The sequence below is a fragment of the Chiloscyllium punctatum genome, chromosome 6 (assembly GCF_047496795.1).
Source record: "Chiloscyllium punctatum isolate Juve2018m chromosome 6, sChiPun1.3, whole genome shotgun sequence".
Classification (NCBI taxonomy): domain Eukaryota; kingdom Metazoa; phylum Chordata; class Chondrichthyes; order Orectolobiformes; family Hemiscylliidae; genus Chiloscyllium; species Chiloscyllium punctatum.
Window position 1 is genome coordinate 13,027,467 of NC_092744.1, and position 144,179 is coordinate 13,171,645.

Genomic DNA, 144,179 nt, shown 5'->3' on the forward strand with positions numbered 1-144,179 from the left:
CACCCCAGTCCAACACCAGCATCTCCACATCACATTTTCTTTAAAGACAAAAGGTGAGGACTGCAGATGCTGGAGATTAGAGTCAAGATTAGAGTGGTGCTGTAAAAGCACAGCAGGTCAGGCAGCATCTGAGGAGCAGGAAAATCGACGTTTCGGGCAAAAGCCCTTCATCAGGAATCGGCTTTTGCCCAAAACGTCGATGTTCCTGCTCCTCAGATGCTGCCTAACCTGCTGTGCTTTTCCAGCACCACTCTAATCTTGACGTTTTCTTTAAAGCAGAGAAGGCTGAGGGGGGAACATGATTGAGGTATACAAGGTTATGAGGGGAATGGACAGGGTGAACAGAGAGCAGCTGGTCCCCCTTGGTTGAGGGGCCAGTCATGAGAGGGGACAGTTTTAGGATGAAGGGCAGGAGATTTAGTGAGATTTGGGAAAAATACTTATTCACTCAGCAGGTGCTGGGAATCTGGAATGCACTGCCTGGGATGGTAATGGAGGATGGAAACCGTACAACCTTTCAAAAATATTTGGGTGAGTACTTCAAATATCATAACATGCAAGGAAATAGGACAAGTGCAGGAAGACTAGATAGGCCAAAAGGCCTTTTCTGTACTGTATGAATCTATTACCGAACATGGGCATTACTCAGGAGTCATTCTGACAGACAATAAAGTTTCCAACCTATTGATTATGTCATTCATGAAAAAAATGCACTTTAATTGTTACTGAAATAAAAATCAAGATACTTAAATTGCTTCATCTAATCCCTTACATCACCATCTCACTCAAGCGCTTAATACCACACGTCAACAAATGTTTCCATTAAATAAGCAGTTGGAGCTGTCCATCAAGTGGAAGCAAGTGGTCTGAAATAACTAGCATTTGTTTTTAACTCCACCTTGACAGTCCCGATACACTTTCCTTTTTACTATTTACTCATATTTGGGATGTGGACATCGCTGGCTGACCCGTCCCTAGTTGCCCTTCAGAAATTGGTGGTGAGCTTGAACAGCTGCAGTCCACCTGCTATGGGGTGACCCACAATGCCCTTTGGGAGGGAACTCCAGGATTTTGATCCAGCAACAGTGAAGGAATGGCGATATATTTCCAGGTCAGGATGGTGAGTGGAGGGGGACGTGAAGGTTGTGGTGTTCCCACATATTTGCTGCCTTTGTCCTCCTAGATGGAAGTGCCGTGGGTTTGGAAGTTTCTGTCTGAGGATCTTTGGTGAATTTCTGCAGTGCATCGTGCAGATAGTACACACTGCTGCTACTGAGCACTAGTGGTGGAGGGAGTGGATGCTTGTGGATTTGGTGCCAATTAAGTGATCTGTTTTGTCCTTGATGGTGTCAAGCTTCTTGAGTGTTGTTGGGACTGCATCCATTCGGGCAACTGGAGATAATTCCATCATACTCCTGACTTGTGCCTTGTAGTTGGTAGACAGTCTTTGTGGAGTCAGAAAGTTACTCACCACAGTATTTGTAGCCTCTGACCTACTCTTGCAATAATTGTGTTTACATGGTGAGTCCAGTTGTGTTTCTGGTCAATAATAACCCCCAGGATGTTGGCAGTGGGGGATACAGTGTTGGTAACACCATTGAATATCAATGGGCAGTGGTTAGATTGACTCTTATTGGTGCTAGTCTTAGCCTGGTATTTGTGTCGCGCGAATGTTACTTGTTACTTGTCAGCCCAAGCCTGGATATTGTCCAGAGCTTGTTGCAGTTGGATGTGGGCTTCAGTGTCTGAGGGGTTGTGAATGATGCTGAACAGTGTGCAATCATGCAGACGTTCCTTTTTCACAATCCCAAAAGTTTAGATTAGATTACTTACAGTGTGGAAACAGGCCCTTTGGCCCAACAAGTCCACACTGACCTGCCGAAGCGCAAGCCACCCAGTCTCATTCCCTTACATTTACCCCTTCACATAACACTACGGGCAATTTAGCATGGCCAATTCACTTAACCTGCACGTTTTTGGATTGTGGGAGGAAACCGGAGCACCCAGAGGAAACCCACGCAGACACGGGGAGAATGTGCAAACTCCACACAGTCGCCTGAGGGGGGAATTGAACCCGGGTCTCTGGCGCCGTGAGGCAGCAGTGCTAACCACTGTGCCACCATGCCACCCACACCTTACCTAAGCCAATGGTGTCTCAGGGCCATTTGCAAAGGTGTACATTCCAAACATAAAACATTCCTCTAATCTTTACCCTTCCCATCCTTCTCACCCTCACAGTTCCCATGCTGTAGCACATACAACATAACATGTTCTGTCAATACCCCATGGGTCCTAGAACCAATGTACTGACTTCTAGCCTACACCCATTCACCATACTTTCACCTATCACTAACCATGCCAACTAATTGAGTATCCAGATGAGTACAGCTCCAACAGCACTCACAAATCTCAACACCATCCATGACATATTATTATTCCTTCATAAAACTGAGTTAAAATCCTGCAATTCCCTCCCAAAAAGCATTCTGGGTGTACCTACTGACAGCAACCGTTCATGAAGGCAGCTAGCTCCCTACCATCTTTTACAGGGCAATTAAGGACGGTCAATAAATACTGGCCTAGCCGGCAATGCCGCATCTCATGAACAATTAAAACAAATCCACAAATTTCCATAGGGGTAAACCATATATTACTTAAATTTCTGTCACTTAGACTGACACTGCCATTGATAAATACACAGCTTGACACATTTCGATACTTCTTGTCAGGCGAACGCTTGTCAACAGGAATGGTGATATATTTGCGAGTGGAGACGGTGAGAGCTTGGAGGGAAATATGTAGGAGATGGCTTTCCCATGTATCTGTTCCCCTGGTCCTTCTAGGCCAGGTTTGGAAGGTTCTGTTTATATCCTTTTTGCAGAGCAGGGAGTTGCCATTCTCTCCCCTTTACAATTTAATTTGAACCTATCTCTTATTCTCTGTCATTACCATTAGCAACCACTTTCGCACTGGATCGCTACACCATCTGCCCTCTTGCTACTCCTTCCCCTCTGTCAAAAGTATTTAAAAGAAATTTCCAACAGCTTTCCCTTATGAAGAAAGCTCATACCGAGTTCGAAATGATAACTCTGTTTTTTCTCTCTCCACAGCTGCTCTACGTAGCCAACAAAGAGACAGGCATAACTGGGGCCCATACGTGTGCCCATGGCTACCCCTTTGGTCTGGAGGAAGTGGGAGGATTCAAAGGAGAAATTGTTAAGGGTGAGGACCAGTTCGGCCAAACGAATGAGAGTGTCGGTGGAAGGGTACTGTTGGGGACGTCTGGAGAGGAAAAAAACGGAGGGCTTGGAGGCCCTGGTCATGGCGGATGGAGGTGTAGAGGGATTGGATATCCATGGTGTAGATAAGGCGTTGGGGGCCGGGGAAACAGAAGTCTTGGAGGAGGTGGAGGGCATGGGTGGTGTCTCGAACATATGTGGGGAGTTCCTGGACTAGGGGGGATAGGACAGTGTCGAGGTAGGTAGAGATGAGTTCAGTGGGGCAGGAGCATGCTGAGACAATGGGTCGGCCAGGGTGGTCAGGCTTGTGGATCTTGGGAAGGAGGTAGAACCGGGCAGTGCGGGGTTCCCGGATTATGAGTTTGGAAGCTATGGGTGGGAGATCTCCTGAGGTGATGAGGTTCTGTATGGTCTGGGAGATGATGGTTTGGTGATGGGGGGTGGGGTCATGGTCAAGGGGGCAGTGGGAAGAGGTGTCCTCGAGTTGGCGTTTGGCTTCAGCGGTGTAGAGTCCAGCACCTGCAGTCATTGTTTTTACCTTAGAGGGATATGGGCCAAGTGCTGGCAAATGGGACTAAATTAGATTAGGATATCTGGTCGGCATGGATGAGTTGGACCGAAGGGTCTGCTTCCGTGCTGTACATCTCTATGACTCTCTCATTCTACGATTTAGCGAAAGCAAGTAACTGCTTTAGCAGGTAAATCACATGCTAAGTCGGAAAAAGTTGAAAAATTTAGTTTAATGGGGATGCAGATTTCCAACAAAGGCATTTTGCAGCAGCATTATCAAACAATGTTTGCAAACAAGCAATGATAGGATAACTAACACAACTGAGTCAAAGTGGAAGCTCTTAAGGAATGTCTGGAAGGAGCAAAGAGGGAGAGAGGCAGTAAGGATCAGGGAGGATTTTCACAGCTCAGCTGACTGCATGGTGGCCAGTGGTGGAGCAATGAAAATCAGAAGGTGGAATCAGAGGATTGCAGAGAGACTGAGGTTGGAGAGAGAGTACAGAGTGGTTCATATTGGACGCTGTTTGGTATGAGGATATATATCAATGGAAAGTGTCTGGGATTTTTTTCATTAAATATGAAAACACTATGGAATTTTCAATTGTGGGCATTTAAACATGATAAGTGATTTAAAAAAAAATATTTTAATTCATTTCACAGAATGTGAATGTTCACTGGCCAGGCCAGCATTTATTGCCCAGAGGGTAATCAAGAGTCAATGACATTGCTGTGGGTCTGGAGTCACATGGAGACCAGACTAGGTAAGGAAGGCAGTTTCCTTCCCTAAAGGGCATTAGTGAACCAGATGATTTTTTTCCGACGATCATTTTGTGGTCATCATTGGACTCTTAATTCCAGATGCCTATCATAGGGTTAGAACCCAAGTGCCCAGAACATGATGAGGGATGCCAGATTAATAGTCTAGCGACAATACCACCAGACCATCACCACCCCAAGCAGATAGAAGCCAGCTGCTGTCAGTGACTGAGAGCTTTGGACCAATGAGATATCATCATAAACCATGTTCTTAATGCAGCAAGTTCTGGTGCTTTAAAATGTACTGTAGAGGTAGCAATTGAAGCAGAGGTAACATCATTTATAAATTGGTGAAATGGGAATAAAAGGAAATGTGAACAGGATAGATATACAGGATTAGGACTCCTGCTTATGTGAAAAATAAATATCAACATTGACTGTTTGGCCTAAAGAGCCTGTTACCATGCTGTAATCTCTATATTATGCTATGTTAAACCATGAAGCAATAAAACCGTCGAGATACAGCTGTAATCATGGCCTACCGTATGTTTTGCAATTTCTGACGAGGAAAGAGTTTAATAATTAAATGAATTCTAGTCGGATTGTTTGCAGAATGTCTTGTCTCCTTTTAATTTGTTTTATTGAAATTGGCTTAATGTGGGGCAACTCAAATCACACAATCGCTGCGGTATATTTGGGTAACTCTGTACTGAGAGCACTCTCCATGTGTACAAAATGATAGCAACTTACAGTGACGATAAGATCAAAGCAATCTCCAGTCATTCTAAATGAGCAACCAAGCAAGTTCAGGAGCTCATAATTAGACTCATGTTGCCTGTCATGTGATATAGTCCAATTAATTTCTTTCCTGAAACCTTCATACAGCACGATTTATAGTGATTGAAAGATTGCAATGTGTAGCATATTTTGGAGGTTGCTGATAATTTGTGTGTTGCTAGGTCCTTTGCAAAACTGTTAGTGTTTCATGGCAGAATTAAAGTTGAAGGCTATCAACTATTATTCACACGCTGTATCAATGGTTAAGTTTTATTAGAGAAACTTTTCAGTCTGAATTCAGTCATTTAACAGCTGTCCAACAACTTGCACCCCTAATCGTGGTGGAAATAATTTAAGGTTTATACCATATAAGCCATGAAAGATACATACCAAGCATACACAATACAAAGGAACATGAAAATTAATGTGAGCAAATGCAAGGACTTGCACTTTGGAAAAAAGAGCACAGGCATGAACTATTTTCTCAATGGTGAGAAAATTCCTAAAGCCAAAGTACAAAGGGATCTCGGAGTGCTAGTACAGGATTCTCTAAAGGTTGACTTGCAGGTTGAGTCCGTGGTTAAGAAAGCAAATGTAATGTAGTCATTTATTTCAAGAGGGTTGGAATGTAAAAACAGTGAGGTGCTACTAAGACTTTATAAAGCTCTAGTACGACCCCATTTAGAATACTGTTTTGATTTTCGGGGCCCACACCTCAGAAAGGACATACTGGCACTGAAGTGTGTCCAGTGGAGATTCACACGAATGATCCCTGGAATAGTAGGCCTAACATACGATGAACGGCTGAGGATCCTGGGATTGTATCCGTTAGAGTTCAGAAGATTGAGGGGAGATCTAATAGAAACTTACAAGATAATGCACCTGTGGATGCTGGGAAATCGTTTCCGTTAGGCGGGGATACTAGGACTCGTGGGCACAGCCTTAGATTTAGAGGGGGTCAATTTTGAATGGAAATGAGGAGACATTTCTTCAGCCAGAGAGTGGTGGGCCTGTGGAATTCATTGCCAAAGAGCGCAGTGGAGGCTGGGACGCTGAATGTCTTCAAGGCAGAGATTGATAAGTTCTAAATCTCGCAAGGAATTAAGGGCAACGGGGAGAGTGCGTTGAAATGCCCATTAGCCATGATTGAATGGCGGAGTGGACTCAGTGGGCTGAATGGCCTTACTTCCACTCCTATTTCATATGGTCTTATGGTCTTAACATGGATTTGGACGGAAACATCAAATGTAGGAGCAGGAGTAGGCTATTTGGTCCTTCAAGCCTACTCTACCATTCAGTATGATCATGGCTGAGTCCCCTGTTCCTGCTTTCTTATCCATTTCCTTTGATCTTTTGGTTGTTGGAGGTCAGTCATCTCAGCTCCAGGACATCTCTGCAGGAATTCCTCAGGGTAGTGTCCTAGGCCCAACCATCTTCAGCTGCCTCATCAATAACCCTCCATCCTAAGGTCAGAAATAGGGATGTTTGTTCCATTGATACTGATACAGTCCACATTGCTACACCTCACTGAGGCAGCACTCTGGAAATAAAGCCCCATTATTCCTTAAGTCTGACTTCAAAAAATAGTCTAAAAATAAGTAAAACTCTCAAATTTACTTACCTCTTAGACCCAAGTTGAGAGATGGATGAACTTCTGTACTTACCAAGGGTTACTATTTAGCACAGATAAGTAACCCTAACACTATCACAATTATGAACTGTTGACACATATCTCCATGAGTTAAAACGCTAACACATTCATAAAACATTATAATAAAAAAGGATGTAATGGGTGGCAGGAAAAACTGGGATAGCAGTTCTTAAAATTTCGACAGTGTGGAAGCAGGCCATTCAGCCCATCAAGTCCACACTGATTAGCTAAAGTCCTCCTATAAGACATAGGAGTGGAAGAAAGGCCATTCACCCGATCGAGTCCACTCCACCATTCAATCATGGCTGATGGGCATTTCAATGCACTCTCCCAGTATCCTTTAATTTCTTGCGAGATCAAGAATTTATCAATCTCTGCCTTGAAGACATTTAACGTCCACAGGCCCACCGCTCTCTGGCTGAAGAAGTGTCTCCTCATTTCCAATCTAAATTGATGCCCTCTAATTCTAAGGTTGTGCCAATGGGTCCTATTCTCCCCGCCCAATGGAAACAACTTCCCAACATCCAAGCCATGCAGTATCTTGTAAGTTTTATTAGATGTCCCCTCAACCTTCTAAACTCTAATGAATACAATCCCAGAATCCTCAGCCGTTTATCATACATTAGGCCTACCATTCCAGGGATCATCTGTGCGAATCTCTGCTGGACACGCTCCAGTGCCAGTATGTCCTTCCTGAGGTGTGGTGCCCAAAATTGGACACAGTATTCTAAATGGGGCCTAACTAGAGCTTTATAAAGTCTCAGAAGCACATTGCTGCTTTTATATTCCAACCCTCTTGAGATAAATGACTACATTACATTCGCTTTCTTAATCACAGATTCAACCTGCTAGTTAACCTTTAGAGAATCCTGGACTAGCACTCCCAGATCCCTTTGTACTTTGGCTTTAGGAATTTTCTCACCATTTAGAAAATAGTCCATGCCTGTTTTCTTTTTTTTCCAAAGTGCAAGACCTCGCGTTTGCTCACATTGAATTTCATCAGCCATTTCCTGGACGACTCTCCGAAACTGTCTAACTCTTTCTGCAGCCTCCCCACCTCCTCAGAACTACCTGCCTGTCCTCCTAACTTCGTATCATCAGAAAACTTCACCAGAATGCCCCCAGTCCCTTCATCCAGATCATTAACATATAAAGTGAACAGCTGCAGCCCCAACACTGAACCCTGCGGGACACCACTTGTCATCGGCTACCATTCTGAAAAAGAACCTTTTATCCCAACTTTCTGCCTTCTGTCAGACAGCCAATCCTCAAATCGACATTTTGGGCATAAGCCCTTCTTCAGGAACGTCGATTCTCCTTCTCCTTTGATACTGCCTGACCTGCTGCGCTTTTCCAGCAACACATTTTTAAGCTCTGATCTCCAGCATCTGGAGTCCTCACTTTCTCCAAGGAAACTAGAGCACGCGACCCAGGGAAAATGTGCAAACTTCATATAGACAGCCACCCAAAGACAGAATGGAACTCAGATCCCTGGTGCTGTGAGGCAGCTGTGCTAACCACTGTGTCATCCCAGCTCAATGGTCCCTGTCCACAGGGTTCACAGAGATGTTCCTTTTGGTTTATCAGAACCTGCTGCTCCTCAATCTTCCTTCTCTAGATACTTCCACTTGTTTGCAGGAAACACAGAGTGATTGCTTCACATTAAAATCTTTTAAGTCTCTAACTCACTGCTTAAAGTCACAGTTCACAATAACTGATGAGGAGAAGTAAACTTGAACTGGGTTTATTTTTACTGCCGAGACCCTTTCTGGAGCTCTAATGGCTTCAGACCGAACATTCATGCCCCAAGGCTGTTCAGTTATCTAAAAGCCAATCATACAATTGTTGGCAGGCAGAATACCTGGTCTTCATTCCACCGACCAATCAGCTTGTTGCTGCCAGTTGAATCTCCCTTTGTCCACACCCACTTGCTCCAGACTACCTGTAGTCCTCTCCCTACAGCTTAAACAAGCAGCTGTGTAATGAGAGTCAGGTATCTTGCCTTTAGAAAAAAATACGGCAATCCCCTCAACAGCCCTTCAGAACTAAAATATCCTTTGGCCCATTATTGCCCACAGTCAGAAATAACGAAAAATAGCAAGATGCAGTCTTTACGAGTCCAACTATAGCAAAATCCAGACTACATCCAGGCTTGGGTTGCCACATAACAACACACAAGTGCATGGTAATGACCATCTCCAACAACAAAGAGTCTAACTATCACCCTATGACATTCAATGGTGTTACCACTACTGAGTCTAGAAGTTACAGTTGACCAGAAACTGATGAAGGGCTTTTGCCCGAAACGTCGATTTCGAAGCTACTTGGATGCTGCCTGAACTGCTGTGCTCTTCCAGCACCACTAATCCAGAAACTGAACTGGACTAGTCACATAAATACAGTGGCTGCATGAGCAAGTCAGAGGCTAGAAATACAGCAGAAAATAACTCATCTTGCATTCCCCAAAGCCTCTCCACAATCTATAAGACATAAGTTAGGACTGTGATGGAATAAACCCCACTTTTCTAGATGAGCGCAACTCCAGTAACACTCAAGAAGCTCAACACCATCCAGGACAACCCATTTTAATTAGCACCCTCAAGCATCATCTTACATCATTTACAAGGTGCACTGCAGAAATTCACCACAGCTCCTTAGACAGCACCTACCATAGCCGCTTCCATTTAGAAGGACAAGGGGAGCAGATACGTAGGAACACACTCCCTGCAAGTTCCCCTCCAAGCCGCTCACCATCCTGATTTGAAAATATATCGCCGTTCCTTCAGTGTCACCGAGGCAAAATCCTGGAATTCCCTCCCTAATGGCATTGTGGATCTACTACAGCACATTGAATGCAGTGGTTCAAGAAGGCAGCTCACCACCACCTCTCAAGGGCAACTAGGGATGGGTAATAAAAATACTGGCCCCAGCCAGTGATACCCTTGTGCCACGAGTGAATATAAAAAAAATTGAATCTGAAGGCTGAGGTGGGTGACTATTCAGCCTTTTCCCAGCTGAGAGATACTAAGGCCATTGTTCATGCTCTTGACGTTGGAAGGATTTTTTTACCTGGCCCATTCTGAGATTAGAGACCTCCCTCTGGACCGAAAGGGGGTAGAATGTGGGTTCTGCTCAGATAGTACAGCTCAGGACCCTGTGAAACAGTGGCTTTATCCACCAAACCATTCAGGAAGCATGAGCAGTTTGCTATCAGTGGTGTCAGGAGAAATTAGACCCTCAAGTATTGGTGTCACAATTCAAACAGTGTTTCACCCAACTATATTTTCAGCTGGTCACCATCATGAATTGAAAATAAAGGCAGGAAAAGAACTGAAAATCCCACATGCCTGACCTGAAAGCCATTAGATGGAACCTCTAGTGGGTGCAGCACAGTCTAAGATTAGTGAATAAAGGAAGTACTTGTGATTATTATCCACACAATATTTACTTATAAAGCACTTATGTGGCTTTTCATAAAAAGAACTCATACAAATATTATCTCTGAGATAATTTGTATGTTGTTTATATCACAAATCAAATCCTTTGATAGTAACAAACCCACAAAAGCTGTGAGATTAAATAATTGTTTAGTGAAGGTAAAAAGCATACACAGAAATCTGAAGCTTCTCCTTGCTGGAAATCAAACAGAACTTTTGAGTGCGATGAAATGTTTTTAATCTCATCTATTTTTGGTTGCAGTGGTTGATTTCACAGATAAAAGTTACACAATACACACAACACGCCCACTTATAAAAATGTAGACACAGAGAGGCACACCAAAAGACAATAAAATATATGGTAAAATATAGGCTTCTGTCCAACTTTTCCAGCATGCTGTAGCGAATGTGAGACTTCATACGACCGTTGGATTTTAAACAGTTTCTTTCAGTTTAAGGTAAAACATACAGGGAAGGCAAGCAATTCGGAAGGCAAATGGTGTATGTTGGTCTTAACTGCAAGAGGATTTGAGTACAGGAGTAAAGATTCCTTGCTGCATTTGTGTCTTGGTGAGGTCACACCTGGAGCGTTGTGTACAGTTTGGATCTCCTCATCAGTGGGAGTACTTTATATACTTGCCATATAAGGAATGCAAAGAAGGCTCACCAGGTTGTTCCCTAGGGTGATGGGATTTCCCTTTGAGGAGGAAGTCAGGAGACTGAGCCTGTATTCTGTAGCACTTAGAAGAATCAGAGATGATCTCCCTGAAGCCTACCTTGTCAATATTTTTAAGGATTTTGTAACAAGAATGTCTCCCTAAGCTGTGGAGTCAAGAACTAGGGGACAAAATCTCAGAAGAGGCAGTCAGTTGAGGACCGAGATGAGGAAGGGTTTCTTCATTAAGAGAATGGTGAATGTTTGGAATCCAAGAGGGATGTTGAATATATCCAAGACAAAGATGGATACGACATTAAGAGAAATGAAGGTCATGCAAGGAAACAGTACTGAGGTAGAATATCAGTCTTGATTTAGATGAATAGTGGAAGTGAATGACCTCATCATGTCAAAACCTCTGTTCTCCTTTAGAACACTCTGAAAGGAGAATGATGTGAATGTTATAATTCTGCTTAGGGACAGGCCCATGTGACTTGGTTGTCAGGGGAATGAGGCCTAGCCTCATAGCAAATCAACTGCCAATTGTCATACGTGGACACAAAAGAAGATCAGTTTACCTCTGGACATAGACTCAGACTCAAAAAATGAGAGGAAGAGACCAAAAAGAGCTGTCGATAAGCATAACAGAAGAAGACAGTTTTATATTTGCTATTGAGCAATTTGTTGATGGAAGTTGATTTTCTGTTTGAATAGTCTGAATGAAATGACTCTCAAAGGATGTAGGAAGATTGGTGAATGGGAGAATGGAGCATGTTGAAAATTGGTGAGAAGTTTGGGGTTGAATCTGTCGGGCTATGTATCTGCTGACAGTGTGGTGTAATGTACAAATGGATCATAAAGTATTTTGGTTGAGTGAATTAGTTAATAGGAAGTGGTTTTCTGTGGTTTAGGTTATTGGTGCCTATTAAGGAATATTTAATCTATTGTTATGGAATTCGTTCCACTGGTTGCGAGGGAATTCATGTCTCTTAAAATTTATGAGCCTCCACAGGGCTCATAGCAATACTCAGAAGATATTTAAGGTTGTGGAAGGCCATATAAACCATTTTAATCCATCCACCAGAATAATGCCCTCCCTCATTAAGCAGAAGGACTCAGTGATACATCCTGCAGTATTCCATTTGAATGCTTGCTCAGTATACTTAAGCAGTTTTACAATAAGAAAACTTATTTTTCCCACTCAAACATTTTGTATTTCCTGAACTAGAATGGTCCCATTTTGCTGTATCATGAGTACTCTCAGAAATTCAATCAATTAAAAATGACAAAGACACCAAATATAATCATTCCTTTGCATCACACAGTTTTAATTTTAAAAATCCGTTCTGCTGGCTGGGCCAGCGTCTATTGCCTGTCCCTGGCTGCCCTTGAGAAGGTGGTAGTGAGCTGCCTTCTTTAATCGCTGCTGGCCGTGTGTTGTGGGTAGACTTCTAGATGGAGGTGGTCATGGTTTTGGAAGGTGTTGCCTAAGGATCTTTGGTGAATTTCTGCAGTGCATCGGGCAGATAGTACAGACTGCTGCTACTGAGCACTGGTGGCGGAGGGAGTGGATGCTTGTGGATGTAATGCCAACTCAGTGAGCTGCTGTGTCCTGTATGGTGTCAAGTTTCTTGTGTGTTGTTGGAGCTGCACTCATCCAGGCAAATGGGGAGCATTACATCACACTCCTGACTTGTGCCGTGTAGATGATAAACAGGCTTTGAGGAGTCAGATGGTGAGTTACTCACTGCAGTATTCCTAGCTTCTGACGTGTAGCCACAGTGTTTATGTGGTGAGTCCAGTTGAGTTTCTGGTCAATGGTAACTAAGGATATTGACAGCGGGTGAATACAGTGATAAGATCGTCCCTTATTGGAGATGTTCATTGTCTGGCATTTGTATGGCATGAACATTGTTTGTCGTTTATCAGCCCAAGCCTGGATATTGCCCAGATCTTGTTGCATTTGAACATGGCCTGCTTCAGTATCTGAGGAGTCAAAAATGGCGCTTAACATTGTGCAATCATTGATCTTCTATCTCAGCAAACCTTAGGGAAGATGCCTGTTTTTGGTGATGACATTCCTGATGAAGAGCTTATGCCCGAAATGTCGACTATCCTGCTCCTCGGATGCTGCCTGACCTGCTGTGCTTTTCAGGCACCACACTTTTCGACTCTGATCTCCAGCATCTGCAGTCCTCACTTTCACCCTGAATGGTTTTGGGTGGGTTACTCTTCGGAGGGTCGGTGTTGACTTGTTGGGCCAAAGGGCCTGTTTCCACACTGTAAATAACCTAATCTAATTTGGCGATCCCCAATTCAAGGCAAGCACATTGACTATGTTTATCCATTGAATATTAACAGTGTGCAAATCGTGGGCAAGAGCCGACTGTTCACTTGAGCCTCATATACATTGAGACTAACGCTGCAGTTGTTTGTTTACAAGGTTATAGTGTCCTCTGGATCCAGCTGCAGAAGTAATCAGTCACAGTCCTCTCAAAATCAACGACGACAGATATTTGACTCCCCAGCCAGGCCCCATTTTCTCAACGTTCAGATGGTCAGCATTCCAGAAGAAAGCAAAGAAGATGCTGCAGACCCTCCAAAACTCTCCTGGAAATGCATCGATTTGTATGATAGGGAGGAGATGGCTATGTAAAACAGAGGAGCAATTTCTTCTCTCAAAGGGTAGTAGATCCTTGGAATTCTTTGCCACAGAGGGCTCTTGACGCTGGGTCATCGTGTACTCAAGGCTGAGATAGGCAGATTTTTAATCATGAAGGGAATCAAGATTTATGGGAAAAGGTAGGGAATCGGAGTTGAAATCATGGAATCCCTGCAGTGTGGAAACAGGTCATTCAGTCCAACAAGTCCACACTGATCCTCTGAAGAGTATCCCAACCAGACCCATTCCCTTAGCCCTATTACTCTACATTTCCCCTGACTGATGCATCTAACCGACACATCTCTGAACACTATGGGCAATTTCCCATGTCCAATTCACCTAACCTGCACATCTTTGGGCTATGGAAGGGAACTGGAGCACCCACAGGAAACCAGAGCACCCAAAGGAAACCCACACAGACACGGGGAGAACATACAAACTCCACACAGTCAACGCAGCTAAAGCAAACCTGGGTCCCTGGCACTGTGAGGCAGCAGTGCTAATCGCTGCACCACCCATGCCACCCACACAATGAGAATGATCAGATCAGACCAGATCTCACTGAATGGTGAGCTTGCTCAATAACCTAATTCTGCTCCTATGTCTTATCATCCCAGGGTATAAAAGACTGATAGCATTCGACCTGAACTTCCCTAGTTTAGCACCAGTGTTGGGCTAAGGTGTACAGACTCTGGTTCTAATTTATACTCACTTATGGGGGAGGCAGATCCTCTTGGGTCAGACGCCTGCTGCCTTGAGAGAATTCCAGGGGGAGCTATCCTTCAGCTCTTGTGGAGTAAGTCGGACATTCCACGATGACACAAAGAATGGAGGAGTCAACAAGGTCTCAAACAATCTCCATGTGCTTGACACATGCATCAACACAATCAAACCTGGTTATGCCAACAGAAGAGAAAACTTCCGTACGGGTCCTGTCATAAAAATGTTGGTTACTAACCCACTTAACTGTGCAATACTAAGTAGTGCTTGCATTTCAACAGAATATATCACCATAAATCACTAAGTAGTGAGGAAACCTGTAAGATTAAGGAATATTGAAGGACTATTTGGTTTAGGTTGGGTGATGGTTACACATCAATTTGAAGAGAGTTGTAAGTCCATGTAAAATGGCTGACAAAAGCTATTCCGTAAGTACTGATGTAGTCTCGTGACTATTGAATAAACCTATGGAAAAGGCCCAACAAAACTTGACTTTAACCATAATAAGGTTTGGAAGTTTGGTGGATTTGGAGTTCACCCAATCAGGATATTATTTTATGCTCTTTAAAAATCTGATGTTTCTCATCAGTGTTCACAAGCATTAGTATCATTGGATGATGATAACAACGGGCAATTAAATGTGAATTGGAAGACTATATGGCATGAGAATGCATTTGGCCAATTGACTCTGCTCCACCATTCAATAGCTGATCTTCAACTCTTTCCTCCTGTATTAATTGTCTTAAAGATGCATAGACAATTTGCTCAGTCCACATGTCAAAAGTTCGAAATCCAGCTAAAAAGAAGCATGTCTGGTTGATAAAGAGTAAACAAAGACATTAGTTAGGCCACTTTTGGAAAATTGCGTGCAATTCTAGTCTCCCTGCTATAGGATAGATGTTGTGAAACATGAAAGGGTGGGCAGCACGGTGGTTAGCACTGCTTCCTCACAGTGCCAGAGACCTGGGTTCAATTCCCTCCTCAGGCAACTGTCTGTGTGGATTTTTTTAGATTAGATTTTAGATTACTTAGTGTGGAAACAGGCCCTTTGGCCTAACAAGTCCACACCGACCAGCAAAGCGCAACCCACCCAGACCCATTCCCCTACACCTAACACTATGGGCAATTTAGAATGGCCAATTCACCTAACCTGCACATTTTTGGATTGCGTTTGCACATTCTCCCTGTGTCTGCGTGGGTTTCCTCCGGGTGCTCCGGTTTCCTCCCACAGTCCAAAAATGTGCAGGTTAGGTGAATTGGCCCTGCTAAATTGCCCATAGTTTTAGGGGCACGGGTAAGTGTAGGGGAATGGGTCTGGGTGGGTTGCTCTTCGGAGGGTCAGTGTGGACTTGTTGGGCCAAAGGGCCTGTTTCCACACTGTAAATAATCTAATCTAAAAGATTTACAAGAACGTTGCCAGGGTTAGAGAATTTGAGCTACAGGGAGATCCTGAATAGGCTGGGGCTGTATTCCCTTGAGTGTTGGAGGCTAAGGGGTGACCTTATAACAGTTTATAAAATCATGAGGGGCATGGATAGGGTAGACAACGTCTTTTCCCTGGGGGAAGGGAGTCCAGAACTAGAGGGCATAGATTTAAGGAGAGTCATTGAGATGTACAGCATGGAAACAGACCCTTTGGTCCAACTCGTCCATATCAACCAGATATCCCAACCCAATCTAGTCCCACCTGCCAGCACCCGGCCCATATCCCTCCAAACCCTTCCTATTCATATACCCGGCAAGATGTTGTAATTGTACTAGCCTCCATCACTTCCTCTGGCAGCTCATTCCATACTCATACCACGCTTTGTGTGAAAACGTTGTCCCTTAGGTCTCTTTTATATCTTTCCCCCTCACCCTCTAGTTCTGGATTCCCCCCCCCCCCCCCCCCCCAGGGAAGAGACTTTGCCTATTTATCCTATCCATGCCCCTCATGATTTTATAAACTTCTATAAGTTGGCTGATTGTTGAGGGGCCCTATTCTCTCCCTAGTTACTCTTTTGTCTTTAATGTATTTGTAAAAACCTTTTGGATCCTCCTTAACTCTATTTGCCAAAGCTATCTCATGTCCCCTTTTTGCCCTCCTGATTTCCCTCTTGAGTATATTCCTACTGCCTTTATACTATGAGGAATCATTCAATCTATCCTGTCTATACCTGACATATGCTTCATTCTTTCTCTTAAACAAAACCTCAGTTTCTTTAGTCATCCAGTATTCCCTATACCTACCAGCCTTTCACCCTAATAGGAATATACTTTCTCTGGAATCTCGTTATCTCAGTTCTGAAGGCGTCCCATTTTCCAGCCATCCCCTTACCTGCGAACATCTGCCCCCGATCAGCTTTTGAAAGTTCTTGCCCAATACCATCAAAATTAGCCCTCCTCCAACTTAGAACTTCATCTTTTAGATCTGGTCTATCCTTTTCCATCACTATTTTAAAACTAATAGATTTATGGTTGCTGGCCCCCAAGTGCTCCCCTACTGACACCTCAGTCACCTGCCCTGCCTTATTTCCTAAGAGTAGGTCAAGATTTCCTGGTAGGTACATCCACATACTGAATCAGAAGGTTTCCTGTACACACTTAACACTATGGCAGTTCCAGACTATGTTTGGAAACTTAAAATCCCTTACCATAACCACCCTATAATTCTTACAGATAACTAACATTTCCTTACAAATTTGTCAATCCCTCCCCCTTGTGGCATCCAGGGGGTCCTTCCACCGCCCCCAATACCCTCCACCTCCTCGCACCAGGGCACCAATCTCCTGCTCCCCAACCCCGCCTCGGGGCACCCAGGGGGCCCTTCCACCGCCTACAACATCTCCCCCCGCCGCAGGGCCCATTCCCCACTCCCCAACCCCACCTCGGGGCACCCAGGGGGTCTTTCCACCGCCTAGAACCACCCCACAGGACCCATCCTCCGCTCCCCAACCCCACCTCGGGGCACCCAGGGGGCCCTTCCACCACCTACAACCACCAACGCCCCTCCAGGGCGCCCATAAGCAACTCCAAATAAAAATCTCACAACATTTTCTGTTTGCTCATTTTATTTCAGTTCAAAGGTAAAAGCTCATGACCATCTTTTCAACTTCTACACATTCACCTGCTTATGCCATCTTCTGAAATGGGTCAGAAGGCTGGAGTAAAAACTATTTTACCAAGTAAAATTAGGAGGCTGAATAGCCTGTACTGAAAACAATAAAAAGAGTATGCCATTCAGTCCTTTGAGTCTAATCCACCATTCAACATGACCATACAACTTGTTCAGATTTTCTCCCAAATCCTCAAATATCTTTAATCCCAAGGACTATACCAACTCCTTCATGAAACATTCAATGTTTTGACCTCAACTGCTTTCTGTAGCAGAGAATTCCACAGACTCACCACTTTCTACATGAAGAAATTTCTCCTCATCTCGGTCCTAAATGGCTTACCTCATTTCTTTAGACTGTGGTCTATTGTTCTAGACTCCCTGGTCATTGGGAACATCCTTCCTAGCTTTACTGTGTCTACTCCTGTTGGAAATTTATAGGTTTATATGAAAGCCCTCATTCTTTAACTCCAGTGACAATAGCCCAAGACCAAAACTGCACACAAATACTCCAGACATGATCTCACCGAGGCCTTGTACAATGCCATGATGTGGAGGTGCCAGTGTTGGACTGGCGAGGACAAAGTTAAAAATCAAACAACACCAGGTTAAGGTAAAACAGGTTTATTTGGAAGTACAAGCTTGTGGAGTGTCACTCCATCATCAGGTAGCCAGTGGGACAAGATCACAGGACACAGAATCTTCCACAAAAGATTAAAGAGTCAGAGGGGAAAAAATTTAAAAGGGACCTAAGGGGCAACTTTTTCACGCAGAGGGTGGTGAGTGTATGGAATGAGCTGCCAGAGGAAGTGGTGGAGACTGGTACAATTACAACATTTAACAGGCAGCTGGATGGGTATATGAATAGGAAGGGTTTAGAGGGATATAGGTCAAATATTGGCAAATGGGACTGGGTTAGGTTAGGATACCTGGTTGGCATGGATGAGTTGGACTGAAGGGTCTGTTTCTGTGTTGTACAGCTCTATGACTCTAAGGGTAGATAAAGAGAAAAAGTAGATAAAGAGAAAAAGTAGATAAAGAGAAATGTATCATGGAACTCTACCATTATAAGCCTTCCATTGCCACATGATGTTAACAACTGTGTGCCAAGTATGTGCTCTACATTTTGTAAATCTGGTAACCAGATTTAGTCTTTGTGCTAGCAGTACTTGAAAAGGATAGAAGAGTTTTTATGGATGGAATCATGGAGAAACAGATAGGGAGCAGACATGGGACAATTTTTGACTGATGATTGAGGTTAATTTGCCAGCGATGAGTTCAGAGATATGCGTGAAAACATGAACATCGATAATCATGAAGACCACAACTGACAGTCCTTCCGACATTGGGCTCTGTGAAAGGAATCGCATGGTGATCAATGGATCAAGCCAACTATTCATTGATAACTAACTTGGTTGCCACGGGTGATTCATGCAAAGAATTAATTCTTGACTCTGATTAAAACACAGCCCCCTATCAATTAATGTAGGGGCAAAATCCCACATCGTCTCTGTGCTGTGTGGTAACCGTCAGGTTCGAGAAGGTGTGAAAGTTCCATTTTTCTTTCAGCACACTTGAATGTTTTATTTGCAGGGCTTTCATCAAGGCTTGGAGTTTGCAACAGGGGTCTTCGAACAGAAACCTCCACAAAAGGACAAAGACTTTAGTCCATAGTGCTGTTGTTGTCACGTCCCTTCTATACAACAGTGAGATCTGGGTCACACCCAGGCATTGGAGGATTTACACCAGTAGACTTCCATCAGTGCACTCAATGTCAAGTGGGAACATAGGTGAACAGATTTCAACATCTTCACCGAAACCAATACCTAACACACAGCAACTGTGACCATGGGAACCAAGAAGTAGAGGTGCTGGTGTTGGATTGGGGTGGACAAGGTCAGAGGTCACACGACACCAGGTTATAGTCCAACAGGTTCAATTGAAATCATAAGCTTTCAGAAGAAATCACTTCACCTGAAGAAGGAGCAGATTGTGGTGTCAAATAAACTAGTTGGACTATAATCTGGTGTTGTGTGACTTCTGACCGTGATCATGAGAGACACAGATTTAAAACTGTGATTGCTGGGTTAGTAGGTGCAAGTTAGTAATGTATAACCCTTATAAATAAATATTAACACGTGGAAAGATTAGCAACACCAACTTGCTCTCTATAGTAAAGTTATAGTCAGTCAGTGCCTTATCAGAGAATACATTTAAGCTGACTGTTGCAGGATTTAAAACATAAAAAGAACTGAAGCATTGTAACTGTAATGAAAAAAAGTGTTTAAAAATTCAAAACATTCATTAAGTACAGAATAAATTGCAAAACAACAATTTATTGTAGATAAATTGATCTCCTCTTTTCATTTCAGTTATTTGCCAACATTTGTTAAAAAAAGACTGCAAAGTCTTGGCTAATATTTACAATCACAAAGTCTCACGTTATCAATGTTGTGTTACATCGCAATGCTTGGAATGATCATAATAAAGAAAGGAAATGCTTATGAAGTTACTTACTGAGAGATTCAAGAGTGAGTGGCTCTTTGCCAAAAGCTGAAATCTGGGGAAAGGACTTAACTTTTGCTGAAAATTGTAAGAAGTGAAAAACAGAAAATGTGATATCGTAATAGATTAGCTCCTGTCGAAGTGATGTCTACAAGCCAGCAAAGTAAACTTTGTGTATCAAAAAAGTACTCTCTGTTCAATCTGCTTAGAGCTGTACACAAAGCTCTGAGTTGCTCTTTACTGTCAATGACAACCGATCTAGTCCACAGCCCTCTACTGTGGAACATGTAAGCTGCTGGCATTATGCTTCAATTAGAGTCAGAGTCATAGAGATGTACAGCATGGAAACTGACCCTTCGGTCCAACTCATCCATGCCTACCAGATATCCCAACTTAATCTAGTCCCATTTGCCAGCACTTGGCCCATATCCTACTAAACTCTTCCTATTCATATGCCCATCCAGATGCCTTTTAAATGTTGCAATTGTACCAGACTCCACCACTTCCTCTAGCAGCTCATTCTACACACGCACCACCCTCTGTGTGAAAAAGTTGCCCCTTAGCTCGCTTTTATATCTTTCCCCTCTCACCCTAAACCTATGCTCTCACATTCTGGATTCCCCCACCGTAGGGAAAAGACTTTGTCTATTTATCATATTCATGCCCCTCATAATTTTATAAACCTCTATGAGGTCATCCCTCAGCCTCCGATGCTCCAGGGAAAACAGCACTAGCCTTCCTTATAGAGGTTTACAAAATTATGAAGGGCATGGATAGGGTAAATAGGAAAATTCTTTTCTCTGGGGTCAGGGAGTCCAGAGCTAGAGGGCATAGGTTTATGGTGAGAGGAGTAAGATATAAAAGAGACTTACGGGACAACATTTTCACACAGAGGGTGTTACGTGTATGGAATGAGCTGCTAGAGGATGTGGTGGAGGCTGGTACATTTGCAACATTTAAGGGGCATTTGGATGGGTATATGAATAGGAAGGGTTTGGAGGGATATGAGCTGGGTGCTGGCAGGTGGGACTAGATTGGGTTGGGATACCTGTTTGGCATGGACTGGTTGGACCAAAGGGTCTGTTTCCATGCTGTACATCTCTATGACTCTATGACTATGACTCCATTCAACCTCCCCCTATAGCTCAAATCCTCCAACCCTGGCAACATCCTTGTAAATCTTTTCTGAACCCTTTCAAGTTTCACAACATCCTTCCGATCGGAAGGAAATCAGAACTGCCTGCAATATTCCAACAGTGATCAGACCGAAATACCCTAAGTGATATATGCACAGATTAAACCATCGACAGAAAGCACACTAGAGATGGTGGCATGGTGGCTCAGTGGTTAGTATTTCTGCCTCACAGCACCAGGGACCTGGGCTCGATTCCACCCTTGGGGTGACTGTCCATGTGGAGTTTGCACATTCTCCCTGTGTCCATGCAGTTTCCTCCCATAGTCTGAAGATGTGTAGGTTAGATCGATTGGCCATGCTAAGTTGCCTCATAGTGTCCAGGGATGTGTCAGTTAGACAGACCGGCCATGTTAAATGGAGGGTGATAGGGTAGGGAGTTGGCCTGGATGGGATGCTCTTCAGACGGTAGGAGTGGAGTGGATGGGCCAAAGAGCCTGCTTCCACACTGTAGAGATTCAATGGCAAGATAGGATGGTGAATGTAAAGAAACAAATAAAAGTATAGTTGAAAAGAAAGTTTCATAGCATCTTTAACAACAATTCAATTTTAAAGGACGGAGAACCTACAAATGAAAACGTACATTTTCAGTGCCAGAGAGGCTGTATGCCAATAATTAGTGTTGATCACACTGACAGAATTGCACAACTTTTTCTGGTACATTTCACGGGTAACCAGGAGGTAGGTGTTGAAACTTCACACCCCTACATGGATTTCTACACCTTGTCTATTACGCGGATAGCCTGTGCAGGAGGAGAGCAATTCAGGCAGCAACTTCTAGATTTTCATGTACATGCATGGCCATTGTAAGTTGCTATTTGATTTGCTCCATTACGATAATAAGCACTGTTTATCAGGCTCACCATTACTCTCAATGCAACAATCTCACCTTTATCAAGTATTGCCTCTGATGGTGAGGCACTAAAATCAAGGGTCTGCCCACAGTGAAGCTCATTAATTTCCAATAGCTCAGTATTCCTCGCCTGTCTCTCTTCACCTCTGGCTTTTCAGACCAAAAATGCACTTCTTAATAACCTTAGCCCTCTTCTGACCTTCTCGAGTGGATATTCGTTCATACATTTCTTGGGCTTAAGACGTCAGCTTCTCACTATTTAATCATTTGCGTTGAAGGCCTTTTGTTGCATTGATAGCTGGACTCAATCTTCACACAAACCCTGCGGATTTTATTTTGGAAATCAAAACTTTTTCTAGCTACAAGGCTTTGCTCGAGCTTCGGGACACTGAGGGGTGATCTGATACAAGTAAATGGGAGACGTAGATGGGGATGGATTGCTAGAGTTATTTTCCCAGAGCGGACATGTCAAATACCAGGGGGTTTGAGCTTAAGGTGAGAGGGGGAAAGTCTAAAAGAGATGTGCAAGGTGAATGTTTACACAGAGGGTGGTAGGTATCTGGAATGTTATGCCAGGAGAGATAGTAAAACAGTGACATTCAATGAGATCAATCTGAGATTGATAAACAATACAAAACAAATCCTGAGAAAGGAAGCTGATGGCCTATTGGTTAATCCAGAGAACCAACTAATGTTCAGGAGGCTTGGGTTTGAATCCTGTTATGGCAGATGGTGGAATTTGAATTCAATTTAAAAGCAAACCTGAAATTGGCTCAGTGGTTAGCACTGCTGCCTCATAGCGGAAGGGACCTGGGTTCGATTCCAGCCTCGGGCAACCGTCTGTGTGGGGTTTACACATTCTCCCTGTGTCTGCGTGGGTTTCCTCCCACAGTCCAAAGATGTGTAGGTTAGGTGAATTGGCCATTCTAAGTTACCCAGAGTGTAGGTTAGGTACATTGGGCAGGGGGAATGGGTCTGGGTGGGTCACTCTTTGGAGGGTTGGGCCGAAGGGCCTGTTTCCACACTGTAGGGAATCTAATTCTAAAAAAAATTACAAGTCGAATACTGACTGTAAAACTGTTGTCAATTATTGGAGGAATAGCCATTTGATTCACTAATGCTCTTTAGGGAAGGAAACTGCTGTCCTTACCTGGTCTGTCCCACATGTGACTGCAGATCCACAGCCATGGGGTTGACACTTAACTGCCCCCCTGGGTAATCAGGGTTGGGCAAATAATGCTGGCCTAGCCAGTGACACCAACATCCTGTGAACGAATTTTTAAAATTCCCAATCCTGAAACACACCGGCAAGGATACATGTTGTTCTGCGATATAAGCCAACACAAATTCACTGTAACGCAATTGACAAATTGGGGATGCTGCTTCAGCAGCACGAACCTTCACATCATGTGGTTTCTGTAACATGATTACATTGCCAACACTTCAAGCGCTGTTTCTAAAGCGCGATGTTTCTATAACGTGAGGTTGCACAAGAACACAACCCATAGTGTCACAGAAGAACTGACTGCAGGTTAGTATCCAATTGCACACCCATCTGACCGTGGATCAGAGCCGGCCCATAATACTTCCTGGTCATCCTCAGCAATTAAGGCATGCTGCGATTCCCACCACGTTCCCTTGGTGATAATCTGGCCACGTCCAAACAGAGACCTCTCATGTCCTCTAACTGGCCAATGAACATTGTGACCTCTGGCTATCAGCCTCTGTGCAGCAGGCTCAGAGATTCCCTCTTCCAGTGAGAGCTTCCAGGTACCACCTGCATTGAAAAAGACATTAGTTACCCAATGGCCAGCATATCTGCTTCAATCATTATGCAGCATGAGCACAATATTTCCTGCTTTCTCAAGGCAGCAGGCATGGTGGCACAGTGGTTAGCACTGCTGCCTCACAGTGTCAGAGACCCGGGTTCAGTTCCCGCCTCAGGCGACTGACTGTGTGGAGTTTGCACGTTCTCCCCGTGTCTGTGTGGGTTTCCTCCGGGTGCTCCGGTTTCCTCCCACAGTCCAAAAGATGTGCAGGGTCAGGTGAATTGGTCATGCTGAATTGCCCGTAGTGTTAGGTAAGGAGTAAATGTAGGGGAATGGGTGGGCTGCGCTTCGGCGGGTTGGTGTGGACTTGTTGGGCCGAAGGACCTGTTTCCATACTGTAAGTCTAATCTAATCTAAATTGCCCGTGTTGGAGGGGAATGGGTCTGGGTGAGTTGCTCTTTGGAGGGTCGGTGTGGACTATTTGGGCCAATGGGCCTGTTTCCACACTGTAAGTAATCTAAAAAAAAGGTAAAGTGGCCATAGGGTTTTTTTGTAGGTTCCTCAGTGTGTTGTTTATCCTATTGGTGAGCTGTGGGGTGGGGTCAAACTCCCTCTTTTGGTAGGTGTTGGTATCTGCAGGTAGTTGTTGTGCTTTTTGGATGTAGTCTGCTTTGTCCAGGATGACCGTCATTCTGCCTTTGTCTGCTGGTAGTATGATTATGTTCTTATTGTTTCTTAGTGCTTTTAGTGCTTCCCTCTCCTTGGTGTTGAGGTTATGTGTTTGTCTTTCCTTGTTATTAACTAGCCAACTAGCCAAGAAACGACATGACCAGCTATCCTTAGTAACCACACACTCAGATGATAAACAACATGAGTTCGACTGGGACAACACTACTATTACAGGACAAGCCAAACAGAGAACAGCCAGGGAATTCCTAGAGACATGGCACTCATCCACAGATTCAATCAATAAGCACATCGACCTGGACCCAATATACCGACCACTGCAGCGGACAGCTGGAACTGACAACCGGAAGCAGCAGATACGAATCACTATAGATGCCGGAGGAAAGATCACAGAAGTGCTTCACAGGAGGCTCCCAAGCACTGGGGATGTCACCTAGACAGGGGACGAAACGTCTGCAACACAAATTCCCAGCTCGGCAAACAGAACCACAATAAACATTGTAATTGTACCCACATCCTTCACTTCATCAGGATGTTCATTTCACATGCCATTCACCTTCTGTGTAAAAGATTTGCCCCTCATGTCTTTTTTTAAATCTCTCTCCTCTCACCTTAAACATGTGCCCTTAGTCTCGAAATCCCCCATCCTAGGGAAAAGACAACAATCATTAACTCTGTCTATAGCTCTCATTATTTTATAAACTTCTATCAGGTCGCCTCTCAACCCCTACCCTCCAGTGAAAATGGTCCCAACCTATCTTTATTACTCAAGCCTTCCATACCCAGAAACATCCTGGTAATTCTCTGCTGAACCCTCTCCAGTTTAATAACATCCTTCCTATAACCAGGCAACCAGAACTGGACACAGTATTCCCAAAGAAGCCTCATCAATGTTAACTGGTTGGAAAGGACAATCCGGCATTATAACATCAGTTGTTGGGGGATTGAACCCACTGTTGGGAATCACTCTGCATCACAAACCAGTTGTATAGCTTACTGAGCAAAACTCCCTATTTAGGCCTGTCTAGTGAATATATGCAATATCAAAGTCTACATTTAAAGAGTACTCTGAGCAAGCACAAGAAAAATATCAAGCTCTAACCCATACATGCCAAGAAGACAGTTGGGAAAGGTCCCTAGACTGGACCTGAAATACCTCACATTGTTGCAACACATTCTCCCCGCTGTTGGCTCTGCACCATCCTGAATCTGAACAAAGATTCTGTGCTCCATCTGGTGGCAGATGTTGGTCAGTGCAGGTAAACCTGGCCATTCAGTTGCCACGAGGAGGAGCATGGTCACTTCAACAGCACCCACAGGTTATGGTTTTTTTTGCAGTTTTAAATTTATTTCATTTTAAGTTGTTTCATTTACCAATGTAGAAATTTAGCGAGTTAAAGTGCAACCATACTTCAAGAGAATGCAGATGCAACATTTTTTGTGGGTGGGCTGCAGACTCTAGGACTCCATAGCAACACCTCATTTTCCACTTGGGAACCCTGCAGTCTCCTGGACTCAACACTGAGGTCAATAACTTTAGGGCCTGAGCATGTCTGTACCCTAACTCCCACATACCAGACCTTGTCATCACATTGACTGGCACCACAAACAATCCAATGTCAGCCATTAATGGCTCCCATTACCAGCTATTCATTTATTTTCATTTTGTGGGATGTGGGCATGCTGGTTGGACCAGCATTTTTTTACTCGTCCCTAGTTGACCTCGAGAAGGTGGCAGAGAGCTGCCTTCTTGAACTGCAGTGTTCTTGTTTTTGGAGACAGTGTACAGTCATGGCAGCGCAGGCGGTGGAATGTTCCTCCTGCAGGATGTTTGAGGTAGGGGTGACCACCGATACTCCTGCCGACTTCGTGTGCAGGAAATGCAGTCAGATCCTGATCCTCACCGAACGAGTTAGGGAACTGGAACTGGAGCTGGATGAGCTGAGGATTATTCGAGAGGCTGAGAGGGTGATCGATAGAAGCTACAGGGACATAGTTACGCCGGAGAACAGAGGTAGCTGGGTAACAGTTAGAGGTGGGAAGGGGAAGAAGCAGGCAGTGCAGGGTTCCCCTGTGGTCGTTCCCCTAAAAAATAAGTATACAGCTTTGGAAACTGTTGGGGGGGACAGCCTTGCAGGTGTAAGCTGCAGTGAAGGGGTCTGTGGCTCTGAGATTCAGAAGGGAAAGGGGGAGAAGAGGAGAGCGCTAGTTATAGGGGACTCTCTAGTTAGAGGGACGGACAGGCGGTTCTGTGGACATGGGCGAGACTCTCGGATGGTTTGTTGCCTCCCAGGTGCTAGGGTCCGAGACGTCTCGGACCGTGTCTTCAGAATCCTTAAGGGGAGGGTGTGCAGCCAGAAGTCGTGGTACACATTGGCACCAACGACATAGGTAGGAAGAGGGGTGGGGAGGTCATTCAAGAGCTCAAGGAGTTAGGCTGGAAGCTAAAAGCTAGGACAGACAGAGTCGTCATCTCTGGGTTGTTGCCGGTGCCACGTGACAGAGAGGCAAAGAATAGGGAGAGAGTGCAGTTGAACACGTGGCTGCAAGGATGGTGTAGGAGGGAGGGCTTCAGATATTTGGACAATTGGACTGCATTCTGGGGAAGGTGGGACCTGTATAAACAGGACGGGTTGCACCTGAACCAGAAGGGCACCAATATCCTGGGGGGTAGGTTTGCTAGCACTCTTCGGGGGGGTTTAAACTAATTTGGCAGGGGGATGGGATCCGGACTTGTAGTCCAGCAAGTAAGCTAGCTGTGTGTCAGGATGTCCACGACTGTATGGAGGCTGTGGAGAAGGTAGCACTGACAGGGACTACTTGCGGACACAGAGATGGGCTCAAGTGCGTATACTTCAACGCAAGGAGTATCAGAAATAAGGTGGGTGAACTTAAGGCGTGGATCGGTACCTGGGACTACGATGCTGTGGCCATCACGGAAACATGGATAGATGAGGGACAGGAATGGCTGTTGGAGGTTCCTGGTTACAGATGTTTCAGTAAGATTAGGGAGGGTGGTAAAAAAGGAGGGGGGGTGGCATTGCTAATTAGAAATGGTATAACGGCTGCAGAAAGGAAGTTTGAGGGGGATCTGCCTCTGGAGGTAGTATGGGCTGAAGTCAGAAATAGGAAAGGTGCAGTCACCTTGTTGGGTGTTTATTATAGGCCCCCCAATAGCAGCAGAGATGTGGAGAAACAGATTGGGAAACAGATTTTGGAAAGGTGCAGAAGCCACAGGGTCGTAGTCATGGGCGACTTCAACTTCCCAAATATTGATTGGAAGCTCTTTAGTTCAAGTAGATTGGATGGGGCGGTGTTTGTGCAGTGTGTCCAGGAAGCTTTTCTAACGCAGTATGTAGATTGTCCAACCAGAGGGGAGGCCATATTGGATTTGGTACTCGGTAACGAACCGGGACAAGTGGTGGGCTTGTTAGTGGGTGAACATTTTGGTGATGGTGACCACAATTCTGTGACTTTCACCTTGGTTATGGAGAGAGATAGGTGCACACAACAAGGAAGTTTTTACAATTGGGGGAAGGGAAATTACGATGCTGTAAGACAGGATTTGAGGAGCATACGTTGGGAGCATAGGCTGTCAGGGAAGGATGTGGTGGAAATGTGGGACTTTTTCAAGGAGCAGATACGACGTGTCCTTGATATGTATGTACCGATCAGGCAGGAAAGAAATGGTCGTGTGAGGGAGCCTTGGTTGACGAGGGAGGTTGAATGTCTAGTAAAGAGGAAGAAGGAGGCTTACATAAGGTTGAGGAAACAAGGTTCAGACAGAGCAGTGGAGGGATACAGGATAGCCAGAAGGGACCTGAAGAAAGGGATTAGGAGAGCTAAGAGAGGGCATGAAAAATCCCTGGCGGATAGGATCAAGGATAACCCCAAGGCATTCTATGCGTATGTGAGAAACCTGAGAATGACGAGAACGAGGGTAGGTCCGATCAAGGACAGTGGTGGGAGACTGTGTATTGAGTCGGAAGAGATAGGAGAGGTCTTGAACAAGTACTTCTCTTCAGTATTTACGAACGAGAGGGACCGTATTGTTGAAGAGGAGAGTGTGAAATGGACTGATAAGCTAGAAGAGATACCTGTTAGGAAGGAAGATGTGTTGGACATTTTGAACAACTTGAGGATAGACAAGTCCCCCGGGCCTGACGGGATATATCCTAGGATTATGTGGGAAGCAAGAGAGGAAATTGCAGTACCGTTGGCAATGATCTTCTCGTCTTCACTGGCAACTGGGGTGGTACCAGGGGACTGGAGAGTAGCGAATGTTGTGCCCCTGTTCAAAAAAGGGAATAGGGATAACCCCGGGAATTACAGGCCAGTTAGTCTTAATTCTGTGGTAGGCAAAGTAATGGAAAGGGTACTGAGGGATAGGATTTACGAGTATCTGGAAAGACACTGCTTGATTAGGGACAGCCAGCACGGATTTGTGAAGGGTAGGTCTTGCCTTACAAGTCTTATTGAATTCTTCGAGGAGGTGACCAAGCATGTGGATGAGGGTAGAGCAGTGGATGTAGTGTACATGGATTTTAGTAAGGCATTTGATAAGGTTCCCCATGGTAGGCTTATGCGGAAAGTCAGGAGGCATGGGATAGAGGGAAATCTGGCCAATTGGATAGAAAACTGGCTAACCGGTCGAAGTCAGAGAGTGGTGGTAGATGGTAAATATTCAGCATGGAGTCCAGTTACAAGTGGAGTTCTGCAGGGATCAGTTCTGGGTCCTCTGCTGTTTGTAATTTTTATTAATGACTTAGAGGAGGGAGTCGAAGGGTGGGTCAGTAAATTTGCAGATGATACAAAGATAGGTGGAGTTGTGGACAGTGAGGAGGGCTGTTGTCGGCTGCAGAGGGACTTAGATATGATGCAGAGCTGGGCTGAGGAGTGGCAGATGGAGTTCAACCCTGCCAAGTGTGAGGTTGTCCATTTTGGAAGAACAAATAAGAATGCGGAATACAGGGTTAATGGTAGGGTTCTTGGTCAGGTGGAGGAACAGAGGGATCTTGGGGTCTATGTACATAGATCTTTGAAGGTTGCCACTCAGGTGGATAGAGTTTGTAAGAAGGCCTATGGAGTATTATCGTTCATTAGCAGAGGGATTGAATTCAAGAGTCGTGAGGTGATGTTGCAGCTGTACAGGACTTTGGTTAGGCCACATTTGGAGTACTGTGTGCAGTTCTGGTCGCCTCACTTTAGGAAAGATGTGGAAGCTTTGGAGAGGGTGCAGAGAAGATTTACCAGGATGTTGCCTGGAATGGAGAGTAGGTCGTACGAGGATAGGTTGAGAGTTCTCGGCCTTTTCTCGTTGGAACGGCGAAGGATGAGGGGTGACTTGATAGAGGTTTATAAGATGATCAGAGGAATAGATAGAGTAGACAGTCAGAAACTTTTTCCCCGGGTACAACAGAGTGTTACAAGGGGACATAAATTTAAGGTGAAGGGTGGAAGGTATAGGGGAGATGTCAGGGGTGGGTTCTTTACCCAGAGAGTGGTGGGGGCATGGAATGCGCTGCCCGAGGGAGTGGTAGAGTCAGATTCATTGGCGACCTTTAAGCGGCATTTGGATAGGTACATGGATGGGTGCTTAATCTAGGATAGAAGTTCGGCACAACATCATGGGCCGAAGGGCCTGTTCTGTGCTGTATTGTTCTATGTTCTATCTATGTTCTATGCAGTGGTCCACCTGCTGTGGGTTGACCCACAATTCCCTTACGAAGGGAATTCCAGGATTTTGACCCGGTGACAGTGAAGGAACGGCGATATATTTCCAAGTCAGGATGGTGAGTGGCTGGGAGGGGAACTTGAAGGTGGTGCTGTTCCTTCTCCCAGACGGACCTTTACCAACTCCTTTATCGGCCCAACTGTTGTTCTCTCTCTCTCTGGGCTCCATCTCCACCTATTGTGTACTCCTCACCCCTCCCCCCACTACTTCCTAATCATATATACCTATCTTTCACCAAAGGTACAATCAGTTCTGAAGAAAGGTCACTTGACCTGAAATATTAGCTCTGCTTTCTCTCTCCACAGATACAGCCAGAGCTGCTGAGCTTGTCCAGCAACTTTTGTTGTTGTTTCTGATTTCCAACATTCACGGTTCTTTGGGTTTTTTTTTAAACAATAATTTAATGTTTATTTCTTTGTTAAGGATGGGCCTACTGAATCTCCTATGGGAACCCATGCTTCACTTAAAGCCTTTTCACTCAAAGGCACAATTTCCAGAAACTCAACCTAACTTTAAGTGAATACACTTTACATTACACAGAGACAACTGAATACACTGAATACAGAGGATTTAGGCCATGGTTGTAGCCCTGAAATCCTGGTAACAGTACTGAACTTGCTGGACTCCTAGCCAAGCTCTTCCAGTGTAGCTACAACACTGGCATTGGCCTGACAATGTTCACGAGATTGATCCCAGAGATGAGGGGTTTGTCGCATGAAGAGAGATTAAACAGTAGAGGCCTATACTGTCTGGAGTTTAGAAGAATGAGGGGAGATCAAATTGAGGTATTCGAGATGATAAAAGGTGTAGGTAAAATAGACGTTGAACAGATGCTTCCCCTTGTGGGGCATTCTGAGATGAGAATCATAGTCTTAGGATAAGGGGGAGCAAATTTAAAACAGAGTTGAGGAGAAGCTACTTCACCTAAAGGGTTGTGAATCTGTCGAATCTGCTACACGAAGGGCGGTTGATGCTGGGACATTGAGTAAATTTAAGGAGGAGTTAGACAGATTTTTAATTGGTGAGGAGTTGAAGGGACATGGGGAAAAGGCAGGAAAATGGGGTTGAGGAGCATATCGGCCATGATCGAATGGCAGAGCAGACTCGATGGGCCAAATGGCCTAATTCTGCTCCTATATCTTACGAATTTAAGTGGAAAATTGCCCAGGCATGTCCCATCCACAAACTAAAACAGGACAAATCCAACCTGGCCAATTACCACCCGGTGAGTCACCTTCCAGTCTTCAGCAAGTGATGAAAGCTGTTGCCAAATTATACTCGCTCAGCAATAACCTGCCCACTGATACTCAGTTGTAGCCTTGGTACAACTTGGGCAAATGAGCTGAAGTGAAGTGTGACTGACTGCCCGTGACATCAAGGTTACATTTGACCAAGATGGCGACAAAGAGCCCTAGCAACACAGGAATCAATGGGCATCGGGGAGGTGGGGGGAGGGGACTCTTGACTAGCTGGAATCATACATGGCACAAAAGGAGGATAGTCGTGGTTGTTGAGCTCCAGAATATCCCTGCAGGAGTTCCTCGGGGCACAGTCTTGGGCCCAACCATCTTCAGCTGCTTCATCGCTATCACAAGGTCAGAAGCAGTGATGAATATCATGTACAACCTCTGAGATCCAAAAACAATCCATTTCCACATGCAACAATAATCCTAGCCTTAGGCTGGTGGGAGGTAAGTAACATTCATAACAAACCGAAAGAAGTGCAGATGCTGGAAATCAGAAACCAAAACAGAAATTGCTGGAAAAGCTCAGCAGGTCTGGCAGCATCTGTGGAGACAGAGATCAGAGTTAACGTTTTGGGTCAAGTGACCCTTCCCCAGAATCTGTCACAAACGACATTCTGGGGATTACTGTTGACTGAAACTGAACTGGATCATTCGTAATAATACTGTGGGGCTACAACAGCAGGACAGAGGCTACAGCAAGTAACTCACCTCCTTGACTCCCCAGAGTGCGTCCGTTATCTACAAAACACAAGTCCCAAGTGTGATAGAATACACCCCAATTGTCTGGATGAGTGCAGATCCAACAACATTCAAGAAGCCTGATGGTATCCAAGATAAAACAGCACGCTTGAGCGGAACCACATTCAACATTCACTCCATCCACCACTAGCACTCAGTGGTAGCAGCGTGGACCATCTCCAAGACACAGCTGCATCTTCCTAACCCTCCAACCTATCACCTTGTAATACAAGGGCAGCATCGTCATCCACACTCCATATTCGTCAAGTTCCAAGCCACACACCATCCTGACTTGCAGCTAGTTCCTCGTTCCTTCAGTGTTGTTGGACCGAAATCAGGAGCTCCCTTCCTAACAGTGCTGGAGGTATATCTGCTCCAGACAGACTGCTGTAGTATAAGAAAGCAGCTTGCCACCACCTTTTCAAGATCTGAACAATAAATACTGGTACAGCCAGCAAAGGCTACCTTCTGTGAAAGAGCAAAGAAAATAAAAGACATTGAATTACTTTTCCAATGACCAATAGCCATCTCCCACAAGTCCCCTAAACCCAGGTCTCTTTGCAAACTGTCAATGATGAAGGGACCCGACATGAAATCTGAGGTGGAAGGAAATGCAAAACCCATACCCAGCAGCAAACAAAAAGCAGTTCTTCTGGAGAATTGTGCTGAGATATTACCAGACTCTCATCCATAGACACTGAATGGCGCATCTGCACAGTTACACAATTCGAGCTAAATGGAGAACCATTTCATTGTATAGCACGAGGAACACCATCGAATTAAATCAATCAGACAACACTCCTACCAAGAAACAGGACACTTGGTTCATCAGGGCCTCCAGTCTCATCTCAATCATCTGTAGGATAATGACCAACAAGTGCCCCTTTCTCACCACAAACATCCAGAGAAGCTGTTGGTTTACCTTCTGCCCAATGATGCTCTGATTCAGTGATCAGTGGACCGGAGTCACCCTGACAGGATTTCATACGTTTCACACTTCAATTCCAATGCAGACCAATTAAATCATAACCAGAAGACAGTAGGCCACTGGTCCCATTGAGTATGCTCCACCATTCAACGAGATAATTGTCAGAATCATTGGCGACCTTTAAGCGGCATTTGGATAGGTACATGGATGGGTGCTTAATCTAGGATAGAAGTTCGGCACAACATCGTGGGCCGCAGGGCCTGTTCTGTGCTGTATTGTTCTATGTTCTATGTTCTATGTTCTATCATGGCTGATCTGATAATCCACAGATCCACTTTCCTACCTTTTGCCCATAACCCTCGATTGTTGAAAAATTAAGACTCTGCCTATCTCAGCTTCGGATGCATTTAACGACCCAGCTCTGACAGCCCTCTGAGGGAACGGAAAATAATCCAGTCATCCCAAGAAAAGGAAATACCTGACTTCTCGTATTCCAAACAAAAGCGAGGAGCATCCAGTGCTTCTTGTGGATTCATCCCGAACTCCAGCATGTTAAGCAACACCTGGCAAATAAGGAAAAGAGTTTGGTTAAAATGGCCAAGATCAATCCTCAAACCTCAAGATGTCTCTTAATCTGAGTATCTCAATTTAAACTGGTTGGTTACTGGTTGGCACAGTGGTTAGCACTGCTGCCTCGCAGCGCCGGAGACCCGGGTTCAATTCCCGCCTCAGGCGACTGACTGTGTGGAGTTTGCACGTTCTCCCCGTGTCTGCGTGGGTTTCCTCCGGGTGCTCCGGTTTCCTCCCACAGTCCAAAGATGTGCAGGTCAGGTGAATTGGCCATGCTAAATTGCCCGTAGTGTTAGGTAAGGTGTAGAGGTAGATGTAGATGTAGGGGTATGGGTGGGTTACGCTTCGGCGGGGCGGTGTGGACTTGTTGGGCCGAAGGGCCTGTTTCCACATTGTAAGTAATCTAATCTAATCTAATGCAACACCCTAAAACTAGAGAGGGCACAGGCTAAAGGTGAGAGGGGAAAGATTTAAAAGCAATCTAAGGGGCAATTTTTCCACAGAGAGGATGGTGCGTGTATGGAATGAACTGCCAGAGCAGGTTGGTACAATTACAACATTTAAAAGGCATCTGGATGGGTATATTAATAGGAAGGGTTTGGAGGGATTTGGGCCAAATGCTTGCAAATGGGACTGTATTAGGTTAGGATATTTCATTGGCGTGTACTGAAGGGTCTGTTTCCTTGCTGCACATCTCTATGACTCAATGATAAATAAAGGAGACAGAAAGGAAGATGGTTCTGTCACAAGAACAGAGGAACGGGAGTAGGCCATTCAGCCCTTGACTCTGGTCTGCCATTCTGAACCCAGGCTGATCATCTACCTCAATGCCATTTCCCCTAAACTTCTATCTCTTGATAACATCAATATCTAAAAATCCATTGATCTCTACATTGAACTTACTTGAACAATAACTGGGCTTCAGTGACTGTTCCAAACACTAGAACTATTCCTCGCCAGGTAAATCCTCTCGAGATGTACATTTACTGGTTCCCTTGGTATGGTATGTAATGAGCACCATCTGCAATGTTCTTGTTACAGCAGTAAATACAGCTCCTGCACTACCTACAGTGAGGGACTCTGTCACTTAGATGGTTACTGAAAGGGCCCTATCTGCTCTCTATTTACATTTCAGTTCTGAACAGCAGAAGACTACATTTTGATGCTATTGCCATGAATCTAAATTAGAGTCATAGAGATGTACAGCATGGAAACAGACCCTTCGGTCAAAGCTGTCCATGCCGACCAGATATCCCAACCCAATCTAGTCCCACCTGCCAGCACCCGGCCCATATCCCTCCAAACCCTTCCTATTCATATACCCATCCAAATGCCTCTTAAATGTTGCAATTGTACCAGCCTCCACCACTTTCTCTGGCAGCTTATTCCATACTCGTACCATCCTCTGTGTGAAAAAGTTGCCCCTTAGGTCTCTTTTATATCTTTCCCCTCTCACCCTAAACCTATGCCTTCTAGTTCTGCACTCCCCCACCCCAGGGAAAAGACTTTGTCTATTTATCCTATCCATGCCCCTCATAATTTTGTAAACCTCTATAAGGTCACCCCTCAGTCTCCAATGCTCCAGGGAAAACAGCCCCAGCTCTGTTCAGCCTCTCCCTATAGCTCAAATCCTCCAACCCTGGCAACATCCTTGTAAATCTTTTCTGAATCCTTTCAGGTTTCACAACATCTTTCCAATAGGAAGGAGACCACAATTGCACGCAATACTCCAACAGTGGCCTAACCAATGTCCTGTCCAGCCGCAACATGACCTCCCAACTCCTGTACTCAATACTCTGACCAATAAAGGAAAGCATATCAAATGCCTTCTTCACTATCTTATCTACCTGCGACTCCACTTTCAAGGAGCTATGAACCTGCACTCCAAGGTCTCTTTGTTCAGCAACACTCCCTAGGACCTTACCATTAAGTGTATAAGTCCTGCTAAGATTTGCTTTCCCAAAATGCAGCACCTCGCATTTATCTGAATTAAACTCCATCCGCCACTTCTCAGCCCATTGGCCCATCTGGTCCAGATCCTGTTGTAATCTGAGGTAACCCTCTTCACTGTCCACTATACCTCCAATTTTGGTGTCATCTGCAAACTTACTAACTGTACCTCTTATGCTCACATCCAAATCATTTATGTAAATGACAAAAAGTAGAGGGCCCAGCAGCGATCCTTGTGGCACTCCACTGGTCACAGGCCTCCAGTCTTAAAAACAACCCTCCACCACCAACCTCTGTCTTTACGACTACTCGGTTATTTGAATTAATCTGTTGTGCTGATCTTTATTTCTGTTTATATACATTTTCCAGCTGCTGTTGAAACTGGATGATATGGCTGTTTATTGCCTGGATTGGGAGAAATGCCTGACATTTGAATGTCAGTGAGACAAGGTTCAAAGCTACAACATTCGTTCTGGCATCTGCTGCTTTGGGTCCTGTGCTCTTTGTCAATGGAACCTGCAAATCCCAATGTAACCAACAGATGGAGCTGTGAGCCAATCCATTTGAAATGCTTACACAATTTTTCTAAAACATATTTGACCAGACCAGGTCATAGAGTCATAGGGATGTACAGCACGGAGACAGACCCTTCGGTCCAACTCGTCCATGCCGACCAGATATCCTGACCTAATCTACACCCACTTGCCAGCACTTGGCCCATATCCCTCTCTCAATCCTTCCGGATGCCATTTTAAAGCTGAAATTGTACCAGCCTCCACCTCTGGCAGCTCACTGACTGAATATTAGTTGGCGCACTCTGTAGGTACAGGGATGGCCTAATCGAGTCCAAAAGTACAGATTCTGAAGAACCTTTGACATTGGTGCAAGAGGTGCACCAGGATGTTGAAGCAGTTGGATGTTGAGAGGTTGGATGAGCTTGGGTTGTTTTCTTTAAAGTTGAGTGGAGTCCTGATTGAAGTGTGTAAAATTATGAGGGGCATGGGCAGGGTGGCTAGGAAACAGCCATCCTCTTAGCTGAAAGGTCAATAACAAGGGTCACAGATTTAAGGTGAAAGGTGAAAGTTTGGAGGAGATTCCCAGAGGGAAGCGGGAATCTAGAAAGTACAGCCTCAGAGGGTGCTTGAGATAGATGACCTTGAAAAAACACTTAGATGAACACTTGAAGTGTCATAACATTCACGACTTTATGGGCCTGCTGTGAGAAAGTGGGGCTAGTGTAGATTTATGGCAGATATTTTGGTGATGTAGACTTAAAATAGAATGAGGAATCACAGTGTGGAAGTAGGCCATTTGGCCCTACAAGTTCACACCGACCCTCTGAAGAGTAACCCACCCAGACCCAATTTCCTAATGCTTTACATTTACCCCTAACTAATGCACCTAACCTGAACACTATGGGCAATTTTAGTATGGCCAATTCACCTAACCCAACACGAGTTGAGCCAAAAGGGCTGTTCTACAAATCAACCATCACCTTCCACACCAAGAGATAGTTAATGCAGTGGAAGTCGATTACAATTCATATGTTAGGATCCAAAGTGTGAAATATAGATGGAGTACATTAATAAAAGTAGAAAATCACACAACACCAGGTTATAGTCCAACCAGTTTATTTGAAAGTATAAGTTTTTGAAGCATTGCTGCTTTGTCGGGTAACTAGAGAGGCAGGCAGTGCTCGGAAAGCTTGTACTTTGAAATAAACCTGTTGGACTATAACCTGATGTTGTGTGGGTTTTAACTTTGTTCATCCCAGTCCAACATCAGCACCTCCACGTCATTAGTAAAAGAAAAACCACCTATCAAAGTGAAGATCTGAATAAAGCTTTAAATCACGTTTCATGTTACAGCCTGGCACCTAGATAACAAACCAGCCTTTACCTGCACATGACCTTGAGGCTGCATGAACCCACCCATGACGCCAAAGCTACACAGAAGTTCTCCAGTGACAGGCGATGTGGCAAGGCCAGGGATGATGGTATGGTAGGGACGTTTCCCTGGTACCAGGCAATTTGGGTGCTCAGGGTTCAGGGAAAAATGGGCACCCCTGTTCTAAAACAAAAAGTCAGAGCAGTTAGAATAATCTACAACTCGTTACAGCAAGGGACAGCATGTGTGCTTTCACAAACTCAGAATGTTCCAAAGCAATGCAGAGCCAAGGACAATGAACAGATGAACAGAAATGCAACAGGCCACTGGGGCACAGCAAGTTCAGGCAAATAATGATGTGACAAGACAAAAATCCAACGATCTGTTTTTCTAAGTTTTGTTAGTTTCAGACATAAATGTCAGCCGGGATACCAGAGGAACTCCCCCTGACTTATTTTAAAAGGTGCCATGAGATCTTTTGCAGACAAGCAGGAGGCTGGAAGAACACAGCAAGCCAGGCAACATCAGGAGGTGAGAAGTCAGTCCTGAAGAAGGGTTACACCTGAAACATTGACTTCTCCACTTCCTGATGCTGCCTGGCTTGCTGTGTTCTTCCAGCCTCCAATGCTTGTCTATCTTGGATTCCAGTATCTGCAGTTTTTTTTTACTCTAAATGAGATCTTTCGTACTTAGTTGAGATGACACATCGAAGATTAACGCTTTGCTCACTGACATTCTTCCTCAGTCGGAGTATCAGTCAAGTTGTATCCTTCAAATGTCTGAACCCACAGTCTTCAGCTTTGAGGTAAGACAGGCCCATTGGCTCAAATGGTCCATGTGGCCCAGTGGTCCATGCTGACCAAAATGTCCATCCACGCTAACCCCATTCCCCTGCACTTGGCCTATCCAGTCTCTTCTTCCTCAGGCAGCTGAGGAAACTTGGGCATGACAGCGAATACCCTTGCCAACTTTTATGGGTATGCTATTGAGAGCATTCCGTCTGGATGTATCACTATCTGGTATGGCAACTGTACCATTCAAGATCGGAGACAGTTACAGAGAATGGTGAACTCGGCCCGGACAATCACAAAGGCCAACCTCCCATCTATAGAACCCATCTCCCAGGCCCACTGTCAAGGAAAGGCCGCCAGCATTCTCAAAGATCCATCCCACCCTGACAATGTTTTTCTACAACCTCTACCATCAGGGAGAAGGTACAGAAGCCTGAACACACACACCAGCCGGTTTCGAAACAGAATACTGAATGGACACACAAACTCTTGACATTCGCCTGTACCTGTGTTTTTGTTTTTGCTGCTGTTTACCTATTATTTACTATCTATGCTACTTAACTCTGTGATCTGCCTGTATTGCTCACAAGACAAAGCTTTTCACTGTGCCTCGGTACACGTGACAATAAATTCAATTCAATTCAATTCAATTCAATCCTTCTAAACCTTTCCTACCCATTTACCAATTTATTCCAACTGAATTGGAGCCAAATACCTTGAGGATGAATTAAAGTGCATTTTCACAGGCAAATGGGACAAATATTCAAAAGGAAATAAATAGCTGATGAATCATGGTAAGATCAAATAAATGTTCCAAATTTTTCTCATGCAGAAAATAAGAAAAAAAGTCGTCATTATTAAAGGTGTTTTCCACAAAGCAACTATCGGTCAGAGAATACATTTTGCACAATGGATGCAGTAAATAATATTTGAATATTATTATGCTGGGTTCTAAATGATCTATCCAATATTAGAGTAGTCCTACAGTACAGACAGGCCTTTTGGCCCGTCAGGCCTGCACTGACATATCTACACTAATCCCACTTGCCATCTCATGGTCCATAGCCTTGAAAGTTACAACAATTCAAGTGCTCATCGAGGTATCTTTGAAGATTGAGATTTTCCTCCTCCAAACACCCCCTGTATCCCAGATTCCTGACACCTTCCAGGGGAAAAAAATGTTTTGCTCAAATCCTCTCGAAACTTCCTGCCCTTCACCTTAAAATTAATCCTCCTCACTATTGACCCTTCAGTGGGGAGGTGGTGGCCTAATGGTATTATCATTGGATTGTTATGGATGTACGTTCGCTCGCTAAGCTGGAAGGTTCATTTTCAGATGTTTCGTCACCATACTGGGTAGCATCTTCAGTGAGCCTCCGGACGAAGCACTGCTGATGTTTCCTGCTTTCTATTTTTATGTTTGGGTTGGTGATGTTCTGGTTAGACTCAGGTAATGTTCTGGAGACTTGGGTTTGAATCCTGCCATGGTAGATGGTGGAATTTGAACTCAATTTTTAAAAAAAAGTCAGGAATTAAGAGTCTAATGAGACCATGAATCCATTGTTGATTATTGGAAATGCAGATCTGGTTCACGAAGCTGCTATCCTTGCCTGGTCTGGCCTACATGTGACTCCAGATCCACATCAATGTGATTGACTCTTAACTGGCTGAGATAGGCAATGAATGCTGGCCTATCCAGCAATGCCCTCACCCTATAAAATTGGGCATGTGTGGGGCTGGCATCAATTGCCTGTCAAACTCTTTGCCTCATATTCAGTCTCATTCATTGCAATCACCTGAATATCAGACGCACTCCCCCTCCCTCCCCTAACTGTGGGCAGTAACTGTGCTTCTTTCTTTTTTACACGCCCGTCTCTGTTCCCAGTTACAGGAAAGTTCCTCTGTCAAAGTCCATCATCTTTTGATAGCGTGATGACGATGGAATTGTGATAAAGCAGGGGGATTTTGCACTTTATTTCTGTGGCACCATAAGACATTGAGAGATAGGAGGTCCCCAGGTGCTTGCTGAGTGGTAACACCAGCAGGGTGGTTTTGTGGCGTGTTCTTTGCTTTAGGTCTTTATTGGTGAGAAAGTGCAACAGCATTGACTCAGTTTGGTGCAGTGCCAACATCCTACAGTGCCAATGAGTGACACATTAAGTGCTGCCCAGCAGACTCTAGCACTGGTTTCCTTTGGCTGGGCACTACTCTTGGTCAAGTGGAGTCCGAGCAGTCTGTATTGTGCATAATTTCAACAAGGGCACTGGTCCTTACCTTATATATCCACTCCATTCCTATTCCTAGAGAATTGAGTCATACAGCATGGAAACAGGCACTCCAGTCCAACTTCTGGATTCGTGGTGCTGGAAGAGCACAGCAGTTCAGGCAGCATCCGAGGAGCAGTAAAATCGACATTTCGGGCAAAAGCCCTTCATGCCCGAAACATCAATTATACTGCTCCTTGGATGCTGCCTGAACTGCTGTGCTCTTCCAGCCTCACTAATCTAGAATCTGGTTTCCAGCATCTGCAGTCATTGTTTTTACCTCTTCAGTCCAACTGCTGACCAGGTTTCCTAAACTGAACTTGTCCCATTAGCCTGTGTTTGCCCAAGTCCCTCTAAACCTTTCTTATTCATTTACCTGTCCAAATGTCTTTTTAAGTGTCACTGTACCAGCCTCTACCACTTTCTCTGGCAGTTCATTCCACACACCAACCACCCTCTGAGTGAAAAAAGTTACTCCTCAGGTCCCTTTTAAATCTTCCTCCACTCACCTTTAACCTATACCCTCTACTTTTGGTCTCCCATACTCTGGGGAAAATACCTTTCCTATTCACCCTATCTTTGACCCTCATGATTTTATAAACCTCGATAAAGGTCACCACTCAAACTCCGACAGGCCAGGAAAAACAGTCCCAGCCTGTTCAGTCTCTTCCTACGGCTCACATCCTCAGTCCCCGCAACATCCTGGAAAATCATTTCTCAACCCTCTCTAAGTTCAAAATATCCCTTCTACAGCAGGGTGACCAGAACTGTACACAGTACTCCAGAAGAGGCCTCACCTCAAACATTAAACACATTCTGTGCTTCGATAAAAGCAAATTACTGCAGATGCTGGAATCTGAAACCAAAAAAGAGAAAATGCTGGAAAATCTCAGCAGGTCTGGCAACATCTGTAAAGGAGAGAAAAGAGCTGATGTTTCGAGTCTAACTGATCCTTTGTCAAAGCTCTGACAAAGGGTCAGTTAGACTCGAAACGTCAGCTCTTTTCTCTCCTTACAGCTGCTGCCAGACCTGCTGAGATTTTCCAGCATTTTCTCTTTTGGTTTCTGTGCTTCAATGCCCAACCCCAGGAGTGCATTCTACAGTCGCAATTATGTAAAATCCAATCAGCCACCCTTTTCCTAGTCCCTTACATTCAACCACATTTCGAAGTAGATGCCCTCATTCTAGGTGCATCAAAAACTGTACATGGTAGCCCATTGGAACAAGGATGACATAGAAACATAGAAAGGAAAATCAGGTGTCGGCCATTTGGCCTTCCAGCCTGCTCCATCATTCCACAGGATCATGGCTGATCATCCAACTCTGTCCCCTGTTCCTGCTTTCTCCCTTGATCTCTTTAGCCCTAAGAACTAGATCCCATGTATGTAACTCTGTTGCTTGATGCAAGAACCTACACACGAAGTCTTTTAATAGTCTAGGTATGTGGGGTTACAGCAGGTGGGGTGGGTGACAGAGCCTGCTGCATTATAGCTATAGAATTAGAATCCCTACAGTGTGGAAACAGGCCCTTCGGCCAAAATGTCCACACCAACCCTCCGAAGAGTAACCCACCCAGACCCGTTCCCTCTGCCCTATATTGACCCCTGACTAATGCACCCAACCTGCAATTGCTGAACACTATGGGCAAATTAGCATAGCCAATTCACCTAACGTGCACATCTTTAGACTGTGGGAGGAAACCCACGCGCAGGGAGGATGTGCAAACTCCACACAGTCACCCAAGGCTGGAATGGAACCCGGGTCTCTGGCGCTGTGAGGCAGCAGTGCTAACCACTGAGCAACTGTGCCACCTCACAGTTAGCTGACCAGGAAACTGTTCCGCTCTCACCACTGGCCATTGACATATCAGTGAGATATACCAGTTATTAATTAACCCCTTTCATCCTACATTTACATACCTTCATTGTACTTCACCACAATGCTTGTGGCCCAGAGGAAGGGACACTACACCATAAGTCCTCATGTTAACAAGCTGCTTCAGCTCATCTGCTCCATCTCTTGACAATTTTAAATACCTCTGAAATCACTCCTTCTCTCCCTACTGCTCTTGAGAAAAGAGCTCCAACTTGCTATTCACTTTTATATTTTTATTTACTCATACCAGCCAGCATCCTGGGGTGAAGGGGATTAGGCAGGAAAGCGGAGGTGTCAGATTGGCCACAATCACATTGCATGGCAGAGCAGACTCGATGGGCTGAATGGCCTATTTCTGATCAGATATCTTACGGTCTTATAGAATCTTTACTGCACCTCTCTATTGTCTTGTCATCGTTCTCCAGCACACACTCTCAAACTGCAAATGATGCTCTAACTGGGTTCTTCCTTTACGGTGACATCTCAAATTTTATAAGTTACGAGTTATGTGTGGCACGGTGGCTCAGGGGTTAGCACTGCTGCCACGCAGCACCAAGGAGCTGGGTTTGGTCCCACCCTTGGGCGACTGTGTGGGGTTTCCAAATTCTCCCAGTGTCTGCGTGGGTTTCCTCCTGGTGCTCCAGTTTCTTCCTGGTGCTCCGGTTTCCTTCCACAGTCGTAAGGTTTGGGTAGATTGACCATGCTATAGTGTGCAGGCTGGCTGGATTAGCCACGGGAAATGCAGGATTACTGGGCTAGGGTGGGAAGGTTGGTGCAGAACTGAAGGGCCAAATGGCCTCCTTCTGCTCTACAGAGGTCCTACGCCTTTTAGCCAATGAGTTGATTCCGTGTGTATTCAGAGTGTGCTTCAGCATGATAGAACAGAAATCGGGATCTCTGACCAATCCATCTTAGTTACCACAGGGATACAGAAGTTCAAGAAAGTTAAAAAATAATAATCTATGCAATTCCAAAGTCTCAGAATAAGGTTGACACAGTATTATACAAACTCCAGTCCCAATATAAATCTTGGGTCACAGACACTGGAGAGATATCGCACTTGTTCAACTATGAGAATCAGGACGGCATTGGACCTCAAGAAAGAGACTTTGTGGAGTGCCTCTGAGATGGATTCTTAGAACAGCTGGTGCTGGAGCCGACCAGGAAGAAGGCAATTCTGGATCTGGTATTGTGCAACGAACCAGAATTGATCAGGGACCTCGAAGTGAAGGAGCCATTGGGAAGTAGTGACCATAATTCAATAAGCTTCAATCTGCAATTTGAGAGGGAGTGGGTACAATCGGAAGTGACAATATTTCAGTTGAATAAAGGGAACTATGGAGCTATGAGGGAGGAGCTGGCCAAAGTTCAATGGTGCAATACCTTAGCAGGGATGACAGTGGAGGAACAATGGCGGATATTTCTGTGTATAATGCAGAAGTTGCAGGATCAGTTCATTCCTAAAAGGAAGAAAGATCCCAGGAGGAGGCATGGGAGGCCGTGGCTGACGAGGGAAGTTAAGAAACATATAAAGTTAAAAGAGAAAAAGTATAACATAGCAAAGACAAGTGGGAAAACGGAGGACTGGGAAGCTTTTAAAGAACAACAGAGGATTACTAAGAAGGAAATACGCAGAGAAAAAATGAGGTACAAAGGTAAACTGGCCAAAAATATAAAGGAGGATAGTAAAAGCTTTTTTAGGTATGTGAAAGGCAAAAAAATGGTTAAGACTAAAATTAGGCCCTTGAAGACAGAAACAGGGGAATATATTACGGGGAACAAAAATGGCAGAAGAATTGAATTGGTACTTCAGATCTGTGTTCACTGGGGAAGACACAAGCAATCTCCCAGAGGTAACAGTGGCTGAAGGACCTGAACTTACGGGAATTTATATTTGCTAGGAATTTGTGTTGGAGAGACTGTTAGGTCTGAAGGTTGATAAGTCCCTGGGGCCTGATGGTCTACATTCCAGGGTACTGAAGGAGGTGGCTCGAGAAATCGTGGATGCGTTGGTGATTATTTTCCAGAGTTCAATAGATTCGGGATCAGTTCCTGAGGATTGGAGGGTGGCTAATGTTGTATCACTTTTTAAGAAAGGTGGGAGAGAGAAAGCAGGAAATTATAGACCAGTTAGTCTGACCTCAGTGGTGGGAAAGATGCTGGAGTCTATTATAAAGGATGAAATTACGGCACATCTGGATAGTAGTAACGGGATAGGTCAGAGTCAGCATGGACTTATGAAGGGGAAATCATGCTTGACTAATCTGCTGGAATTTTTTGAGGATGTAACTCTGAAGATGGATGAGGGAGATCCAGTAGATGTAGTGTACCTGGACTTTCAGAAAGCTTTTGATAAAGTCCCACATAGGAGGTTAGTGAACAAAATTAGGGCGCATGGTATTGGGAGCAAAGTACTAACTTGGATTGAAAGTTGGTTGGCTGACAGGAAACAAAGAGTAGTGATAAACGGCTCCATTTCGGAATGGCAGACGGTGACCAGTGGGGTACCGCAGGGATCAGTGCTGGGACTGCAGCTTTTTACAATATATAATAATGATAAAGAAGATGGTAGTAATACTAACATTAGCAAATTTGCTGATGATATTAAGCTGGGTGGCAGGGTTCAATGTGAGGAGGATGTTAGGAGATTACAGGGTGACCTGGACAGGTTAGGTGAGTGGTCAGATGCATGGCAGATGCAGTTTAATGTGGATAAATGTATGGTTATCCACTTTGGTGGCAAGAACAGGAAGACAGATTACTACCTAAATGGAATCAATTTAGGTAAAGGGGCAGTACAAAGAGATCTGGGTGTTCTTGTACACCAGTCAATTAAGGTAAGCATGCGGGTACAGCAGGTAGTGAAGAAGGCTAATAGCATACTGGCCTTCATAATAAGAGGGATTGAGTGTAGAAGCAAAGAGGTTCTTCTGCAGCTGTACAGGGCCCTGGTGAGACCACACCTGGAGTATTGTGTGCAGTTCTGGTCTCCAAATTTGAGGAAAGACATTCTGGCTATTGAGGGAGTGCAACGTAGGTTCACGAGGTCAATTCCTTACGCTGAAAGACTGGAGCAACTGGGCTTGTATACCCTTGAGTTTAGAAGACTGAGAGGGGATCTGATTGAGACATATAAGATTATTAAAGGATTGGACACTCTGGAGGCAGGAAACATGTTTCCGCTGATGGGTGAGTGCCGAACCAGAGGACACAGCTTAAAAATACGGGGTAGACCATTTAGGACAGAGATGAGGAGAAACTTCTTCACCCAGAGAGTGGTGGCTGTGTGGAATGCTCTGCCCCAGAGAGCAGTGGAGGCCCAGTCTCTGGATTAATTTAAGAAAGAGTTGGATAGAGCTCTCAAGGATAGTGGAATCAAGGGTTATGGAGATAAGGCAGGAACAGGATACTGATTAAGGATGATCAGCCATGATCATATTGAATGGTGGTGCAGGCTCGAAGAGCAGAATGGCCCACTCCTGCACCTATTGTCTATATTTCGCTCTCTTCCCCCAATAAGACCTGGGTGTCATGGTGGAACAGTCACTGAAGGTTGGCACGCAGGTGCAGCAGGTGGGGAGAAGAACTAAAGACATGCTGGCCTTCATACAGAGAGAATTTGAGTATCAAAGTAGGGATTGTGGTGCTGGAAAAGCACAGCAGGTCAGGCAATATCCAATGAGCAGGAGAATCTACGTTTCAGGCATAAGCCCTTCATCAGGAAACATCGATTCTCCTGTTCCTTGGATGCTGCCTGACCTGCTGTGCTTTTCCAGCATCATACTCTCGACTCTGATCTCCAGCATCTGCAGTCCTCACTTTCTCCTATCAGAGTAGGGATATCGTGCTGCAGTTATACAGGGCCTTGGTGAGGCCACACCTTGAGTACTGTGGTCTCCGAGCCTGAGGAAGGACATTCTCATTACTGAGGGAGTCCAGCAAAGGTTCACCAAACTGATTCCTGGGATGGCAGGACTGACATGTGAGGAAAGATTGGATCAACTGGGTTTGTACTCACTGGAATTTAGAAGAATGAGAGGGGATCTCCAAGAAACATATAAACTCCTGATGGGACTGGACAGGCTCGATGTGGGAGGAATGTTCCCAATCTTGGGGAAGTCCGGAACTAGGAGTCACAGTCTAAGAAAAAAGGGTAAACCACTCATGCCTGAGATGAGGAAGAATTCCTTCACTCAGAGTTGCGAACCTGTGGAATTCTCTCCCACAGGAAGCTGTTGGGGCAGTTTCTTAGATATGTTCAAGGGGGAGCTAGACATGGCCCTTGTGGCTAAAGGGATCAAGGGGGGAGGATGGGAATGGGATACTGAGATTGCGTGATCAGCCATGACCGTATTGAATGGTGGTGCAGGCTCGAAGGGCCGAATGGCCTACTCCTGCAGCTATTCTCTCTATTTATATTTTCCAAATCTATTCCCCTTCTGAAATCCATACAGGCTCTTTATCCAAGTGGTGCCATGTGAGAATTAACCCTGGCAGTAATGAAACACAATCCTGTTAGCAGTAACAACATTAATTGGCGCCGTTTCGTCCAGTGAGAGATGGATCTCCTCTTTTGAGGGGAAGCTGGATAAGTGGGTTAAGTTGTGGGAGCTACAGAGACACAAGATAATAGAAAAGTAGGTTTAGAGCTTCAAGAAATAAGCCATCACACCAACAGAATGGAGTGACTCATCTGTTTGCAGTTTTAATAGAAGCAGGAGTAGGCCATTTGGCCTGTTGAGCCTGTCCGGTCATTCATTAAGATCATGGCTGATCTATCCATCATCTCAGCTCCTCCTACCTGCATTATCCCCATAACTCTTAATTCCCCTCCCATGCAAAAGCGTATCTTGAAAATATTTAATGAAGCTGCCTCTACTGCCTCCTTGGGCAGAGAATTCCATTGATTAGCTACTCACTCGGAAAGGCAGTTCCTCCTCATAGAATCACAGAATCCTTACAGTGTGGAAACAGGCCCTTCGGCCCAACAAGTCCATACTGACACTCCAAAGAGTAACCCACCCAGAGCCATTCCCCCTACACCCTTACTAATGCACCAAACCTACACATCCCTGAACACTATGGGCAATTTAGCATGGCCAATCCACATAACCTGCACATCTTTGGACAGTGGGAGGACCCGGAGCACCCGGAGGAAACCCACGCAGACACAGGGAGAATGTGCAAACTCCACACAGACAGTTGCCAGAGGATGGAATCCTACAACAGATATTTATTACAATAAATGATGGTGTACAACAATCACATTCCTCAGCCGCATAAGTGTCTGAGCTAACATTATGTTCGTAGCTAACAACAGTGGTGCATGCTTCCAACTGGGTATCATGCTTCAAGTGCTCCAAGGTAAGATGGGATGCAAAATCCTTATACCCTCAGGTGAAATGCTATGATGCTGTGAGCACACGGACATACTGACCATGAACTATAACACGGCAATCACCACTGCCTTCTCAAGGGCAGTTAAAAATAAGCACTAAGTACGTGCCTGACCAGCAAGGCTCATGTCTCATGAATGACAAACAAAACAGGCAGACATACACTACACAGAAAATCAAAGTAAAATTCTGCAAATGCTGGAAAGACAAAATGCCAGAGAAACTGAGCAGGTTTGGGAGTGTGTGTGGAGAGAGAAACAGTTATCTCTGCCCTAAATCTAATGCTCCCAATCTTACATCCCTTAATCCTAATCTCACCCATGAATGGAAACAACTTGCCTGCCTCTATCTTATCTATCCCTTTCATAATTTTATGTTTTTATATGATTCCCTCTCATTCTTCTAAGTTCGTGTGAGTACAGTCACAGGCAGCTCAATCACTGTTCACAGGGTAACCCCCTCATCTCTGGAAGTAATCTGGTGAACCTCCTCTGCACTGCCTCCAAAGCCAGTATATCCTTCCTCAAGTGAGAAGATCAGAACTGCACACAATACTCCAGGTGCAGCCTCAGCAACACCTTGGATACTTGCAGCAGAACCTGATGATGAACTATAGGTGCATGATTGAAAACCATTTCCCAGCAAACCAAACATTGATAAGGGAATTAACCCTCCCTTGCTCGAAATAACCCTGATATTCTGCCAATTCCTGCTCAGAAACTGCAGCTTTACTGCAAAGATTCAGAAGAATTATTTCGAAACAGGAGTAATTCATGAGCAACTATTAGGTAACACTTAGGTGCAGCGCAGGAAGGAAAATTAGATAACAAAGTTTATCACTTTAGGGTCCCAGGAATGAAAAGAAAACTAAAAATGAAACAAGCAAAATGCAAAACTGCAATGATATATCATTTCTGATGACCAGTGGATTTTCAAAGCATCTTACTGTCAAGAAATCATTTTTGAAGTGAAGGAAAGTGACTAAGTGAAGGAAATATGACTGCCAATTTGCTCACACAAGCTCCACAAACAGCGATGTGTTATTGAGCAGATAATTTGTTTTGCTGATGCTGCTTGAGGGATAATTATCACAGAATCCTGACAACATGGGAAGAGGCAATTTGGACCATTGAGTCCACACCAGCTCTATGAAGATCATCCCACCCAAACCTTGGAACCCTGCATTCCCCATGGCTAATCCATTTAGCCTGCATAGCCTTGAATACTATGGAGTAACCTAGCACAGCCAACCCACCATAACCTTCACATCTTTGGACTCTGGGAGGAAATCCACGCAGACACGGGGAGAACGTGCAAACTCCACACAGACAGCAGCCTGAGGCTAGAATTGAACCTGGGTCCCTGGTGCTGTGAGACAGCAGTGCTAACCACTGACCCACCATGCCACCTAAATATATTACAAGCCAGAGCTTCAGTGTTAGCTTCCCAGTCACGATATCAGGCCATTCCATCAGTCTGCTCTCCACATACTTGGTCAAAGTTAAAAATCATACAATACCAGTTTACAGTCCAACAGATTTATTTGGAAGTACAAGCTTTCTGAGCGCAGCTCCTTCATCAGTTAGCTAGTGGGAGAGGATCATAGACTTAACAGCAATCTAGGTTTATTCAACATATCATATCAGTTGAATGACACTGTGATCTTTTACTATACATTCTGTGTCCTATGATTCTGCCCCACTAGCTACCTGACGAAGAAGCAGCGCTCAGAAAGCTAGAAGAATATAAAACATAGAACATTACAGCGCAGTACAGGCCCTTCGGCCCTTGATGTTGTGCCAATCTGTGAAACCAATCTGAAGCCCATCTAATCTACACTATTCCATTTTCATCCATATGTTTATCCAATGACCATTTAAATGCCCTTAAAGTTGGCGAGTCTACTACTGTTGCAGGCAGTGCATTCTACACCCCTACTACTCTCTGACATCTGTCCTATATCTGTCACCTGTCAATTTAAAGCAACGTCCCCTTGTACTAGACATCACCATCTAAGGAAAAGGGCTCTCACTGTCCACCATATCTTATCTCTAATTATCTTGTATGTCGTAATTAAGTCGCCTCTCAACCTTCTTCTCTCTAGAGAAACAGCCTCAAGTCCCTCAGCCTTTCCTCATAAGACCTTCCCTCCATACCAGGCAACATCCTAGATAAATGGTGGATCAGTGGTTAGCACTACTGCCTCACAGCACCAGGGTCCCAGGCTCAAGTCCAGCCTTGGATGACTGTCTGCTTGGGTTTCCTCCAGGTGCTCCAGTTTCCTCCCACAATCCAAAGATGTGCGGATTAGGTGAATTGGCCATGCTAAATTATCCGTAGTGTTAGGTGCATCAATCAGAGGGAAATGAGTCTGGGTGGGTTACTCTTCAGAGGTTCGGTGTGGACCTGTTGGGCCGAACAGCCTGTTTCCTCACTGTAGGTAATTTTAAAAAAAAATCTCTTCTGAACCCTTTCCAAAGCTTCAACATCCTTCCGATAATGCGGTGACCAGAACTGTAAGCAATACTCCAAGTGTGGCCGCACCAGAGTTTTGTACAGCTGCAGCATGACCTTGTGGCTCCTAAACTCAATCCTTCTACTAATAAAAGCTAACTCACCATATGCCTTCTTACAACCCTATCAACCTGGTGGCAACTTTCAGGGATCTATGTACATGGACACCGAGATCTCTCTGCTCATCTACACTGCCAAGAATTGTATCATTAGCCCATTATTCTCTATTCCTGTTGCTCCTTCCAAAGTGAATCACCTCACACTTTTCTGCAATAAACTCCATTTGCTATCTCTCAGCCCAACTCTACAGCTTATCTATGTCCCTCTGTAATCTGCAACATCCTTTGGCACTACCCCCAACTCCACTGACCTTAGTTAAAAATCACACAACACCAGGTTATAGTCCAACAGGTTTATTTGGAAGCACTAGCTTTCGGAGCGCCGCTCCTTCATCAGGTGATTGTGGAGAATCACCTGATGGACAATCACCTGATGAAGGAGCAGCGCTCCGAAAGCTAGTGCTTCCAAATAAACCTATTGGACTATAACCTGGTGTTGTGTGATTTTTAACTTTGTACACCCCAGTCCAACACCGGCATCTCCAAATCATGACTGACCTTAGTGTCATCCTTAAATGTACTAACCCATCCTTCTATGCCCTCATCCAGGTCATTTATAAAAATTACAAACAGCAGTGGACCCAAAACAGATCCTTGTGGTACACCACTAGTAAATTAACTCCAGGATGAACATTTCCCATCAACCACTATCCTCTGTCTTCTTTCAGCTAGCCACTTTCTGATTCAAACTATGAAATCACTCTCAGTCCCATGCCTCCATATTTTGTGCAATAGCCTACCATGGGGAACCTTATCGAATACCTTACTGAAAGCCATATACACCGCATCAACTGCTTTACCCTCATCCACCTGTTTGGTCACCTTCTCAAAGAATTCAATACGGTTTGTGAGGCACAGCCTACCCTTCATAAAACCATGTTGACTATCCCTAATCAACTTATTCCTTTCTGGATGATTATAAATCCTATCTCATATAACCTATCCAACACTTTACCAACCAAAGTAGTAATTCCAAATAAACCTGTTGGACTATAACCTGGTTTTGTGTGATTTTTAACTTTGTCCACCCCAGTCCAACACCAGACACCTCCACATCATGACTACTTTGTATATGCTTCCCTTGGTTTAGATTGAGAGTGGGCAGGCCCTTGTGACACAGTGGTAGTGTCACTGCCTCTGAACCAGGAAGTCTGAACAACGAATCTGAATAGGTCAATTTGAAAATATCTAAAGGACACTGGCTCCCTGTTTAGGGACTCCTGCAGCACAGTAGTAGTGACCCTACGTCTGGGTCAGGAGGCCTGGACTAGGGCGGCACGATGGCTCAGTGGTTAGCACTGCTGCCTCATAGCACCACTGTCCCAGGTTCGATTCCAGCCTTGGATGACTCTCTGTGTGGAGTTTGCACATTCTCCCCGTGTCTGCGTAGGTTTCCTCCGGGACTCTGGTTTCCTCCCACAGTCCAAAGATGTACAGGTTAGGTGAATTGGCCATGCTAAATTGCTGTCTAGATAGAGTGGTGCTGGAAAAGCAAAGCAGTTCAGGCAGCATCCGAGGAGCAATAAAATCAACGTTTTGGGCAAAAGCACTTCATGAGGAATACAGGCAGAGAGCCTGAAGGATGGAGAGATAAGCTAGAGGAGGGTGGGGGAGGGGAGAAAGTAGCATAGAGTACAATAGGTGAGTGGGGGAGGGGATGAAGGTGATAGGTCGGGGGGGAGGGGGGAGTGGATAGGTGGAAAGGAAGGTAGGACAGGTCATGGGGACAGTGCTGAGCTGGAAGTTTGGAACTGGGGTGAGGTGGGGGAAGGGGAAATGAGGAAACTGTTGAAGTCCACATTGATGCCCTGGGGTTGAAGTGTTCCGAGGCGGAAGATGAGGTGTTCTTCCTCCAGGCGTCTGGTTGTGAGGGAGCGGCGGTGAAGGAGGCTCAGGACCTCCATGTCCTCAGCAGAGTGGGAGGGGGAGTTGAAATGTTGGGCCACGGGGCGGTTTGGTTGATTGGTGCGGATGCCCCAGAGATGTTCCTAAAGTGCTCTGCCATGAGGCGTCCAGTCTCCCCAATGTAGAAGTAGACCGCATAGGAAGCAAAGGATACAGTAAATGCTAAATTGCCCTTAGTGTTACGAAATGGGTCTGGGTAAGTTACTCTTCAGCGGGTCGGTGCGGACTGGTTGGGCCAAAGGGCCTATTTCCACACTGTAGGAAACCTAATCTAATCTAGTCCCATCTCCTCAGAAGTGTGTCATAACACATCTGAACAGGTTAGATTAAATATTTCTCGAAGAATGAGAAGAAAATACAGGGCATGGATTTAGGAGAATCGTTAGGGCACAAGTAATGGATTTATATCAAACTGCTATTTCTTCCAGTACTAGTTTTCGAGCTAAAACTGGAGGTCTTCAATTAAAAAAAAATCCACAAGGATTTCAGAAGAAACTGTGTGTCCAGAACTCATTATCAGATGGTTCAACTGAGCTGACTATCACAGATGCATTGAAGAGGAAGCTAGATAAACGATCTTTAAAATGCCACAAACAGGTGCAGAAACCAATGAAGATGGCTAATGGAATGCTGGATTATATATCTAAAAGACTGGAGTCCAAGGACGCAGAAGTTATGCTGCAGTTATACAAAAAGTGAAAGTGAGTACTGTAAATGCTGGAGATTAGAGTCAAGATAAGGGTACTGGAAAAGCACAGCAGGTCACGCAGCCTCTGAGAAGCAGGAGAATCAACGTTTCGGGCAAAAGTGAGGATTCCTGATGAAAGACGTTTGCCCGAAACATTGATTTTCTTGCTCCACGGAAGCTGTCTGATCAGCTGTGCTTTTCCAGCACCACTCTAATCTTTAGATTAGATTACTTACAGTGTGGAAACAAGCCCTTCAGCCCAACAAGTCCACACCGCCCCGCCGAAGCGTAACCCACCCATACCCCTACATCTACATCTACCCCTTACCTAACACTACGGGCAATTTAGCATGGCCAATTCACCTGACCTGCACATCTTTGGACTGTGGGAGGAAACCGGAGCACCCAGAGGAAACCCACGCAGACACAGGGAGAAAGTGCAAACTCCACACAGTCAGTCGCCTGAGGCGGGAATTGAACCCGGGTCTCTGGCGCTGTGAGGCAGCAGTGCTAACCACTGTGCCACCGTGCCGCCCACAGTTATACACAACCCTGGTTAGACCCCACTTGGAATACTGTGAGCAGATCTGGGCACCATACCTTAGGAAGGATATACTGACCCTGGAGGAAATAGATTTACAAGAATAATATATGGACTTCAGGGGTTAAGTTATAAAGAGAGATTATACAAATTAGTCCTGTTTTCTCTAGAATTTAGAAGGGCAAGGGGGTTCTGATCTAAGTCTTAAGATATTAACAGGGAAAGACATGGTCGATAAAGCTAAACTATTTCCACTGTTTGGGGGATTCTAGAACTAAGAAGCATAGTCTGAGAATTAAGGCAGACCTTTCAGGAGAGATGTTAGGAAGCGTTTCCACACACAAAGGGTGGGAGAGGTTTGGAACTCTCCTCCACAAGAGGCAGTAGATGCTGGATCAATGGTTAATTTTAAATCTGAGATAAATAAGGTTTTGTTAAACAAAGGAGTTTAGTGATATGGGCGAAAGGCAGGTTTATAGAGTTAGCCCACAGATCATGATCTCATTGAATGATAGAACAGTTCCAAGGGCTTGAATGGCCTACTCCCTGTTCCTGTGGAACAGAATGAGAGATAGACTGTGTGAAGATTAAACACCAGCACTGACCATTTGGGTCGGATTGCCAGCTTCTTTGCTATAAACTCTCAGGAACACTCGATCTAATACTTAAGCATCATCACTCACAGCCAGTGATGCGCTCTGGGAGTCCTTAGGCCTCACTGTTAAAGGATAGATTATTTATGTCCATGAGCCACAATAATGCTTGAATGTGCTCCCTGTATGCCATCTACGCAGTACTCTACAAATAGTGAGTAGCCTCTGGCTACTGCAGTGTTCAGGTTGTTCTGCTATAACATGTATTTTGTTAATGCAAGTTCGCTGTAATGGGATTGATGAATTGAGGCCACCGCTCTAAAGCGCAAACTTTTAAAGCATGATAAAGCAACTCTGGCCCTCTTAGTGTAAATGGTGCTGCTATTACGTGATTTTCTTATAACATGGGGATGCACGAGAGCGGAACTACCGCATTCAAGCAGGGCTGACTGTGCAGAGTGGTTGCTGCTTGTTTGTTGATTTGCTTACTTGTAAGGCAAAGCCACAGCCTTCTGGTACAAGCCCAGTGCCAAAGTTGGTCGAGTTGCTATTGATGAAAGAGCAGGCACTTCCCTCTGCATCCACAGCTGTAAAGTAAACAGTGTCACCACCAGCTCCAGATGGGTTGCCATGGATAGACTTACTGTTTGCCCTAACAAAGCACAAAAGGGAAGGGGGGGAAAGCAAAGGATGAAAAAAAAACAAAGTCACATATCAGCAGCTCTGAAGTGAAAATATATCAACTTTAAATTTATTTGAAAAAACGATATGATGAGCAAACTGAAAATAAGAACACATACAGTAACTTGGAATTAAACATAACCTAAGAACAAGCTGATTGACGTAAAAAGCAACTGATTTAAACCATCTAGCAAATCCAAAGTGTAATATTCCGTGCAAATACAAATGGGTCAATACATAATTACCACTACACACCTCTTCAATGGCTTCATTACTGGTACAACTCAGAATATTAAACCTTCCAAATAATTTAAATGCATGTACCTTTAACTGAGGTAAGCAATTGGCATTCAGCGGTCACTCTACAAAATACTGAACTGCACATGAATTTGGCTGCAAATAAAGTTATTGTGTTAAATTATGGCTTAATTTTGACCCAAATAAATGACTTGTCCTTTGAATGGGACAGAACTGTGCGAGTTGCAAGAGCAGATGGATTTGGAGGTTCAGCTATACCTTCATGTTCAGTGATCTCTGCAGGAGCTTCATTTGACTGTCTTTGCTCGCCATCCCTGACTCCCTTATTCAACAAATATCTCTCAATGGCAGTCTTGAAACTTTCTATTACAGGCCATTCTGCTATAACGCGCGTTTTGTCAATGCGAATTTGGTATAATGCGATTGACAAATTGGGGAGTCTATTTCTAAAGCGTGAACTTTTGAAACGTGTGTTGGCTGCAATGCGATAACATCATCAACACCTTAAGCATTGTTTCTAAAGCGCAATTTTTCTATACTGTAAAATTGCACAAAAACACACCGCATTATAGAAGAACTTACTTGTGTATGAATGAGGAGCATGAAGAGGCCACTCAGCCCCAAGTCTGACTGACCCAATTACTCCATCTAATTTTTCTAGTCAATATCCCCAATGATTCCAACTGTAGCTTTCTGACAAATTCCTGGTCTTTCTTCCTTTATGCTCCATCCTACTGTGCAGTTACTGCTAGGGATGTGTACATTCTTGATTTTATCATTACTCATCTCTCTTCAGACTGCTCCTACTTCCCAGTTTTCTAAAGTTAGGTTATCCCTCTCTATTGTGCTAATGCCATAATTAATCATTAGCACCAGGCCTTCCTCTTTTTCTACCTTCCTATCCTTCACATCCAGATTACTGTGTGCAGTTTTGGTCTCCTTTTCTGAGGAAGGATGCTCTTGCTCTCGAGTGAGTACAGAGAAGGTTGCCTAGGCTGATTCCGGGGATGGTGGGACTGAGGTATGGAGGAGGGATTGACTGGGTTAGGATTGTTTTCACTGGAGCTCAGACCAATGGGGAGGATCTCATTGAGACTACAGGACTAGACAGGGTAGATGCAGGGAGGATGTTCCAGGTGGTGGGTGCGTCCTTAAGTGGAGCTACTATTTCCTCAGCTACCCTCCCAATATACACTTAAAATGCCTTGGGACTTTCCTTAATCCTACTTGCCAATGACATTTCAAAACCCCCTTTAGACCTCCTATTCCCTGGTTAAGTCATTTTCTGCTTGTTTTATATTTTTAAGGGCCATGTCTGATTTCAGTTTTGTAAATATAGCCCTTTTCCTTTTTGACTAAACATTCAATGTCTCTTGTCATCCAGGATTCCTGAACCTTGCCATCCTTACCTTTCACAGGAACATGTTGGTCCTGGACTCTGACCCACTGGCCTTTAAATGATTCCCACAAGTCTGATGTGCATCTACCCTTAGTTGTCCCCAATCAAATTTCACCACTTCCTAATATTGTTGTAATTAGCCTTCCCTCAATTTAGCACAATCCCACGAGGACCAGTCTCATTCATAACTGTCTTAAAACCTATGGAATCACTGTTCCAAAAATGCTCCCCCACTGAAAGTTTAAGAACCCAGCCAGGCCCATTCCCCAATACAATGTCTAGTACAGCCCTTTCCCGAGTTGGACAATCGACATATTGTTTCAAGAATCCCTCCTGATACACCTGACAATTTCTGTCCGACCTCCGACCCCAGGAGTAAGGAAGTTTCAATCAATATTGGGAGGGTTATAATCACCCATGTACCCTGTTGTTTTTACATCAATCCATGATCTGCCTACATATCCATTCATCTCTTTCCCACTAGCTGTTGGGAGGTTTAATAATTTAATTTCTCATAAAACTACCCAACTGGTTTCTATATCGAAAATCCATAATTATGTAATAAGACCATCGTGAATCCCAACTCACAATTAGATCATTGATTAACACCTCAAATTCACAATCCTGACCATCCCAATGACTATTGACTCTTTCAGAATAATATTAAATTGATGACTCTATTGTTTCCTGTTTCTCCCTCCCTTTCAACTTATGTAATAGACTAGCATTCGCAATTTACAATTGAAGGGCATCAAATTTCTCACATGCCAGAATATATACAGCCCAGCTCTTAGTCAGCCATCGTAATGGTTGCTACATCACACTATTCATGCTGAGACAATAAAGCAGTATCTTAACTGGGTGGGTCTTCAAAAGTAGCTATTCCTGCTTCTATCTTGTATATTAGTTACAACTAATATTTATTGTCTGATGGCTACAAAGTATCTGAAAATTACAAACTGAGCAAAGGGTTTCATTAATCTGAGGGTTGTGAAGGGTAGATTGTATCTGACTAATCTTATCACGTTTTTGAAAGGATGACAAACAACTGGGCAAGGAAGTTCCTATGTAAGTGTGGATTTATCTAGATGGGTTTTTTTTAACCAAGAGATTTTTCGATTTTCACTATCATGTATATTTTATAACAAGGATACAATAAAATATAGTGAAAAGCTTCCATTCAGTTCAAGAGGCACGGATCGTAAAAACTGAGATGTAACGACTGATACTAAACTTTAGCAAGATTACTAAGATTTAGCACATTTAGCACTGATACTAAACTTTAGCAAGATTTAGCACATGATAGCAAGGACAATCAGGCAACATTGTAAATGCAAAACAGAAACTGCTGCAGAAACTCAGTAGGCCTGGCAGCATCTGTGGATACAGAAAGCAGGGAAATCGAAGTTTTGGGCAAAAGTCCTTCATCATTTCTGATGAAAGGCTTTTGCCCGAAACGTCGATTTTCCTGCTCCTCGGATGTTGTCTGACCTGCTGTGCTTTTCCAGCACCACTCTAATCTGGACTCTAATCCCCAGCATCTGCAGTACCACCTCCGCCTCTGTGGAGAGAAAGCCGAGTCAACATTCAGTGACCTTTCTTAGAACTGGAAGATACAAAGAAAGGCCTAGATAAAAAATTTTTTTATTAGAACCATGATGCGGTGGAGTGGTTGTTTGAAGTGTTTAAAATTATGAAGGGATATGACAGTATAAGCAATTGAAAACCGACAACAAGCAAATGTATAGTAGGTATACTTTGCATTTAGTTCCAAAGAAGAGTCATATTAGACTCAAAACATTCACTTGATTTCTCTCTCCACAGAGAAACGTACTGGGGTTTTTCAACATTTTCTGTTTTATTGTTTCAGATCTCCAGCATCTGCAGTATTTTGCTTTTATTTTACCACATAGTTTGAACAGAATAGGGCAAAAGGTTTGTCCCTGGAGAGAGCTGGTGTTACAGAGAGTTTCTGAATTATATCTGCGGGGAGTGTTTTCAGTCCTCAGTCAAATACAGGGCAACCGTCATATCCTTACCCATGGTTTCAGTTACCTGAGGTTTACCGTGGCCCAAACATATTACAGGGAACATTCCAGAACCAGGAACCGGGGTGGGACCTGCTGGGAAGGTAAATTTCTCACTTAAATGAATGGGTTCGCTCCTATCCGTGGTTTCGAGCTTCCACGGCAGATCTTGAAACGTATACCCTGGGGGGAATTACTGTACATTCCAAAAGGACCAAAACAAAAGTTGCTGGAAAAGCTCAGCAGGTCTGGCAACATTGTGATGAGAAATCAGAGTTACCGTTTTGGGTTAACGGAGTTCTGAGGAAGAGTCACCGGACCCGTAATGTTAACTCTGCCAGACCTGCTGAGCTTTTCCAGCAACTTCTGTTTTCGTTTCTGATTTACTGCATTCGCAGACGTTTTGGTAGTTACATTCCAAAAGAAGGCAGACTACATACCGGGACATTGCTGGCTTGCCTGGTCCACACCTCAAGTTCTTACCCCACCCTATTCAATCTGGAAAACTACTCATGGATTAACAGTGGCGGAATTCCAAAATAACTATCTACCTCTACGTCACCACACGTGAGACTAGAACACCACAATCCCTTCATAAATCAGCCCTTTGCTTCATAGCCAAAGCAAAGCAATCAGCAAACTATTTAATGAACAAACAAATATTCCGTTCTAATCCACAAAAGAAGAAATAGCTATTTAATAATAGTAACAAGATTTAACAACCAATTGAATTCTAACAGCATACCTGCTGAAGGGGGAGATCAAGTGCAAAAGGACTGGTCTGTCAGCCTCACCTCTGCATGTTGATGAGCTCTGAGCGTTGCTTACTGTAGTTCTTAGCAAGCAGCTCTTCCACAGGCACCAGGACCCTGGCAGGATCAGCACAGAACTGGAAACTGTCCGCGAAACTGAGCTTCACCGCCTCAGCCAGCAGATGAACATAATCAGCGCTATTGTGGTCCATTTCTGGAGAGTGAATGAAGTTGCTCGTTAGTGCCGGCCTCCTTCTCAAAAGACCCTTCATGTCTACAACCTCTGGCTCCGAATCCCAGCTGGACCTGCCTGTTTGACACCAGCCACATTTTCCTGTTACTACGCTGGTGGGAGCAAACCATAGGGTCCCGATGACATGGTTGGATTCTGCCACCCAGTTTAATCTTCCCCAAAATTGATGCATCTACCCAATAGCTAAGGCTATACTGGCAGTGACGTTGTTACAAACTTAGAAATGCAACAACAAAGTGGCCAACTGACATTTATTGTGGTGTTTTGGAAACACGGCAACCAATTTACACACAGCAAGATCCCACAGTCAGCAAGCAGTTCATCTGATTTGGTCACAGAGGCCAACAATGAAAGCCCTCCAATCTCGCTTGCACTAGCATGGTAGGATCCTTCATGTCTATAATACAGGGCAGATGGGCACTCAGCTTTACATCATACCCTCTGGCAGGAAGGGAAGGCAGTATAAATTAGCACCTCCTCGTCTCCACAACATCTGACAAGAGCTGCAGCTTCATTCTCAGGTAGTAACTTCGTCCAAACCCCAACCCTTCCTATATTATTACGTCCTCGACTATGCACTATGTCAGTCTCATTAATGAATAATAATTCATGGTGAACACTTTAAGCATGATTTTGTGACCAAATGCACCCCAAGAGAATCAGATCTGGCAGAGATCAAGTCGTCCATCATTCTCTCTCAGAAGGATCTCCTACCTTTGATGTTAAAGTTCTCCAGCATGTTTAAGACCATCAGAGCAGTGATTCCCTGTCCATTTGGAGGAAGCTCCCAGATCCTCAAACTCTAAAGTTGGAACAATGAGGAAGCAGACAATAACAATCTTTTGCAACTCAGTACTGTTCTGTAATTCAAGTAATTGAAAAGCTTGGCGAGTCAACAGACTATGTACACTGTCACATACTTTTACAGTTTCACCCCTTCACAACAAAGTTCTTCTAAAAAAGCCCAGTTTTATCCAGGTTTACCTTTGCATTTCATCTGTTGCCTACAGATCTTCCTAAAAAGTGTTGAAAGAATAATCTTGCTAAAGTTTTAGAGGTAAAAACAATGACTGCAGATGCTGGAAACCAGATTCTGGATTAGTGGTGCTGGAAGAGCACAGCAGGTCAGGCAGCATCCAAGGAGCTTCAAAATCGACGTTTCGGGCAAAAAGACCAATTCACCATAACATTGCAGTTTTTGAACCCTGCTAAGTAACACTATTTTTTAAAAATCAATAGGTTTATTGAATAATACAGTATAAAAGGGAGGCCACTTGGCCCATTATATCCATGATATTTGGTAAAGCTATTTAATTCATCTCACTAGCCCCCTCTTTCCCCACATCCTTGACTTTTATTTTCCATTGAAGTGCCTTCATCAGGTAGGTGTGAAGGAGCAGCACTCGGAAAGCTAGTGCTTCCAAATAAACCTGTTGGACTATAACCTCGTGTTGTGTGATTTTTAACTTTGTCCCCCCCAGTCCAACACCAGCACCTCCACATCATGGTTCTTTTGTCAATTGCTTTAAATCTGTGCTCTCTGTTTACTAACCCCTATCCCACTGGAAATGATTTTGTCTTATTTGGTGTCACAAAGCCCTTCATAATTCTGAAAATCTCCCCCTAACCTTCTTTACTCTGAGGAGAACAAACCCAGTTCCTCCAGTTTCTCTCGTTTCTTGTGTCCCTCAACCACGGTATAATTCTCATAAAACACTTCAGCAGTCTCCCTAAAAACCTTAACATCCTTCCTAAAGTCCGATAACGGGAAATTATCAACCTACTTTAGGTTTACTTGATGTGGAGGTGCCGGTGTCGGACTGGGGTAGACAAAGTCAGACATCACACAACACCAGGTTATAGTCCAACAGATTTATTTGGAAGCACTAGCTTTCAGAACACTGCCAGCTGAGGTGACTCTTCACCAGATGAAGGAGCAGTGCTCCGAAAGCTTGTGATTTCAAATAAACCTGTACGACTACAACCTGGTGTCGTGTGACTTCTGACTGTGTTGAAATTGAGGTTGTTTCTAAAGATTTTTCATAATTTCCTTGTCTTTGTACTGTATGCCAACACCTACCGAATGAAAGAGCAGTGCTCCGAAAGCTAGTGCTTCTAAATAAACCTGTTGGATTATAACCTGGTGTTGTGTGATTTTTAACATTGTACTGTAGGTCCTGAACCACATTTTTTTTCCCAGTAACAGGGAGAATATATTGATCACCAATGGGTTGGCAGCATGGTGGCTCAGTGGTTAGCACTGCGGCTTCACAATGCCAGGGACCTGGGTTCAATTCCATCCTCAGGCAACTGCCTGTGTGGAGTTTGTATATTCTCCCCGTGCCTGCATGGGTTTCCTCCGGGTGCTCTGATTTCCTCCCACAGTTTAAAGATATACAGGTCAGGAGAATTGGTCATGCTAAATTGCCCACAGTGTTAGGTGCATTAGTCAGAGGGAAATAGGTCTGGGTGGGTTACTCTCAGAGGGTTGGTGTTGACTTGTTGGGCCGAAGTGCCTGTTTCAATACTTTAGGAAATCTAATCACCATGTCTCTTATGGACAGGTACGTATTTACATTTAATTTCCCGATTTTAACATTAATTCCTATGTGTACTTGCCGAAAACGAGTTCTGAGAAGATATGTAGCTCAGGTTAAGGTTCTGGATGTAAGTTTGCTCGCTGAACAGGAAGGTTCATTTTCAGACATTTCGTCACCATACTAGGTAGCTTCCAGTGAAGCACTGGTGTTAGTGACTCACTTTCTATTTATGTGTTTAGATTTCCTTAGGTTTTGATGTCATTTCCTGTTCTTTTTCTCAGAGGGTAGTAAATTACATCCAAGTCGATGTGTCTGTTGATAGAGTTCCGGTTGGGATGCCATGCTTCTAGGAATTCTCGCATGTGTCTTTGTTTGGCTTGTCCTAGGATGGATGTGTTATTCCAGTTGAAGTGGTGTCCTTCCTTATCTATATGTAAGGATACTAGTGAGAGAGGGTCATGCCTGTTTGTGGCTTGTTGACATTCGTGTACCCTGGTGGCTAATTTTCTGCCTGTTTGTCCAATGTAGCGCTTGTTATATTTCTTGCAAGGTATTTTGTAAATGACATTAGTTTTGCATGTTGTCTGTATGGGGTCTTTCGAGTTCATTAGATGTTGTTTTACTGTGTTGGTGGGTTTGTGGGCTACCATGATGCCAAAGGGTCTGAGTAGTCTGGCAGTCATTTCCAAGATGTCTTTGATGTAGGGGAGAGTGGCTAGGGTTTCTGGACATGTTTGGTCTGCTTGTTTGGGCTTGTTGATAACAGTTTTATTACTAGGCCCACATTTACAATGGAAAGCACCTTGGTAAACAGATCACAGTGTGATTTCCTCCTTCTACCAATTCAAGCATCATCTCGAGAAGGCGTCATCATAAGTTTACAAAAGCAGTTTGCACTATTACTGTAAACACAGGAATTTCAAATGGAAATATAACATTCAGAACAAAGCATGTATGACCTCTGCAGCATGAGGTTTAGTTATCTCCCACAATACTATTTGATTACATGTACTCTTGACTCTAATACCATTGCAGATCAACTTATCTTGCAGTCACTATTAAACATAGAATTTAAACTATTCATCAATTATTCCTAAAACTGATAAGCAGTCTAAATAAACTTGTTTGTGTTATTCATTCATAAATTTAGACATAGTTTTTTAAATATGCACCATAAGTACCACAACAAACACCACACTGCAGCCATTCCCTGCAAAATGTATCAGTACAGTGTTGTTAACGAGACAAAACAGGGTCACACATTAAATATTATTACATATCATCAATTTTAACAAATTCATGCACACATTTTCAAGCAACATTTTGAACAAATCTGATACAACTGGGCAGCACGGTGGCACAGTGGTTGGCACTGCTGCCTCACAGCGCCTGAGACCCGAGTTCAATTCCCGCCTCAGGCGACTGACTGTGTGGAGTTTGCACGTTCTCCCAGTGTCTGCGTGGGTTTCCTCCGGGTGCTCCGGTTTCCTCCCACAGTCACAAAGATGTGCAGGTCAGGTGAATTGGCCATGCTAAATTGCCCGTAGTGTTAGGTAAGGGGTAAATGTAGGGGTATGGGTGGGTTGCGCTTCGGCGGGTCGGTGTGGACTTGTTGGGCCGAAGGGCCTGTTTCCACACTGTAATATAATCTAAAAAAAATCGAAAGAACTGCGAATGCTGTAAATCAGAAACAAACTCAAAAGTTGCTGGAAAAGCTCAGCAGGTCTGGCAGCATTTGTGAAGAGAAATTAAGGATAACGTTCCGGGTCCAGTTACCCATCCTCAAAACTGGGGGGTTCTGAGGAAGAGTCACTGGACCTGAACCGTTAACTCTGATTTCTCTGATACAATGAAAATGTTTAGGTACATTATCGGGGGAATGGCAGGGAATATTGCTGCATCTGAAACACAAATGGTGGATCCTGTAATTCATAGAATAGAATCCTATTATGGACCAGGCCAAGCCTCCTCAAAATATTTCAAGAAAGTAGCCCAGTCCCTAACATTGCTGGTTGTTTTAAGCAGGTGCAAGTGGATATTCCAGGAGGGATGCAGCTGGTCAAACCACTCATTTTCAAACAAATCAGAATTCATTTGTAAGATTACCAAATCAAACACAAACAAAAGAGAACTGAATGTAGAATAACTTAATCTGTACAAAAACTTAACAAACCATCCCAATTTAATGATGCTGTTCCAAATACTTGCAACAGTCACCACAAATATTCCTTGGCACAAAATGAAAAATCAAATACAGGGTCTTAAAGGAGAGAGCGAGAAAGAGAGATGGCAGAATGGAATACCTTCTTCCCTGCAGCTGTTTCTTGGAACAGCAGTCTACAAACAGACTGTCTGCTTTCAGTGAACAGCTAGACTGCTAAAGCCCAAACCAAATCAGATATAAGCTGGGCTGGGAGAACTGACCACGCCCCCTTTCATTGTACAAATGCTTTTATAAACTTGAAAGCCTTTTTCCTGAGGCAGTATCTGTTAGTTATAATCAAACTGACCCTAAAACCCTTTAAACCTAGACTTTTTGGAATCATTGCTTTTATGACCTCTCTGAAAAGAAAAGCCAAAGACAGCATAGCTTTGGTAAAGAAGCAGGATCATCACACTCCCTACAATGTGAATGAAGGCCCAACAAATCCACACTAACTCTTTGAAGAGCTTCCCACCCAGACCTACCCCCTAACCTATCCCTGTAACCATACATTTCCCATGCCTAATCCACATAGTCTGCACATCCCTGGACACAATGGGCAATTTAGCATAGCCAATCCATCTAACCTGCACATCTTTGGGCTGTGGAAAGAAACTAGAGCACCCAGAGACAGGGGGAGAATGTGCAAACTCCACACAGTCAGCCAAGAATAGAATCAAACCTGGGTCCCTGGCACTGTGAGGCAGCAGTGCTAACCTCTGAGCCACTGTGCCACCTCAATTTTATCATAATAGTAGAAAATTCTAGAGATATGCATCAAAACATACTTATACAGTCACTCTGAGAACTACTCATTGACTGGACATTTTGCAGAAAAAAAAAAGGTATTCTAGACTTAGCATTGTGCAATGAAGCAGGGTTGACTAGTAACATCATGATAAAGGTTCCATTGGGAAACAGTGATCATAATAAAACTGAATTCCACATTAATCTGAAAATGACATTCTGCAATCACTAACAAGACAACTAAACATCAACAAAGCCAGCTACATGGGTATGAGAAAAGTATTAGCTAACACCTTTATTAGATTAAGGGAGTACTCGTAGATAGAACACAAAGAGTTAACAAGCAGGTAAAAGACAGTAGGTAAGGGAGTGGCACATTGACCTTTATTGCAAGGGAACTGTGTAATTACACAATGTAGGAAGAACAAATCTTGAATACGGTGTGCAGTTTTGGGCCACACATTTAAATAAGGACATACTCAAGTTGGAGGTGGTACCATAATTATTCATGAGACTAGTGTTTGGGATGAGAGGGTTGTCCCATGATATGAGGCTGAGTGAATTGGATCCATATTCTATGGAGCTTAGATACTTGAAATGTGATCTCTTGGAAACTCTTAAGATTATAAAGGTGTTTGGAAATGTAGGTATGAGATGTTGTTTCCCTAGCTGTGAAATCTAGAACCAGATTCAGTATAAAAGGCTGATCATTTAGGACTGAAATGAGGAAAACATTCCTCAATCAAAGAATTGTAAATCTTTGGAATTGTCTATCCTAAATGATTATGGATGGTCCATAGTTAAATACAGTTAAGGATGCAATAGGCAGATTTTTCTGTTTCTTGGGGAATTAAGGAATATGGGGAGCAGGTGGGAAAGTTTGATTCGGGAAGATCAATCATAATTGAATGGTGGAAGAATGATGGAAGGTCTTCTTCCACTCCTATTTTCCATTTTCCTGTGTCATTCAAGTTGACCCCATTTCTTTCTGCATGGATGCTAGCTGACTAACAGCTTCCAGTATTAGCTGCTGACTTGTTCCCTCTCCATCTGGTCTGTGCTATATCTGACTGGGCATTTTCACAATAGAAATTTTCCAAACTCATTCTTCAATTTGATTGTTATTGAACAGTCATTTCAGGAAACAAGACACTTACTTTATAGTCTGTGAAGATTGGTGCAACCTCTGTGCTGGTGTGCTCCTTTAGATCACCGAGACTCATAACTCCACCGTTCCGCTGAATGGTTTCAACGATGGCTTTTGCTATCCTTCCCTCATAGAACCCTCTTTTGCCAGACTGAGCCAGTTCCTTCATGAGAGACACAATGCATACATACTTCAACAATGTGCTACAGCATAAGAGGATCCAATAAAGAATGTAGCTTTATTGAGTGGGAAGGGTATCAACCTTGCCACAATTTTGTTCTACAGTTACAATTCTACCCAAATTCTGGCTTACATGCCACTCATAGAACTTATGTAGCAATAAACCATAGGAAAAGTGTCTATTCCTCAACATGGAATAACAGGAGTAAGAGTGGGCAATTTGTCCCATTGGATCTGCTTTGCTGTTCAATAACGTCATGGCACATTAAATTTTGAGTTTGACTCCACTTTTCTACCCAGGCTCCGTAGCTTTTGACTCCAGCAGACAAAAATCTGACTAGTGAAAGTGAGGACTGATGAAAGGCTTTTACCCAAAACATCGATCCTCCTGCTCCTTGCATGCTTTTCCAGCACCTCACTCTCGACAAAAATCTGACTATCTCAGCCTTGAATATATTCAATAGGCCAGACTCCACTTCTTTCTGCGCAAGACAATTCCAAACACTGAGACCCCACCAAGCTCCTGAGATCCATATATTATATTCTGTTCAAATGTGCAGTAATCATCCTCTGTCTTCGTTACTATTCTTTTGTAAACCCAAAATGCTTCTGTGGACTAATCCTGAGCATACAATTGATCTTTGAAATCCTGCTCAGATATTAAGACTGGAACAAAGTGAGCCTCGGATACATTGAAATGAAGGTGATCAACAATTTTATTAATTGATCAGGGTGGCTTGGTGGCTCAGTGGTTAGACTAGATTCCCTACAGTATGCAAACAGGCCATTTGGACCAACAAGTGCACACTAACCCTCTGAAGAGTAACCCACCCAGACCCATTTCCCTCTAACTAATGCCCCTTACACTTCGGGGCAACTTAGCACGGCCAATCCACCTAACCTACATGCCTTTGGACTGTGGGCGGAAACCGGAGCACCTGGAGGAAGCCCACGCAGACACGGGGAGAATGTGCAAACTCCACACAGACAGTTGCCTGAGGCTGGAATCGAACCTTGGTCCCTGGAGCTGTGAGGCTGCAGTATTAACCACTGTTGCAGTTCATGCTGTTGCTCACAGCACCAGGGACCCAGGTTCCCACTCTGGGGTGACTATGTGAGTGGAGTTTGCACCTTCTCCTCGTTTCTGTGTGGGTTTCCTCTGGGTGCTCTGGTTTCCTCCCACAGTCCAAAGATGTGCAGGTTAAGTGGATTGGTCATGGGAAATGCTGGGTTACAGGGATAGGGTAGGAGGTTTGGATCTGGGTGGGATACTCTTCAGAGGGCCAGTGTGGACTCAATGGGCCGATTGGCCTGATCCTACACTGTCAAGATTCTAGTTCATGAGACTTCTTTGTGGACTTTGGCTTTCTGTATTGCAAGCCAACCATCCAGCTGACTGATTCCTGAGACACAGCAAACAATTAGGAAAGCATGAGGGGTGTTGGCCTCCAATAGAAGGGAGATGGGTGCGTTCACAGTGTGGGTTCAACTCCCTGTACTTGACTACCCGAGAAGGTTCTGCCTTCTCAACCCTGCTCCTCACTTGAGATATGGTGACACTCAGGTTAAACACACCATTAGACACACCTGGTAGACATTTACAGAATTGATTCGTGCCTCTATCATGGCCAATACGTTGGGGCATGTAATTTGGGCAATTGGGGGGGTTCATCAAACTTTATTCTTATCATGCTTTTTGAATGTGGTTTCATACAGGTGAGTGCTAAGCCATTTGAGAATGCATCTACATTGCTGGGGCCTGAAGGTCAGACTGGATTGGGATAGCATGTTGCATTCTCTATGAAATGGTAGTGAGCCAGACAGGTCCTTACAACAACCTGGCAGCTTTCCTATTGAAGGGAAAATGTAAACATGTTGGGATCAGTTCAGAGAAGGCTTTTCGAACAAAGGGTTCCCTTACCCGAGTGGTGAACTTGGCCCGGACAATCACAGAGGCCAACCTCCCATCTATAGAATCCATCTACTAGCCCCGCTATCAACGAAAGGCCACCAGCATTCTCAAAGATCCATCCCATCCTGGCAATATTTTTCTACAAATTCTACCATCGGGGAGAAGGTACAGAAGCCTGAACACATGCACCAGCCGGTTTCGAAACAGTTTCTACCCTACTGTTGTTAGAATACTGAATGGACTCACAAACACTTAACATTCACCAGGACCTCTGCTTTTATTTTTGGTGCTGTATACCTATTATTTACTATCTATGCTACTTAACTCTGTGAACTGCCTGTATTGCTCGCAAGACAAAGCTTTTCACTGTGTCTCGGTACACATGACAATAAATTCAATTCACTTCTTAACAGGGATGGCTCACTTCGTATTTACTGAAGGAGAGTCATACTGGACTCAAAATGGACTCAGCAGGTCAGGCAGCATTTCTGGGGAGTGAAAAACACAGTTAATCCTTCTTGAGTCACTCTGGACTCAAAACATTAACTCTGTTTCTCTCTGTCCACGGATGCCACCAGACCTGCTGAGTTTCTCCAGCAATTGTTGTGTCTGTTTCAGACTTCCAGAATCCACAGTATTTTGCTTTTATGTGAATAGACAGTAATGCTAGCTCTACCTAACTGTAATGCATGATTATAGCTCACTGAGAATGATCCCATCCCCACACCAACCAGCTTTACGCATGCTGTTTCTCTTAAGCAGTTTGAATAAAATGCATGACTCTCATGCACAAACAGAACTGGGTGGAAGTGCTTCATCCAGAGCTCTTACAGTCTGCAGGAATGAAGAACCAACCTCCTTCAGTCTGTCCTGGACTGCTGTCAACAGAAAGGTTAACCTACAATCTTACTGCACACCCAGATCTTGAAATTTGTTTTGAAATACACCTTTAATTAGCTGATACGAACATGATGCAAGAACAATGAGGTGTAATTCGAAATAGAGAACACCGATACCTAGTGACAAGTTACAGACTGGTACTGCCACTACATTATGGTTAATCATTGTCAATTTATACAAGGGACAACAAAGTAGTAAAAGTTTCAGTGCTTTTGATAATAAATGATTTATAGTATTCAATATCACTCTATATAAAATTCCAACAGAGCTTTAGCAGCTAAGATGTCCCCATTCGCATTGGTAATTAATGACACCTGGAATCTCTCGGGAGGTGCATAACAACATCCCCAAGAAACATATGGTCCAAGTTTACTTATTACCAAAATGACACTGAAAGATCAAGTTGCTTTTTCCTTCCTGCTTTGGGAAGTAGGTATTGCTGGCAAAGCCATCATTTAATCCATAAGAAGTAGGAACAGGAGGAGACCCCTTGATCCTACTCCACCATCCAATAGGATCATGGTTGATCCGACATTCCTCATGTCCACTTTCCTGCCTGTCCCTGTAACCCTTGATTCCCTGACTGATTAAGAATCTATCGATCTCAGCCTTAAGTGTATGCAAGGACTTTGCCCTGCACAGCTCACTGTGTGTGGCAAGAGGTTCCAAAGACTCACAACCCTCTGAGAAAAGAAATTCCTCCTTATCTCAGTCTTTGATGCCTATCCCTAAATGCCTTTGAGCTGAGTGACTTCCTAGGGCCATTTCAGAGGGCAGTTAAGAGTCAACCACATTTTGATATGGGTCAGAAGGTGTCGCATGTAGGCCCGACCAGATTAGGATGGCAGATTAATTCTATGTGAAGACATTAGGAACAGATAAGTTTTTACAACAATTGACAATAATTGTCAAGGGCACCATTGCTGAGACTAGCTTTATAATTCCAGATTTATTCATTGAATCCAAATCCCTCATCTGCTGCTGTGTGATTTGAGACCATCAACCAGTGGGGCCTTTGGATTAAAAATCCACTGACAAATGGCACCCTGTTTACACCGTGACACTGTGATTCCTGATGCTCAAAATGTTGACTCTCCTGCTCCTTGGATGCTGCCTGACCAGCTGTGCTTTTCTAGCAACTCTCTTCAACTCTGTTCATAGCCTCCCCAACTAGAGTCGGTGCTTTAAGCATTGCCTTACAGCAGGGGACAATGATTCAGTCACTTACCCATCAGGGATGAACTTATACAGCGGGACAGTTTTCCTCCATTGTCTGTAAGTGGACCAAAAACTGGAGGCAGAACCTGAATCCACTAATTTGCATATCAGTACATTTATCACTTTTTTCACACAACCATCATCACTAAAACATATTTTCCAGCATTATCGCTGTGAGTGGGAATGAGCCACATGCAAAATGGCCATTTTCCACAATACAAGAGCAACTTAGCATCAAAAGTTCCTCGTCATCAGTCAAGGATTTTAGGAACTGTTAAGGTTCAGAAAGATGCTGTGTATGAAGTTGTTTCTGTTCTTCAATTTAGTCCAGGATAAAAACAACATAGATCAGAGTTATTGCAAGGAAACTGGCAGAAAGGATAAAGGGCTTGAAAAGAGAAATGACACAAAGCATGGTCATGGTGGCAACTTCTGGGGAAGTTTTTTGATGGGGGCAGAAAGTTAACAGCTGGCTTCAACATCACGTTCAAGAGTGCAGTATGTAATGGTTGAAATGTCTGACATCAAAGGTGAATCAGAAAATGAGAGAGAGAGAGTCATAGAGATTTACAGCATGGAAACAGACCATTCAGTCTAACTCGTCCAAGCCCACCAGATATCCCAACCTAATCTAGTCCCATTTGCCGGCACTTGGCCCATATCCCTGAGAGAAGATTAGAAGTCACACGACAGCAGGTTATAGCCCAAGCTTATTTGAAATCACAAGCATTCAGTGCACTGATAAAGGAGCAGCGCTCCGAAAGCTTGTGAATTCAAATAAACGTGCTAGACCATAACCTGTGACTTCTGACCTGGTCTACCCCAGTCCAACACCAGCACCTCCACATCAGAGACAGAGACAGAGAGATAGAGAGAGGGGGAGAGATAGATCGTCTGTGAGAATCAGAAAATTATACAAGCTGGAGTGTACGACTGAATAAGATTTCAGAGGAAGGAAGCTGAGGAACCATGAAAGAATTTGAAGTTAAATGGGTGAGAATTTCAGAATCAATATGTTGGTCAATAAGGACAAGTGTGAAATAAAAGAATATAGTTGTGGGGTGACCTAAGAGTCACAGAGACCCGGATGAGTTGGAGTTTGTTCAGGGCGGTGTTGGAGAGGCACGTAATGAGTTAATACAGTGCAAAGGGTAGCAACAAAGCAATCCTTTGAACTTATTTAGATAACAATTATCTAATAGTGTTTATTTTTCAATGATTCATGGAGAAATTTAAAATTGCACTGCATGTCATCAGCAGCAACGATCCAAATGACAACACCCTCATTTTACTGTCAACGTAAATTCTCTCTGATAAGAACAGTTTTCTCTAACATTTTAAAAAATAACACCAAATCACCAATGGAGTCCTCACGTTGAATACTGAACACACCCTTCTCACTCTGAATGAGTTGTGACTTAGGCAGCTATGGGGGGCAATGGAGGAGATTTTGGGGCTCTGACATTAATTTTCAAATCATTTCTGGCTGCTGGCGGGGTGTCAGAGAACTGGAGGACAGCAATGTGGCCCCTTTATTCAAAAGGGTAGTAGGGATAAACGAGGGAACTACAGGTCAATGGATTTAACTTCTTTGAAAGAACTTCAGAGGGGTAGAATTAATGGAGAGGCAAGACTTCGTTTTCAAATATTCAGGGGCATAGGTTTAAGGTGGGAAGAGGAACATTTAAAGGAGATGTGTGAGGAAAGTTTTTTTACACAGTGGATGATGGGTGCCTGGAATGTACTGCCAAGGGAGGTGGTAGGAGCAGATATAATAGCAGTATTTAAGAGGCGTTTAGACAGAAACATGGACAGGCAGCCAATAAAGGGATACGGACCATGTGCATGCAGATGGGGTTAGCTTAGAATGGCACCAGGGTCAGCCCAGAGATGGTGGGCCGAAGGGCCTGTTCCTGTGCTGTTCTGTTCTCCGTTCTAGTGGGATAAGTGCTTTTATTAGTGAAAGTGTTGAATACAGCAAAGAGGTTGTGATGGAGCTGTGCATAACATTAGTTAGGTTACAATTGGAGTATTGTGTGTAGCCCTAGTCACCATACCATAGAAGGATGTGATTGCACTGGACAGGGTGTAGAGGAGATCCACCAGGATGTTGTATGAGTTGGTGCAATTCCACGCTGATGAAAGACTCGAGAGGTTGGGATCATTTTCCAGAGAAGGCGTGAGGAGGGTGTTGCGATCTGACTGAGGTAATCAATGCTCTGAGGGGCAAAGGCTGGGTAGGCTTCCCCTTAGTGCAGGGGTAATAAGCCAGGGGCAGACCGTTAAGGTCAGGAGCAGGAGGTTTATAGTGGGTTTGAGAATAGATGTTTTCTCCCATAGGACAATGGATATCCAGAACATCACTGCCTGAAAAGTGGTAGAGGTGGGAACCATCACAACATCTAAGAATTCCTCAGACGAACATTTGAAACACAACAGAATACAAGGCTAAGTGGTAGAGAAGTGGTAAGTGGTGGGCGGCACGGTGGTACAATGGTTAGCACTGCTGCCTCACAGCGCCAGAGACCCGGGTTCAATTCCCGCCTCAGGCGACTGTGTGGAGTTTGCACGTTCTCCCCATGTCTGTGTGGGTTTCCTCCGGGTGCTCTGGTTTCCTCCCACGATCCAAAGATGTGCAGGTCAGGTGAATTGGCCATGCTAAATTGCCTGTAGTGTTAGGTAAGGGGTAAATGTAGGGGTATGGGGGGGGTTGCGCTTCGGTGGGTCAGTGTGGACGTGTTGGGCCGAAGGGTCTGTTTCCACACTGTAATGTAATCTAATCTAAATTGAATTTGAATAAAATGGATGTTTGATGAACAGTATGGGCATGATAGAGTGAAGGGCCTCTTTCGGTCCTGTGTATTTTATATGTATTCCATTAGCTAAGCAGATGTACCCTGTATAATTACTCAACAGATTGAAGACTAGTTATTTGTCACAATGCAAGTTTCCCTGTTCCCATTTGGATGAGTGGGCACTGACAGATACATTCCTCAGCATTTATTCTTACACATGGCACAGGGGTATGAAGAAATGTCCAAATGAACATTGTAAAAATGTTTAAAACGTCTCTCCACAATGAACATCTACACAATGGTGTTAAGTAGCAACTGGAAATTTACTTTCCCCAACCACAGTTGTTGTGTCCAGTGTGAAAGGGAAAGGCTATATAGCATACATCAGATTCCATTCTAGGAAAATCCTGGTGCATTTTACCACAAGAGGCAACAGATAGTGGACTGGAAAACCGACATTTCAGGCAAAAGCCATTCAGCATTCCTGAAACATCGATTTTCCTGCTCTTCGGATGCTGCCTGACCTGCTGTGCTTTTCCAGCACCACTCTAATCTTGACTCTAATCTCCAGCATCTGCAGTACCCATTTTTGTCTACAGATAGTGGACATCCAACTGCATTGCAACACTCCATTCTCAACACTAACAGTACTAACAATCTCAACTGTGACTCAGTAGCATCAGAATTAACTTTAATACAACTGGTCTGAATCCACGTCCACATTGCACAGATTCCAAGTTATCTTTCAGAGTTTATAAAGACAATATGTTGGTTAGTTGCTTTTTTTCCCCAGGAGATGGGGGAGATACTAAACGAATATTTTACCTCAATGTTTACTGTGGAGAAGGATTGGGAAGATAGAGAACTTGAGAAAGTAAATGGCAACATCTTGAAAAATATCCATGTTGCAAAGGAGTAGGTGCTGGACTTCTTAAAATGCATAAAGGTGGATACATCCCCCGGATTTGATCAGCTGTACCCTAGAATTCTGTTGGAAACGAGGGAAGTGATTGCTGGGCTCCTTGCTGAGATATTTGTATCATCGATAGCCACAGGTGAGGTGCCGGAAGACTGGAGGTTGGCTAATGTGGTGCCACCATTTAAGAAAAATGGTAAGGACAAGCCAGGGAACTATAGACCAGTGAGCCTGATATCTGTGGTGGGCAGGTTGTTGGAGGGAATCCTGAGGGACAGGATTTACATGTACTGGGAAAGGAAAGGACTGATTAGGGATAGTCGATATGGCTTTGTGCATGGGAAATCATGTCTCACAAACTTGATTGAGTTTTTAGAAGAAGTAATGAAGAGGGTTGATGGAGCAGAGCTGTGGACATAGTCTGTATGGATTTCAGCAAGGCATTTGACAAGTTTTCTCATGATAGACTGGTTAGCAAGGTTAGATCACATGGAATACAGGGAAAACTAGCCATTTGGATACAGAACTGACTCGAAGGTAGAAGACAGAGGGTGGTGGTGAGAGTTGCATTTCAGACTGGAGGCCTGTGACCAGTGGAGTGCAACAAAGATGGGTGCTGGCTCCATTGCTTTTAGTCATTTATATAAATGATTTTGATGTGAATATGGGAGGTATAGTTAGTAACTTTGCAGATGACACCAAAATTGGAGGTGTAGAGGAAAGCGAAGGTTACCTCAGAGTACTCTTGATGAGATGAGCCAATGGACCGAGGAGTGGCAGATGCAGTTTAATTTAGATAAATGTAAGGTGCTGCATTTTGGGAAAGGCAAGTCAGGGCAGGACTTACACACTTAATGGTAAGAGCCTGGGGAGTGTTGCTGAACAAAGAGACCTTGGAGTGCAGTTTATAGATCCTCGAAAGTGGAGTCGCAGGTAGATAGGATGGTGAAGAAAGCGTTTGGTATACTTTCCTTTATTGATCAGAGTATTGAGTACAGGAGTTGGGAGGTTATGTTGTAATTGCACACGATATTGGTTAGGCCCCTGTTGGAATACTGCATGTGATTATGGTCTCCCTGCTACAGGAAGGATGTTGTGAAACTTGAAAGAATTCAGAAATGATTTACAAGTATGTTGTTAGGATTGGAGGGTTTGAGCTATAGGGAGATGCTAATAGGCTGGGGCTGTTTTCCCTACAGCATTGGAGGCTGAGGTTTATAAAATCACGAGGGGCATGGATAGGACAAATAGACAAGGTCGTTTCCCTGGGGTGGGGGAGTCCAAAACTAGAGGGCATAAATTTAGGGTGAGAGGTGAAAGATTTAAAAGTTACTTAAGGGACAACTTTTTCATGCAGAGCATGATGCATGCGTGGAATGTGCTGCCAAAGGAAATGATGGAGTTGAAAAGTGTGGTGCTGGAAAAACACAGCAGACCCACCAACACTCTCAAACAAAAACTAACAAACTTAAAAGACTCAGTACAACCCATGGACAAAATCAACGTCGTCTACAAAATTCCATGCAAGGACTGCCACAAACACTACGTAGGACAATTAGGAAGAAAGTTAGCCACCAGGATACACGAACACCAACTAGCCACAAAAAAGACACGACCCTCTCTCCCTCATAGCCCTACACACGGAGGAAAAAAAAACCCACCATTTCGACTGGAACAACACATCTATCCTGGGACAGGCTAAGCAAAGACATGCCAGAGAATTCCTAGAGGCCTGGCACTCCAACCACAACGCCATAAACAAACACATAGATCTAGATACCATCTATCAACCCCTCAGAAAACGAACAGGAAATGACATCACCACAAACCCCAGGAACCCCATCCAGGACAAACATATAAATAGAAAGCAGGAGATAACAGCTTCGCTTCACTTGGAGATCGCCACTGATGATGTTACCTAGCCAGGTAATGAAACGTCTGGATATCAAACCTACAGCTCAGCGAGCAAACCTACACCTTAGTTTATTTATAGAATCCTGTCATTGTCACTCCACGTATGGCTTGAAGCAATGAAGTGATTTATATTAGGGTTAAGAGTACGGCCTGACCTGCTGTGCTTTTCCATACAGTCCTCACTTTCTCCTAATTTATATTAGGGCCCAAATCACCAAGTGTTTTGTTGAGATGCTTTTAGAGAGATTGAAGAAATACACAGGCGAACGATAAAATATCCAACAAAATGTTCGATTCATGAGGTATAATTGTGACACCTGGTATTTCTGATCAAGATGTTGAAATGTTATAACCCACCTCTGGAGCAGGTGGGAGCTGAACACAGGCCTCCTGACTCAGAAGTAGGGGCACTACCACTATACCCAGGAACCCCACCTGTTGATTGTATACCAAGGGGAATTAACTGTATCAAGATAGTGGACATTAACTGGGATTTCACTTCAGCAGAAAGGGATGCTTCACATGGCAATCCTTGGACAGGGTGCACACCATTTGCATTAGCACAGTTTAGCCCCTGTCTAATGGCATCACTATGACTAAAGCATATACCTTTGCGACGTGGTGGCACAGTGGTTAGCACTGCTGCCTCACAGCGCCAGAGATCTGGGTTCAATTCCCACCTCAGGCGACTGACTGTGTGGAGTTTGCACATTCTCCCAGTGTCTGTGTGGGTTTCCTCCCACAATCCAAAGATGTGCAGGTCAGGTGAATTGGCCATGCTAAGTTGCCCGTAGTGTTAGGTGTAGGGGAATGGGTCTGGGTGGGTTGCACTTTGGCAGGTCAGTGTGGACTTTTTGGGCCGAAGGGATTAGGAAGAAGTGAACCACTCACCTTGAAGGTCTGAGCTAAGAGAGGATTCTTGAAAATCTGGCCAGATTTAGGACTCTGGCCCTGCAGCAGCAGATCCTTCCCATGTTGATTCCCTGGCCTTTGCAGGATGTTTGCTTCTCTATTCCAGTGAAATGCAGTGATTTCAGAAACAGGGAAGCCTCTTTCTGCCAACTCAATCGCAGGCTGCAGAATTTCACCTAAGGACAGCTGGCGAGCAGAATCGGAGTGTTAGAAATGCGACGTTTGCTGCAATAATAATCCAAACTCCACTTTATTGTAGAGTTACCCAAACAAATGCATCAGGGACTAGTTACAGAATGAGATTTTCGTCTCCACCTGAACACCAAGAACAAGACTGAGTAACAGATAAAAGCCAGTTCTTCCTCCTTTCTACACATTAACCTCACTGAATATTCAAGAGAGGAATTGGTATTTCGATCTGCTGCTTTAAATATCATTGATTTGATCATTCCCGTTATGAAGACAGCAACAGTATCGAGTTAAAAACGGGCAGCATGGTTGCTCAGTGGTTAGCACTGCTGCCTCACAGCGCCAGGGTCCCAGGTTCGATTCCAGCCTCGGGCAACTGTTTGTCTGTGTGGAGTTTGCATATTCTCCCCGTGTCTGTGTGGGTTTGCTCCGGTTTCCTCCCACAGTCCAAAGATGTGCAGGTTAGGTGAATTGGCCATGCTAAATTGCCTATAGAGTTAGGAGCATTAGTCAAAGGGAGATGGATCTGGGAGGGATACTCTTGGGAGGGTTGGTGTGGACTGGTTGGGCAAAAGGGCCTGTTTCCATACTGTAGGGAATCTAATCTTAAAAAAAACTGTGATCATTGTAACTTCACCCAATAAGTAGTGAAGCGGGCTAGGTGGAGAGCTAATATTACAGCTCATTTAATATTGCTTCTTACAGCCAACAATTGGGATTCAAACAGACTGAAATTGCTGCAAATCATATAATCTTACACTCGACACATATACAGGTAATATATAACTCAATCATATCACACCAAAGGTGCACTTCACTGCAAGTACACAGTTGTTTCTTTCCTCCCATAAGTAACGTCAAATACCCTGTATCCTTGGACAGCACCTTCCAAACCCAGAACACTTTAATCGAGAAGTTCAGGGGTAGCAGATACATCGGAACACCACCACCACGAAATTCGTCTCCAATCCAGTTTCCATGCTGACTTGGAAATTCATCCTGATGAAGGGCTTTTGCCCGAAACGTCGATATTCCTGCTCCTCGGATGCTGCCTGACCTGCTGTGCTTTCCCAGCACCACTTTAATCTAGACTTGGAAATTCATCGCCGTTCCTTCACAGTCGCTGGGTCAAAGTTCTGGATATCCCTCCCTAACAGTATTGTGGGTTAACCCACAGCAAGTGGACTGCAGCAGTTCAAGAAGGCAGGTCACCCCCACCTTCTCAAGGAGTAACTAGGGACGGGCAATAAATCTGGCCCAGCCAGCAATGCCCAGATCCCATGAGGGAATTTAAAAACAATAACAATAACTTTGCACTTATGTGGCAGCTTTAATGTGGTGAAACATCCCAAAACAAGGTTAAAAATCACAATACCAACAGGTTTAGTCCAACAGGTTTATTTGGAATTACTAGCTTTTGGAGTGCTGCTCCTTCATCAAGTAGTTAGTGCCAGCAGGATCATAAGACACAGAATTTATAGCAAAACAGGCAGACGATGCCTCGATTTAACATCTCATCCAAAAGGCAGCCCTTCTGACATTACTCCATCAACACTACACCACAGGAGTGTCAGCCTTGATATTTGTCCTCAAGCCCTATGTAGACCTTGAACCCAGAAGCTACAAAGGTAAGTGTCCTTCTCATGGAGGAGGGCTTCCTAATGAAGGGTTTATGCCTGAAACATCAACTCTCCTGCTCCTTGGATGCTGCCTGACCTGCTGTGCTTTTCCAGCATCACACTCTCGACAAATGTCCTTCTCATGAGGACCCCAACATTGCTCGTTTTAAATAAATTCAATTCACTCCACGTTATATCAAGAACAACTGAAACCACTACACATTGCAAAGGTTATGGTCCCCAACAATATTCTGGCAATAATACTTCTGACTTCTCATCCAGCACTACCTTGGCCCAACCCAAGCTGTTCCAGATCAGGTAAACCATTGGCATCAACGTGGCCATGCGGAAAATTGCCCAGGCCCATCACGTAAGCCAACTTTCCATCCATTGGCTCCATCTATACATCTCGCTGCCTCAGAAAGGCAGTCAACATCATCAAAGACTCCTTCCACCCCGGTTATAATCTGTTCTACCCTCCGTCGGGTAGAAGGTACAAAAGTTTAAACACAGCGACCAACAGATTCAAGAACAGCTTCTTCCCCGCTGTTATCAGGCTTCTGAATGCATCTCTCAAATTTCAAATTTAATGTTGACCCCACTCTTTGCGCACCTTCTCTGCAGCTGTAGTACTGTATTCCTTGCTCTGTTCTATGACCCTAAAGCACTTTGTATGAACTGCCAATACTACACGCAAAACAAAACTTTTCACTGTACTTAGGTACATGTGACAATAATAAATCAAATCGAAAAGATGATGTGTGTACACAAAGGCAGGATTATTTCGTTCTGACAAGCACTGCCCCATCAGTCTACTCTCCAAGATCAGCAAAATGATGGAATGCATCAGAGGCAGTGCTCTCAGGGTATGGATAGCTACTGCTGGAGCACAAGTCTTCAGCAGTTCTGTTAGAACACTGGCACGGCCAATGACCTTTGGGGCATCCTTACACCCCCACCCCAGTCATTTTTTAAAATATCACGTGGAGTGAATCAATCTGGTCTCCTTCCTATCGGAAGGATATTGTGAAACTTGAAAGGGTTCAGAAAAAAATTACAAGGATGTTGTGAGGGTTGGAGGATTTCAGCCATAGGGAGAGGTTGGATATGCTGGGGCTGTTTTCCCTGGAACATTGGAGGCTGAGGAGTGACCTTATAGAGGTTTATGAAATCACGAGGCACAAGGATAAGATAAATAGACAAAGTCTCTTCCCTGGGGTTGGGGTGTCCAGAACTAGAGGTCATGTATTTAGGGTGAGAGGGGAAAGATATAAAAGGGACCTAAGGGGCAACATTTTCACGCAGAGAGTGGTATGTGTATGGAATGAGCTGCCAGAGGAAGTGGTGGAGGCTGGTACAATTACAACATTTAAAAGCCACCTGGATGGGTATATGAATAGGAAGGGTTTGGAGGGATATAGGTCGGGTGCTGGCAGGTGGGACTAGATTGGGTTGGAATATCTGGTCGGCATGGGCGGGTTGGACTGAAGGGTCTGTTTCCATGAAGTACATCTCTGTGACTCTTATTAGAGGCCTGTACCTGTGATGCTGGGGACAGTCAGGGTTTCTTGCTGAAGATTGTTACACATATTTCAGCCTTCTCTTCTATACCAGCAAAGCCCAGACCCACTGAATGAATAAATTAAACTCACTGACATTCAGTTTGAGTTCCCCTCGGGTCATTTGGGCTCCTGACTTCTTACAGCCTTTGCCCAGACATGGACCAAAAGAACTGAATTCCAGAGGCCCCTGATATCAAATAACTGCGCAGTGTCAAGAATCCTGAGCAAAATGGAAGTCAGGGTGAAAACTCTCCATTGATTAGAGTCATAGCAGGAAGATGCCTGTGATTGCTGGAGGGTAGTTATATCAGTTCCAGGAGATCATTCCAGGGGAGACTTAATAGAGACGTACAAAATAATACATGGCTTGGAAAAGGTGGATGCTAGGAAATTGTTTCCATTAGGCAGGGAGACTAGGACCCGTGGACACAGCCTTAGAATTAGAGGGGGTCAATTCAGAACAGAAATGCGGAGACATTTCTTCAGCCAGAGAGTGGTGGGCCTGTGGAATTCATTGCCGCAGAGTGCAGTGGAAGCCGGGACGCTAAATGTCTTCAAGGCCGAGATTGATAGATTCTTGTTGTCTAGAGGAATTAAGGGCTACGGGGAGAACGCTGGTAAGTGGAGCTGAAATGCGCATCAGCCATGATTGAATGGCGGAGTGGACTCGATGGGCCGAATGGCCTTACTTCCACTCCTATGTCTTATGGTCTTATGGAGTTCCTCAAAGTAGAATTCTAAACTCAAAACTCTTCAACTGCTTCAATAATGATCTTCCCTCCATCATAAGGTCGGAAGTGGGGATTTTCACTGATAATTGCACAATGTTCAGCACCATTTGCAAATTCCTCAAATCTAGCCAATGTCCAAACTCAGCAAGACCTGGACAACATCCAGGTTTGGCCTGATACGTGGCAAGTAACCTTCACAATTGCACACGTCCAAGGTAATTATTATTTTGAACTAGAAGAATTTAACCATCACCCCCTAATACTCAATAGCATTACCATCACTAAATCCCCCCACGATCAAAATCCTGGAAGTTACCAATGATATGAAACTGAATTGGAGCAGCCATCTAAATGCTGTAGCTAAAGACCAGGTCAGAGGTTAGGAATTGTACAGCATGTAGCTCACCTTCTGACTCTCCAAAGCCTGTGCACCATCTACAAGGCACAAGTCAGGAATGTGACTTGCTTTGATGTGTGCAACTCCAACAACACTCAAGAAGTTTGATACTATCGAGGGCAAAGTGGCCCACTTGATGGGAATCTCAATCCACAAGCTTCAATTTTTGCTTCCATCACCCCAACAGATAGTGGTAGCACAATGTACCAACTGCAAACAGCAAGTCTCCTCCAACAGCACCTTATAAACCCATAACTGCTACCATCTAGAAGAACAAGGGCAGCAGATACATGGGAACATCATCACCTGCAATTCTCCTCTAAACCATTCACCATCCCGACTTGGAGCTATATCACTGTTGCTGGGTCAATTCCTGGCACTCTGACTCTATTAACTCCTTTCTGAACACCACAATGCATGTCCTTCCACACAGACTACAGCAATTCATGAGCATGGTGTCAAGAAGCCCTAACAAACTACAGTCAATGGGAATTAGGGGAAAAAAACTCTCCTCTGGAGAGAGAACTGACTCACTACCATCTTCTCCAGGACGACTAGAGATGGCCACGAATTGCTGGTCTCACTGGAGATGCCCACATCCCACGAGGGAATATTAAAAGAAAACTGAGTCACAGCTGAAATAAAAGGCTATGAAGGGATTTATAACCATGAATGGAAGTCTCAAAACTGAGGGGCCAATATTGGTCATTGATCCTCCCATTGCTTTCACTGCTGTCTTCAGTGTAGTCTGGCATGTAAGGAAAGTAGATTTGAGCTCAATGTATGGTCTTCTTCCCTTTATGTTAACTTTAGCAAAACAAGGAGACTTGATATGGAAAGAAAATATTGTTGGAAGATTACTGAAAGTCATACTTCACCTTCTTACTTCCAAAGAGATGAACTGTATCACACCAGCCAGCAGCTGCCCCAGGCACAGTGACAAGGTTGGCATGACTCAAAGGTAAAGGATTCGTCTCAACAAAGCCTTCCTTTTTTAACAAATCGAGCGTCAATAACTGGGGAGACCTGCCACTGCAAAAGGGAAAAGAAAAAAAAAATCATATCAATGATCATCGCCAGATACCAAGTTCTATAATACAGTGAAAAATATAGAATGTGAATTGTTGTACTGCATTTTCAAGGCTTTTGCATACATGGGTCATTGTACTGAATGGCATGTGACCAGGTGGCTCACAAAGGCCTGGACAGCATGTCCTGAATGACATTTGCAGCTTGTCAAAGTAACCAGAAATCTGCAACAAGCATTCGAGAATGTGGGAGAAACTCAGCAGATCTGGGAACATCTGTGAAGAGAGAAACAGAGTTATAACATTACAGGTCCAACACAAGTCTACGTCAGTTCTGAAGAATTATCACAGCTGACTTGAAACGTTAATTCTGGTTCTCTTTTCGCAGATGCTGCCAAACCTGCTGAGTTTCTCTTGAATAGCTGTGTTTGTTTCCGATTTCCAGCATCTGCAGGACTTTGCTATTCAGGGTTGCGATTTGTGAAACCAGTTACAGAATGGAGAAGGCACGAGCACTCACAGCCTTCACATTGCAGGGAGTAGTGCACCACACATGGTTTATGAACAAAAGCAGTTAATCTCTCAACATTAGTCAGCTGGGGGCTGCAGAGCAGGGGTGTAACACAGATGACTATGAATTTCAGCTACTGTTTCTTACCTTCCATTCAGTCCATATACTTTCTTAGTTGGACCATGGTAAAAGAGGCAATTGCAGTCTCCACCAATACCAGTGCTGAATGGTTCAGTAAGATTCAAGACTGCTGCCATAGCAACCGCAGCATCTGCAGCATTCCCACCTTTTTTCAGGATGTCTGTAAAAGTCAATATTACTTGTGAAATCTTACACAAAGGCCAGCTGACCTGACACATGCAAATGACACTAACTTTCTGCACTCTGCAAATTATGTAATATTTTCACAGCCAATTTCTTGCTTATTGATTTGAACTTATTTTTTCTTCAGTAGCTTTAGGGTGGCTCAGTGGTTAACATTGCTGCCTCACAGCGTCTGGGACCCGGGTTCAATTCCCACCTCGGGCAACAGTCTGTGTGGGTTTCCTCTCACAATCCAAAAGATGCGCAGGTCAGGTGAGCTGGCCTGGCCAAAATTGCCCATAGTGTTAGGTGCATTAGTCAGAGAGAGGTTTAGAGTAGGGGAATGAGTCTGGGTGGGATACTCTTCGGAGAGTTGGTGTGGACTTGTTGGGCCAAAGGGCCTGTTTCCATACTACAGACAATCTAATCTAATCTTCAGTTTCAATGAAGGGGAGCTTGTTTGGTGCAACAAGATTTAGAAAATCTGTAGGCTTGAATTAATAAGCGGAGTGTAAATTGAGGTAGTAGTGGTATCGCTGGACTAGTAATCCAGAGCTCCAGTTTAATGCTCTGGGTGCATGAGCTCAAATCTCACCAAGGCAGATGGTGAAATATGAACACAACCATTTCAATGGAATTAAAAGCTAGCCTAATGGCAATCTTGTTTTTTTTTTCATTTATTTGTGAGATGTGGGCGTTGCTGGCTGGGCCAGCATTTATTGCTCATCCCTAGTTGCCCTTGGGGAGGTGGGGGTGAGCTGCCTTCTTGAACTGCTGCAGTTGACCTGCTGAGGGATGTCCTTAGGGAGGGATATTCCAGGATTTTGATCCAGTGACAGCGAAGGAACGGCAATATATTTCCAAGTCAGGATGGTGAGTGGCTTGGAAGGGAACTTGTAGCCAGTGGTGCTCCCATATATCTGCTGCCCTTGTCTATTCAGATGAAAGTCATCATCTGTTTGGAAGGTGCTGTCTGAGGATTTTTAGTGAGTCTCTGCAGTGCATCTTGTAGATAGTACACACTGCTGCTACTGAGCATTGGTGATGGAGGGAGTGAATGTTTGTGGATGTGGTGCCAATGAAGTGAGGTGCTTTGTCCTGGATGGTGTCAAACTTCTTGAGTGTTGACGGAGATGCACTCGTCGAGGCAAGTGGGGAGTATTCCATCACACTCCTTACTCATGCCTTGCAGATGATGGACAGACTTTGTGGAATCAGGGGTGAGTTACTTGCCGCAGTTTTCCTAGCCTCTGACCTGCTCTTGCAGCCACTGCACTTATGTTGCAAGTTAAGTTGAGTTTCTAGGTAATGATAGCCCCCAGGATGTTGATAGTGGGGGATTCAGGGACAGTAGCACCATTGAATGTTGAGGGACCCTTCTCCATGCTGTAGACATCTTGACTAACAGTCAGGAGACCTACTAGCTCATAGAACATAGAACATAGAATCATACAGCACGGGAATGAGCCCTTCGACCCACAATGTCGTGTTAAACATGATGCCAAATAAGACTAATCCCTTCTGCCTGCCCTTGGTCCATATCCTTCTAGTCCTTGCATATTTGCGTGCACACCTAAAAGTTCCTTAAATGTCTGCCTCCACCACCACCCTAGCAGCACGTTCCAGACTCCTGTTACTCTCTATAAAAGAAAACATTTTACTGCTAGCACACAAATTGAACTGTGAAAAATTTCTGCCACTATTACACTCCCACCTCCAAAAAACCAACACCAACCCCCACCACCACCAACTCCCCCCACATCCAAGTGTCCAGGATAGGTTGGATAAAAGTCTACATTCCTATGAATCTGAGGCAAAAACAGAAGTTGCTGGAAAAGCTCAGCAGGTCTGGCAGCATCTGTGAAGAGAAATCAGAGTTAACATTCAATTAACATCAGTTTAACCAACATTTTTCTTGCTATCATCAGTTCTGAGGAAGGGTCATTAGACCCAAACCGTTAACTCTGATTTCTCTCGACAGATGCTGCCAGACCTGCTGAGCTTTACCAGTAATTTCTGTTTTCGTTTCTGATTCAAAGCATCTGCAGCTCTTTTGGTTTTTATTCCTGTAAATTTGCCTGCAGAGTGCATCTCGTTCGATCCTCACCCAGGTGAGTAATGCTGCGGTGATGCTACGTTTCAGGTAAGCCATGCTATATTACTTGCATTTACTCTTACAGCTCGCCCTGCTGCCCCAGCATACTCAAAATATACTGAAGGAATTCCGGCTGTGAACATTAATGGAAATTATTGAAAGAATGATCTATAGCTGGTGTGAATTTGCTCGGAATTCCTTCACTCCAGTGCTGCAGCTGCATTGCGGGCTCTGCAGAAATCGTGCTTGGGCAGGTCAGGTTCTGATGAACCTCCAGCAAAGTTCCAGTGGCACAGCGAGAAGGGGAGATGCACCCCCTCTCCTCTGTGGTTGCCAACCGATTTGAATGCATGCCAACATCCCTGTTTACAGCCGAGTGAGCACTGGTTATTTGCCAGACCAATAACCGTGACCAAAACCTCACCAAGTCCTGCGTTTGTAGCTAGTGGTTGGCTGCTGGCAGTACAACCCCTCGTGCATACAATGGGCGATCGGCGAGAAGAAAACTGAAGCATTTCGGTCCACGGCATCCGGCAGATCTGGGCAAGCTGTGGATTAAAAACAAAAGCACCAGTGGCTACTTTGCGAATTGATGATGCCCACAGCTTTTAATAAGATAACAACTTTTAAACTCTATTGTGCATTTCCTCATTATTATCACACACGCAGCTTTATCTCAAAATTACAATGGCTTGAAATTTGAAATTAAAAATCACGCAATACCAGGTTATAGTCCAACAGGTTTATTTGGAAGCACTAGCTTTCAGATTGCTGTTCCTTTGTAAAGTAGCTACCTGACGAAGGAGCAACGCTCAGAAAGCTCATTCTTCCAAATAAACCTGTTGGACAATAACCTGGTGTTGTGTGATTTTTAACTTTATCCACCCCAGTCCAACTCCTGCACCTCCACATCTTGAAAATTGAAAATTTTCTAACTCATTTTATTGCCTATCTCTAACTGCCCTGAAATTTCCTATGCAGCAGGAACAACAAAGTTAAAAAGCAGTCATAAACAGAATCTTCAGTAACATTATATAGTTGTCATTGCATTCCTAAAGATTAGATTAGATTCCCTCCAGTGTGGAAACAGGCCCTTCGGCCCAAGCAGTCCACACCGACCCATTTCCCTCTGACTAACTGACCTAACACTACGGGCAAATTAGCATGGTCAATTCACTTGACCTGCACATCTTTAGACTGTGGGAGGAAACAGGAGCACCCACGGAGACACTGGAGGCTGGAATTGAACCTGGGACCCTGGTGCTGTGAGGCAGCAGTGCTAACCACTGAGCCACCATGCCACCAATGCAAGAAATTTTCATCTTCAATTTTCCATATTTCCAGGCATGTGATTTCTAAGCTCACTTCCTAAAACAGATTAACAGAAGTTTGATGAGCACCACCTACTCAGTTTTGTGGGCTCCTACTATGTGACCTAGCAAGCCAATTTATGACCCATGAATCTATGGATACACAGAAAACGATGTCCCACAAGCGGCACGGTGGCACAGTGGTTAGCACTGCTGCCTCACAGCGCCAGAGACCTGGGTTCAATTCCCGCCTCAGGCGACTGACTGTGTGGAGTTTGCACGTTCTCCCCGTGTCTGCGTGGGTTTCCTCCGGGTGCTCCGGTTTCCTCCCACAGTCCAAAAATGTGCAGGTCAGGTGAATTGCCTATGCTAAATTGCCCGTAGTGTTAGGTAAGGGGTAGATGTAGATGTAGATGTAGATGTAGATGTAGATGTAGAGGTAGGGGTATGGGTGGGTTGCGCTTCGGCGGGGCGGTGTGGACTTGTTGGGACGAAGGGCCTGTTTCCACACTGTAAGTAATCTAAGTAAGTAATCTAAGTAAATCTAAGTGGTGGGGGAGCTAGGCTGCCGGATTTGCTTCCTTTGCATTCCTTCTCCACCAGTGCTCTGCCCCAGATCAGCCACGATCTTACTGAATGGCAGGGCAGATGCAATGGGCTGAATGGCCTACTTCTGCTTTAAGTCTTACGGTCACATCATTCACGTGCTGTGACACAAGGTGTGGTGCACATTAGCGAACAAGTTACTCCTAAATCATTCTCATCAAAGCTGCCATATTTCATTGAGCGTTTCGCCATATTGTATGTTGGGATGTAGTTGGATGAGCAAAATAATTACACAGCGGCCAGCATCCCGTTACTAAGTCACCCTGTATTTACATGTGCACCATACATGGACTCTGACCAGCCAGTTCAGAGCCAGTCCCTACATTGAGGAGAATCCCTGAGACTCCTGTTTATATCTGTCAGCCAGGATTCCCTGATGGCTTAGGTTAACAACCCCAATTGGGGAACTCATATTCAATAAGATCTATCTGGCCAATCCCATTCCAATCACTACATTATGATATTTATCTTTCAAGGAGTCAATCATCAAATATCAATCAAGGAATTACCCCCAAGAGATCTCTAACCAACTTCCATCTCGTCTCATCGGGCATAGTCACTTGCATGGACTGCAGTAGTTCAAGAAGACAGCCCACCACCACCTACACAAGGGTGGCCACTAGGAATGGGCAATATATTCTGGCCAGACCAGCTATTCCCACATTCCATCTGTGAATAAAACAAACCTACTCCAACCTGTCTGTTCACAGTTAAAAATCACACACCAGGTTTATTTGGAAGCACTAGCTTTCGGAGCACTGCTCCTTCATCACGTGGTTGTGGAGTATAAGATTGCAAGACACGGAATTTATAGCAAAAGTTTAAAGCGTGATGTAACTGAAATGAGATATTGAGAAAGACCTGCATTGTTTGTTAAGTCTCTCATCTTTTAGAATGACCATGTGGGTTTCAGTTCTTTCATATGTAAATCGCAGAACTTTTTTAAAGTTACATACTCAATGAACTTTAACTATTGGTGTCATATCAGCCCAGATAATGCATTTAAGGTGTGAGGTGCCCTGTGTCAGGCAGTCTGTGCCACAATGTCCAGACTGATTCTAATCTAAAAAAAAAGGATTTACAGAATCTGACATGTAGTTTTTCAGCAAAATAGAATGTAATTCTGCAAGTACAAATTCACCCCAAAAACGTGTGTGTGTGTGTGTGTATGTGTGTGCGCGCACATGCAACAGGGTGGGTGTGCATGTGTGAGTGTAAGGGGGTATAAGAGGGTGCGTGTGTGCATGTGAGTGTGGGAGTATATTTTTTAGATTAGATTAGATTACTTACAGTGTGGAAACAGGCCCTTCGGCCCAACAAGTCCACACCGCCCCGCCGAAGCGTAACCCACCCATACCCCTACATCTACATCTACCCCTTACCTAACACTAAGGGCAATTTAGCATGACCAATTCACCTGACCTGCACATCTTTGGACTGTGGGAGGAAACCGGAGCACCCGGAGGAAACCCACGCAGACACGGGGAGAACGTGCAAACTCCACACAGTCAGTCGCCTGTGGCGACTGAGTGCTTGAGAAAGAACTTGTGTAGGAGAGGGTCTGCGTGAGTGTATGGCTCTATAGGAGTATGTGTGTGTGTAGGAGTGTCTGTGAGTGTGAATCTGTCTATGTGTCTGTGTCTGTGTCTGTGTCTGTGTCTGTGTCTGTGTGTAGCGCAGTGGGGTCTGAGAGATGGCTGTGCTGATGGAGGTATTCGGCAATTAATCTAGAGACCCAGATAGTGTTCTGGGGAGCCAAGTTCAAAATCCTGCCTTGGCAAGTCAAGGAATTAACTTAATAAAAATCTAGAATGAATGATGACCAATGTCAAAAAACTCCATCAGGTTTACTAATGCCCTTTGGAGAAAGAATCTGCCATTCCTACCTGGTCTAGCCCACTTGTGTGAACATGGTTGGAGCCACACCTGGCACACAGGAAGATGGTGTAGCTGTTGGGGCTCAGTCATATCAATTCCAGGACATCTCTGTAGGGGTTCCTCAGGGTAGTGTCCTTGGCCTAAACATCTTCAGCTGCTTCATCAATGACTTTCCCACCATCATAAGGTCAGAAGTGGGGATGTTCACTGATGATTGCAAAATGTTCAGCACTATTCGTGACTCCTTAGATCCTGAAGCATTCCATGTTCAAATATAACAAGATCTGGACAATATCCAGACTTGGGCTGACAAGTGGCAAGTATCATTCACACCACACAAATGCCAGGCAATGACCAATTCCAATAAAAGACAATCTAACCACCACCGCTTGGCATCCAATGGTGTTACCATCACTGAATCCGCCATGGTCAACAACTTTGGGGTTACCATTGACCAGACCTCAGCTGGACTCACCACATAAAACACCGTGGCTACAAAAGCAGATCAGAGGCTAGGAATACTGCTGCAAATAAGTCATCTCCTGAGTCCCCATAGCCAGTCCACCATGTTTGAGGAGCAAGTCAGGAGTGCGACTACACTCTTGCCTGGATGAGTACAACTCAAACAGAATCTTGACACAATTCAGGACAAAGCAATCCAATTGATTGGCACCACATCCACAAGCATCCATTCCCTCCACCACCAATGCTCAGTAGCAGCAGTGTGTACTATCTAAAAGGTATACTGCAGAAATTCACCAATATTCCTTCAACAGAACCTTCCAAACCCATGACCACTTCCATCTCGAAGACCATGTTCCCAGCAGATACATAGGAACAGCACCACCTGCAAATTCCTTTTAGAGTTAGATTTTAGATTACTTACAGTGTGGAAACAGGCCCTTCGGCCCAACAAGTCCACACTGACCCACCGAAGCACAACCCACCCAAACCCATTCCCCTACACTTAACTCTTCACCTAACACTATGGGCAATTTAGCATGGCCAATTCACCTAACCTGCACATTTTTGGATTGTGGGATGAAACCCACGCAGACCCGGGGAGAATGTGCAAACTCCACACAGTCAGTTGCCTGAGGCGGGAATTGAACCCGGGTCTCTGGCGCTGTGAGGCAGCAGTGCTAACCACTGTGCCACCACCCCTCCAAATTATTCATCATCCTGACTTCGAAGTATGTCACTGATCCTTCAGTGTCACTGGGTCAAAATCCTCGAATTCCCTCTCTCATGGCATTATGGGTCAACTGACAACATATGGACTACAGCAGTTCAACAAGGCAGCTCACCACCACCTTCGCATGGGCAACTAGGCAAGAAAAGTGTTGGGAGAGAGTAAAGACTGCAGGTGCTAAAGAGTCAGAGTCAAAAAGTGTGTTGCTGGAAAAAGCTCAGCAGGTCAGGCAGCATCCGAGGAGGAGGAGAGTCGATGTTTCATATAGAACATAGAAACATAGAACAATACAGCACAGAACAGGCCCTTCGGCCCACGATGTTGTGCCGAACTTCTATCCTAGATTAAGCACCCATCCATGTACCTATCCAAATGCCGCTTAAAGGTCGCCAATGATTCTGACTCTACCACTCCCACGGGCAGCGCATTCCATGCCCCCACCACTCTCTGGGTAAAGAACCCACCCCTGACATCTCCCCTATACCTTCCACCCTTCACCTTAAATTTATGTCCCCTTGTAACACTCTGTTGTACCCGGGGGAAAAGTTTCTGACTGTCTACTCTATCTATTCCTCTGATCATCTTATAAAGCTCTATCAAGTCACCCCTCATCCTTCGCCGTTCCAACGAGAAAAGGCCGAGAACTCTCAACCTATCCTCGTACAGCCTACTCTCCATTCCAGGCAACATCCTGGTAAATCTTCTCTGCACCCTCTCCAAAGCTTCCACATCTTTCCTAAAGTGAGGTGAGGTGACCAGAACTGCACACAGTACTCCAAATGTGGCCTAACCAAAGTCCTGTACAGCTGCAACATCACTTCACGACTCTTGAATTCAATCCCTCTGCTAATGAACGATAATATACCATAGGCCTTCTTACAAACTCTATCCACCTGAGTGGCAACTTTCAAAGATCTATGTACATAGACCCCAAGATCCCTCTGTTCCTCCACCTGACTAAGAACCCTACCATTAACCCTGTATTCTGCATTCTTATTTGCTCTTGTTTCGGACATAAACCCTTCATCAGGAATATGGAGGGGAAAGGGGGCTGAGAGATTTTACAACGTTTGCATACTGGTAAATGGAAATACAACTATCAGCTTGAGCACTCTAATGAGCAAGTACAGGGAGGCATGGAAAGGGTGAATACACTCAGTCTTTTTCCCAGGGTTGGGGAATCGAGGACTCGAGGGCATCAGTTTAGGGTTAGAGGGGAAAAGAATAAAGGGGAACGTGAGGAGCAATTTTTTTTACACAGAGGGTAGTACACATATGCAATGAGCTGCCAACGGAAGTAGCTGAGGAAGGTGCATTAACAACATTTCAAAGGCATTTGGACAAATACAAAGGAACCTCCGAATATCCGGCATTTGATTATCTGAATATCGGATTACCCGGCAAGATCACAAGGTCCCGATGCTTGGCTAAACTATGTTACCCAGCGTACGATTCTCCGGATTTTGATTAACCGAACGAAATACTCCCTGTCAGTGTCCTTTGGATAAGTGAGGCTCCTCTGTACACGGATAGGAAAGGTTGAGAAGGATATGGGGGGTCAGGCAGCATCTGAGGAGCAGGAGGTTCGACGTTTTGGGCATAGGCCCTTCATCAGGAATGTAGGGGAGAAAAGGGAGCTGAGAGATAAATAATAGGGTGGGGGTGGGGGGGGGGGGGGGGGGGAGGTAACTGGAAAAGCAATAGTTGGATGCAGGTTGGGGGTGGATGGTCATAGGAGGGGAGGATGGGGCGGACATGTGGGAAGGAAGATGGACAGGTAGGACGGTGCGGAGTTGGAAGGTGGGATCTGGGATGAGGTGGGGAGGGAGGGGAGATTTGGAAACTGTTGAAATCGACATTGATCCCGTATGGTTGTAGAGTCCGAAGCGGACGATGAGTCGTTCTTCCTCCAGTTGGTGGGTAGCTTTGATTGGGCAGTGGAGGAAGCCCAGGACTTGCATGTCCTTGGGGGGACTGTCAGGGGGAAGCTGCAGTGTTCAGCCACAATGCAATGGGGTTGTTTGTTGCGCGTGTCCCAGAGATGTTCCCTGAACCGCTCCATGCGCTGGTGTCCTGTCTCCCCGATGTAGAAGAGACCGCATTGAGGGTAACCGGTGCAGTAAAACTGTTGGCCAGGCAGTGACACCAAGTTCCAGAAGTGATTAGCAAAACGTTTGAGTCCAGCCCCACAGCAATGTGGTTGATTCTTAACTGCTCTCTGGGCAATTAGGGATGGGCACTGATGCTCATCCTGTGGACTGTTTTTTTTAAATAAAACGCAATTTTGCGACTTCTGACGATGTGAAAGGTGCTATACAAATTCAAGTCTTTCTTTAAAAACTGCTCTTTGTACTGTAATCCAATTAAAGCAACTGGAGTTGATTCACAAAAAGATGTAACCATTTGCTTCGCTCTTTGAAAGCTCCAACCTGTTTTTAAAGGACATACGCTCCTTCGCTTATCTCGGTAACTAGTTAGTGAACAACTCGGTGAAAATTCTGAAACGACAAGGATGATTCCAACAGATATCTGCGCGGTGGAAGGACAGTTGGAAATATACATTCAGTTGAATTGTCGAATGGGAAATTGGTGAATTAAAATTCAGTCAGCGTTAAATACCCAGGCAGGTGTTTTAAAGATTGGTGAAAACAACGGTTTACCTTGAAAAATGTCCCACTCGAGTCTCACTTAACCACGTTAAACCGACTCAGCAAACTGTGAAATAACCACAGAGCCACTGTTTAGAGGTGGGTTTCAGGAAGTGTTTCTTGTGTAGCTGTTCCAGGTCAGGGTAATTCAACTTAGAAGTGAATATCTCTGCTATTGTTTCCATTTATAACAAGCAGTTAGCATTTCTGGAGAGTTACAGTTTGGCTGCCTCTGAACCCTCCTTCTGAGATTGCATTCTGACTCAAACAGTTCATGTCCACGCTGGAAATGAAACCCATTTAATTTCTACCACATTCGTGATTCAGCGTTTCTCATTGACACTTTGTGTGAACTATTAAGATCCCACACGGCCCCAATACGATTTATTTATTTACTTCTGTTTGACCTCTCTCCCCCGAATCGTTCTTGGTATCTTCCAGGGATGACAGATGAAACATTACTTTTATTTGAGAAATATACTTTATTCATTAAAATATCTTTATATACATACATAGTCATAGAGTTGTACAGCTCGGAATAAATCCTTCAGTCCAGCTGGTCCATGCTGACTCGATATCCTAGTCCCATTTGTCAGCATTTGGCCAATATCCCTCTAAATCCTCTACTGATGTGCCCATCTGCTAAAGGAGTTCGGTTCTGCATAGCAGCAGATGAAAAAACAAACTTTGGGGTTTGAAATTATCCAGCAAACGAACCAAAAGTATTTCTTACTTATACAAGACTATATTTACATATATTTGGGGCACTGGGAGGGTCCAATATCTGAACAAACTCCCATTTACCTTCAGCAGACAGACCTCAGATGGTGGTCTTTCCCCACTGCGCCTTGGCGGCAGCTGCCCTGAACTTTAGTGTGTCCCTCCGCACGTAGTGCTGGAGGTTGGAATGTGCCAGTCTGCAACACTCGGTCAGGGGCAACTCCTTGATCTGGCAAGCCAACAAGTTTTGGGCAGACCAAAGAGCGTCTCGATGGGCCAAATGGCCTTACTTCCACTCCTCTGTCTTATGGTCTTTCTCCACGTTGATGGTCCCCCTAGTCGATGTTGAAACAAAAATTGAAGTTGCTGGAAAAGCTCAGCAGGTCTGGCAGCATCTGTGGAGAGAAATCAGAGTTAATGTTTGGGGCAGAGTGAGCCCACCTCAGAACAGTTGATGTTTGACCTAGTGTGTGTTCTGGAGAACAGACTGTACGTAGAGCACAGAGCCCTGCGCCATGGAGCTGCTCAGGACGAACCTTGACAAATACCACTCCAGACTTCATTTGCAAAGGCAAAGGCTGGCAGGAGGTGTGTGACAGTCTCTACACTTCCCTCCCCCACCTCCCCACAGCCACTTCGGGGGCAGCATGTGGTGACGCAGAGAGTCCGGCTGTACATGAAGGATCTCACAGGCAATGCCCTTCTCACCACTAGCAGAGTGATGTCCTGATGCTTGTTGGAAAGTTCTGGCGATGAGGCATTCCGCCAAAAGACTTGGATAGAGACAAAAAAATCTGCAGATGCTGGAATTCAAGGTAGACAAGCAGGAGGCTGGAAGAACACAGCAAGCCAGGCAGCATCAGGAGGTGGAGAAGTTGGTGTTTCGGACATACATCTGACAGTCTGAAACTACTGTCTGAGAAGGAGACAGGGGAATGGGAATACACTGCTTTCTTTCCCTTGCCTTTAACCTATCACCTTCATCCCCACCCCCATTTCACCAATTGTATTCTTTACTACTTTCCCCCACTCTCCCCCTGACCTATCACCTCCAACCCCACCCCCATTCATCTATTATAGTCTTTGCTACCTCCTCCCCATTTATCTCTCCACCCTGGAGACTCCCTGCCTCCATTCCTGATGAAGGGCTTTTGCCTAAAACGTTGATTTTCCAGCTCCTCGGATGCTGCCTGACCGGCTGTGCTTTTCCAGCACCACTCTAATCTAGACTTCTTTTGGAACATTCTGTTAGTTGTTAAAACAAGTGTTAACAATGCTGTTTGACAAACCTCAACCAAAAGGACAGGGCAAACATTTTCAATGATGTGCAAAAACAGAAAAGGAGAAAACCACTTTTTGATCACTCCGGGAGTTGTTAGGGCCTTGAGATATTTTCTAGCCAATTCCGACAGAGATGTAGGAGCGAATTACAGCAGATGCTGGAATCTATATTGAAAACCAAAAATGCTGGAGAGCACAGCAAGTCAGGGAGCATCCACGGAGAGAGAGCAAGCTAGTGTTTCAATTCTAGATGACTTCTTCAGAGCTGACATGAAGTGTAGAGGGGGCAGCAGTTATGCATTGGTGAGGGAGGGTGGAGTGACTGGGGAGAAAAGGTGCAGATTAAGTGATCAGAATGTGAGAAGGGCAGAACAATGGTGTTATTAACTGCCAAACAGGAAAGAACAGGCAGTCCCACTGGAGTGCGGGGTAGGGGAGAGAGGACATGGTCATAGAGTCATAGAGATGTACAGCATGGAAACAGACCCTTCGGTCCAACCCGTCCATGCCGACCAGATATCCCAACCCAATCTAGTCCCACCTACCAGCACCCGGCCCATATCCCCCCAAACCCTTCCTATTCATATACCCATCCAGATATCTTTTAAATGTTGCAATTGTACCAGCCTCCACCACTTCCTTTGAAGCTTATTCCATACACATACCATCCTCTGCATGAAAACGTTGCCCCTTAGGTCTCTTTTATATCTTTCCCCTCTCACCCTAAACCTATGCCCAATGTAACAAGTAAAGCTAAAAGAAAGGGAAGGAAAGGGAGTGAGTTCACAATTTAAAAGTGTTGAACTCAATATTTAGTCCAGAAGGCCGTGAAGTGAGTGGTCTGAAGATGAGATGTTATTCCTCCATTTTGCGCTGTGATTCACTGGAACACTGTAGCATGCCGAGGACAGACACGTGGGCATGTGAACAGGATGCTGTGCTACAATGACTGGCTATGGGAAGGTCAGGGTCATGCTTGCACATGGACCGGAGAATTCTGCAAAGCAGTAACCCAGTCTGCTCCAGTTTCCTCCCACAATCTAAGGATGTGCAGGTTAGGGTGGATTAGCCATGCTAAATTACCCCACAGTGTCCAGGGATGTGCAGGCTAGGTACGTTAACCATGGGCAATGCAGGGTTACAGGGATAGGATAGGGAGTGGGTCTGGGAGGAATGCTCTTTGGAGGGTCAGTGTGGACACGATGTGCTGAATGGCCTGCTGTAGAGATTCTAATAATGAAGAACTGACTATCCCGCTGCTGAGTGTAAACTCACAACCCATCTGTGAAAATGCCACAGGTGAGTTGTGCAAGTCATAGAGTCCTAGAGTTGTACAGCACAGAATAAGATCCTTCGTACTAACTCATCCATGCCAACCAGATATCCCAACCAAATCTAGTCCCACCTGCAAGCACCCAGCCCATATCCCTCCAAACAGTTCCTATTCATATACCCATCCAGATGCCTTTTAAATTTTGCAATTGTACTCGACTCCACCACTTCCTCTGACAGCTCATTCCATACATGCACCACCCACCATTTGAAAAAGCTGCCCCTTAGGTCCCTTCTATATCTCTCCCCTCTCACCCTAAACCTATGCCCTCTAGTCTGGACTCCCCCACTCCAGAGAAAACACCTTGTCTATTTATCCTATTCATGTCCCTGATGATCTTATAAACATCTATAAGGTCATCCCTCAGATTCCAATGCTCCAGGAAATACAGCCCTAGTCTATTCAACCTCTCCATATAGTTCAAATCCCCCAACCCTGGCAACGTCTTTGTAAATCTTTTCTGAACGCTTTCAAGTTTCACACCATCTTTCTAATAGAAAGGAGACCAGAATATTCCAAAAGTGGCTTAATCAATGTCCTGTACAGCCACAACATGACCTCCCAACTCCTGTATGCAATACTCTAACCAATAAAGGAAAGCATACCAAACACCTTCTTCACTATCCTATCTACTCTACTTTCAAGGAGCTATGAACCTTCACTCCAAGGTCTCTTTGTTCAGCAATACTCCAGAGGACCTTACCATTAAGTGTATAAGTCCTGCTCTGATTTGCTTTCCCAAAATGCAGTACCTCACATTTATCTGAATTAAACTCTATCTGCCACTCCTCAGTCCATTGGCTCATCTGATCAAGATCCCATTGTGATCTGAGGTAACCTTCTTCATTGTCCACTACACCTCCAATTTTGATGTCATCTGCAAACTTACTAACTATACCACTTAAGCTAACATTCAAATCATTTATATAAATGATGAAAAGTAGAGGACCCAGCATCGATCCTTGTGGCACTCCACTGGTCACAGGCCTCCAATCTGAACAACAACCCTCCACCACCACCCTTTGTCTTCTACTTTTGAAGTTCTGTATCCAAATGACTAGTTCTCCCTGTATTCCATGAGATCGCACCTTGTTAACTAGTCTCCCATGGGGAACCTTGTTGAACGCCTTACTGATGTCCATATAGATCACGTCTACCCCTCTACCCTCATCAATCCTCTTTGTCATTTCTTCAAAAAGCTCAATCAAGTTTGTGAGACATGATTTCCCACATACAAAGCCATGTTGACTATCCCTAATCAATCCTTGCCTTTCCAAATACATGTACATCCTGTCCCTCAGGATTCCCTCCAACAACATGCCCACCACCAATGTCACTGACCAGGCTCACTGGTGTATACTTCCCTGGCTTGTCCTTACGACCTTACTGAAAAAGTGGCACCACGTTTGCCAACCTTCAGTCTTCCGTTATCTCACCTGTGACTATTGATGATTCAAATATCTCAGCAAGACGCCCAGCAAACACTTCCCTAACTTCCTACAGAGTTCTAGCGTACACCTGATCAAGTCCTGGGGATTTATATACCTTTAGCATTTCAAGACATCCAGCACTTCCTCCTCTGTAATATGGACATTCTGTTTCCCTACATTCTATATATTCCATATCCTTTTCCACAGTAAATACTGATGCAAAATACTCGTTTAGTATCTCCCCTATTTTCTGCGGCTCCACACAAAGGCCGCCTTGCTGATCTTTGAGGGACCTCTTGTCCTTAATGTGTTTGTAAAAACGCTTTAGATTCTCCTTAACTCTTTTTGCCCTCCTGATTTCCCTCTTAAGTATACATTTCTACTGCCTTTGTACTCTTCTAAGGATTCACTCAATCTATCCTGTCTATACCTGACATATGCTTCCTTCTTTTTCTGAACCAAACCCTCAATTTCTTTTGTCATCCAGCGTTCTCTATACCTACCAGCCTTTTCTTTCACCCTAACAGGTATTCTACGTCAGCAAGATCTTTCTTCGAGTGATGAGCATTAAAGTCAAATTCCAATTAACAGTTGACCGCCTTTAGTTAAAAAAAGCTGATACCATTTTAGTCAATTTATGATGTCAGAAAAGAACATCAATGATGCCAGCCCATTAGTGGCAACATAAAAAATACTGAGGATTTTCCCGTGGAGGGTGAGGTTTCAGTTTCTGAAAGGCTGTCAATTCTTCTGCTGGCCCATCCCACTCCACATTTCTGCCTGTTCCCCAAAACCTTTGATTCCCCTCCAGTTACAAACACTTTATTACATCTGTCTCACATCTGCCAACTGTTTTAAACCCAATTTAATACTTGGAGTATTGTTACTTTGTCATTTCAGAGATCTTATTTAAATGGTTACTTTTGGTACAGAGACAAATGCGATAGCTATGCTGGGTACAGCACGATCACAACAATGATGTGAATGGCCAGTTAATTAATTTTTGTTGCCTTTCCAACTAGCTCTGTAGTCCATCGCGAAGAGTGCTCTGTGAATTGATACCCCTGCAGTGGCAATTTCCTGAAGTCCTTTGCATTTCAGTTGGAGTGGGCAACATTAAAAAAGTTGCAGATTGTCTTACACTTATTCATTTCATTTTTTTCAAAACGTCTATGTGCGTAGGCCATCTCCTTAGCTTTACTTTCAGTTAAGACCGTAAGAAACAGGAACAGTATCAGGCTGTTCAGCCCCTCGAACCTGCTCCTCCATTCAATAGGATCATGGCTGATCTGACATTCCTCATGGACCACTATCTTGCCGTTTCCCCATAACGCATAATTCCCACCTGGTCAGCGATCTATCGATCTCAGCCTTAAATATACACAAGGATCTTTAAGGATCTTTGGTAAAATTCTGCAGTGCAAGTTGTAGATAGTAATAGACAATAGGTGCAGGAGTAGGCCATTCTGCCCTTCGAGCCAGCACCACCATTCATTATGATCATGGCTGATCATCCTCAATCAGTATCCTGTTCCTGCCTGATCCACATAACCCTTGATTCCACTATCCTTAAGAGCTCCATCCAACTCTTTCTTGAAAGTATCCAGAGACTTGGCCTCCACTGCCCTCTGGGGCAGAGCATTCCATACACCCACCACTCTCTGGGTGAAGAAGTTTCTCCTTAACTCTGTTCTAAGTGGCCCACCCCTTATTTTTAAGCTGTGTCCTCTGGTTCAGGACTCACTCGTCAGCGGAAATGCTGCCAGCCTCCAGAGTGTCCAATCCTTTAATAATCTTATACGTCTCAATCAGATCCCCTCTCAGCCTTCTAAACACAAGTGTATACAAGCCCAGTGGCTCCAATCTTTCAGCGTAAGATAGTCCCGCCATTCCAGGAATTGACCTTGTGAACCTACGCTGCACTCCCTCAATAGCCAGAATGTCTTTCCTCAAATTTGGAGACCAGAACTGCGCACAATATTCCAGGTGCGGTCTCACCAGGGCCCTGTACAGCTGCAGAAGAACCTCTTTGCTTCTACACTCAATCCCTCTTGTTATGAAGGCCAGCATGCTATTAGCTTTCTTCACTGTCAGCTGTACCTGCATGCTTACCTTCATTGACTGGTGTACAAGAACACACAAATCTCTTGACTACCTACCTTGACTCCATTTAGGTAGTAATCTGCCTTCCTGTTCTTGCCATCAAAGTGGATAACCACACATTTATCCACATTAAACTGCATCTGCCATGCATCCATCCACTCACCTAGCCTGTCTAGGTCACCCTGTATTCTCCTAACATCCTCCTCACATTTCACCCTGCCACCCAGCTTTGTATCATCAGCAAATTTGCTAATATTACTTTTAATACCTTCATCTATATCATTAATGTACATTATAAAAAGCTGCGGTCGCAGAACTGATCCCTGCGGCATGCCACTGGTCACTGCCATTCCAAAAGGGAGCCGTTTATCTCTACTCTTTGTTTCCTGTCAGCCAACCAATTTTCAATCCAAGTCAGTACTTTGCCCCCAATACCATGCGCCCTAATTTTGCTCACTAACCTCCTATGTGGGACTTTATCAAAGTCTTTCTGAAAGTCCAGGTATACTACATCCACTGGATCTCCCTTGTCTATCTTCAGAGTTACATCCTCAAAGAATTCCAGAAGATTAGTCAAGCAAGATTTCCCCTTCATAAATCCATGCTGACTCTGACCTATCCTGTTACCGCTATCCAGATGTGTCGTAATTTTGTCCTTTATAATAGACTCCACCACTGAGGTCAGACTAACTGGTTTATAATTCTCTGTTTTCTCTCTTCCTCCTTTCTTAAAAAGTGGGACAACATTAGCCACCCTCCAATCTGCCAGAACTGATCCTGAGTCTATAGAACATTGGAAAATGATCACCAATGCCTCCACGATTTCTAGAGCTACCTCCTTCAGTACCTTGGGATGCAGACCATCAGGTCCCGGGCACTTACCAGCCTTCAGATCTAACAGTCTCTCCAACACCATTTCCTGCCTAATATAAATTCCCTTCAGTTCAGGTCCTTCAGCCACTATTACATCTGGGAGATTGCTCGTGTCTTCCCCAGTGAAGACAGATCAAAAGTACCAATTCAACTCTTCTGCCATTTCTTTGTTCCCCGTAATAAATTCACCCGTTTCTGTCTTCAAGGGCCCAATTTTAGTCTTAACCATTTTTTTCTTTTCACATACCTAAAAAAGCCTTTATATTTTATATTTTTGGCCAGTTTACCTTCGTACCTTATTTTTTCTTTGCGTATTTCCTTTTTAGTTATCCTCTGTTGTTCTTTAAAAGCTTCCCAGTCCTCCAATTTCCCACTCATCTTTGCTATGTTATACTTTTTCCCTTTTGTCTTTATATGGTCCTTAACTTCCCTCGTCAGCTACGACCACCCCTGCCTCTCCTTAGGATCTTTCTTCCTTTTTGGAATGAACTGACCCTGCATCTTCTGCATTATACCCAGAAATACCTGCCATTGTTGTTCCACTGCCATCTCTGCTGGGGTATTACACCATTGAACTTTGGCCAGCTCCTCCCTCATAGCTCCATAGTTCTCCTTATTACACACAGTCGCTACTGAACGTCAGTGGTGGAGGAAGAGGATGCTTCTGGATGTAGTGCCAATTAGGTGGACTGCTTTGCCCTGGATGGTGTCAAGCTTCTTGAGTGTTGTTGGAGCTGCACCCATCCAGGCAAGTTTAGGATGCCATATTATGAGCTATGTGCTGTAATATACAGTTTACTAGTTTGAAAGAAGTAGAATCCCCACTTCACCTAGAGACTGGAGGAAATATGGTAGATGTATTACCTCCTGTGATTGTGAAAGGTGCCATGAAAAAGGTCCTAGGGAGTGGACCACATTGCTGGGGAGGGTTACAAAATGCTGACAGGGGAGAAGACAGGAAGATGTGCTTTCAGAAGTTGCTGAAATGACGGAGGATGATCATTTGAAATGTGGAAGCAAACAAGTTGGAAGGTGAGAGTAAGGGGGATTCAATTATTCTGAAAGGGAGGGGAAGACTCAAGAGTAGAATTCAAGGAAAGAGGGCAGACACAGTTGAGGATCCCACAGTGAGGAGGAAATCTCATTGAAGAGAAAAGATAGTGCATGGCTTAGAAACAGTGGACACCGGGAATTTGTTTCTGTCAGGCGGAGATACTAAGACCTTGGGCACAGCCTTAGAATTAGAGGGGGTCAATTTAAAACAGAAATGAGGAGACATTTCTTCAGCCAGAGAGCGGTGGGCCTCTGGAATTCATTGCCACAGAGCACAGTGGAGGCTGGGACATTAAACGTCTTCAAGGCAGAGATTGATAAATTCGTGATTTCACAAGGAATTAAGGGATACGAAGAGAGTGCGTTGAAATGCCCATCAGCCATGATTGAATGGCAGAGTGAACTCGATGGACCGAATGGCCTTACTGCCATTCCTATGTGTTATGGTCTTATGGTCTTAAAAGAAACACTGTTGTGGAAGATGGCATCATCAGAAAAGATGCAGTGTGACATAAAAATTGGGAGAACAAAATGGAGATCCTACAGGATACAGAGAGCAAGGATGTGAGTTTCTATCAGTTTAAAATCAAAACAGGTTTCTATGTTCACGTTATAATTAAGGCTTCTTATGTAAACTTAGCACTCTTCCACCAATGGTAATGTCTCACTTTTGCAGTTTCTTAGCTTATACTACAGAGTAACTCAAATGCAATACATTTAGCCACCAGGTTCTATTTTGGAGTCTATTCACAAGTTGAATTGTATGCAAGTCAGATCACAATGCAGGACAATGGAAAGCTGCTATTCATAAGAACAGGAAATGTTTTTATATCAGATCTTTAAATTTACACCCTGGCATGAGATTGTGTTCGTACATATAAGTGTTCATAAGTCAGATGTTTGTAAATGGGGACCCCCTGTATTCAACTCTACTCTGCATCCCAAGTTGCTGTGGGTATCTTTACGTCACTTTAGATATGAACCTTGCCACCTTGTCATCACAAAGGAGTTAATTACAAAGACTTGTAAACATCTACAAGGTGTTGGGGAAAAGGCTGGCTCAGGTGTGATGGGCCAAATGGTCTCCTCCTAAGTTATAGAGTCACAGAGTCATAGAACTGTACAGCACAGAAACAGACACTTTGAATCAACTCATCCATGCTGATCAGATATCCTAAATAAATCTAGTCCCATTTTCCCACATTTGCACATATCCCTCTCAACCCTTCCTATTCTATAAACTCATACAGATGCCTTTTAAAAGTTATAATTGTACCAGCCTCCATCACTTTCTCTGGCAGCTCATTCCATACATGCACCACCCTCAGTATGAAAAAGCTGCCCTTTCCATCTCTTTTAAATATTTCCTCTCTCACCCTAAACCTTTAAGTTCAATTACAACATTTAAATGGCATTTGGATGGCTTTATGAATAGGAAGGGTTTAGAGGGATATGGGCCAAATGCTGGCAAATGGGACTAGATTGGTTATGGGTATCTGGTTGGCTTGGACAAGTTGGACCAAAGGATCTGTTTCCATCCTGTATAGCTCTATGTCACTATGACTCTATTATCAATTGCATTGAATTGTATACATTATAGCAATTCGGTATATTGAAAGTATACTCTCTACTGTATTGTAAGAAGTATAATTTAACCAATTTGTACATTTCGGTCTCCCATACAGTTGTGATAATGGCTGGGTAATCTGAGTGTTTTCTCTTATTTGGGTATCACTGGCTAAATTAGCATTTATTGCCCATTCCAAGAGTCAACCACATTGCTGTGGGTCTGGAGTCACATGTAGGCTAGACCAGGTAAGGATGACAGTTTCATTCCCTAAGGGACATTGATGAACCAGATAGGATTTTTACTGACAATCAACAGTAGTTTAATGGTCATCATTAGACTATTGATTCTAGATTTTTACTGAATTCAAATTCCACCATCTGCCACAACAGCATTTATAGAGTCATAGAGATGTACAGTATGGAAACAAACTCTTCGGTCCAACTTGTCCATGCCGACCAGATATCCTAAATTAATCTGATCCCATTTGCCAGCATTTGGCCCATGTATCTCTAAACCTTTTCTATTCATGTACCCATCCAGATGCCTTGTAAATGTTGTAATTGTACCAGCCTCCACCACTTCCACCTTCGTATGAATAAGTTCCCCCTCAGGTCCCTTTTTAAATGTTTCCCTGTTCACTTTAAAACTATACCCTCTAGTTTTGGACTCCCCTACCCTGGGGGTAAAGACCTTGACTATTCACCCTATCCATGTCCCTCAACAATTTTATAAACCTCTATAAGGTCACCCCTCAGCCCCCAATGCTCCCGCAAAACTAGCCCCAGCCTATTCAGCCACTCCGTTGAGCTCAAACCCTCCAACCTTGTCAATATCTTTGTGAATCTTTTCAGAACCCTTTCAAGTTTCGCAACATCGTTTGAACCCACAATGCCAGAACATTATTAGAGTTAACAGTCTAACAATAATACTACTAGACCATCACTACCCCAAACAATGTTAGTTAAAGAACAACTATTGGCCAGGCCACTGGAAATAATGTTCCTTGTCTCCTTGAAAATAGTGCTGTGTACACCTGTGGTTGTAGATTTATCATGTTGCCCTAAAGATGGTGCTTACAACTGTCTAGCATCTGCCATGGGTGACAACAAATAATAACTTTGGACAGGCTTGTATTGCAAACAAACAAAAACAGAAATTGCTTTGTTCTGGGGAAGGGTCACTGGACTTGAAATGTTAACTTTGTTTTCTGTCCACAGATGCTGCCAGACCTGCTGAGTTTCTCCAGTGATTTCTGCTCTTGTTTGTTTCAGACTTCCAGCATCTGAACTCTTTGTTTTAATTGAGGTTAAATCAGAACCGCCATGACTGATGATCTTGTTGAATGGCAGAACAGGCTTGAGGGGCTGAATAGCCTACTCCCATACATATGTTCCAATTTTAACAGAAGCATTGATCAGCCCATAAGGTTAGTATATTCCTGAACTAGCACAAATCATGTACTGATACCATTAGGCCAGTCAACCTAGGAATTCATAGCCATAACAGGCAACTGATTTGGATGATTACTCTTGATTGAATTGAATGGTGGAGCAGACCTGAAGGGCTGAATGGCCATCTCCTGCTCCTATTTTCTAGGTTTCTAACTTATTATGCCTTACCTAGCCTTATGAGAGAGAGATTACGATCAGTTCCATCTTCTTGCTCTTTCCCCTTCGCCCTGCCATTTTCTCATTTTATGGTTGGAAGAGTTTCACATGTTACCTTTTAATACCCAGGCACTTTTATCTTCATTGTGGCTGAGCGTTAAACGTATCAGCTACATGTTTTACAATTACGGGGGCCCCGACATTATACAGAAAAGTAAAAGTATTCAACAAACCTTTTGGTTTATTTAGGAGGGGAAGAGATGTGCATAATTTTCATTGTGCTGTCACACCCAGTGTAGCAGCCTTGTGTTCCTGAGACAATTTGCATCATGGCATCATTTGTAAATGCCTGAGAAAAGGCTGGTGAGACACATTTGTGAAGACGGTGCTGTCAGCCAACAATGATGCCCATCCTATTGGCACTGTGACGTGAAACACTTGAGGTAGTTGAGCTGCTTTATGATGTCAAAGAGTGACTCTGATGTAAGAGCAGTTTCTGTGGTGTCACAAAGAAGTCAATGCTTTCGCTGTGGCCAAGCCTCCCTCAGTTTATTCTTTGCTAAGGTCATCACAGTCGCTATCATGGTGTGCAAAGAAGTCTTCTTTGGCTAGAGCTTGCATCATGACTGTCCACCCCTACACATACTTCACCATCAGAGGTTGAGAAGACGTCTTTCAACCCAGCACGGGTCACGCACTGTGAGGTGGGGAATTCTGGCGCCAACCTTGACCAGAGACCATGTTTCTATGCTCTGGAACGACTGCAAGATGTCTTGGTGTAATACTTCTTGGATTAGCTATTCTCTGTTTCTGTGTGAACATTCTGCTCTTTTTCCCAAATGGTGACACACGTTATGCTAAGAAGAACGTATCATCCACCGTGTGGTATTTGGGAGGAGTTATTGGCTCTGGAATTTTGGTATGTAAAATCGGGTGTTGAGCGATAGTCATTCTGAAAGCTCTTTTTCAACAAAAATAAAGCCGCTGTATGAGGTCGGCATGTGCATGATATTTTGTTCTGTGCAAACTTGTTGCCCCATGTTACTGAGGGCCAGCACAACTTTGAAGCTAAATAAGGAAAGTGGGAAATGCTGGAGATGTTCAGCAGCTCAAGCAGCGTCTGCAGAATGAGAGGAGCTGAGTACTTGCTTTGTAACCCAACTGTGGCTCTTCCCAGAGAGGCTGACTGGTTCTATGTTCATTTCACGATTCCAGCATCTGCAACATTTTGCTTCTGTGATAGACCTTGCAACTTGTGACTGAAGGTTCTGGAGGTGTATCTGAGGGTACGATCAAGCATTAAGTCAATGTGGGTCTTTTTTAAAAACTCTGGAATGTTTAATGAATTAAGGAGATTTATCTGCAATGCGTGTGTGAACCTTTCACCTCTTGAGACTGAAAGTGAAACTTGCCCTTCTGAATGAATCAAAGTTCCTGCTCTGCATTGGCAGTGAAGGGTCCAAAGTCAATTTAAATCAAATTGTTGCAATCTAATTGTCCAATAAATGTAGCCCCACAGCTTTAAATTGTTCATTGAGATTGTTCCCCCTCCAGAGAAGGGGCTATAAAGTGGAGTAATGGGCAACCACTTGAGCAGATTGGCACCGGAGAGATACCTCCCCACTTCCTATTACTTCAGTCATTAATTTCAGGGTGGGAAGGGCTCTAGATGATATTCCTTACCTACTTTCCCAGTCCCTTCAGTTTAAAATTTTTATCCTTAAATGACCCTTGTGGTCCCTTTCAACACTATCTTTGTAATCTTGAGAGCTCTGCCTCTTGGGCATTCCATATTCACTTTAGCTCAACACTGAAGGCCCCGATCTGGTCAGGTAATGGTCACTCAGGGGAGTCAACCTGTCATAGGCTCAATTACCCCCCTCCCTATCAGGCGAGAAAAGTTGTTGTCTTTCCAATGGTTATACAAAGTTGGCAGGGTGTGAGAGGTTTGGGGGGGAAAGGTTCTCAATTGACCCCAATCTATGCTGACCTACTAAACAAATCCCACTTGTCCATCACCTTGAATGTAATAACAAAAAATGTTATGTCACCGATCTGAACAATCTAACATAGATGGGACAAATGGAGCGGCAGCTGAAAGCCGCCTCCCAACTCCCTGAACACCACCCCTTGTAACGTGCTCAAAAACAAAAACTTCTCGCCAATTCCATTTGGGCCTTCGATGAGTTGCTGCAGCTGCCAATGGGCTAACAGCTTTGGGTGGAGGTAGGACTTCCTGCCCACATGGCACCGGATTGGCGGAGCAGTCTTTTAATCAACACCTTTCAGAATCTGATTGCTTGGAACTTGAACAGGTAGAGTCGCTCACTGGTGGGGGTCAAGCACTTTACTTACTCATAAAGACCCCCAGCCCCCCACCCTCACACTTACACCAGAAAGATAAAACTCTCAGTTGAATTCCCTATTATTAATAAATTGTAACCTCAACTCAGAGTTGACTATAAGGTTGACCAATGTAGGAAATTAATGGCTACAAAGATGGGGAAGTCTGTTTCAGATCACTAGCAACAACCACAACATCTTTAACATATTAAGCACTTCACAGAAACACAACTAACAAAAAAATTAACCCCAAACTGAAGAACATTGCCAGAGTTGGTAATGACAAGCTAGGTGTGTTTTTGGAAGGTATTATAGAGGGAGAGAATGAGGGAGAGGCTAGGGAGTTTAGGGAGGGCATTTCAGCATTAAGGAACATACAACAGTAGGCATGGCTTCAAAAGGTGAGACAAAGCGAGGAGAGACCGCAGAAATGGGGGAATGCAGAGTTTCCAGGGCATTGTAAAACTGGAGAAGATTACAAAGGTGGAGTAGAAAGGGGTCACGAGGTAACGTAATAAGAGAATTTGAAATTGGAGATGGTGAAGGACTGGGAAACAATGTAGGCTAATGCAAGATGAAAGCAAAATGCTGTGGATACGGGAAATCTGAAACGAACACTGCAAATGCTGGAGAAACCTGACAGGTCTGGCAGCATCTGTGGAGAGAGAAGCAGAGTTAATGTTTTAGTCTGGTGTGACTGTATGCCACAGATGCTGCCAGAACTGGTGAGCTTCCCCAGCAATTTCTGTGTTTGTTGTAGGTCAGCAAGGAGAACAGAAATTTGTAAGAGAGCTTTAAGGCAAGATAGGATTATGGACAGCAGAGTTTTGGATGACTTTGAGATTAATAGTGGGAACTGTGAGGGAACCATTAGAATACACTATAGCCAAAGGTTTGTTTGAAGGTTTCAACAGCACAGCTGGTATACAACCATACAGCACACAGCACAGAGGAGAGCCTTTGGCCCATCAAGTCAATGCTGACCATTAAACAAATTCCACTTGGTAGGACTTGTCCATAACCTTGAATGTTATAACAAAAAACGTTATGTCACCAATCTGAACAATCTAACAGCTGTACATGCTCACTGTTGATTACTTTTGACTCTGCATTCACAACATAAAGCCAATTTTTAAACATCTAAATCAAAATTCTAATTTGTAGAAGGTTGTATTTTTCTTACATGATACACTCTGACTGTATTTTTCTTCAATTTTCAAATATTTCTCACTCCTTGTTTGAATATATTTATGAGAGATACCTCTGGTGGTGCACATACCCCTGGGTGTCAGCAGACGCAGGATGTTGTGGAGATCGAAGGAAGTGGTTTTTGTGATGGCTAGGATATAGTGGCTCAGTGGTTAGCACTGTTAGCACCAGAGATCTGGGTTCAATTCCAACCTCAGGTGACTGTCTGTGTGGAGTGTGCATATTCTCCGTGCGTCTGTGTGGGTTTCCTCCAGGTGCTCTGATTTCATCCCACAGTCTAAAGATGTGCAGGTTAGGTAAATTGGCCATGGGAAATGCAGGGCTGTGGGTATAGGGTAGGGGATGTGGGTCTGGGTGGGATGCTCTTCTGAGGGTCGGTATGGACTCGATGGACCAAATGGTCTGCTTCTGCGCTGTAGGAGTTTTATGGCCCCATGATATGGGGTCAATGGTTACATCAAATAGAGCACTGCAGCTGTAAAAGGTTTTGGTTCAACCCTGAACTGCTTACTCGGTTGGTGGATACAAAAGGGATACAGATTCTGTCAGGGACTGAAAACATAGCTTGGGTTTTCCCAGGATTTAACTGGAGGAAGTTGTGACTCCTACAAGATCAGAAATGCTGTGAGACTCCACCAAAACGCAGGAAGCTAACATAATAAACCTGATTCTAATACATGGGGAAGACATTGGACAGCCTTGTTACATCAGAATCTTCAATCCCTAATGAAAGTGAGTTGGTTCATTGTTCAGGAACTTCTATTTAGCGGGGAGGAATAATTTCAGAAGGAATAAATCACTGATCCATGTGGCTTGTAATGAAGTAACAGTGAGGGAACAAAATCAGAAGAGTAATTTCAGGCCGTTTTACAATACTGTCCTACTGGCTGACTTGCGAAATATCTCAAAACATCATAAACAAAAACTCAGTACAAATGGAACATGAGTTTAGTTCCTTCAGGCCTATTATGGTTTAGATTATGCTTGAACTGCAGCTTAACCAATCAGTAACACTTTAACATCTGTGTCTAGCAAAAATCTATTCAGCTACCTCATTTGCTTTTCTTTCTTTTCCCGTGATTTGGGCATTGATGGCAAGGCCAGTATTTGTTGCCCATCCTTAATTGCCCTTGAAAGGAGTGGTTTGTTAGGCCATTTCCAAGGGCAGCTGGTAGTCAGCCATATTGTTGTGGGTCTGGAGTCATGTGTAGGTCAGACCAAGTAAGAATGGCAGATTTCCTTCCCTAAAAGACATTAGAGAGCCAGGTGGGTTTTTAGGATTTTAAAAAAATATAGCTGTAGGGGCTGCCTATTCTGGTTTTGAATTCCAGATGCATTAATTGAATTTAAATGCCACCAGTTTACATGATGCCAGAACATTAACATAGGCCTTTGGATTACTTATCCTTTGATATTACCAGTACAGAACTCCCCCTCCCCCACTCCCCATCTCCCATCCCAACTAACCTACCACCTAGAGGTGGTGCCCAACTTTAGAAGTATAGGGATCATGGCAGAAAGTAGCAGGATTAATAATTCAAGGTAGATTTATGAAAGAAATCTTATGAAATTATGCAGTTAAAAAGGATTTTATTCATTGGTTCATCCCAGCAGTTTAAGTTCATAATAAAATTGGACTTCACATTCAGATTTGCGAATTGGTGAGAGTTAGCTTCGTGACAAGACAGCCTTTTTTTTAATTAGACGGAAGAATTTTCCTCCTCCTAAAGTCATAAAATCTGACCAATTTTGGAAATACATATTTAGACAGTAAGATCAACATTGAACACAGTTATTGAGAAGCTATGGTCCTGATGAAGGGCTTTTGCCTGAAACGTCGATTCTCCTGCTCCACAGATGCTGCCTGACCTGGTGTGCTTTTCCAGCATCACACGCTTGACTCTAATCTCCAGCATCTGCAAAGTCCTCACTTTCGCATAGTGGCTAAAACCATATTGAATTAATATCAGCATGCCGTTGCATTGGCCATTCACATCACCCACTAAGCAATACTATATATATGAAGGTAACTGTCCATCCCTGTTTTTGATTAGTAAGGGGATCAAGGATTACAGGGAGAAAGCAAAAGGGGGATGAGAAACATGTCGGCCATGATCAAATGGTGGAGCTGACTCGATAGACCAAATGGCCTAATTCTGCTCCTTTCTCTTGTTCAATTGGGCCAATGGACTGAGGAGTGCAGATGGAGGTTAATTTGAATAAATATGATGTCTTGTACTTTGGTAAAACAAGCAAGGGCAGGACTTATACAATTAATGGTAGTGTTATAGAACAGAGAGACCTAGGGGTTCAGGTTCATATTTCTTTGACATTTGCTTCACAGGTAGACAGGGTGATCAAGAAGGTGTTCAGCACACTTGCCTTCATTGCTCAGCCCTTTGAGTATAGGAGTAGGGATGTCAATTTGAGGTATTTCAGGTCTCTTATGGAGTACTGCATACAGTTCTGGTCACCCTGCTATAGGAAGGATATGGTTCAGTTGGAGAGGGTCAGGAAAGATTTATCAGGATGTTGCTGGGAATGGAGAGTTTGAGGTAGGCTAAATAGGCTGGGACTTTTTTCACTGGAGCATAGGAGCTTGAGGGGTGACCATGTTTAGGATTATAAAATCATGAGGCATAGATAAGGCAACTAACAAGGCTCTTTTCCTTCGGGTGGGTAAGTTAAAAACTAGGAAGCATATGTTGTGGTTCTGTTCGCTGAGCTGGGAATTTGTCTTGCAAACGTTTCGTCCCCTGTCTAGGTGACATCCTCAGTGCTTGGGAGCCTCCTGTGAAGCGCTTCTGTGCTGTTTCCTCCAGCATTTATAGTGGCCTGTCTCTGCCGCTTCCGGTTGTCAGTTCGAGCTGTCCACTGTAGTGGCCGGTATATTGGGTCCAGGTCGATGTATACCGGCCACTACAGTGGACAGCTCGAACTGACAACCGGAAGCGGCAGAGACAGGCCACTATAAATGCCGGAGGAAACAGCACAGAAGCGCTTCACAGGAGGCTCCCAAGCACTGAGGATGTCACCTAGACAGGGGACGAAACGTTTGCAAGACAAATTCCCAGCTCGGCGAACAGAACCACAACAACGAGCACCCGAGCTACAAATCTTCTACCAAACTAGGAAGCATATGTTTAAGGTGAGAAGAGAAAGATTTAAAAAGGACATGAGGGGCAGCCTTTTGACACAGAGAATGGTTCATATGTGAAGTGAACTGCCAGAGGAAGGGGTGGATGTGGGTACAATTACAACATTAAAAAGACATTTGGATAAGTACATGAATAGGAAACGTTTAGAGGGATATGGGCCCCACACAGGCAAATGGGGCTAGTTTAGTTTAGGAACATAGTTAGCATGGACCATTTAGACTGAAGGATCTGTTTCTATGCTGTATGACTCTACCTTATTGCATTATGGTCTGATTCATTCCAGTACTGCCAAGATCCCAGGTTCTGGAATTCTTTTCTACAACTGTCTCATGCAATTTAAAACCTGGATCCTTGCTCGAGTATCTCCTTATGTAGCTTGGTGTCACGTTCTTGTTTGGTAATGTCCCTGTGCAGTTCCTCTGGTGTTTTGCCACATAACTACATGGTTGTTGTTGTAAATATCAAGATGTCATAGCCAGATTCAAGTCATAATTCCAGATGCATTTGGGAAATTTGTCAAACTGCGCAAGCACATTCATTGCCTATTGTTGATAATCCTCGCTCAGGGACCCAGGTTTGCCCAGATTCCCAATGTTATGCCAGATTTTGTTAACTTGTAAGAAAAAAGTGCAAGTCAAGTTTCTTTCTACTTGGAATTGCTATTGTCATTATTCCTATTATGTTCGTATGGTACAGTGAGAACAAATGTGACCAAGCTATTCAGCCCATAACACCAAATACCTGACTTATGCTAGTTTAACTCATCCAAGATATTAGGATTCATACATTGGCTTTGGAAACCCAGTCCTGAAGAAGGGTTATTCCTGAAACCTTGACTCTATTGCTCCTCAGATACTGCCTGACCTGCTGTGCTTTCTCCAACACCACGCTTTATCCCTGGTCTAGGGAAGGGGAATGTCTCCTATTATGGATTGGAAATCATTGACTCCTGATGGAGAATACATACCTGCAGACATTAGGTAAAGGCTGGGCTGATACTATTGCACTCCTGCTCTCCTCCACGGCAACTAAGCAGGATAAATGGGCTATGAAATTGCAGGCACCATGAGAAGCTGTACTGTGGTAAACACTGGGGTGGCACAGTGGCTCAGTGGTTAGCACCGCTGCCTCAGAGCGCCAGGGGCACAGTTTTGATTCCACTCTCAGGTGACTGTCTGGATGGGGTTTTCCCAATGTCTGCACAAGTTTTTTCTGGGTGCTCTGGTTTCCCACAGTCCAATGACAAATAGGTTAGATGGACAGGCTATGCTAAAGTGCTCGTAGTGTCCAGGGATGTGTAAGTTAGGTGGGTTAGTGTTGGAGACATTTGCACAATAAAATAGAGACCAGATCGGGTGAAATTGACAAGCGATATGGCTGGAAGAGAAATTGACTAGGCTGACACAGAACTGACAGGTAGCCGAGAATTTCTCTTCCCCAAGCTGAGGATGAAGTCAATTTTTATAATAATCCTGTACAATAAGGCTCATTAGAAATGGGGAAAATACAAAGTATCTGGAATGTATCTGGAAATGGAGTAATCTATTTATAACGCTGCTAATTGGAAAACAGTTATCAGAAGAATGCCCTAATTCTCTAAACAAAGCAACATTCTGACAGGGTTGATGGGTCAGGATCTTCCATTCCTCTTCGCAGGTAGATGGTAATGTCTCCTCTGAAGCAGTGAGGTGTTTCCATTGTCCTAATCTGGGAGTAGTGCACTTGCTGGTGCCTCTCTGTCTAATCTGTTCTTTGTGTGGCTTTGGTCTTGCTGGGTTGTTGAACTGCCCTCAGAGCTTTGGGATACCTGTGGTGCTCTGTCATTGTTAGTGGGTGCTTGAAGTGTATTCCCTTGTCTGCAAGTGCTATCTAGTTTCGCTTGTCAGCCTGCTTGGTCCCTGCTGAGGCATTCTGGGTGTTTTGGTAAAGTTTGGCCAATTTTGCTTTTGTGGGCCTATTGTGGGTTGGCAGGGTGGCACAGTTTTTCCCACAGTTAGTCACGGAAATGCAAGATTATGGGGAATAAGGTTGGGGGTGATGGGTCTGGGTGGGGAATGCCCTCTGGAGGGTCAGCGTGGACCTGATGGGTCGAATGGCCTGCTCCCACACTGTAGAGATTCTATGACATGGGGTCAAAAGTTCAATTCAACATCAAATAGAGCATTACAGCTGCCAAAAAGAAAATGGTTAAACCTGAAACCGTTACTGGATTGGTGGATACAGAAGGAATGCAGATTCTGTCAGGGCTGGGTGGGTTAGTCATGGGAAATGCAGGGTTACTGGAAATAAAGTTGGGGAGATGGGTCTGGATGGGATGCTGTTCAGAGGATCAGTGTGGACTCAATGAGCCAAAGGACCTGCTTCCACATTGTAGGGATTCAATGATTTTAGATGAAATTGAACATCATCAGTGGCAAAAAATAACAACACAGTCAATTGTATATCTAGTTTCCTATTAAGTTGAAGCCAGTGGTGCAGCTGATTAGGTACAGTGTAATATGCCTAATGCTTTGTAATAAACAAGGGTTTGTGCTACTGGCAAATAACCAATTTCATTCCAAGATCTTCACATAGGTAGGGAAGATTGGGACTAGAAAGGTAGGAAACCAATGATTTCAGATAACGCTTTTAAACTTCATTAAATCTGCTTATTAATAGTCCATATGGATAAGAACTCCAAACTTGGATTCTGCAAAAGTGCAGAGTAAATTTCCCATCCGAGAGAGACTACCAGTAATGGTTTAACCAGAGGGTTACCACACTTCAGGTGAGGGAAGAGGTTGAGAAAGAAACTGCTTCTTGGTAACTTTGACCAGCGTGGGAACTGAACCCACCCTGTTGGCATCATTCTATGTTGTAAATCATCCATCTAGCCAACTGGCCTAACCAACCTCTCTTAGGTTGTAAATGCTGACGATAACTAAATTGTCTCTTCCAAGTTAGCCAATAAGGTTGTAAAATAGAAGGAAGAAGACTCTAAAAGTTAAGTCATCCCATCACTACTGATTGTATATTGCTGTTGGTGAGCTAAGCCTAATTTCTGGAAGGCACTCTCTAAATACATCCACCTCTCTACCTCTCTTTCCTTTAAAGTGTGAAGTGAAATGGCTCTCTTTGGTTGATCTCTCCTAATGTCATCTCTCCTAATGTCTCATCCCCTCAACTCTCCTAATGTCTCAAAGTGTGCCATGGCAGTCAAAATTGTCTGCCACTGCTCTTTTTGGAGAGACCTGGATACTTGATGGCATTATACATCGAAAGCTTTTGTTGTTAATGGTAGGGGTACAAAATAGCCAATCAGATCATCCATGTACCTTTCTCACTCAGTTAAGTTTGGTTACTCTGTTGAGTTGGAGCAACATCAAAGTACCTCAATTTAAGAAGGAGGTTAAAGTTGCTCTTTTGTACCTCTTCACCAGTCAGCTCTTGACAAAGGTCTTGACAGCAAACTGCTTGCATTTTCAGCAATGCATAGTGTGCGGCAAAGGGAGGGCAAATTCTTTAAGAAAGCAAAATGGTTGTGAAGCAACATAAGAATTTCTAATAATTTATCATAAATGCAATTTCATTCTTTGTTTTTAATGATGTGGATCTTTCCTGTGTAAACTCCTTGGAATTTATAAGAAGTTTATAAAGTAATGAGGGGTATGGATAAAGTGAATGGGAAATGTCTTTTCCTCAAGGTTGGGGCTTTCAAGACTAGGGGGCATATTTTAAGGTGAGAGGAGAAAGATTTAAAAAGACATGGGGGCATTTTGTTTTAAACAGAGTAGTTCGTGTGTAGGAAGTGATGGATGTGGTTACAGTTACAACATTTAAAAGACATTTAGATAAGTTCCTAAGTAAAAAATGTTTGAAGGGATATGAACTAAGCGCAGGCAGGTGGGACTAGTTTAGTTTGGGATTATGGTCGGCATGGACTAGTTGGACCGAATGGTCTGTTTCTGTGCTGTATGACTCTATGACTCTGAGAGAAATAATTAAGTTACAAAGAATATGAAGATTAATTTTTAATATATCATAATATAATGCACATTCATTTTTCTTTTGTTTTTATGGACGTAGATGATCTTTCCTGCATGGGTCTTTCTGGAATTTTGGGATACAAATGAATGCACAGACTGTTGTGACTCCTGTCGATGCCCACCACTGTGTTGCCAAACTTGTGATTGCCAGCAGTGCTCTGAATGCCTATCCTGCAGTCACTGTCCAACCTGTGACTGCCCATACTGCCGGAAATGCCAGACGTGTGAACCTTGTCCTGCCTGCAACTGCAGACCGTGCCGTGACTGCCCTCCGTGCCAATCCTGTGCCAACTGCGAATGCCCGCGATGCCGTGATTGCCAGATATGCAAGCCTTGCACCACCTGCGAGTGCCCGAAATGCCGCGCCTGCGAGGAGTGCAAGCCCTGCGAGTCCTGTGATTGCAAGCGCCTGTGTGAATGCCCACCGTGCAGACCCTGTGAAATCTGTAACTGCCAGGACTGCCGTGAGTGCCCACGCTGCAGACCCTGCCCCACCTGTGATTGTAAACGCTGTGACTGCTGTCCAGACTGTAAGTGTAGACCCTGCTGTGAATGTCCAGCTGACTGCTGTCCAGTCTGTAAGTGCAGACCCTGCTGTGAATGTCCAGCTGACTGCTGTCCAGATTGTAAGTGCAGACCCTGCTGTGAATGTCAACCCTGCCAATGTTGTCCCAACTTCAATTGCAAGACGTGCTGTGAGAACTTTTGGAAGTGCTCGCTCCTATGTGCATGCCTCTCTGCCACAGGCGATGCCTGCAAGTCGATCTGTAACTGCCCTGAATCCTGCCAGTGCAAGCCATGCATCAGAAACTTCCCGGTAAAAAATGCAAGCAGAAAGTATTGCACTGCAGTTGTCTAATGACGTTGTAAATTTTTTTCCATCCATTTTTCCCCTTCCCCACAAACTACCACTCTCTCTTGAGAGTGTCAGGAACTGACCACATATTTAAACTCTTCCGATGGACATTAGAAATGTGCACATGGAAGTAGCTAGTTCTACACTCGCCATGGCACATTTGAAAGTGGAAGTGAGAGAGGGAAGTGCAGGTTTTTCTGGTTGTAGTACTTCATTTCACTGATGTCCTCATACATCTATGCATGCTAATCTGAGAACCAAACACTAACTATGTAGGTTACACGTGAAGGTACTATTTGGACTCTTGTTCCTATGTCAACATTTTGCTAGTGTGATGACTACAAGGGAGGCAATGGCCTAGTGATATTATCTGACTGTTAATCCAGAGATCTGGGGACCTGGGTTTGAATCCTGCAGTGGCAGATGGTGGAATTTGAATTCAATAAAAATCTGGGTTAAGTCTAGTGATGACCATTCTGTTGATTGTCTGGGGAGAAAGAGTCCATCTGGTTCACTACTGCCCTTTAGCGTTGGTACTGGTGTTTTTACCTGGTCTGACTTACATGTGACTTCAGACGCACAGTGATGTGGTTGACTCTTAACTGCCCTCTGGGTAATGACGGATGGGCAACAAATGCTGGCCTCGCCAATGACACCCACAATCTGTAAATGAATTAAAGAACTAACTTCATTGCCACATATTGTTTTCCTGTCCTTACGTCAAATGTTTATTTACTCTTCTCTTAAAAAATTCAATGTTTTTTTTAATACTTGATGGGATATGGGCATTTTGACGTTCATTACCTATCCCTAAGTGCCATTGAATAATAGCTCATCAGAGGTCAAGTTGACCACGCTACTGTGCGTTTGATGTCACATGTACACCAGACTAAGTAAGGATTTCCATCCAAAAGGACATGAGGGACCCAGATGAGTTTTGTTTTCCTGTTGATTATAGTTTCATGGTCATAGAGTCCCTACAATGTGGAAACAGGCCCTTCAGCCCAACAAGTTCACACCGACCCTCTGAAGAGGTACCCACACAGGCACATCCCCCTACCCTATATTTACCCCTGACTAATGCACCTAAACTACACATCCCTGAACACTATGGAGCAACTTAGCATGACCAATTCACCTAACCTGCACATCTTTGGACTGTGGGTGGAAACCAGAGCACCCACAGCAAACCCACACAGACACAGGGAGAATGTGCAAACTCCATACAGACAGCCATCCGAGACTGGAATTGAACCTCAGTCCCTGGCACTATGAGGCAGCAGTGCTAACCACTGAGCCACCGTGCCATCCACTGTCACTGTGGTGCTTTCATTCGCTTTCAATTCTAGATTTCTTAAAAAAATTTAAATTCCACCAGTTGCCATGGTGGGATTTCAGTCGATGCCCTCAAAGAACTAGGCTGGATCTCTGGATTGCTAGCCCAGTCACATTACTATAACACCATCATCTCCTGCACTTTCACCATTCCCAGTGGCAAAGCATGCTTGGAATTCCAAGTCATGGAGTAAAGCAATTTATGCTCATTTCCTCTTAGCACTCAGTGAGCATTTTAAATTGATGATCCCGTGTCACTGAATCACCATCCTGAGAAAGTAAGTTTCTATCATTCACCTTTTCAAAGTCCTTCAAATTTTGAAATGATCATCCATTAATTCTCCGCTTCTTCTCTGCACCTCTGGAAATAAGTTTCATTCAGGTCTGTCTTCGTAGCCAGTTTTCATCTCTATTGGAACTATATTGTAAGCTCTTTCTAACTTGAAAGGGTTCAGAAAAGATTTCCAAGGATGTTGCCGGGGTTGGAGGAATTGAGCTATCGGGAGAGATTGAATAGGGTGGGGTTGTTTTCCCAGAGCATCGGAGGCTGAGGGGTGACCTTATAGAGGTTTATAAAATCATTAGGGGCATGGATAGGATAAATAGGCAAAGTCTTTTCCCTGGGTTGGGGGAGTCCAGAGCTAGAGGGCATAGGTTTAGGGTGAGAGGGGTAAGATATGAAAAGGACCTAAGGGACAAGATTTTCATGCAGAGGATGTTATATGTACGGAACGAGCTGCTAGAGGAAGTGGTGGAGACTGGTAAAATTGCAACATTTAAAAGGCACCTGGATGGGTATATGAATAGGAAGGGTTTGGAGGGATATGGGCCGGATCCTGGCAAATGGGACTAGATTAGTTTGGAATATCTGGTCGGCATGGACGAGTTGGACCGAAGGGTCTGTTTCCGTGTTGTATATCTCTATAACTCTATGACTCCAGATTTAATGTTTTCCTATAATGGAATGCCCAAAATCATCCACAATATCGTGTCAGACAGCTTTTGCATTCACTTGAAAGAGCACAGTGCAGTTGGTTTAGTATCTCACCCAGAAGGCAGCACTTATGATAATGCAGGACTCACTCAGCTCTACACTGGTGTTTCAGCCTAGATTTGCTTAGTCTTGTGTTGTGGAATAGATTTGAACCCACAGCTTCTGATTTAACAGTGAGAGTGCCACCAACTGCTAATGTTTTAACTAACACAGATCTCCGACTTACAAATCCAATAACATAACACATACTTTGTTTTTGCTTCTGTATCCTTGAAATTTCACCTTTGTCTTTGCAATGAACATCTGAACTTAATTTGTTCCTTTGTACCCTTTTCAAGAGGTCCTGAAGGGTTAACATCTTTTCTTTCTTGTCCTGTTTAGTGGAGGCTAATGTTACCCTCTCTTGTTTCCTGTTTTAGCTATGCATACTAATTTTCACTGTCCTTGGTGTGATTGGATCTGCATATGGTTTCATTGTGTCATCTGTGGCTTTAGACGTTGGTCCATTATGTCGTGTGACACAGTTGGGAGAGTGGAGACATCCATTTTACAAGGGGTAAGAACCGTGTTTAAGGTTGGCTTTGTGGCAAAGAAGTAAATTAGTTCCAATTAAGAATGAATGCATCACGTACTTTTTTCTGTTATGAATTTTGACTTCTACTTTGTAATTGTAATTTATACTTTGATGTATATATGTATGTTTTTCTACATGGTGTTTTAAATAGTTTTATTTGCAAATAGAAATCTAAATAAAATTAGCTTAAATAAATATCAATAATGGAGAAATTAATGTAACTGTCGAGTGACAAATGCTCAGCACCTGATGCTTTCCATCCATGGGTGCTAAAGGACATAGGAGAGGACATTACCAATGCTCTAACCATAATCTTTCAGCGATCCCTGGAGATGTACCTCTAGATTGGAAATTTGCTCAATTTACATTTCTCTTTAAGAAGGGTGACAGAGGGAAACCAGGGAATTACAAACCAGTTAGGCTGACATCTATGATCATGAAATTGTTGGAGTCTATAATGAAGAATAGGGTTAAATGATCACCTCAAAACATTTTATTTCATTAGGGAGAGTCAGCATGGATGCATGAACGGTGGGTCATACCTGATAAACTTCAAAGAGTTTTTTGAAGAGGTAACAAAGATGGTGGATAGAGATAAATCAACGGATGTTGTTTATCTGGACTTCCAGAAGGCTTTTGATGAAGTCCCACACAACAGACTGTTAGCTAAGGTGGAAGGCCATGGAATTGAGGACAATTTACTGACGTGGATGGGAAACTGGTTGAGTGATCGGAAACAGAGAGTTGAAATAATGGATAAATAGTCAAATTGGCAGGATGTGACTAATGGTGTCCCATCTATGTTGGGGCCTCAATTATTCACTATTTATTAACAACTTGGATAATGGCATAAAAAGTCAAATATCCAAATTTGCTGACAACACAAAATTGGGCAGCATTGTAGACAGTGCTACCAACTGCGTAAAATTACACCAGGATATTGTTTGATTAGGTAAATGGGCAAATCTGTGGCAGATGGATTTTGATGTAAGGAAGTGTGAGATTATCCAATTCAGATCGAGAAATGGATATTTTTCAGGGTATTTTTTAGAACTTACAAAGTTAAACATAGCGGATGTCCCATGAGATTTCAGAGTTTAGGTGCATAGCTCTTTAAATTGTCACAAACCGGTGCAGAAAATAGTTAAGAAGGCTAATGGAACACTGGCAATCATCTCAAAAGTATAAGAATGGAGACTTTATGCTGAAGTTATATAAAGCTCTGGTTAGATCACACTTAGAGTACTATGAGCAGATCGGGCGCCATACCTTAGGAAGGATGTTATTGCCCTTGAGGGGGTTCAACACAGCTTTACAAGGATGATATCTGGACTTCAGGCAGTAAGCTTTGAGGAGAGATTAGCCAAATTAGGCCTTTATTCTCTCGAATTTAGATGGTTAAGCAATGATCTAATCAAGGTTTCCAGGATATTAACAGGGCAAGATGGGGTAGAAAAAGATAAACTGTTTACACTGGGTGAAAATTCTGGAACTGGGGCCTAGTCTCAGAATTAGGGTCAGACCATTCAGGAGGGATGTCACAAAGCATTTGTACACACAAAGTCTCGTGGAGGTTTGGAACTCTCTTCCTCAAATGGCAGTCAATACTAATTCAACTGTTAAATTTAAATGTGAGATGGACATTTTATTTATTCACCAAGGCTATCAAAGGATATGGGCCCAAGACAGGCATATAGGGTTAGGCCACAGATCAGCCATGATGTTAAAATCATAGAATACCTAGTGTGGAAGCAGGCCATTCAGCCTGTTAAGTCCACACCAACCCTCCATCCAGACCCAACCCCCAACAAGTCCTTATAACCCTGCATTTCCCATGGCTAATGCAACTTGCCTGCACATCCCTGGACACTGTGGGACAACGTAGCATAGCCAATCTACCTAACCTGCACATCTTTGGACTGTGGGAGGAAACCGGAGCACCTGGAGGAAACCCACGCAGACACGGGGAGAGAATGCAAACTTCACACAGTCGGTCACCCGAGGCTGGAATCGAACCCTGGTCCCTGGCACTGTGAGGCAGCAGAGCGCTTACTGAATGGTGGAATGGCCCACTCCTGCTCCCCACGTTCCGAGTGAATTTGCATGTTTCGAATTATTCTTTTGACCACAGTAATTTAATCATTCTCTACATATAGATTTGCTACCTTATTACATGTATTTCTTCAACAGGAATTACCTGAACGATCCCAATCTTTGGATCAAGTGCCTGGAACCTGAAAACGTGATCCCTTGGCATGTCAGGTTATTCTCCATCTTGCTGGTGACCAGTGCCGTTCAGTTCATTATATGTGTCGCTCTACTCGTCAACATTCTGTTCGGAATGTTCTGCAAAGATTGTCAATGTTTTAAGGTATCCAGTGGTAGACCTATTTAAAAGTACTCGCTGAGCATGTGTAAATGGCTGTACAACTCAGATATTTGCTATATAATAGCCTTGGCGATATTAATGATTCATGCTTGAACCTGTGTCAGAGCAGGCATTGGTTTATTTTTGTGGTGAATCACTGAAAGAGGGAGTGAAGCAAATTACTTATTAAGCTTGTGGAGGTAAGATTTGCTCACGATCATGTTTTGGCTACAGTTGCTCTGTCTTACAGATCATGTGAGAAACTGGTCCCATGTACAATACCCATTGTTATTAGCTGCTTTTCAAAAACACAAAAAGTAGAGGGCCCAGCACCGATCCTTGTGGTACTCCACTGGTCACAGGTCTCCAGTCTGAAAAACAACCCTCCACCACCACCCTCTGTCTTCTACCTTTGAGCCAGTTCTGTATCCAAATGGCTAGTTCTCCCTGTATTCCATGAGATCTAACCTTGCTAATCAGTCTCCCATGGGGAACCTTGTCGAACGCCTTACTGAAATCCATATAGATCACATCTACTACTCTGCCCTCATCAATCTTCTTTGTTACTTCTTCAAAAAACTCAATCAAGTTTGTGAGACATGATTTCCCATGCACAAAGCCATGTTGACTATCCCGAATCAGTCCTTGCCTTTCCAAATACATTTACATCCTGTCCCTCAGGATTCCCTCCAACAACTTGCCCACCACTGAGGTCAGGCTCACCGGTCTATAGTTCCCTGGCTTGTCTTTACCGCCCTTCTTAAACAGTGACACCACGTTTGCCAACTTCCAGTCTTCTGGCACCTCACCTGTGACTATCGGTGATACAAATATCTCAGCCAGAGGCCCAGCAATCACTTCTCTAGCTTCCCACAGAGTTCTCGGGTACACCTGATCAGGTCCAAGGGAATTATCCACTTTTAACCATTTCAGGACATCCAGCACTTCCTGCTCTGTAATCTGGACATTTTGCAAGATGTCACCATCTATTTCCCTACAGTCTATATCTTCCATATCCTTTTCCACAGTAAATACTAATGCAAAATACTCATTCAGTATCTCCCCCATTTTCTGTGGCTCCACACAAAGGATGCCTTGCTGATTTTTGAGGGGCCCTATTCTCTCCCTAGTTATCCATTTGTCCTTAATATATTTGTAAAAACCCTTTGGAATCTCCTTAATTCTATTTGCCAAAGCTATCTCATGTCCCTGTTTTGCCCTCCTGATTTCCCTCTTAAGTATACTCCTACTTTCTTTATACTCTTCTAAGGATTCACTCAATCTATCCTGCCTATACCTGACATATGCTTCCTTCTTTTTAACCAAACCCTCAATTTCTTTAGTCATTCGGCATTCCCTATACCTACCAGCCTTCCCTTTCACCCTGACAGGAATATACTTTCTCTGGATTCTTGTTATCTCATTTCTGAAGGCTTCCCATTTTCCAGCCGTCCCTTTACCTGCGAACATCTGCCTCCAATCAGCTTTCGAAAGGTCTTGCCTAATACTGTCAAAATTGGCTTTCTCCAATTTAGAACTTCAACTTTTAGATCTGGTCTATCTTTTTCCATCACTATTTTAAAACAAATAGAATTATGGTCGCTGGCCCCAAAGTGCTCCCCCACTGACACCTCAGTCACCTGCCCTGCCTTATTTCCCAAGAGTAGGTCTAGTTTTGTACCTTCTCTAGTAGGTACACCCACATACTGAATCAGAAACTTGTCTTGTACACACTTAAGAAATTCCTCTCCGTCTAAACCTTTAACACTATGGCAGTCCCAGTCAATGTTTGGGAAGTTAAAATCGCCTACCATAACTACCCTATTATTCTTACAGATAGCTGAGACCTCCTTGCAAATTTGTTTCTCAATTTCCCTCAGACTATTGGGGGGTCTATAATACAATCCCAATAAGGTGATCATCCATTTCTTATTTCTCAGTTTCACCCAAACAACTTCTCTGGATGTATTTCCGGGAAATGCGAGCATAAGAGGTACAGTTAGTAAGTTTGCAGATGACACCAAAATTGGAGATGTAGTGGACAGCGAAGAGGGTTGTCTCACATTACAACAGGATCTGGACCAGATGGGCCAATGGGCTGAGAAGTGGCAGATGGAGTTTAATTCAGATAAATGCAAGGTGCTGCATTTTGGGAACGCAAATCCTAGCAGAACTCATACACTTAATGGTAAGATCCTTACACTTAATGGGAGTGTTGCTGAACAAAGAGACCTTGGAGTGCAGGTTCATAGCTCCTTGAAGTAGAGTCACAGGTAGATAGGATAGTGAAGAAGGTGTTTGGTATGCTTTCCTTTATTGGTCAGAGTATTGAGTACAGGAGTTGGGAGGACATGTTGCGGCTGTACAGGACATTGGTTAGGCCACTGTTGGAATATTGCGTGCAATTCTGGTCTCCTTCCTATCGGAAAGATGTTGTGAAACTTGAAAGGGTTCAGAAATGATTTACGTGGATGTTGCCAGGGTTGGAGGATCTGAGCTACAGGGAGAGGCTGAACAGGCTGGGGCTGTTTTCCCTGGAACATTGGAGGCTGAGGGGTGATCTTATAGAGGTTTACAAAATTATGAGGGGCATGGATAGGATAAATATACAAAGTCTTTTCCCTGGGGTGGGGGAGTCCAGAACTAGAGGGCATAGGTTTAGGGTGAGAGGGGAAATATATAAAAAAAGACCTAAGGAGCAACTTTTTCATGCAGAGGGTGGTATGTGTACAGAATGAGCTGCCAGAGGAAGTGGTGGAGGCTGGTACAATTGCAACATTTAAGAGGCATTTGGATGGGTACATGAATAGGAAGGGTTTGGAGCGATATGGGCTGGGTGCTGGCAGGTGGGGTTGGGATATCTTGTCAGCATGGACGGGTTGGACCAAAGGGTCTGTTTCCATGCTGTACATCTCTATGACTCCATGACATTCTTGTAAAATGTGTAAAGGTTGAATTTATTGGCCATCCTCATGTTCTAGGTGAAACTGCCCTTATTTCCTTGATCTATCATAATTCTGTGATAATGGTGCTCCTCATAACAGGAAATTCTAGGATAATGGGCCAGCTACCCATATCTTTCCCCCTAAAATACCACATGTAAATATCTATTCAAAGAAAACATTGGAGGTACCACACTATGAAATATACAGGCCACACACAATCAAAAATTTTAGAGGGAATATATAGTTGATCAAACATCACATCAAAAATCCCTCGGCATTCTAATTAGGACCTTAGTGGGTAGCCAATGGGTAAGTATACATTGCTTATATTCCAGTGCTGAATCTCTCAACAGAATACCAAGCAAAGCATCTGTAAAGGTAGTGCAATTTGAGCAGCAGTCTTCCTGATTTGCGCATCGTCCTATATATACGTAGTCACTGTAAGCACACCAATGGTGGTTCAGGTTACTGAAGGCCAATCATTTCAGTTCCTCAGGGTAGTACCTTAGGCTGAACCATTTTCAGCTGCTTCATCAACAACCATCCCTACAGCGTGAGATCAGAAATGGGGATCTTTGCTGGAGAGTACACAATGTTCAGCCCCATGAGCAACTCCTCAGATACTGAAATCCTTACAGAGCAAAAACGAGATAAACGTTCAGATGAAACCTGTTATCATAGGAACAGCATAGGAACAAGAGCAGGCCATTCAGACCATCAAGGTGGTAAAAGCAATGATTGCAGATGCTGGAAACCAGATTCTGGATTGCTGGTGCTGGAAGAGCACAGCAGTTCAGGCAGCATCCTGATGAAGGGCTTTTGCCCGAAACGTCAATTTCGCTGCTCCTTGGATGCTACCTGAACTGCTGTGCTTTTCCAGCACCACTAATCCACATTCAGTCCATCAAGCCTGCTGTACTGTCCAATTAAATCATAGTTGATTATCTACCTCAACTCTACATTCCTGCATTAGCCCCACATCCCTTTATGATATCATTATTCTCTGGAAATCCATTGATCTTTGTCTTGATGCTGCTCAATGATTGAGCTTCCAAAGATTCACCACCAGCTGAATGAAAAAGTTCCTCAATGGCACCTCCTCCTCTGTAATATGGACATTTTCAAGATATCACCATCTATTTCCCCACATTCTGTATCTTCCATGTCCTTTTCCACAGTAAATACTGATGCAAAATGCTCATTTGGTATCTCCTCCATCTCCTGTGGCTCCACACAAATTCTGCCCTACTGATCTTCGAAGGGCCCTATTCTCTCCCTAGTTACCCTTTTGTTCTTTCCATATTTGTAGAATCCCTTTAGATTCTCATTAACTGTATTTGCCAAAGCTATTCATATCCCCGTTTTGCCCTCCTGATTTCCCTCTTAAGTATACTCCAACTACCTTTATACCCTTCTAAGGATCTCTACTGTCTATACCTGACATATGCTTCCTTCTTTATCTTAACCAAAACCTCAATTTCTTTAGTCATCCAGCATTCTCTACAGCTACCAGCCTTCCCTTTCACACTAACAGGAATATACTGTCTCTAGACTCTCATTATCTCATTTCTGAAGGCTTCCCATTTTCCAGCCGTCCCTTTGCCTGGGAACATCTGCCCCCAATCAACTTTTTAAAGTTCTTGCCTAATACTGTCAAAAGTGGCCTTCCTCCAAGTTAGTACTTCAATTTTTAGATCTGGTCTATTCTTTTCCACCACTATTTTAAAACTATTAGGATTATGATTGCTGGTCCCAAAGTGCTCCCCCACTGACACCTCAGTCACCCACCCTGCCTTATTTCCCAAGAGTAGGTCAAGTTTTGCACCTTCTCTGGTTTCTTTCTTACCAATGTATTGATCTCACCCCTTAATATGAAGAAGAAGGACTGCAGATGCTGGAGATCAGAGTCAAGAGTGTGGTGCTGGAAAAGCAAAGCAGGTCCGGCAGCATCAGAGGTGCAGGAGAATCAGGAATTCTCACCCCTTAATAATCATGCTACACTACTTACTTCGACCTTTTTGCCTAGCCTTCCTAACAGCCTTTCACTGACCCATCCCAATAACCCTGTTAGAGTCATAGAGATGTACAGCATGGAAACAGACCCTTCGGTCCAACCCGTCCATGCCGACCAGATACACTATTAGGAATCAGAAACCTATTGATCTCTACCGTAAAGCACCTGAGAGATCCCCTCCAAAACACCCAACATCCTTATTTGGAAATGTATCGCCATTCCTTCACTTTGCTGTGTCAAAATCCTGGAATTCCCTCCCTCAGGGCATTGTGTGGGTTTTCTTGCAGGACATGGACTGCAGCTGTTTATGAAAGCAACTCATCTTCACCTCAAGGGAAACGAGGAGAAAGGCAATAAACGTTGATGTAGCCATTGACTCCCATTTCCAAGAGAACACAAAAAAAGCTCAAAAACTGAGCTTCCAGAACCTTCTGCGATACAGAATTCCAAAGTTTACAACTGTCTGAATTTTGTTTTTAATTCCTCACCTCGCATCTCCCTTCATTCACAAGATGAATGGGCATCACTGGCTGGGCCAGAATTTATTGCACATCCTCAATCACCCAGAGGGCAGTTAGAAGTCAACCACATCGCTGTGGGTCTGGAATCACATGGAGGCTACTTCCCTGGTTTTCAGCTTCCCAACCAAGGAGAACATTTTACCTGCATCGACTCTGTCCATCCCTTTAAGTAATTTAAGGGTTTCAATGAGATCACATCTCATTCTTTGAAACTCTCGAGAATTCAAGCCCAGTTTGCTCAATCTGTCTTCAGTGGACAGTTCCACCAACCTCGGAACAAGTCTGGTGACCCTTTGTTTTACTCCCTTTCCTGAGATAAGGAAAACAAAACTGGACACACTATTCCCAGTGTGGTCAAACCAGGCTCCAATACATTTGAAATAATACAACCCTACTCCTGTAAGTAAGTCATTTTGCAATAAAGACTAACATTTTATTAGCCTTCCTGACAGCTTGCTGCCCCTACATGTCAACCTTCAGTGACTTATTGAGAAGAATACCTCAGTCTCTTTGTACATAAGACCAAAAGACCATATGATATAGGAGCAGAATTAGGCCATTTTGGCCCATCGAGTTTGCTCTGTCATCCGATCCTGGCTGATATATTTCTCAACCCCATTCCCCTGCCTTTTCCCCTTCAACTTTGATCTTCTTACTAATTAAGAGCCTGTCTTAAAGACTCAATGACTTGGCCTCCACAGCCCTCTGCAACAACGCGTATCACAGATTCACCACCCTCTGGCTGAAGAAATTTCTTCTGGGCCTGCAGGCAAGACTGTTGCCTCCATGGTGCCAGGGTCAAGGATGTCTCTGAGCATGCACAGCATATTCTGAAAGGGAGGGTAAGCAGGCAGAGATTGTGGTCCATACCAATGAGATAGGCAGGAAGGGAGGTGAGGAGCTGAAAAGGGAGTTCAGGGGGTTAGGTTGGAAGTTGAAATGTAGAACCTCCAAGGTTGTAATCTCAGGATTACTTCCCGTGTCACGTACCAGCAAGGCTAAGAATTGGAAGATAGTACAGTTAAATACATGGCTAAAGAGTTGGTGTTGGAGGGAGGGCTTCAGGAATGTGGGTCATTGGGATGTCTTCCTGGGCAAATGGGACCTGTATAAGAAGGACAGGTTACACCTAAACTGGACGGGCACCAATGCCCTGGCAGGGAGGTTTGCTAGTGCCACTCGGAAGGGTTTGAACTTGTGTTGGGGGGGTAGCAGAAACGGCAACCAGACCAGGAGGGCAACAAATCAAGTGACTGAGGAGAAGTTAATGTGGTGAACAGCAAAGAAGGTTAACTCAGATTAAAGCGGGATCTTGACCAGAAGGGCAAATGGGCTGAGGAGCGGCAGATGGAGTTTAATTCAGATAAATGCGAGCTGCTGCATTTTGGAAAAGTAAATCAGAGCACTTCATGGTATGGTCTTGGGGAATGTTGCTGAACAAAGAGATCTTGGAGTGCAGGTTCATAGCTCCTTGAAAGTAGAGTCGCAGGTAGACAGGATAGTGAAGAGGGCGTTTAATATGCTTTCCTTTAGTGGTCAGAGCATTGAGCACAGGAGTGTGTTCCGCAGGGATCAGTGCTGGGACTCCTATTGTTTTTAATATGGATTTGGAGGACAATGTTGGTGGCCTGACTAATAAGTATGTGGACAACACAAGGATTGAGGAGCTGTGGATAGTGAAGAGAATTGCCGGAGGATACAACAGGATATAAATAGGCTGGAGACTGGGCAGAGAAATGGCAGATGCAGTTTAATCCAGACAAATGCGAGGTGATGCATTTTGGAAGACCTAATGCAGGAGGAAAGTATCTGGCAGAATCCTTAGTAGTATCAACATACAGAGGGATCTAGGCATACAGGTCCACAGTTATCTGAAAATGGCCACACAAGTGGATCAGGTAGTCAAGAAGCTATATAGCATGCCTGCACATTGAGTATAAAAATTAGCAAGAGACGTTACAGTTGTATAGAACTTTAGGTAGTCCATATTTGGAATATTTGAGTGGTTCTGGTCGCCACACTACCAGAGGGATGTGGACACTTTGGAGAAGGTACAGAAACAGTTTACTAAGATGGTGCCTGGTTTGGAGGGTATTAGCTATGAAGAGACATTAGACAAACTTGGTTTGTTTTGTCTTGAGTGTTGGAGGATGAGAGGTGACCTAGAGTCATAGAGTCATAGAGATGTACAGCATGGAAACAGACTGATAGAGGTTTACAAAATCATGAGATGCGTGGATATAATGGATGGTCAGAGTCATTTTTCTCATCAGCTTCCTCGAGAGGACTTTATCATTGGAGCGAAGAAGAATGACAGGTGACATGACAGAGGTGTACAAGATGATGAGAGGCATAGATAGAGTGGATAACCAGAGACTTCTTCCCAGGATGGAAGTGGCTGTCCCGAGAGGGCATAATTTTTAAGGTGATTGGAGGAAGGTGGAGGGGAGATGTCAGAGGTAGGTTCTTTACACAGAGAATGGTGCATGGAATGTACTGCCAGCAGCAGTAGTAGAGTCAGATAGATTAGGGACGTTTAAGCGACTCTTGGATAGATAAGTGTATGATAGTAAACTGAAGGGTATGTCGGTTACTCTGATCTTAGAGTAGGTAAAAGGTTGGCGCAACATCAAGAGCCAAAAGGCCTGTGCTGTGCTGTACTGTTGTATGTTCTTAAAAACATTCTGCAAATCTGTGTATACAGCATCAATCAGCTCTCTTGTATCAATTTTCTTCATAATGTCTTCAAAAAACTCCGACAGGTTTATCAAACATGTTTATAAACTTGAATATCTATTGGGAGAAAATGCAAATAGCAAATGCTGGGGATACAGAGTCGAAGAGCATGGTGCTGGAAAAGCACAGCGAGTCAGGCAGCATCCAAAGAGCAGAAGAATAGACGTTTCTAGCATAATTCCTGATGAAGAGATTATGCTCGAAACGTTGACTCTCCTGCTCCTTGGATGCTGCCTGACCGGCTGTGCTTTTCCAGCACATTTGCATATCCATGCTGACTATGCCCAATTGGATCATTATTATCCAAGTATCTATTTATCCCACCCTTTTTAATAGATTTGAGCATTTTCCTAACTACTGATGTAAGGCTAAAAGTTCTGTGGACCTGTATTTTAGAGTCATAGAGGTTTACAGCATGGAAGCAGGCCTTTCGGCCCAACTTGTCCATACTACCCAGTTTTCACAATTAATCTAGTCCCATTTGCCTGTGTTTGGTCCATATCCTTCCACACCTATTCCATCCATGTACCTGTCCAAATGTTTCTTAAATGACAAGATTGTACTCACCTCCACCACTACCTCTAGCAGCCCATTCCAGACACTAATCATCCTCTGTGTGGAAAAACTGGACCCTTTTGTATCTCTCCCCTCTCACCTTAGATCTTTGCCCCCTAATTGTAGACTCCCGTAACCCTGGGGAAAAGCTGTTGACTATCTACCTTATATATGCATCCCGTGATTTTATAGACCTCTATGAGGTCACCCTTCAGTCTTCTACACTTCTTGGGAAAGAATTGCCAGCCGATCCAGCTTCTCCATATAACTCAAACCTTCCAGTCCACGTAGCATCCAGTTTTCTCTCTTACTCTGTTCTTAAATGGTGGAGAGAAATTTCCTGTCTTGTGATCTGCAGAAATTATTCCATAGTCTAGAGAAATTTGGAAGATATCATAGACTATATCTACGGCCATCTCATTCTCAAAGTAATTAGGGATGGGCCAGCAGCGCCCGTATCCCTTGAACAAATTTTAAAAACCGTATGGATAAACCACCACTGGTAAGTTCAGCCTCTCTATTCTAAAGAGAACAACCACAGCCTATCTAGTCTCTCTTCCTAGTATGATCATTCTAAACTCATTCATGAGAGATGAAGTGTTAATGGATTGGGATGGACTTCTAACGGAAACATAATGGTCCAGACTTTGACGTCTGTAACAAAGGAAATTCCACATGCCATTCATCTCAATGGCAATTTCCACAGAAATTTGATAATCTTGTCAGTGGAGATCTCCCCAGTTCAGCAGTTCATCCAGCCTGACAACATCTACTGAAAGTCTGTGGCCTTATTGAATGTGATAAACAGTGTAGAACTAATCAGAGAGTTGGGGACCGGAAATAATTTGCTCATCAGCAGGACTGGCAGTATCTGTGCAGGAATAAAAAATAGTCAATGTTTCAAGTTTGTTGTGATTCTTTCAGAACAGACCGAATGACACTTGCTGAAAAACGCAGACACCAAACCGTAAAGAAGAAAGTAAACATTAGATTGAAATGACATAGTGCAAGCGAAAAAAACTGTGGGATTAAAGGAGAGAGTCAAAAGAGACAAGCAAAAGAAATAAAATAAAAGATTGATATTAAATTTTCAAAATCTGCAAGATTACCTTTGACTGAGAGAATAACAGGCACCATCTTTGCGGAACTAAGTTTTCAGTAGAAGAGAATTTGTTTGGCGATATCACTGCTGGCCCCATAAAGAAAAACGTACTTGTTCCTAAATGTGCCAACAATAACTGATTCAGCCATTGTGGCGTGGAACTAGTAAGAAAGTAAATACTGGATTAGTGGTGCTGGAAGAGCACAGCAGTTCAGGCAGCATCCAACGAGCAGCGAAATCGACGTTTCGGGCAAAAGCCCTAGTAAGAAAGTAACCTACTTCCGCATCATTGCTGTTATTACAGCAACAGGACATGGCTGCAGGCTATCTTGGAGAGCAATTTCTCAAATTTCCTGTGTTTAACTATGAATGTGCAGGTTCTGGAAATTTCTGCCCGCTTTATTCTGCAGTAACCATGTTGTGAGGCTTCCCTTTGTTATTTCAGCAAAATCTGGGTCAATGGATCATAACTCATGGTCGTGGGGCAGCTGACCATTCTCCCATTGGTTAAGATTTGCCCACATTTAATTACTTGTTTACATTTCTACTCAATTTGCTGAATCTAAGCCAAATGTTTACTTGGACCTTTTGTAGTGAAGGAATTCATCACAATTGTGTTCGTTTGTTAATATGATACAACAATTCTATAAATATATAACACTGGTGTTCTAACCAGATACTAATTACCATCACCCTGTTTGATTTCCTTGAACTGATAATATCCCTTTTATCACTTTTTAATATGTACTAAGTAAAACAAAATGATCATTGAGATATAATATTGATCCTCTTTTCTCCACAGGGCTATGAACGCATGTAACTCCAGGCTGAAGTACATTCTATTTAAATGAACACATTTTTATATCTTATTTTGAAAAGAATTGAGAATGGATTCACTGAGATTTCTATATCGTACAGTCTTGCAATAATGAAGAGGTTAATGCATTGAAGTATTTTACCTTTATAATTTCTACAAATCTATGATAATAAATCATGCCATTGGCTTTATCTTTCAAAAAAAATAAAAAAAAATCTGTGTAAAAGGAGATGTTCATTCTCATATGACTTCAACCCTTCACTATGGATGTGTAAACTATGTTTAATTTTCTGCGAGTATGGGAGGTTCTGTAATATTTCTTAACATGGTTGCACCAAATATGAAATGAAATGGTTGTAAAATGAGAAATCAGCTTGAGGTTGCTGTGGTCATTATGAACTCTCAGGGTTAAGAACATTCAGGATTCTTGCTTGAGTGTGGGTTAAATAGTTTGAACCATTGACCCTACGATTTGTACTATATACTTGAAAGACAAGCCCATATTACATCAATCCAATGAAGCCTCAGGCAAAATAGCATCATTTGTAATTATATTGACTTTTACAACCTGTACATGGTACAGAAGGTACCACACCCAGGCAGAAACGGAAGAATGACCACCTAAGGAGACTTCCCTCAAATTCCAGTGCATTAGATACTCAGAATTTGGCGTGAGGCAGAGTCCAGCCTATTCAGTTCCTACATATTATAATATGATAGAAAAGGAACAGTAAAGCAAATGACGCTATTAAGGTTCCATGACTTTGGTATAATACACGTTTGCTGCTGGGAATGTGTGCAATTAGATGTTACATTTGACTCAGAAATTCTGACTCTTAAATTTCCATGAATCATGATTAAAAATTAAACATGTGGCGGATGCTATCAGTTGATTGAGGTTAACTACTGATAAAAGCTCCAAGAAAAATATGCCTAAACAAATTGGTCTGGATTTCTCTCCAACAGCCATCAGGCAAAATGCAAATCAGAGTATCCTGAGACTGTTTACAAGATCATAACGAAGCATTAAAAATGTTGCTGATTTTATATTAAAGCTCAATGATGTACCATTATGTAATTGGTTGAATATGCCAATCAAACAATGTATTTTCTATATTGCATTTTTACAGGTGTATATAACAGTTAGCAATTTCACTGGAAGAAAAGACAAATAAAGTAATGGAAACAGTGACCCTAGTATCTAATATTTGAACTGTTTTTTGGCAAATTGTGCTGGGCTCTTGGAACCTGACCCCATCATTTCTCTAAGATGAGCTAATTTTCAAGACTGAATCATTTTTTACTTTGCCGACCCAAACAATCGACTGTCTCCTTGACATGCCATTGTCAGAATACGGATAAGCTCATTCATTTGTATTCTAGCCTGAAGACAGTTCAAGGAAGGGCAACTCGTCTATAAATGATTCTATAAGGTGGCTGAAATCCAGAAGGAAGATTCTGGTTTGGGGAGGACCAGTGTTATGATTACCTCTTCTCCTTAACACCTTTTGTTGTTCATTCCTTGATGACCAGTTTTTGACAGCAGCAGAGGGCTGTATGATCAGGCAAGAAATTAGGCCTACAGGCCTGAAACTCTTAATTCTCTTCCATATCTACCCCATGGAACTACTTAAACAAGTGGATTTCCTTCAGGTTTTCTTTTTTTGCCATCATGATAAATTTGACATCATGGTATCGTCTGTCAAACTGCTACTAAAATTTCAGTGGAGTTGGTACAATCGCAAGTGAAGGCAAAAGTGAGGACTGCAGATGCTGGAAATTAGAATCGAGTGTGGTGCTGGAAAAGCACAGCAGGTTAGGCAGCATCCGAGGACCAAGAAAATCGACATTTCAGGCAAAAGCCCTTCATCAGGAATGAGGCTGGGAGCTTAGGGGTGGAGAGGTAAATGGAAGGGGGGGGTGGGCTGGGGGGAAAGTAGCTGAGAGTACAATAGGTGGTTGGAGGTGGGGGTAAAGGTGAAAGGTCGGAGGGGAGGGTGGAGTGGAAAGGTGGGAAGGAAGATGGACAGGTAGAACAGGTCATGAGGGTGGTGCCAAGTTGAAAGGTTGGAACTGGGATAAGGTGGGAAAAGGAGAAATGAGGAAACTGGTGAAGTCCACATTGATACCATGGGGTTGGAGTGTCCCGAGGCAGAAGATGAGGCATTCTTCCTCCAGGCGTCGGGTGGTGAGGGAGTGGCGATGGAGGAGGCCCAGGACATGCATGTCCTTGGCGGAGTGAGAGGGGGAGTTGAAGTCTCCTCTACATTGGGGAGACTGGACACCTACTCACACAGCCATTCAGAGAAAATCTCAAGAGAATTCAACCCAAAAAGTCTGCTTATATAGGAATTCCCTTCTTTCAAGAGTCAGAAGCCACACAACACCAGGTTATAGTCCAACAGCTTTTTTGAAATCACAAGCTTTCATAGCGCTGCTCCTTGGTCAGCAGCACTCCGAAAGCTTGTGATTTCAAATAAATCTGTTGGACTATAACCTAGTGTCATGTGACTTCTGATTTTGTCCACCCCAGTCCACCCCCGGCACCTCCACATCATGGCTACCAACAACACCTTCCTTCAGAATTCTACTACCCACTTTCTTTATATCTAGAGGCAAAGAGAATTGACAACAAAATGCTTTCAATTTAAGTCTGCATTTATGTTGAGGATGTTACTCTGCTGATGTATATTATGCTCCATAAATCAGGACAACACAAGTTTCAGTACAACAGTAGATGCTTTACTATCAGACAGCTGGCGAGAGATTCTCAATGCCCCCAAAAGTAGTCATGCGTCTTGTGGTGACACTTCTGCACGAACCTTTGCTCTACACGCAAAGGCAGTACTTTTTATAGGAATAATATAGAAGCCTATAAGTCACATGGTTGATTGCCGTTACATTGTTTAAGATGGGCAAATATAATTTTGCAAGGCCCGGTGAATGTCGATGTCCTGCGACAATGAGTGAATGAATTACAGGGAGTGATTATCATATTCTTCATGGTTATGTGGTGACGTGAAGAGATTAAAACAGAAGGGTTTTGCCTGTTCTCAATGGGGGAGTTCATACACCTATGCTAATATGGAGGGGTAGCAGGAGGCAGTGTGGCAGGGTGGTGGCCAAGGCTATCAGGCTTGTCTGGGGAGGACAAATAGCTTTGCTTGAGGCTGCAGAGGAATCCATATGTGTGGCTCCAATGGATTCCTTCTCTAAGATTCAGTCAGCCTCCTCCCTTCTGAGATGTTTTGTAAGAGGATGGACATGCAATTGATACTGCAGTGAGTCTCTTTGGCAGTGGAACGTTTAACTCTTGAGTCCCCAGTATGCCTTGAAAGAGAAGTAAAACATGGAACTGATCCCTTTGCAGCTTTCTAACTTCCTCAATCCTTCAGATTTGATTCTGTCATTTATTAAAATATCCCATGGTTATTTACTTTGCCAAGAAACAATTTGGATTTTATGCTGTACTTCTTAAACTTTCAGGACATCCATCCCAAATGCTATGCAACCAATAAATACAGTTGATGTTCAGTTACCTTTATTTTGCACGCGAAGCATAGCAACTAATTTGAAATGAATGATCAATGGGACTGTCTTGGTGCTGTTGCTTGAAAGATGAATATTATTCAGCATCTTATAGTCCCAGTTGTTTTTCAGAAAAGCACCAGGATATACTTATGGAGGTGTAGTGGACAGTAAGAAAGGTCACCTCAGAGTACAACGGGATCTTGATCAGATGGGCCAATGGGCAGAGGAGTGGCGGATGCAGTATAATTTAGATAAATGTGAGGTGCTGCATTTTAGAAAGGCAAATCAGGGCAGAACTTGTATGCTTAATGGTAAGGTCCTGGGGAGTGTTGCTGAACAAAAAGACCTTGGAGTGCAGGTTCATAGCACATTGAAAGTGGGTCTCAGGTAGATGGGATAGTGAAGAAAGGCATTTGATATGCTTGCCTTTATTGGTCAGAGCATTGAGTATGGGATTGGGAGGTCATGTTGCGGCTGTACAGGACATTGGTTAGGCCACTTTTGGAATATTGTGCGCAATTCTGGTCTCCATCCTATCAGAAGGATGTTGTGCAACTTGAAAGGATTCAGAAAAGATTTACGAGGATGTTGTCAGGTTTGGGTTATAGGAAGAGGCTGAACAAGCTTGGGCTTTTTTCCCTGGACCATCAGAGGCTGACGGATGCTGTATGTCTCTATGACTTTACAAATCTATGTTAACAGGTAAATACATGATATTTCAATTTAACCTCTCACCTGAAAACAACACCTCCAACAACGCAAAACTGCATACATACTGTACGGTTTGATTAGCGTCCCCAAATTCCTTGAGATTAGGCTGGACCCCTTCAAATGGGGAAGACTCTTGTTTAATCACGTCGGTGTCATTTTTGAAAACCTTCGTACGTTGGACAGAGCCTCTAGTTGTCCTGCGCCTTTGATAATGATGGCCAGGGAATAGGGTAGTGAGTGGGAACACCCTACATTGAGAGTTTCAACCCCTCAGATTGGGCAATGACTCAGGATATCAACAGACGTCCACTAAGGTGCACCAGCCCACTCAAGACTATACATAAGTGACCTGAACTAAAAAAGCAAATCCTTTAAAAAGATATTTTGTTCAGAGCTCCAGCAATGGTGGCTCAGTGGTTAGCACTGCTGTCTCTCAGCTTAAGCGACTCAAGTTTGATTCCAGCCTCATGCAACTGTCTATATGAAGGTTACACGTTCTTATCGTGTCTGTGTGGGCTTATTCCGGGTGCTCCAGTTTCCTCTCTGTTATGAAGTTGAAAGCACGTTCTGTACCTTTAAGAGAGAATGAAAGCTGGCAAGCACTTGTCATGTGACTGACTCGCAGTCACAATGTGTGCTGGAAAGTTGAAAGATGTAACATTTGGCTGTAACCTTGACACCTCAGTTGTTTTCACAGTAGTTCAAATTTAACCAATCAGTTTAAATTATGCTCCAAGATACTAAAACACAGTCTAATTTGAATTTTACTGTTTTGACAACATCGAATCAATGAGACAATCCGATGTTTGGGGTATAAACAAAACAGGCATTTTGGACAGTTAGCCAGAAAGAGCACTGAGGTGGCTCAGTGGTTAGCACTGCTGCCTCACGGCAGCGGGGTCCCAGGTTTGATTCCAGCCTTGGGTGCAAACTGTGTGGAGTTTGCACATTTTCCCCGTGTCTGTGTGGGGGTGCTCCAGTTTCCTCCCACAGTCCAAAGATGTGCAGGTCAGATGAACTGGCTATGCTAAATTGCCCACAGTGCTAAGTGCATTAGTCAGAGGGAAATGGGTCTGGGTGGGTTGCTCTTTGGAAGGTTAGTGTGGACTGGTTGGGCCGAAGGACCTGTTTCTGTGCTGTAGGGAATCTAATCGAATCAAAGTATTGTTGTTTCCATCCCATGAGGGATAAAAAAATAAATTGAATGGGAAATTATTTTAAGATTTTTTTTTAAATTGTTCACATCAGAAACATTAAATGGTAATAATTGTTTGGACAAATGAGATAATGGAGCAAACGATTAGTGATGGTAACATGCAACACAAGTCATGTTATAATGGAAGAGCAAGACGCACAGAAGAATAGCAACTTTCAAACAGGAGTTTACCTCTTCACTTTGTTCTCATGTTTCTCAGGCTCTCTACACCATCTGCTACTATCATTCCACCTGATCCATTTGGATTCAGTAAAAACGTAAAGCCACCATATTCCCACTTTCACCACAGAGAAAGAGAACTGAAGCTAGTTTAACCTGAGGGTCACCGCAGCTCAAGTAAGGAGAGAGGATGACGAAAGAGAGTCCTTCGTGGTAAACACAGCTAATGCAGGAATTGAACTTATGTTGTTGGTGTCACAGAGTCAATCAACATGGAAACAGACCCTTCGGTCTATCCAATCCATGCCCAAACTAAACTGGTCCCACCTGTCTGCTCCTGGCCCTTATCCTTCCAAACCCTTCCTATTCATGTATTTATCCAAATGTCTTTTAAACATCGTAATTGAACCCACAACCACAACTTCCTCAGGAGGTTTATTCCACACTCTAACCACTTTCTGTGTAAACAAGTTGCCCCTCATGTCTTTTAAATTTCTCTCCTCTCACCTTGAAAATATACACTCTCGTCTTCAAATCCCCCACCCTAAGGAAAAGACAACCACCATTAACTCTATCGATACCCCTCATTATTTTATAAACTTTGATAAGGTCACCTCTTAACCTCCTATGCTCCAGTGAAAAAAGTCCCAGGCAAATGAATTTTTCTTTATAACTGAAACCTTCCATGATCAGCAGCTTAAATCTCTTCTGAACCCTCTCCAGCTTAATAATACCCTTCCTATAACTGAGTGATCAGATTTGGACACAGTATTCCAGAAGAAGCACACTCCATTGTGTGCAGGAAGGTTTTCTGACACAGTATGTAGACAGGCCAACAAGGGGCGAGGCCACATTAGTTTTGGTACCGGGTAATGAACCCGGCCAAGTATTAGATTTGGAGGTAGGTGAGCACTTTAGTGACAGTGACCATAATTTGGTTATGTTTACTTTAGCAATGGAAAGGAATAGGGATACACCAGAGGGCAAGAGCTACAACTGGGGGAAAAGCAATTACGATGCGATTAGGCAAGATTTAGGATGCATAGGTTGGGGAAGGAAACTGCAGGGCATGGGCACGATAGAAATGTGGAGCTTATTCAAGGAACAGCCACTGTGAATCCTTGATAAGTATGTACCGGTCAGGCAGGGAGGAGGTTGTCAAGCGTAGGAGCCATAGTTTACTAAGGAAGTTGAATCTTTTGTCAAGAGAAAGAAGTCTTATGTTAGGATGAGATGTGAAGGCACAGTTGTGGAGCTTGAGAGTTAAAAGTTAGCCAGGAAAGACCCAAAGAGAGAGCTAAGACAAGCAAGGAGGGGACATGGGAAGTTGTTGGGGATAGGATCAGGGAAAACTCTAAGGCTTTCTATAGGTATACAAAGGAGAAAAGAATGACTAGAGTAAGATTTGGGCCAATCAAGGACAGTAGTAGGAAGTTGTGTGTGGAGTCAGAGGACATGGGGAAGTGCTAAATGAATATTTTTCATCAGTATTCAAACTGGAAAAAGACGATGTTGTCGAGGAGAATACTAAGGAACAGGATACGAGACAAGATGGGATTGAGGTTCACAAGGAGGAGGTGTTAGAAATTCTGATAAATGTGGAAATAGAAAAATCTCCTGGGCTGGATGGATTTATCTGAGGATTCTCTGGGAATCCAGGGAGGAGATTGCAGAGCCTTTGGCTTTAATCTTTATGTCGTCATTGTCGACAGGAGTAGTGCCAAAAGACTGGAGGATAGGAAATGCTGTCCCCTTATTCAAGAAGAGGAGTAGAGACAACCCTGGTAATTATAAACCTGTGAGCCTTACTTTGGTTGTGGGTGAAGTGTTGGAAAAGGTTGTATGAGATGGGATTTACAATCACCTCGATAGGAATAAGTTGATTAGGGATAGTCAACACGGTTTTGTGAAGGGTAGTTGGTGCCTTACAAACCTTTTTGATTTCTTTGAGAAGCCGACCAAATAGATGGATGAGGGTAAAGCCATTGATGTGGTGTATATGGATTTCAGTAAGGCATGTGATAAGGTTCTCCACTGTAGGCTATTGCACAAAATACAGAGGCATGGGACTGAGGGTGATTTAGCAGTTTGGATCAGAAAGTGGCTAGCTGAAAGCAGACAGACTGTGCTGGTTGATGGGAAATGTTCATCCTGGAGTTCAGTTACTATTGGTGCCCTGCAAGGATCTGTTTTGGGTCCACTGCTGTTTGTCATTTTTATAAACAACCTGGATGAGGGTGTAGAAGGATGAGTTCTTACATTTGCAAAGGTTGGTATAGTTGTGGATAGTGGCGAAGGATGTTTTAGGTTACAGAGGGACATAGATAAGCTGCAGAGCTGGGCTGAGAGGTGGCAAATGGAGCTTAATGCAGAAAAGTGTGAAGTGATTCACTTTGGAAGGAGTAACAGGAATGCAGAGTACTGGGCGAATGGTAACATTCTTTGTAGTGTAGATGAACAGAGAGATCTTGGTGTCCATGCACATAGATCCCTGAAAGTTGCCACCCAGGTTGATAGGGCTGTTACGAAGGCATGTGGTGTGCTAATTTTTATTAGTAGAGGGATTGAGATTCGGAACCATGAGGTCATGCTGCAGCTGTACAAAACTCTGGTGCATCTGCACTTGGTGTATTGCGTACAATCTGGTCACCAGATTATAGGAAGGATGTGGAAGCTTTGGAAAGGGTTCATAAGAGATTTAAAAGGATGTTGCCTGGTATAGAGGGAAAGTCTTATGAGGAAAGATTGAGGGACTTGAGGCTATTTTCATTAGAGAGAAGTAGGTTGAGAGGTGACTTAATTGAGACATATAAGATTATCAGAGGGTTAGATCAGGTGGCCAATGCGAGCCAGTTTCCTTGGATGGTGATGGCTAGTATGAGGGGGTTAGTTTCTTTACTCAGTGAGTAGTAGAGGCATGGACCACCCTGCCTGCAACAGTAGTAGACTCGCCAACTTTAAGGGCATTTAAATGTTCATTGGATAGGCATATGGATGAGAATGAGGTAAAAACAATGACTGCAGATGCTGGAAGCCAGATTCTGGATTAGTGGTGCTGGAAGAGCACAGCAGTTCAGGCAGCATCCAAGGAGCAGTGAAATCGACGTTTCGGGCAAAAGCCCTTCATCAGGAATACAGGCAGTGAGCCTGAAGCATGGAGAGATAAGCTAGAGGAGGGTGGGGGTGGGGAGAGAGTAGCATAGAGTACAATGGGTGAGTGGGGGAGGGAATGAAGGTGATAGGTCAGGGAGGAGAGGGTGGAGTGGATAGGTGGAAAAGGAGATAGGCAGGTAGGACAAGTCCGGACAAGTCATGAGGACAGTACTGAGCTGGAAGTTTGGAACTAGGGTGAGATGGGGGAAGGGGAAATGAGGAAACTGTTGAAGTCCACATTGATGCCCTGGGGTTGAAGTGTTCCGAGGCGGAAGATGAGGCGTTCTTCATCCAGGCATCTGGTGGTGAGGGAGCGGCGGTGAAGGAGGCCCAGGACCTCCATGTCCTCGGCAGAGTGGGAGGGGGAGTTGAAATGTTGGGCCATGGGGCAGTGTGGTTGATTGGTGCGGGTGTCCCGGAGATGTTCCCTAAAGCGCTCTGCTAGGAGGCGCCCAGTCTCCCCAATGTAGAGGAGACCGCATCGGGAGCAATGGATACAATAAATGATATTAGTGGATGTGCAGGTAAAACCTTGATGGATGTGGAAGGTTCCTTTAGGGCCTTGGATAGAGGTGAGGGAGGAGGTGTGGGCACAGGTTTTGCAGTTCCTGCAGTGGCAGGGGAAGGTGGCAGGATGGGAGGGGGGTTATAGGGGGGCGTGGACCTGACCAGGTAGTCACGGAGGGAACATTCTTTGTGGAAGGTGGAAAGGGGTGGGGAGGGAAATATATCCCTGGTGGTGGGGTCTTTTTGGAGGTGGCGGAAATGGCGGCGGATGATTTGGTTTATGCGAAGATTGGTAGGGTGGAAGGTGAGCACCAGGGGCATTCTGTCCGTGTTACGGTTGGAGGGGTGGGGTCTGAGGGCGGAGGTGCGGGATGTGGACGTTATGCGTTGTAGGGCATCTTTAACCACGTGGGAAGGGAAATTGCGGTCTCTAAAGAAGGAGGCCATCTGGTGTGTTCTGTGGTGGAACTGGTCCTCCTGGGAGCAGATCCGGCGGAGGCGGAGGAATTGGGAATACAGGATGGCATTTTTGCAAGAGGTAGGGTGGGAAGAGGTTTAATCCAGGTAACTCGCTTCAGGCTCTCTGCCTGTATTCCTGATGAAGGACTTTTGCCTGAAACGTTGATTTTGCTGCTCCTTGGATGCTGCCTGAACTGCTGTGCTCTTCCAGCACCACTAATCCAGAATCTGGATGAGAATGGAATAGTGTAGGATAGATGGGCTTCAGATTGGTTTCACAGGGCAGCTCAACATGGAGGGCCAAAGGGCCTGTACTGTGCTGTAATGCTCTATGTTCTATGAAGGCAAATGTGCCAAATGCCTTTTTAGCTTGTTGTCTTCTTACAGAAAGCCAGTTTCTAATCCAAACTGCTAAGTCACCCTCAATCCCCCACGCCTCTGCATTTTCTCCAACAGCCTACCGTGTAGAACCTTATCAAAGGCTTTCCTGAAGTTCATGTCCCTTCCTGATGAAGGGCTTTTGCCTGAAACGTCGATTTTCCTGCTCCTCGGATGCTGCCTGACCTGCTGTGCTTTTCCAGCATCACTCTGCCTGAAGTCCATGTACACCACATCAACTGCCCTACCCTCATCCACATGCTTGGTTACCTTCTCAAAAAACTCAATGAGGTTTGTGAGACATGACCTGCCCTTGACGAAGCCATGTTGACTATCTGCAATCAAATTGTTGCTTGCTAGATGATTATAAATCTTATCTCTTATAATGCTTTCCAAAATGTTTCCTCCAACAGACATAAGGCTCACTGGTCTATAATTACTTGGGTCATCTCCACTGCCCTTCTTGAACAAGGGCACAACATTTGCAATTCACCAGTCCTCTGGTACTAAACCTGTAGACAATGACAACTCTAAAGGCTCCAACATCTCCTCCCTAGTTTCCCAGATGACCCTTGGATAAATCCCAACCAGCCCAGGGGACTTGTCTACTTTCACTCTTTGTAGAATTGATAACACCTCCTCCTTATTAATCTCGATCTTTTCTAGTCTAATATCCTGTATCTCATTCGTCTCCTCTACAATATTCTCCTTTTCCTGAGTGAAAACTGATGAGAAATATTTGTTTAGCACCTCTCTGATCTCCACAAGGTCTACACACAACTTCCCACGTCTGTCTTTGATAGGCCCTATTCCTACCCTAGTCATCATTTTATTCCTCACATCGTATGGAAAGCTTTAGGGTTCTCCTTTATTCTATTTGCTAAAGACTGCTCATGTCCTCTCCTTGCTCTTCTTAACTCTCTCTCTTTAAATCCTTCCGAGCTAATCTGTAACTCTCCATCACCTCATCTGAACCATCTCGTCTCAACTACACATAAGCCTCCTTCTTCCGTTTAACAAGAGATGCAATTTCTTTAGTAAACCACAGTTCCCTCACCTTATTACTTCTTCCCTGACTGATAGGGACATACCTATCAAGGACACACAATATCTGTTCCTTAAATGAGCTCCACATTTCAATTGTCCCATCCCCTGCATTTTGCTAGGCTATTCTATGCCTCCTAAGTCTTGCCTAATCGCATGATAATTGCCCTTCCCCCATCTATAACTCTTGCCCTGTGACATGAACCTATCCCTTTCCATTGCTAATCTAACCATAACCGAATTATGGTCACTCTCTCCAAAGTGCTCACCTACCACTAAATCAAACACCTGGCCAGGTTCATTTCCAAGCACCAGATCCAGTGTGGCCTCCCCTTTTGTCGGCCCTTCGACATACTGTGTCAGGAAACCCTCCTGCACACGTTGGACAAAAACTGATCCATCTGACGTTCTAGAGTTACAGCATTTCCA

General features: G+C 44.0%; 1 protein-coding gene across 1 annotated transcript; it reads right to left on the reverse strand.

The window, feature by feature from the left end:
- Positions 1-21,049: 21,049 nt before the first annotated feature.
- On the reverse strand, positions 21,050-92,014 carry LOC140478722 (glutathione hydrolase-like YwrD proenzyme). Its single transcript, XM_072572027.1, has 12 exons — positions 91,820-92,014; positions 85,861-85,984; positions 83,186-83,339; positions 82,378-82,531; positions 76,981-77,187; positions 66,265-66,417; positions 60,332-60,419; positions 59,407-59,578; positions 54,737-54,899; positions 37,574-37,744; positions 33,633-33,717; positions 21,050-23,828 (listed from the first exon to the last, which is right to left on the reverse strand). The coding sequence occupies exons 2-12, from the start codon at positions 85,964-85,966 to the stop codon at positions 23,584-23,586; spliced, it is 1,698 nt and encodes a 565-aa protein (XP_072428128.1). The 5' UTR covers positions 85,967-85,984; positions 91,820-92,014; the 3' UTR covers positions 21,050-23,583.
- Positions 92,015-144,179: the final 52,165 nt, after the last annotated feature.

Excerpts from the sequence above, each read along its gene's own strand:
- LOC140478722 (XM_072572027.1), bottom strand. The coding sequence starts at position 85,966 with ATGCCGTGGACCGAAATGCTTCAGTTTTCTTCTCGCCGATCGCCCATT. Across the intron at positions 77,188-82,377 it reads ATCTCTTTGGAAGTAAGAAG|CTGTCCTTAGGTGAAATTCT; the intron begins GTGAAGTATGAC and ends TCTGCTCGCCAG. Across the intron at positions 60,420-66,264 it reads CAATCTTCACAGACTATAAA|AGTTTGAGGATCTGGGAGCT; the intron begins GTAAGTGTCTTG and ends TTCCAACTTTAG.